The sequence below is a fragment of the Oncorhynchus kisutch genome, linkage group LG1 (genome assembly GCF_002021735.2).
Source record: "Oncorhynchus kisutch isolate 150728-3 linkage group LG1, Okis_V2, whole genome shotgun sequence".
In the NCBI taxonomy this organism is placed as follows: domain Eukaryota; kingdom Metazoa; phylum Chordata; class Actinopteri; order Salmoniformes; family Salmonidae; genus Oncorhynchus; species Oncorhynchus kisutch.
The window spans coordinates 57,838,803-57,982,981 of NC_034174.2; the positions used below are offsets into that span (position 1 = coordinate 57,838,803).

Sequence of the window (144,179 nt, forward strand, 5' to 3'; positions counted from 1 at the left end):
AACCTAGGAAGGAACCTAGAGGAACCAGGCTATGAGGGGTGGCCAGTCCTCTTCTGGCTGTGCCGGGTGGAGATAACAGAATATGGCCAAGATGTTCATAGATGACCAGCAGGGTCAAATAATAATAATCACAGTGGTTGTAGAGGGTGCAACAGGTCAGCACCTCAGGAGTAAATGTCAGTTGGCTTTTCATAGCCGATCATTCAGAGTATCTCTACCGCTCCTGCTGTCTCTAGAGAGTTGAAAACAGTATGGTCTGGGACAGGTAGCACGTCCAGTGAACAGGTGAGAACAGTTGAAACTGGAGCAGCAACACGGCCAGGTGGACTGGGGACAGCAAGGAGTCATCAGGCCAGGCAGTCCTGAGGCATGGTCCTAGGGCTCAGGTCCCCCGAGAGAGAGAATTAGAGAGAGCATACTTAAATTCACACAGGACACCGGATAAGACAGGAGAAATACTCCAGACATAACAGACTGACCCTAGCCCCCCAACACAAACTACTGCAGCATAAATACTGGAGGCTGTGACAGGAGGGGTCGGGAGACACTGAGGCCCCGTCCGACGATAACCCCGGACAGGGCCAAACAGGCAGGATATAACCCTACGATATAACCCTACCTGCCAAAGCACAGCCAAAGCACAGCCCCCACACCACGAGAGGAATATCTTCAACCACCAACTTACCTTCCTGAGACAAGGCCGAGTTTAGCCCACAAAGATCTCCGCAACGGCACAACCCAAGGGGGGAGCGCCAACCCAGACAGGAAGATCATGTCAGTGACTCAACCCACTCAAGTGACTCATCCCCCCTAGGGACAGCATGGAAGAGCACCAGTAAGCCAGTGACTCAGCCCCTGTAATAGGGTTAGAGGCAGAGAATCCCAGTGGAGAGAGAGGAACCAGCCAGGCAGAGACAACAAGGGTGGTTCGAAGCTCCATTGCCTTTCCGTTCACCTTCACACTCCTGGGCCAGACTACACTCAATCATAGATCCTACTGAAGAGATGAGTCTTCAATAAAGACTTAAAAGTTGAGACCGAGTCTGCGTCTCTCACATTGGTAGGCAGACCATTCCATAAAAATGGAGCTCTATAGGAGAAAGTCCTGCCTCCAGCTGTTTGCTTAGAAATTCTAGGGACAGTTAGGAGGCCTGCGTCTTGTGACTGTAGCGTATGTGTAGGTATGTACGGCAGGACCAAATCAGAAGGATAGGTAGGAGCAAGCCCATGTAAAGCTTTGTAGGTTAGCAGTAAAACCTTAATCAGCCTTAGCCTTAACAAGAAGCCAGTGTAGAGAGGCTAATACTGGAGTTTTATGATCACATTTTTTGGGTTGTAGTCAAGATTCTAGCAGTTTATTTAGTGCTTTATCCGGGTAGCTGGAAAGTAGACAATTTCAGTAGTCTAACCTAGAAGTGACAAAAGCATGAATACATTTTTCAGCATTATTTTTGGACAGAAAGTTTCAGATTTTTGCAATGTTACGTAGATGGAAAAAAGCAGTCCTTGAAACAGTCTTGATATGTTTGTCAATAGAGAGATCAGGGTCCCGAGTAATGCTGAGGTCTTTCAGCATTATTTGAGACGACTGTACAACCATCAAGATTAATTGTCAGATTCAACAGAAGATATCATTGTTTCTTGGGACCTAGAACTAGCATCTCTGTTTTGTCCGAGTTTAAAAGTAGCACATTTGCAGCCATCCACTTCCTTATGTTTGAAATACAGGCTGCTGATTGGTTGATATATATATATATATATTTTTTGCATTGAATTATGCGATCACGGAATCCTGGAGGGACTGGTATTGTACATGCTGTATTGTAGATATCTAGTGGTGTAATGATGTACTGTTATCTTTTGTTTTATGGGTAATGTAAGCCTTAATGTGTTTGGACCCCAGAAACAGTGGCAGCAGCTAATGGGGATTTCTAATAAATACAAATACTACTCTGCCCCTCAGCTCTGCCTCCATGGGCGCATAGGCCATGCCAACATTGCTTGGATTGTTTTGCCAGATATTTACTATGAGGGGGAACTGCATAAATTATAACAGCACAAAGTAAATGGACCAAATGTACGTTCAGTTAGAACTTCTGGCTCTGCTCTCGTCTCCCTCCCAATATGTATCTAGTGCCAGACTTGCTTGCTTACTTTCTTGAGATTAGATCTGCTCGATCAGGTACAGATGGTGCTAATTGTAATTAACTTGTAAATAAATAATAAAGGTCATGGGACCTGATAAACAGGACATCTACATCCAACTGTAGTCGAAGGACAGAGGGATACACTAGCTAGAACCTTGTGAATCTGGTAGGAGAGAACCATGACGTTGGCTTATTGTTTCCCCACCATGTTGTAAATTAATCAGCTTCTACTGTAGGTGACAGGGCGACATGTTGTATACTAAAACAAATAATTAGGTACATTTTTGCGTCAAATAATTAGTTGTTGGTCAAATTAACCAGTTATCTACCTTAAGCAGATTGCTTGCTAGTGAGTTCCCATGCCAATTTCAAGTCTTTCTAAACAAATATCTGACTAACTCAAACATGAAATTATTTCAGAATGACTGGCTAGCGCATCATGCTTTTGACATTGTTAGCTAGCTATTCCTAATTAGATAATGTGTTTACTTATCGCATCTGCATGCTTGTTGCATTCTCCCTGGTGCACTCGTTCATACGCGAGCTGGCTGCTCGTTCTACAGAGTATAATCTGTTCAAAGCAGTGGCTGCATGTACAGCAGTGGCCATTCGGTTTTGGCATGCAAAAGTGAAATGGTTGTATTTATAGATACTGGAGGCTGTGACAGGAGGGGTCGGGAGACACTGAGGCCCCGTCCGACGATAACCCCGGACAGGGCCAAACAGGCAGGACAACTCATGTATGAAGAACTTTATGTAGAGCAATTGAGATGGTTTGTGACTAGTTGGACCGCAGAGTGAAGGAAAAGCAGCCAACAAGTCCTTTCAAGACTGTTGGAAAAGCATTCCAGGTGAAGCTGGCTGAGAGAATGCCAGCTGTCAAGGCAACGGGTGGCTACTTTTGAAGGATTTTAGATCTAACACTTTTTTTGGGGGGGTTACTACATGATTCCATATGTGTTATTTCAAAGTTTTAATGTCTTCACTATTATCATACAATGTAGAAAATAGTAAAAATAAAGAAGAACCCTTGAATGAGTAGGTGTCTAAACAGAATGGTATTGTATGGCTGTGTGCTCAGTTTTATATACGATCTCCGTAGACACACTTTGGCAGTGGGAATGGCCTTACTGAAGAGCTGTGACTTTCAACGTGGCACCGTCATAGGTTTCCACCTTTCCAATAAGTCAGTTTGTCACATTTCTGCCCTGCTAGACCTTCCCCAGTCAACTGTAAGTGCTGTTATTGTGAAGTGGAAACGACTAGGAGAAATAACGGCTCAGCCGCGAAGTGGTAGGCCACACAAACTCACAGAACGGGATCGCCGAGTGCCGCCGCGAGAAGCACGTTATAAAGTGCTCAGTTGCAACACTCACTACTGAGTTCCAAACTGCCTGTGGAAGCATCATCAGCACTAACTGTTCTTCAGGAGCTTCATGAAATGGGTTTCCATGGCCAAGCAGCAACACGCTAGCCTAGAATCCCCATTGGCAATGCCAAGTGTCGGCTGGAGTGGTGTAAAGCTCGCCGCCATTGGACTCTGGAGCAGTGGAAACGCATTCTCTGGTGGGATGAATCGCACTTCACCATCTGGCAGTCCAACGGACGACTCTGGGTTTGCCGGATGCCAGGAGATCTCTACCTGCCCAAATGCATGGTGCCAACTAAGTTTTTGTGGAGGAATAATAGTGTGGGGCTGTTTTTCATGTTTGGGTTAAACCCATTCGTTCCAGTGAAGGGGAATCTTAACACTACAACATACAATGACATTCTAGATGATTCTGTACTTGCAACTTTGTGGCAACAGCTTCGGGAATGCCCTTTCCTGTTTCAGCATGACAATTCCCCTGTGCACAAAAGCGAGGTCCGTACAGAAATGGTTTGTTGATATCGGTGTGGAAGAACTTGACTGGCCTGCACAGAACCTATCCTCATCGAACACCTTTGGCATGAATTGGAAAGTAGACTGCGAGCCAGGCCTAATCCCAACATCTATGCCCGACCTCATTGTCCCTAGAATTTCTAAGCAAACTCCTGGAGACAGGGCTTTCCCCTATAGAGCGCCAAGTCTTTACTGAAGACTCATCTCTTCAGTAGGTCCTATGATTGAGTGTAGTCTGGCACGGGTACGAAGGTGAATGGCAAGGCAATGGAGCGATGAACCACCCTTGCTGTCTCTGCCTCTGACCCTATTATGGGGGCTGAGTCACTGGCTTACTAGTGCATGCCGTCCCTAGGAGGGGTGCGTCACGCCGTGCCATGCTTTTCCCCCGCTATATGTAACTTGAGTGGGTTGAGTCACAAACATGATATTCCTGTCTGGTTTTGCACCCCCTCTGGCTCGTGAGGTGGAGGAGATCTTCGTGGGCTGTACTCAGCCTTGTCTCAGGGAAGTAAGTTGGTCTGATATCCCTCTAGTGGTGTGGGGGCTGTGCTGTGGCAAAGTGGGTGTGGTTATATTGCCCCACCGTTCATCAGATGTGCTACCTTGTCCCCAACCTGCTGTTTTCGACCCTCTCCCTCTCTACCGCACCTGCTGTATCGACCTCTGAATGATCGGCTATGAAAAGCCAACTGACATTTACTCCTGAGGTGCTGACCTGCTGCACCCTCTACAACCACTGTGATTATTATTTGACCCTGCTGGACATCTAAGAACATTTGAACGATCTGGCCTTAATAGCCATGTACTCTTATCTCCACCCGGCACAGCCAGAATAGGACTGGCCTCCCCACAGAGCTTGGTCCCTTTCTAGGTCGCTTCCTAGGTTCCTGCCTTTCTAGGGAGTTTTTCCTAGCCACCGTGCTTCTACATCTACATTGCTTGCTTTCAAAATACAGAAATCACCCCTGTATGATGCATCATATCTTGACAATTTGATTGCTGAAAAGCCAAACATTATTTTTGTCAACAATAGACTAATAGTTTTTGGGTGGAGATTTCCTTTAAGGGGGTGGCTCTCCCATAGGCACTAATGCTATAGCAGCTGGTCTGGTCTACTTATTGACTAACATTGAAACAGAAAAATTTGTGAGTGGGATGTCTCGCTTTTTCTTCTATGATCTTAATTCAAGTGTCCATTTTTTTTGTTTGTTGAGATGGTGAGACAACCGTGACGTCTGCGAAATGTCTATGCTTTCGTTGTCAGGATTAGTTTACGCTTCAAGGATATCCATACAGGATGTGCCTTCGACTACCTCCGGAGGTGGTCAGGAAGAGCTAATCAGGAAGAGCTAATCACAATCAGATCACAATGCTTCTTTTGATCCTCCACACCTGCCAATGTGGGCACAACAGAATGTGTACCAGCTCAGGACAACGGATGCATGTTTGAACCAGGTATAAATGGGGCTAGTGATGCCACCTATCAATAACCCCATCTTATAAGCTACCTGGTGCTAACATGCAGCCTCCGGAGGTAGTCGGATACCCGTTTTGTGTCTGGATATCTTACAAGTGTAGACAGATCTGGATGGTCAAACCATTTTAAATCATTATAATGGCCTCTAAAATCATTGACAGGTAGCACCATTGACTTATGGCATTAATATTGTCTTTAAAAAAAATAAAAAATTAACAGATGGCAAATGGCTCATATTGAGCAAATCACGAAACTTACGTGTTAGCGCAAGGTGTAAACGGGGCCAATGATTTTAGAGGGCGGGATCATGATTTAAATGTTTTACTGTCCAGATCGGTCTACGCTTGGAAGATATCCAGACTCAATGCATGCCTGACTACCTCCGAAGGTGGGCAGGATGCGTCTTTTAATCGTCTGAAAATGTGGCCACAATTAGAATGTGGACAAGATCAGGACAAAGGAAGCAAGTTAGCACCAGGCATAGAGGGACTTTTTTAAACTTGGCAATAATGTGTCCCATGATTACATTGTGGTTCCAGCCAGTGACATTGGTCCAGATAGACCAGATAAGACTGTACTAGTCATAATCTAAAACAAATTGTGTCAATGTTGTTCAGTCCAAATAAACTTGTTGATACCAGGTGTAGACACACTGACCGCTATTGGAGTACATGAGGATAATTAGTGATTGGATTTTAAATATTATTTTACCAGGTATGCATGGGATCTGACACTGTAGTGGTCTGACATCAAGCAATTGGGGGAGGGCAGAGCTATTAGAAGACCACATAGCATGAAGACGTGAGATCACTTTGAGCCAACCTAAGGAGTCCCCCACCAAGCCCTCCTTCAGAACAATAGGTACAGTCCCCCGACCAGAGCTTCCCCAGTGTCAGATGGCAGCAGGGGAGTGGATGACCAACTGGTAATGACAGAAGACAATTGCACACCAGAAGTCTTGTTTTCACTTTCTTTTATTGACATGTCTGATTTAATAGAGCATGGTGATATTGTTATTTATTTATTTTTTAAATCTACAGTGGGGCAAAAAAGTATTTAGTCAGGCACCAATTGTGCAAGTTCTCCCACTTAAAAAGATGAGAGGCCTGTAATTTTCATCATAGCTACACTTCAACTATGACAGACAAAATGAAGAAAAAAATCCAGAAAATCACATTGTAGGATTTTTAATGAATTTATTTGCAATAATAAGTATTTGGTCAATACTTTGTTATATACCCTTTGTTGGAAATGACAGAGGTCAAACGTTTTCAAAGTCTTCACAAGGTTTTCACACACTGTTGCTGGTATTTTGGCCCATTCCTCCATGCAGATCTCCTCTAGAGCAGTGATGTTTTGGGGCTGTTGCTGGGCAACACAGACTTTCAACTCCCTCCAAAGATTTTCTATGGGGTTGTGATCTGGAGACTGGCTAGGCCACTCCAGGACCTTGAAATGCTTCTTACGAAGCCACTCCTTCGTTGCCCGGGCGGTGTGTTTGGGATCATTGTCATGCTGAAAGACCCAGCCACGTTTCATCTTCAATGCCCTTGCTGATGGAAGGAGGTTTTCACTCAAAATCTCACGATACATGGCCCCATTCATTCTTTCCTTTACACGGATCAGTCGCCCTGGTCCCTTTGCAGAAAAACAACCCCAAAGCATGATGTTTCCACCCCCATGCTTCACAGTAAGTATGGTGTTCTTTGGATGCAACTCAGCATTCTTTGTCCTCCAAACACGACGAGTTGAGTTTTTACCAAAAAGTTATATTTTGGTTTCATCTGACCATATGACATTCTCCCAATCTTCTGGATCATCCAAATGCTCTCTAGCAAACTTCAGACGGGCCTGGACATGTACTGGCTTAAGCAGGGGGACACGTCTGGCACTGCAGGATTTGAGTCCCTGGCGGCGTAGTGTGTTACTGATGGTAGGCTTTGTTACTTTGGTCCCAGCTCTCTGCAGGTCATTCACTAGGTCCCCCCGTGTGGTTCTGGGATTTTTGCTCACCGTTCTTGTGATCATTTTGACCCCACGGGGTGAGATCTTGCGTGGAGCCCCAGATCGAGGGAGATTATCAGTGGTCTTGTTCCATTTCCTAATAATTGCTCCCACAGTTGATTTCTTCAAACCAAGCTGCTTACCTATTGCAGATTCAGTCTTCCCAGCCTGGTGCAGGTCTACAATTGTGTTTCTGGTGTCCTTTGACAGCTCTTTGGTCTTGGCCATAGTGGAGTTTGGAGTGTGACTGTTTGAGGTTGTGGACAGCTGTCTTTTATACTGATAACAAGTTCAAACAGGTGCCATTAATACAGGTAACGAGTGGAGGACAGAGGAGCCTCTTAAAGAAGAAGTTATAGGTCTGTGAGAGCCAGAAATCTTGCTTGTTTGTAGGTGGCCAAATGCTTATTTTCCACCATAATTTGCAAATAAATTCATAAAAAATCCTACAATGTGATTTTCTGGATTTTTTTTCTCATTTTGTCTGTCATAGTTGAAGTGTACCTATGATGAAAATTACAGGCCTTTCTCATCTTTTTAAGTGGGAGAACTTGCACAATTGGTGGCTGACTAAATACTTTTTTGCCCCACTGTAAATCTGTTAAATTAAAATGAGTTTTTTTTAAATAAAGCTTCAATATCTTTAGACATTAACTAAACCTATTTCATTTAAGCATCCTATTGAAAATGGTAATCGATTTTGTGCAAAAACTAAGCTTTGAGAAAGACAAATACAAAATCTTAAAAAGCTTAGAGCTGTCTGTATATTTACATATATTTACACTACATGACCAAAAGTATGTGGACACCTGCTCATCAAACATCTCATTCCAAAATCATGGGCATTAATATGGAGTTGGTCCCCCTTTTGCTGCTATAACAGCCTCCACTCTTCTGGGAAGGCTTTCCACTAGATGTTGGAACATAGCTGCGGGAACTTGCTTCCATTCAGCTACAAATATTAGTGAGGTTGTGTACTTATGTTGGGATTAGGCCTGGCTCACAGTCAGCGTTCCAATTCATCCCAAAGGTGTTTTATGGGGTTGAGTATAGCCTCTGTGCAGGCCAGTCAAGTTCTTCCACACCGATCTCGACAAACCATTTCTGTATGGAACTCGGTAGTGAGTGTTGCAACTGAGGACAAACTATTTTTACACGCTTCAGCACTCGGCGGCCCCTTTCTGAGCTTGTGTGGCTTCCTATGACGGTGCCACGTTGAAAGTCACTGAGCTCTTCAGTAAGGCCATGCTACCCGCCAGTGTTTGTCTATGGAGATTGCATGGCGGTGTGCTCGATTTGATACCCGTCACCAACGGGTATGGCTGAAATAGCCAAATCCACTAATTTGAAGGGGTGTCCACATACTTGTGTGTATTTGATTGTAAATTACATAAAATTACACCACAAAATATTGCAATTTACCAAGTTGTTTTACCAAATGAATTAAATCGACAAACTAATCAAAGCGTATGTACAGAAAATGTTATAAGAAACACCACCGAATTCATTTTCTCTTAAAGCTGTATCTGATCAAATCTCCCTTGATCAGTAGTATCCAAAGAATTTCAATGTCATAATTTTAAACATCTGGACCTTTTTGATTTAACCTCATTATTATTTTATGAAAAAGAACATTAGAAACAAAAGGCAACAACAGGCAAGTTAAAGGCAACTCACTGTTGTCTAAAGCCACCAGCATATCCTTAACAGAGGCCCACTGAAGAGGACTCGTCGCCCCGCCCCCTAGAATAGTAGAAACCGTTACAATGAATAAGAGAGAAAGAAAAGTGGAAAGGCATGGGGCACCTTAGAATAAAAGTTGTCTTCATGTGTTCAATAAACAATTGAACGTGAAGGTCATTATAATGAATCTCGAGTACCCCTACATCTTCTCAAACACAACCATGCCCGATACATATGTTGTGGTTTATTAGTACTCTTTTGGACATGTCAGATCGGATTTTACGTTTCAGTAAATATATATATATATATATACATTACACAGTTTTGCCTTGACTACTCTGTAATCATTGTGATGAAATCGATGAACAAATTAAATTGACTTTGGAACAATTGCATGTAACCTCCAATATGATATGTCCTTTTTGTAGCGTGAAGCATATGGTGAATGAGATTTATTTAGCTCCCCCTTCCACAATAGGATTTAACAACGTGATAACCATGCAGATTGAAAATGGCTTTGCCTGGAAAATTTTCATCTAATGAACAATGCCTGGCTAATACCCTGTATCTTTCCCATTCATCTGCCATCATCTTTAGCTGAGATGTGAGTTGAGTAATACCAAGAACATGGTCTTATAAGATAAGCATGATTGTACTCCTAGGTTTCCTACTCATATGAACATGTTCCACATACACTGAGTGGTTGTTTTAATGGGTTATTTTGTCAGAATCAGATTTTTCTTAATCTGCATCAAAATAATCAATCGCCAATTGATCCAGTTGCTATCAATTAAGATGTTGGTTTCAGATCCCGCCCATAACACCAGCTAATAAACCTTGTTTTGTTGGATACTTCACTCCATACAATGTTTGCCTATAAAGACATACAGGGCTTAAGTTAGAAGTTATGTTCTGACGGTGAGGGAGAAATTGAATATCGCTATTTCGCTATTCCTTTTGTGGCTCTCTGTAGCCTGAAAATAGATGCAGAAAGCCACTCCAAAAATGTTCCCAAAAGTCTGCCCAATGATTTATCAAGAGATCGTGAAATGGAGTTGTTAAAATATGGGCAAACACACTAAGTCTGCTCTGATTCAGTGCCATGTCTCTGCCACTCGCTAAACTGCTCAAAATGAAAACGACAGAATAAGAAAAGATGAGAGCGAAGAAAATCCATGAACTGAGTGCATTTTCGTAGTGTGAGAAATATTGGAGGAAAATACACCTTTGAAAACAAATTATACAAAAAAACATACAAATGTTAACTCTGATGTTATCCTTGAAAGAATCCTTAGAGGTATATGTTCGTCAACTAAAAAAGCACATCCAATTGAGCGCGCCACTGCAAAGTCTGACAAGGCACAACTTCCAGAAGTACCAGCAGAGGCTATTAAGGCAGATACTGACACGGTCAGACATACACTATTTCAGTAAAGATCTCATGGTGGAGATGATTTTGGAAGACCTAGAGCAGATTAGGGCTGTAGAAATAAAGTAGGGTAGCCTACAGTAAATAACATATTTTCATCTAAACAAAAGTATCTTTGCCTACTGGAGATTTTACGTCCTCCAAAACGGAGCCAAAGACCAGACTGGCAGGGCTGTTGTGCGTCTTACTACATATTGCTCACACGTTCAGTGCGACACAGAACTAGAGAGCTCTTGACTAGAAGCATAAAGGATACAGAGAGGGGGTCAATGGTGGCAGAGCTGAATAGATGGTATAGACCCATTCTCAGAGACCTTGGGGATGTTACACAAAAGCCACATAACGGATGGTTTTGTTCAGCTGATGGTTTTGCTGATGAATGATTGGGTATGGGATATGCTTTGAAATGGATGATGGGAGGAGAGAAAGTGATTTGGCACTTTGTCAACGCAGCCATATCTGCAGTATATAAGCTCTCCCCAACTTAGTTACGAATAAAACCATAGATGTAATTTCTTTGTTAGTAGTACTACATTATGACAAGGAGTGAGCAGTGCTATAGAGGTAACATCAGTGTGCACATCTGAGATTATTTAAAAAAATGTGGATAATGAGTAAATATTTGTAAAAATGTATGCAGTTACTTTCAATGTAATTTCATAGTACATGTTATCAGAATTCTGATAGGGATTCCAGTGGTTGCGAAAACCCATAAGGCAAACATGTAAAAACAAGAGAAAGTCATCTTCCAGAAAACTGTCAGAATTTCAAATTCTCACCATAATAAGTCCACTTCAGATAGCTTTATACGAAACATCAGGCCATTTAACTATTCAACTCCACTTATCAATGTGTAATATCCAAATGTTTACATGGTGTGTGTGTGTGTGTGTGTGAGAGGAACGGGGAGAGAGGGACACAACTGAGAAGAATCTCACAAGAGTTACCATGACGTAGCAACATAAACTAAGAAAAGTACTTCAAAGGCATGATTAAAAAAAAGCATGTCAAATTATTAGGAAAAGAACATAAACAGTTTAAATATACTATTCTTAAGATTGTAACAACACTTTGCCAGTGATTATCACACTATTAAGACCCATTAGAAGTGGAAGTCCCACTCTGCTTGCAGGTAGCCTTGCAGTTAGAGAGGTGAGCCAGCAACAGGAGGGTTGCCATTTGGAATCCAAAATCTGTTGTGAAGTGTGCAGGGAACCGGAGGGTTGCTGGTATCAAATCCGAGATGCCATTGACTTGCGTTATGTCCTTATGCAAGGCACTTAATCTCTCACAACAACCGCTCCCTAGGCCCCCAGTGTGGCAGCCCCACCACACCTCTCCAAAACCTTTGTGTGTCTTTCGGATGGGTTGTGGTAAGTCAAATTCTGGTTGGGCATTGTGTGCAATTGACCAATAAAGTGATCTTAATCTCTTAATAAGATATCTTAATCGTGTAGCCTGTCCAGGTATCCCATTCTACAGCCCATATGCTTTTTGCATTTGCAAATATAAGGAATACTGTATGTTAAAAGGAAAGTCTAGATTTGGTCATTTTGTCATTGTCATACGTTATCAATTACACTGAACAAAAATACAAATGCAACATGTAAAGTGTTGGTCCCTTGTTTCATGAGCTGAAATAAAAGAGCACAGACATTTTCCATACTCACAAATTGCTTATTTCTCTCATTGTGTGCACAAATTAGTTTACATTCATTTTAGTTAGCATTTCTTCTTTGCCAAGATAATCCATCCACCCGACAGGTGTGGCATATCAAGAAGCTGATTAATGCATGATCATTACACAGGTGCACCTTGTGCTGGTGACAAATGGCCACTCTAAAATGCAATTGTCACACAACACAATGCCACATATGGCTCAAGTTTTGAGGGAGTGTACAATTGGCATGCTGACTTCAGGAATATCCACCAGAGCTGTTGAGGGAGAATTTAATGTGCTTTTCTATTATAAGCCTATATAGAAATGTTTCAGAGAATTTGGCAGTATGTCCAACCAGCCTCACAATCGGAGACCACGTGTATGGCGTCGTGTGGGGGCGAGCGGTTCGCTGATATCAATGTTGTGAACAGAATGGTGGGGCTATGGTATTGTGGCAAAGAAGGGGGCCGAGTGATAAATGGCGGATATTTGAGGGTAGAACTAATAAATGGGCTCTGCCCTCTCACTAAGGGGTGGCCAGATGGTGAACCACAAAGCACAAAATGGACGACCGCAGAAGCAAGGGGAAGGCTCGCAAGGTTAGGCCGACCAACATATAAAGGGGTCAAGCCACACCAGGAAGAGGGGAAGAGCAAGGAGCTGTGAACCATTGAAAAGAGAAAGTGATAATATATTGGCTGGATTTACCGTGTATGACCTGGACTTACCTGTTGGTTGTTTGGACCCTGATCTACTGAGAAGCCAATTTGTGTACCGAACCCTGCTATCCTCGATCACGCCTGCGGCCTGGTCGGTCCAGGCCGGAGAGACAAACATTGATTTTGTGTCGGTCTCACGCTTAATTTGTGTACAAACACTCCTAACCTTGAAGAGGATTCACAGTATGGGCAGGCATAAGTTACGGACAACAAACACAGTAAAAAAAAAATCTATGGCAATTTGAACGCACATGACGGGATCCTGAGGCCCATTGTGGTGTCATTCATCCACCGCCATCACCTCATGTTTCAGCATGATAATGCACGGCCCCATGTCGCAAGGATCTGTACACAATTCCTGGAAGCTGAAAATGTCCCAGTTCTTCCATGGCCTGTCAATAACTTTGCACCGCTATTGAAGAGGAGTGGGACAACATTCCACAGGCCACAATCAACAGCCTGATCAACTCTGTGCGAAGGAGACGTGTCGGGATGCTTGAGGCAAATGGTGGTCACACCAGATACTTACTGGTTTTCTGATCCACGTCCCTACCTAGTGTATTCCCAGTCATGTGACATCCATAGATTAGGGCCTAATTTATTTATTTCAATTGACTGATTTCCTTATATGAACTGTAACTCAGTAAAATCTTTGAAATTGTTCCATGTTGCATTCCTTTTTGTTCAGTATAAATGAGACTAGTCACGTCATGTTTCATCATTTTAAATAAGCAAAACCTTTTAACAACAACAAACAATTTGACAGATTGTCAATGCAATGACAAAATGCATCAAGTCTCCTTTCAACCGATTCCTCATATTTGTGATTGCAAAAAATGTATATACATTTACTAGCTCGATAGGATACATACAACCAGAGCGGGATATTCGCTAATGATAATACATCATTTCAACAGCAAATAAAAGTACAAATAAAGCAAATAAAAAAAACTTTAAAAGTCAATAAAAAAATCTAAAGACTACATGTTTGATGTGTGGTACCAAACCCCATTGGGGTCAGAAAATACAGTATCAAGGACTATACAGATCTTAATCTTGGATCTTAATTTGAGCCAGTTTGCTACAGCAGGCTAATAATCTTGCAGCAATGGGAAATGTGAATTATGTGGATTATAATTAAAGGACATTTTTGTAGATGTTTCTGGAAATTACAAACTTTAGAGGCCTTTTTAAAACCTCAAATAAACTAAGTTTGCATTTCCTACTGTACAGGAAAGATTCTCTGGTTTCAGTCCTGGCAACGGCATTGACATTATTATCTGGGTGAGATGAATACATGATAATTTTCTACTGTAGTAAAAGTAGTGAATAGAAATACAGGGAAATGAATGAAAAGTATGAAATAACTTAGCTTTTATCATGGGTCATCTGTGTATTTGTTTTTGTTTTTATCAGGGTAAGAAACAGCTGAACTCAGGAAATCCTGACCTGCCCTACAGAGATAGACAAAGTATGGTAATTACCCCAGTGTACCACCGATCTTTCTTTTAAACATCACTTTCCCATTGAACATCTTTCCTATTGAAAGCGAGGTTAAAAACAAAACTGTAAATTAGATCATGAGGACAGCATTTCAATTAAATGTAGGGTGTTAAAGTGCCCTCCGCAATGATTGGGACAGTGAAGCATTTACATTTTTTGTCTCTATACTCCAAAAGTTTGGATTTGAAATCAAACAATGACTATGAGGTTAAAGTGCAGACTGTCATCTTTAATTTGAGGGCATGAATCGTGAATAAAGCATTAAAGTTACAGATGCACAAATATCATACCCCCCCAAGCCATGCTAACCTCTCACTATTAGAATTACAGGGGGGTTAGCATTTTTTTAGGGAGGGTATGATATTTGTGCGTTGTAACTTTCTAGAAACTTATTCTATTCTTATTTACAATAAAACGGACTCCAAAATGACACAAACAAAAGAAACAGCAAATGCATCCAACAAATGTGTAGAGTCACAAGCTTGATGTAGCCATTGCGTGTAATGAATATGGGACCAAATACTTAACTTTTTACTACTTTAATACACATGAATTTGTCCCAATACTTTTGGTGCCCTAAAATGGGAGGAATACGTACACAAAGTGCTGTAAGTACTTAACCGTTCACCCAATATGATTGAAAACACCCTCAAATTAGTCTGCAGTTTAACCTCAGTCATGGTTTGATTTCAAATCACTGTATATAAAGAGAGAGCGACACAGTTGGAGGAAGAGAGAAAGTGAGAGAAATAAGGAGGAATGAAGAGGGGTATGGAGTGGAATTCAGTCTGCCTCAACAGCAGTTCATTGTGCCTAGTCAATGTTGGTCTGACGTGCTTAGCCTATGGAAACGGCCATAGGTACTCCTCTACACCTTGGGGCATGTAAAAGATAAATAAAACTAAGTATAATTCTAAGAAAGATAACTGTGACCAATGTCTTTAAATGCTAATTCACTCTCCCCTACGCCCCTTGGTCCAGGCAGAGGAGCTGGGGGATGTTGCTATAGCGGCGGTCCTTCAGCAGACATACTTATAGTCTCAGTCCTCTAGCTTAGGTGAGTCCATCGCTAGAGGCAGAGGTCTGGCTATGAAGACATTTATCATTTGCGATGTACAAAGTTTCTCCTCTTGATAACTCCAAGCTCTCGAACTGAAAATATTAAATGATCCACAAAAATCCTTGGTATTCTTTTCTATGGCCTTTCTACTACATTTTTTATTCAAGTTTACATTTTTTCTTTAAATATCTTGTTTGACTTGATAATACTTGAAGTTCATGTACAAGTTGATACTGGACTCAGACAGATTACTGGTACCTGGCTATGTGAGGGTAGGCTCCCCCTCTCTCTCCCCCTGAGAAAAAGTGTATGGGAGTCCCATCGAGGTAAAGTATGTGTGACAACCCCCACTGAAACAGCCAGATAAGAATGGACAACCGATAGACGAGGCGCAAAAGGCAGAGCAATCGGATTTGCTGTGCTCTGTCCTTACCCTCAAAGCCTCCCAGCGTCCTACGAATTGCCTCATGCTAATATTCAACATACTCAATTTTGGCGATGTTCATCTAGAGGTCCTTGACAGTGGATGAAAGGGAGTAACTTAATTTCCCTCCTTCCCTTCTCGCAAAGGGTTTGTGCAAGACAGGCACTGGTCACATGGTGCTCAGAGTTTTTGTAGCCCTCTCAGCGCAGTTTCGTATCGTAAGTGGCGGCGCGCTGCCTAAGCCTGTCATACCCACTCCTGGACAGGATGTTTGTAGTAGGTGGCGTTCTGTTGCACCCCTTTGTTTTTGAACTGGAAGATGGTATAGACCAGGACCAGGATGCACAGGGACAGGATGCAGGGAATCACCACAGCGATGGCGTTGACAGTGCTGTGCACGTCATTGATGGTCACCATGATGTCCACGTCATCGTGGGGAAGCTGCCGGTCTTTGTTCTTCTCCATGTCTGATTGGTGGCAGCCCATCCAGTCATTGACAATAGACTTGGGGTAGCCGGGCTCAACGGTCAGCTTCTGGTTGTCAAACTTCCAGTAGTCCTTCCCTTTGTAGAAATAGGTATAAACTAAAGAGGGGAAAAGAGAGCAAATGTACAAATTCATTTGTATCTAACAGATTGACTTGTATAGTTTGCAAATCTAACACCTCAAACATTCTGCCTGACAACTCATCCTGAATTTAACTCTGCTGCTCGATCACTCACGCCATACATTCTCCACACATTCCATTGTGGAGAAGAAACGCTAGTGGGCGTGGCGTTTGGCCAGGAGCGATGTGGATTGGTAATCAGGCTACTCAAACATTCCCTTGTCCAAATAAACACTGTACCTGATTATCTATTTGTCATATCATAACGGTATGCTATCAAAGCTCTACAACCGAAAATGCAGTCTCCAAACCATAACTCTCTAAATGCCCTGTTTGTTTTGGAGGGGTAGTTCTTTGTACTATGCAATGCCGGGGAGAAAAGGCACACGGATTGAGAATGTGTGGCAATCAGAGGACCACAGAAACCCTGGAGGCTACTGATTGATGAAGTACTCCCCTCTGCTGCCGTCCAAAATAGCACCTCCAGATCCCTTAAGAAAATGGCTGAGCTACAGGCTAGTGGATGGACTAGCCAAATGGACCATGCCACCCCCTCTGATTTCCACCTCTCATGTTCTCAAGTCCTCTGTGGAATGTGTTTCAGGAGGTTGTGACATGACTCGCAAAAAGTGATGATAGTTCCTTCCAGAGGAAGTCTCCCGGGAGGTGCCGAGGCAGTGCAGCGTTTTTTTGCTAGAGCAGCACAAATGAGTGGCCTCTGGCTGGGTTAACCCTCTGACCCTGACACCGCCAATTCCACTACACTCATAGCAAAAACAGTCCTCGGACACAGACGGCCAACAGTTCAGCGACAGCCCTCTGGCCAGAAGGGCCACTTATCTGATGTTGACATGGCTCTCACAGATGGGTTAATATTAGCCAAAAGCATCTCAGAGAACGGTGAGCAATTCTGACTCACACAAGCTGCTGAGACTTCATAAATACACACTAAAAACAAATGGCTCTATAAAGTTCATGCTATGGCATGAAACCATAGGGGAAGCCTTTTTGGTGCTATATGGAGTGTCACGACTCCGACCGAAGGACACTCACCTTCCCGTTCGGGTGGCGCTTGGCGGTCGTCGTCGCCGGCCTACTAGCTGCTACTGATTATTTCCTCCCCCTCCTTATGTGTTGATTGTGTGCACCTGTTTTGTGTTAGGTAGTAGGCTTTATTAGTCAGCCGGCCCGCAGGGTTCCTTGTGCGGGATTAATTATTGTGATCGTCTGTTTGGTGTACTATTGTGCACGTCTATGGGTTTTGTGTTTTCCCATTTTGTGTTTTTTCCCTGGACAGTTTAAGTCCCCCTGTTTTGGGGCATTTGTTTGTTCAGTACGCCCTGTGTGTTTGTCAGGGTTGGCTTATGTTCAGCGTTTTTTCTCAGTGCATTAAAATAGCACTCCCCTGAACTCTCTGCTTCCTGCGCCTGACTCCTCACCCACTACACTCAGACCGTTACATGGAGCCTTTTTTTTAAGAACCATGCTCATAAGGTTCTAAATGAAACATGTATAACCCTTTCATTAACTTCTATAAAGCACCATTAAAAAAAGGTTCTATATAGCACCAAAAAAGGGTTCCGCTATGGTTACAACCCTTTTTGGGGATATATAGAACCCTTTTGATGGTTCCTTTATAAAACCTTTATGGAGAATTGTTCTATAAAGAACCTTTCTCAATCTCAAAGGTTCTTTGTAGAACCAAACATGTTTTTATTTTGGTTTAATTATTAATGAATTATATTGTTAAAATACCATCGCTTTTATTATTGTGTTATTAACAAGTTGAATCAGGTGTGCTAGCTCTGGAATGACTTGGGATTCCCGAGGAGAGAATTGAAAACTACTGAGTCAACAGTTCTCAATTGACACAAGGACATACATGAGTCTTTCACAAGACACTGTCACTGGCCATAGTTATAACATGTATTAGCATAACACAACAGATTAAATAAACTGTAATGACACTCACTCACAGTTGCACAAAAAGAGCTGTGAACAAACCATGCCCCAAAATATTCTAATGAGCTGCCGAACCTACATTTTAATTATCACTAAAAGAGGAAAGATTCCTTTGTTTCAGTAAGGTTCCACAAAGAACCATCACCCTTCCCAAAGAGCCCTTGAGGAACCCTAATGTTTTAGTGTGTACATGATGAACTTCAGCTATTTTCTGCTGTGTTACGAATGTGTTGTCAACACATTTGAAGTTCAATCTCGTATAATATTTACCTCGTGCTTGATGAATATTCTGTATACATATTTAGTAGGCCGACTACATTGGCACTTTACTCCAGAGGTAATCAGGGACCCAGATCTCGATTGTCAAACCATGAAAATCATCATTATTACCAGGCTCTAAAATCATTGACAGGCATCAATAATTGTCTTAAAATAAATGCATTCATATTATTTTGAAAATATACCTGTTAAATAATATGCATAAAGGGAGGCACCAGGATATCTGGTCACCAGGAAAACAATGTGGACAGATATTTTAATACCATGTGGAAACACGGCAAACTTTGATCACAAAACCCACATGTTAGCGCAAGTTGTAAATGGGGCCTTCTGATAAGACTCAAATAAAAGTGCAATGTTGGTATTGTAAGACTTCAGTTATTGTTTCAATGTGCAATTACAGCTTATGTACGTCACTACGATAACAGTCCAAGTGCTTTGTTACTGTATTAGCAATTACAGTACCAAATGTAGTTAATTCATAAAGTAAACAGAAATTCCAATTCCCCAATGAAAATAATTGGAATTTCGAATTACTTCCCAAATTGACGTTATTGAGATGGAATGAACCCAAACCCCTGTCCCTCTGCATGCTTCAAGGCGGTAGCCACATGGTCTGTGGATAATTATACTCACAGCCCTCCCTGCTGACGAAGGCTCCCTGCGGCGCCTCGGGGATGCCCTTCCACACAGTGATGTGTTTGGGGTAGCCCGGGTCGGCCATGCGTTTCTCCTCGTTGTAGCGCCAGTACTGGTCCCCTTTGAAGAAGTAGGTTTTGCCCACGGGCTCCCAGCGCAGTGCTGTGTCAATGCCGTCCTTAGGGAGACAGTTACCCAGCTCCACCAGACTCTGGGGGTACCCGGGCTCAGCAGTCACCTCTTTGAATACCCAGTACTTGTCACCTGTGGGGTAAACAACAACAGGGTCATGTTCATTAGGCACTAAACAGAGGAAAACCGACTGAAACGGGGAGATTATCTCAAACTATTTTCATTTTCCATTGTAAAACTTTTTTTTTTTTTTTTTTACCTTTTACTGAAGTGAGCTAGATCAGGGTCTCAGTGTTTCTTGGTAGTTTTAAACAAATCTACTTTGAAACAAAAGTATACACCTCACACACATGGTTATGGGCTTAAGAATAAGAAGACACCTGTGCCATGTCAGATATAGGGCTCTATTTTCGGCATGGCGAACTGGCATGTTCCAGCCTTAACACCAGGTTTAGCAATTCACCTGTCTAACATCAGCATGCTTGTGCTCAGATGGAAGGGGTGGAAATATTTGAGGCACGTTCTTAATGATCCAAAGTGCTAATTTCAGGCAGCGCTGGTAGGGATATTTAAGACCAACCAAATCTGGTTTTAGCGGTAACGCAGTTGGATATGACATTAGTTGTGACAGTGGAAACGCAGCCAATCCAGCCTTGACACACACTGCCCATATGCGCATGGAACAAGATGTGATTTGGTGCCTGTATACTTCATATTTAGAAGTCAAAACCGTCGATAAAGTGTTCGGCTCGTGAGACAGCTTGGAAATAAATCTTAAATCACTAAAGAATGATTAAAATACCAAGTTTTAGAGGAGCAAAACAGTGAGCTGACGTTACATTATATTAGCTATGCTTTGGATGTGCGTAAAAGCCCCTCCATGATGTAGGCTACATGTGTTCATGCTCATCATGAAACGAGAGATGAGAACCTCAGTCAATACCGATGAACCTCATATTTAGAAGTTATTTGCCTGTTACAATTGTTTGTTTTTCGTTTCATATTTTTGAAACCCAAGCCCACCGTTGGCTACCCTTACCCTAGGCCTTCTATAACAAAGGCTGGTTCAACTCTAATGCATTGTCTTTTTTTATGATGGTGATTTTATGATATCATTACATTTTACATGTACTGCATTTATTGTAGTTGAACAAATTGACAGATTACTTGTTTTTCATTTAATTTTATTCAACCCAAACTAATTCGAATGATTCACTGTCCTGGTTTTATGGTGGGAATGTCCGTGGCACACATGTAATGCAACTTCTGGAGAAGTGTGAATGCAATCTGTAAGAAGTTTTCAATTCGTGCAGTACTAGTCAAAAGTTTGGACAAGTTATTTTGACTATTTTCTACATTGTATAATAATAGTGAGACATCAACACTACGAAATAACACATGTAGTAACAGAAAGGTTGCAAGTTCATATCCCCGAGCTGACAAGGTACAAATCTGTCATTCTGCCCCTGAACAGGAAGTTAACCCACTGTTCCTAAGCTGTCTAAAAATAGAATTCAAGGCACACTTAACCAGCATGGTAACCAGAGCATTCTGCAGCGATACGCCATCCCATATGGTTTGGACTTAATGGGACCATCATTTGTTTTTCAACAGGACAATGACCTGTACCTGACCAAATACCTCCAGGCTGTTTAAGGGCTATTTGACCAAGAAGGAGAGTGATGGAATGCTGCATCAGATGACTTAGCCTCCACAATCACCCGACCTCAACCCAATTGAGATGGTTTGGGATGAGTCGGACCGCAAAGTGAAGGAAAAGCAACCAAAAAGTGCTTAGCATATGTGGGAAGTCCTTCAAGACTACTTTAAAAGCATTCCAGGTGAAGCTGGTTGAGAGAATGCCAAGAGTGTGCAACGCTGTCATCAAGACAAAGGGTGGCTACTTTGAAGAATCTCAAATATAAAATATTTTTTGATTTGTTTAACACTTTTTTGGTTACTATATAATTCTGTATGTGTTATTTCATAGTTTTGATGTTTTCACTATTATTCTACAATGTAGAAAATAGTAAAAATAAAGAAAAACCCTTGAACGAGTAGGTGTGTCCAAACGTTTGACTGGTACTGTATGTAAAACATCAGTATAACGCTGAGTGGACATTCTCCCTTTCTCTTTATATTGGATCTTTGTCCAGCTACTGTGAAACGTTTGGATGTACGTAAATGTCACGCCCTGGCCATCGAGAGGTTTTTATTTATTATATTATCTATTTTGGTTAGGCCAGGGTATGACTAGGGTGGGCATTCTATGTTAATTTTCTAAGTTTTGGATTTCTGTGTTTGGCCGGGTGTGGTTCTGTTGAATTTACTATGGATTTATTATGGATAAATGAATAAACAATATCCCCATTTTAAATAGAATTGTATCTAGGTAAACTTATACTCTGTATGTTTAATAGACAATATGAGTTCATAAGAAGAAATTGTGTGACAAGACAAGGAGTAATAAAATGTTAATGAACACCATTCCAACTGGGCAGGAACAAATAGGTTGTGGACTGTGTAAACACATAAGGTCGTTAGCCTATGGTTGACCCAACTGAAACTTAGCCCTTGGGTTTTTAGATAAGGCAGTGAGTGGGTTTCTGTTCATTAAAACTGTCAGTTCAGTGGTGATCGATCATGTTGAGGGGTCAAAAGTTATCTGGGAGTGTGTTAGTAAGTTAGAATGAACTTTTCACCTTACTTTGTCCCGGTCGAGAGGAGGGGATTCGGTTAAGGCTGTGAAATGACGTCCTGATCTGTATATAAACTCATGCATGTGTTTAAGTGGTAGCGCGCTCCGAGAATAAATTCTATTACCTATTATTTGAAGACTGGTCTGCGTCTATTTTATGCAAACAAGAAATCTTACAAATTCTCATAAAATAGATGAAGGGCTTTCAATTGATGAAAGCACATTGGCATAATTAAATTATACTAACAGGTTCTCAATCAGAGGCAGCTGTCTATCGTTGTCTCTGATTAAGAACCATACTTAGGTAGCCTTTTCCCACCTGTGTGGTGTGGGTAGTTATTTTCTGTTTAGTGTGTTTTGCACCTGACGGAGCTGTTTCGGTTGCTCCTTTTGTTACTTTGTATTTAGCGTTCAGTTCTATTTAATAAAATGAAGAACACGTACCACGCTGCACCTTGGTCCTCACCTTCTTCCACCAATGGCCGTTACAGTAAAACCCTCTGTAGTCTGCATTCTTTTAATATTGCATGCCCACAGGAAGCAATTATGTTTGTCTGTAAGTGTATTTACATATAGCCTGTTTAAAGCAAGTTGTGGTTTAATTTAGTTTAGAATTTGATTAGAATTATTCACTCCTTTTAGGCCTTATCAATAATTAATTTAATCTTGCATATTGACAGTATCAGTGTGAATGCTATGTATATATTCCCACATTTTTATTTTATTTATCCATTATTTTACCAGGTAAGTTGACTGAGAACACGTTCTCATTTGCAGCAACGACCTGGGGAATAGTTACAGGGGAGAGGAGGGGGATGAATGAGCCAATTGAAAACTGGGGATTATTAGGTGACTGTGATGGTTTGAGGGCCAGATGACTTTGCTAACAATAACACTGATCATTGCAAAAAGGGCTATATCACATTTGAATTTAGCCAGGACACCGGGGTTAACACCCCTACTCTTACGACAAGTGCCATGGGATCTTTAATGACCTCAGAGAGTCAGGCCACCCGTTTAACGTCCCATCTGAAAGACGGACCTAACATTGAAACCATGCAATTACTTAGAGCAATTTGGACTGCAAACAGGTTGAGGTTAACATATTTAGCAAAGATGGATCAACATTTTGTTTCTGTAAGTTGTTAAACAAACTATAACGGACTATCATTAGTATTGGAGTTGATTCCAAGGCAATACATAAAACACTGTAAATACACATTTGAAAGCAACCACATATTTAGCCCTGGAGCATGTTCTGATTGGCCAGTGGGGGGCTAAGTCTAGACACACCCACAACTTGTTTATTCATCAAAACCCAGCCCTTTCGCACCAATGCCAGTAACTGTGCTGATAATTGTGGTTGTGAAAATAGCTACAATAGCTCGAACCTATAGCAGATTGACCATTGCTTTAGGTTTGTTAATAGAGTTTAAATGGTTTCTTTGCATCCCAATATTACACTTTATATTCATCCCAGAAGACTGAAATATAATTGTTTGACATAGAAACACAGGATTTTCGGCGTAATTTCTTAAATAATGCTTAGTAATTATGAAATTATGAGGAATAATAACATTCCCATGAGGGCACTAGGTCATTTGACTACAGGAAAGGGCTACATGTTTCCTGTCGCGTGCCCTAATGAACATGACCTAGGTCAAAGTGGTATTGTGAATCCTCAACTATTGAGCATCCGCATGTTCAGGGCTTGGAAATTGAACTACCGTACAAGGACCGTGTTAGAGATTGGGGTTTTATAGTTGGTACTGTGTCTCTAATCCAGGTTTATTCACCTAAAGCGAAAATGACTTTGCTAACAATAACACTGATCATTGCAAAAAGGGCTATATCACATTTGAAAAGGAGAAGGGAGTTAAATACCCTTAAAGAATACAAATTTGCCGTCCGATCTCTCGTAGGCGGCGTCGATACGGGGCGGTAGACCTTTCCAGAACTGCTCAATCTGCATCGGGTAGCCCTCCTGCACCTCGTTGTTCCGCAGTCGCCAGAACCATCGGTCCTAAAGAGAATAAAAAGAGAGGAGAGAGCTCACATCAATCACAGCTCATTATCATTTGGCTCCAGTAAATCTAGGGCACGGCTGAGCAAACTCCCCACTGACTGCTACCCACATGCAAATACCCACACTTTACCCCTCAAACAGCCACAAATGATTCGCATTGCAGGGTAACTACAGTGCTTTCGGAAAGTATTCAGACCCCTTGACTTTTTCTACATTTTGTTACGTTACAGCCTTATTCTAAAATGGATTTTATAAAAATTTAAAAAATCCTCAGCAATCTACACACAATAATACCCCATGGTGACAAAGTGAAACACCTTTTTTTTTTTTTTGTCAAATTTATTTACAGAAATGCCTTATTTGCATAAGTATTTAGACCCTTTGCTATGAGATTCGAAACTGAGGTCAGGTGCATCCTGTTTCCATTGATCCTTCTTGAGATGTTTCTACAACTTGATTGGAGTCCACCTGGGGTAAATTAAATTGATTGGACATGATTTGGAAGGCAGTCACCTGTCTATATAAGGTCCCACAGTTGACAGCAAAAACCAAGCCATGAGGTTGAAGGAATTGTCCGTAGAGCTCCGAGACAGAAGATCCCCCAAGAACATAGCGGCCTCCATCATTCTTAAATGGAAGAAGTTTGGAACCACCAAGACTCTTCCTATGGCAAGACATCAAAATGGTTGTCTAGTAAAGATCAACAACCAATTTGACAGAGTTGAAAATAATAATGGGCAAATTTAAATGTTGCACAACCCAGAGTCTTAGCGACTTACCCAGACAGACTCAGCTGTAATCGCTGCCAAAGTGATTCTGACATGTATTGACTCAGGGGGTTGAATTATTATCTCATCAAGATATATGAGTGTTTTATATATAATATATATTATATATTTAGAAATGTTTAATCCCACTTCGTAACACAACAAAATCAAGAGCTGTGAACTACTTCCTGAAGGCACTGTGTCAATATAGTGAATATAGTTGCTATTTAACGTGTTTCAGCATAGAATATAATCCTTTATATTTGTACATTTTTATTTTGTCAATATACTCTGTCAATATACACTGTGTATACGAAACATTAAGGACACCTGCTCTTTCCATGACATAGACTGACCAGGTGAATCTGGGTGAAAGCTATGCTCCCTTTTTGATGTCACTTTTTAAATCCACATCAATCAGTGTAGATGAAGGGGAGGAAACAGGTTAAAGAAGGATTTTTAAGCCTTGAGACAATTGAGACATGGATTGCGTGTGTGTGCCATTCAGAGGGTGAGTGGGCAAGACAAAAGATTGAAGTGCCTTTGAACGGGGTATGGTAGTAGGTGCCAGACGTAGGGCTACTGCGGTGACCGTATTACCGCCACCCTGGCAGTCATAAGTCATGACCGCAGTAAAATTCTGCGTGACCGTTGAGTCACGGTAATCTCCTTTTATGCACTCTGGACTTGTGTTGTTGGTAGTACCCAACTTGCTAACAACCATCAGGTCCTAATGGCCTGGTACTCAGGGATCTATTGTCCCTCCATCCTGTCCTAATGGTTTGGTACTCAGGGCTCTAATGTCCCTCCATCAGGTCCTAATGGTTTGGTACTCAGGGCTCTATTGTCCCTCCATCAGGTCCTAATGGCCTGGTATTCAAGGGCCTTCCTGGGGTTCTGCAAAATGAAGGCAGTTATACATTTTACAATACATTCATATCAAATTTCACAACATATTAAGTGTGTGCCCTGAAGACTACTACATGGGTATACTAAAAATTACAATGTTCTCACAGAGGGGTCGAATAATAGAACAACCAATACTAGCCATGATAGGGATTTGAATAATAATTTAAAAAAATAGATAAAGCAATAAAATTAAACAATTGTTAAATAAAATACAACTACACTATACCATTCAAGATAGAGACTGTTGTAAAATAATTCTTTACTTTTCCATTTATCGTATTTTATAAATGGATAAGACGGCATTCGAAGAAAGGATAACTAGCAAAATAATACGTCTTCAAATATAACGAATTGGAACACAAAAGTACTCAATCAACATGGTGGAGATAAAAATATAGCAAACAGAAGACAGTATGTAGATGTGTGGATGTATTGTCATGGAAGGTGTGGTGTGTGTTTTGTGTGGCGTTAAGTGAGTGAGAAAGGAAACTGTTGCATATCCCAGAACCAATGTGTATCTGTGAGCAGGGGTTGCGAGAGAGAACTTTACATTTTGTGCAGATGAGGGATATACATTTTTAAATAAATTATACATCCTCATATTTATTGTCCTATCATGATGGAACGGTCCCCAACCTTAAACCCTAGACACCCACCTGAGCGACCAATACACTAGGGTCCATGGGTAGCCTAGTGGTTAGAGCGTTGGACTAGTAACCGAAAGGTTGCAAGTTCAAATGCAAGTTCAAATTTGTTCTTAACTGACTTGCCTAGTAAAATAAAGGTAAAATATTTTATTTTATTTTTTAAAATCTGTTTTATGGGCTTACTGTAATGTGGACAGAGACCTACTAGAGCAGCACAGCCCCCTCAAGATTCTGAGCCTGCCTGGCAGGGTTGGTACTACAAAGCCAGAGCCCCCACAAAAGGGACATTCTCAAAGCTGCTAATGAGAACCTTGATGACCTCGTACCTAGCCGGTGGGGTACCCCCAACCAGGTAGTGGCAGTGCTGGCAACACTGGCTGCAGTAACCCAAAGGGAGGGTGTCACACTCGGCCAACCAGAGGGGACATATTATTGTGACCCTGGTGGCACAAAATAATCTAAGATCTGACTGCTCAGAGATGCTTGGGTAATGGTCACAACAGGGGACCAGTGTTTTTAAAATTAATTTAACCTTTATTTAACCAGGTAGGCAAGTTGAGAACAAGTTCTCATTTACAAATGTAAACTGGCCAAGATAAAGCAAAGCAGTTCAAAACAAACAGACAGTAGATGAATAAGTCTATATACAATGTGAGCAAATAAATGCAAAAAAAAAGGCCATGGTGCAGTAATCTGTGAGCTGCTCTGACCAGCTGGTGCTTAAAGCTAGTGAGGGAGATAACTGTTTCCAGTTTCTGAGATTGTTGTAGTTCGTTCCAGTCATTGGCAGCAGAGAACGGGAAGGAGAGGCGGCCAAAGGAAGAATTGGTTTTGGGGGTGACCAGAGAGATATACCTGCTGGAGCGCGTGCTACAGGTGGGTGCTGCAATGGTGACCAGCGAGCTGAGATAAGGGGGGACTTTACCAGGCAGGGTCTTGTAGATGACCTGGAGCCAGTGGGTTTGGCGACAAGTATGAAGCGAGGGCCATCCCACGAGAGCATACAGGTCGCAGTGGTGGGTAGTATATACAAAACGGATGGCACTGTGATAGACTGCATCCAATTTATTGAGTAGGGTATTGGAAGCTATTTTGTAAATGACATCGCCGAAGTTGAGGATTGGTAGAATGGTCAGTCTTACAAGGGTATGTTTGGCAGCATGAGTGAAGGATGCTTTGTTGCGAAATAGGAAGCCTATTCTAGATTTAACTTTGGATTGGAGATGTTTGATGTGAGTCTAGATGGAGAGTTTACAGTCTAACCAGACACCTAGGTATTTGTAGTTATCCACATATTCTAAGTCATTCTAAGTCATATTCTAAGTCTAATTTGATTAACCAATGTCAAGTCATAGGTGATGGAGATCAGATACACCTCCTTCCCCTGAAACACACACATCGAATCCAGGCTGCATCACATCTGACCGTGATTGAGCATAGGGTGGCGCACAATTGGCCCAGCATCGTCCGGGTTTGGCTGTCATTGCAAATAAGAATTGGTCCTTAACTGACTTGCCTAGTTAAATAAAGGTGAAATAAATACATTTTGCATGCTTTCTCAAAAGGCTGTAACTTTATATGCATTTGTAAATCAAGTCCTTTCTTGAGTTGGCTCTGGGATGTAACAATTGTTTAGTGTGTGTGTGTGTGTGTGTGTGTGTGTGTCTGTTGCTAGGGGGTAAGGATTTTAGGGACAATATAGGATGAATCACAATTGTTTGCAAAAAATAATAATTGCTTGACAAAAATGTAATGCAATGGCAATCCTGGTTATAGGTCACAATCCTTTGCATGAACTGTCAACATTATTATTAATGATGGAAATTTAAGATACACAAGATTTTGGAATATATATATATTTTTTGGGGAGGGGGATATATATATATATCGTATTTACATATATAGTACACTACCAGTACACTACCAATGCAGTTAAAAATGATTTGTTTTTGCCACGTTTATTTTATTACAGACACCTTAATGCATACTTTTAAATGACATTATGTGAGCTAAACATCAAAATGAAAAAATATACACATGTTTGTCCTTGAAACATTTAAATGAAATACTGTGGAATTCTATTAATTTCTATGGATGACTGCTTTTATGAGGAGTGCCAATATGTCCGACTGGTGGATTCAATACATTGGCTAATATTGGCTAATACATGGCATCAGCAATCCAGGGTTTATTTACGCCGTTGGTCTCACCTTGAAGACAAACATCTCGCGTCTGAAGAAGGCCACGGTGTTGAAGTTGCCATCACAGATGTTGGGTTTGCCATTGGGGAAATAGGGCCTGTCACCGGAGGGCGGACGTGGCGGGCGGGACTGACGGTCATGTTTCCTCTCTGAGGTGGGGTGGGTTCGGCGAGCGGGCAAGGTGGGCAGTGGTCGTGTAGGCTCCAGCATGGCTGTAGGGACACCTGCACACAGAGGCACACTCATAAGAACAGGCTTTCAAAAAGCTCTCGTCATTCCTAGATCTCTCTATCCTCTAATTTAATCTAGTTCCTGCTGTAATAACAGTATATTAACACCAATTTGTCCACAATGGTTAACTGCCTGTTCAGGGGCAGAATGATAGATTTGTACCTTGTCAGCTTGGGGACTTGAACTTGCAACCTTTCGGTTACTAGTCCAACTCTCTAACCACTAGGTTACCCTCCTGCCACTATGGATCTGTCTCAGTCTGTTTGTACGTACGTTAGTCACACACAATATTTCATGCCGGCTCTCTTGCCATAGATTACATTGATTGGCACTATAGTAATCAACTGAAAATCCAGACTTTGAAAAAGCATATCTCCTGTCCCGTTTGAGCTTGAATTTTTGTCAGTAATTGGCCAAAGGGGGGAGGGCGCTGCATCATTTGTAGGGGAAGTTTTTAATGTTGCGATGTTTTATGTTTACGTTTATGTTTTATATTTAAGTTGATGTAATTTATACCTAAATAACTTTGTATTCATATTTTTTCATAACCCGGAAGCCAGCCGCACCAATGCGTTGGAGGAAACATCATTCAACTGACGACCGCAGTCAGCCTGCAAGCGCCCGGCCCACCACAAGGAGTCGCTTGAGCGCAATGAGTCAAGTAAAGCCTCCCTGGCCAAACACCCCCCTAAACTGGACGAAGCTGGGCCAACTGTGCGCCGCCCTATGGGACTTCCGATCACGGCCGGTTGTGATACAGCCCTGGATCGAACCCGGGTCTGTAGTGACATCTTTCTAAGCAAACAGCTGGAGGCAGGGCTTTCTCCTATAGAGCTCCATTTTTATGGAACGGTCTGCCTACCCATGTCAGAGACGCAAACTCGGTCTCAACCTTTAAGTCTTTACTGAAGACTCATCTCTTCAGTGGGTCATATGATTGAGTGTAGTCTGGCCCAGGAGTGGGAAGGTGAACGGAAAGGCTCTGGAGAAACGAACCGCCCTTGCTGTCTCTGCCTGGCCGGTTCCCCTCTTTCCACTGGGATTCTCTGCCTCTAACCCTATTACAGGGGCTGAGTCACTGGCTTACTGGGGCCCTCTCATGCCGTCCCTGGAAGGGATGCGTCACCTGAGTGGGTTGATTCACTGATGTGGTCATCCTGTCTGGGTTGGTGCCCCCCCCTTGGGTTGTGCCATGGCGGAGATCTTTGTGGGCTATACTCGGCCCTGTCTCAGGATGGTAAGTTGGTGGTTGAAGATATCCCTCTAGTGGTGTGGGGGCTGTGCTTTGGCAAAGTGGGTGGGGTTGTATCCTTCCTGTTTGGCCCTGTCCGGGGGTGTCCTCGGATGGGTCCACAGTGTCTCCTGACCCCTCCTGTCTCAGCCTCCAGTATTTATGCTGCAGTAGTTTATGTGTCAGGGGGCTGGGGTCAGCTTGTTATATCTGGAGTACTTCTCCTGTCCTATTCGGTGTCCTATGTGAATCTAAGTGTGCGTTCTCTAATTCTCTCCTCTCTCTCGGAGGACCTGAGCCCTAGGACCATGCCCCAGGATTACCTGACATGATGACTCCTTGCTGTCCCCAGTCCACCTGGCCGTGCTGCTGCTCCAGTTTCAACTGTTCTGCCTTCTTATTATTCGAACATGCTGATCATTTATGAACATTTGAACATCTTGGCCATGTTCTGTTTTAATCTCCACCCGGCACAGCCAGAAGAGGACTGGCCACCCCACATATGCTCTCTCTAATTCTCTCTTTTTTTCTCTCTCTCTCGGAGGACCTGAGCCCTAGGACCATGCCCCAGGACTACCTGACATGATGACTCCTTGCTGTCCCCAGTCCATCTGACTGTGCTGCTGCTCCAGTTTCAACTGTTCTGCCTTATTATTATACGACCATGCTGGTCATTTATGAACATTTGAACATCTTGGCCATGTTCTGTTATAATCTCCACCCGGCACAGCCAGAAGAGGACTGGCCACCCCACATAGCCTGGTTCCTCTCTAGGTTTCTTCCTAGGTTTTGGCCTTTCTAGGGAGTTTTTCCTAGCCACCGTGCTTCTACACCTGCATTGCTTGCTGTTTGGGGTTTTAGGCTGGGTTTCTGTACAGCACTTTGAGATATCAGCTGATGTACGAAGGGCTATATAAATACATGTTATTTTATTTTAGCACTGCGATGCAGTAATATTTAATGATGTTTTGCCAGCTAGATTGATCTGTTATAATATCTCATTTTAATTCAGGAAGATGGTCAAGCAAGACTGATAGAGTGAGAGGTGGAAATACATTATACTACAGGTAGGGATGAAGGCAGAGGATGATGATGTAGGCCTAGAGCAAAAAGTTAAAAAAGTTAGCCCAACTAGGTAATCATGAATTATTTGCATTATCTCAATTATCATTCTGTCACTGCGCTGTTATAACCTACAATTGTTATTGTCTTTGAAGACAAAAACAAGACATGTATTTTGGGGAAATGCTCTAAATAGCAAGTTGTTCAGTTGTCTATTTTCATACCAGTAGGCCTACATGAAACCAAAATTATACTTGCCTACTGGGTGAATAAATTAAAATAACAATTAGGCTTACAGCTATCACAACCTATATTTTAATAGCAATGGTCACCTAAAAAGAGGGTTCCCCACCTCCTAATTGCCAATTCCCGCATGGCGCTGGATTTTGTTTTTGGCACGCTACAGATGGCTATATTGAACCGCTAATAAAGGATTGGTAAAGGCCCAGTGCACTACTTTTGTGATTTTTTTTTTCATTTCTTTCCCCCAATCTTTTTAGGTACAGTAAAAGTCAAAAGTTTACATACACTTAGGTTGGAATCATTAAAACTCTGTTTTTCAACCACTCCACAAATGTCTTGTTAACAAACTATAGTTTTGGCAAGTCGGTTAGGACATATACTTTGGCACGACACAAGTCATTTTTCCAACAATTGTTTTTCAGACAGATAATTTCACTTATAATTCACTGTTTCACAATTCCAGTGGGTCAGAAGTTTACATACACTAAGTTGACTGTGCCTTTAAACAGCTTGGAAAATTTCAGAAAATGATGTCATGGCTTTAGAAGCTTCTGATAGGCTAATTTGAGTCAATTTGAGGTGTACCTGTGGATTTATTTCAAGGCCTATCTTCAAACTCAGTGCCTCTTTGCTTGACATCACGAGGAAATCAAAAGAAACCAGCCAAGACCTCAGAAAAATAATTGCAGACCTCCAGTCTGGTTCATCCTTGGGAGCAATTTCCAAACGCCTGAAGGTACCACGTTCATCTGTACAAACAACAATACACCATGGGACCACACAGCCGTTTACCGCTCAGGAAGGAGACACGTTTTGTCTCCTAGAGATGAACGTACTTTGGTGCGAAAAGTGCAAATCAATCCCAGAACAACAGCAAAGGCCCTTGTGACGATGCTGGAGGAAACAGGTACAAAAGTATCTATATCCACAGTAAAACGAGTCCTATATCGAAATAACCTGAAAGGCTGCTCAGCAAGGAAGAAGCCACTGCTCCAAAACCGCCATAAAAAAGCCAGACTACAAGGATTGTACTTTTTGGTGCTTTGCTGCAGGAGGGACTGGTGCACTTCACAAAATAGATGGCATCATGAGGGAAAAAAAATTGGTGGATATATTGAAGTAACATCTCAAGACAACAGTCAGGAAGTTAAAGCTTGGTCGCAAATGGGTCTTCCAAATGGACATTGACACCGAGCATACTTCCAAAGTTGTGGCAAAATGGCTTAAGGACAACAAAGCCATGACAAGGCGTGCCCAGCCCTGACCTCAGTCCCATAAAAAAATTGTGGGCAGAACTGAAAATGCATGTTCGAGCAAGGAGGCCTACAAACCTGACTCCATTTCACCAGCTCTGTCAGGAGGAATGGGCCAAAATTCACCTTATTGTGGGAAGCTTGTAGAAGGCTACCCGACACGTTTGACCCAAGTTAACCAATTTAAAGGCAATGCTACCAAATACTAATTGAGTGTATGTAAACTTCTGACCCACTGGGAATGTGATGAAAGAAATAAAAGCTGAAATAAATCATTCTCTCTCCTATTATTTTGACATTTCACATTCTTAAAATAAAAGTGGTGATTCAGGGAATTTTTACTCTGATTAAATGTCAGGAATTGTGAAACATTTAAACTAATTTGGCTAAGGTGTATGTAAACTTTCGACTTCAACTGTACTGTATATATTTTTTCTATTCATATTTTTCAGGGGGTGCTGCAGCACCCTCAGCACCCCTACTTCCTGCGGCTATGGGCCTGGATAACATAGGTCTTTTCAACAATGTTCCAGTGACTATGGTGGATGAGTAACCAGGCCAGCTCAGTACAGCTCGGCTTAGCTTGGCTAAGTAGTGTAAAAAATATACAAGTGACAAAGTACCGTATATTTTCTGGATACCCTGGAGGTCATCGAGGGGTAGTTTGAAGTTGTGTGTCTCCATGTATTGGTAGAAGGGAGCCATTATGGCACTGGGGTCATTCGAATGCTCCAGTCCCAAGGCGTGCCCAAGCTCATGTACCGCCACCAAGAAAAGGTCATTACCTGGAGAGAAAAAACATTGCATTGGACCATATTGCATTGGACTATTATTCAAAATAATAGTGGTAAATGTATCAGTGAAGGTATCAGTGAAGGGAAAGGGAAAGGAAAGGGGGATGCCTAGTCAGTTGTACAACTGAATGCCTTCAACTGAAATGTGTCTTCCGCATTTAACCCAACCTCTCTGAATCAGTGAAACCATGCTGCAAAAGTTTTACCACGTGAATTAGACTAAATGTGTGTTTTTTTATTTATCTGTGAGAGTCTAAAAAGTGTGTAAGAAAATCCCAGCTTTTTATTTTTTTATTTAACCTTTATTTAACTAGGCAAGTCAGTTTAGAACAAATTCTTATTTTCAATGACAGCCTAGGAACAGTGGGTTAACTGCCTGTTCAGGGGCAGAACGACAGATTTGTACCTTGTCAGCTCGGGTATTCGAACTTGCAACCATTTCGATTACTAGCCCAACTCTCTAACCACTAGGCTACCCTGCCGCCCCTTCACATAGATACCGTGGTAATTTGTTCAATAGACATCTCCCCTTGTAAATAGATCGGAATGATAATTTGAAACACTTAATAATATCTCAACTTCTGAGTGGGTGCTGGAATTAATATTTTTCATCACTGTGATAATTGATTTGACTATTTGAACCTGTTTATTTGACATTATTGCCCTTTATTTCATTGGGCAGTCTCGGTGAGATTGAAATGAAGATGAAAAGGTATTCAACATCTATTGGTTGCACAACGGACATTTGTTTGAAATAAAGGATGCATTGGGTTGTAAGAATAAAATACAGCTTTTTCAAGCAAACGTGCATTGGGCTACCAAGAGTTGCTTTATGTCCTTTCATTTTCAGCTTCATGCACTGGATTCTGTCTGTTGGTAGAATTCCTTAGGGACCTATGCTGTGTCTGCTTTTGCTCTTAATGTTATGTCTCAGTGGGTGTCATCCTTCCATTCCCATGCCTTAATATTTTATGTAGGCCTACTTGTTCATTCAATCATTGGGGGTCAATTTGTACTTCCTATGTATTTTTGCAGCATTGTTTCACTGATACATTTTGGACACTGCTATTTTGTATAATGAGCCTGGAGTATCTCCCTTACTTGTTCATATTGTCAAGTGCTATGTCACTCAGATGGCACACACACACACTTATCAAGAGCTCACTGGTATTCAACTATTGATCATTGATCACTGAATCATTCAGCAATGACCATCAGCCAATGAAAGAGGTTTCTTCATCCTGGTATGCACTATTCTTTGGTAGCTTTTGAGTAGGACAACACTTGTTAACCAACAACCTGAACAAAAATATAAACGCAACATGCAACAATTTCACTGAGTTACAGTTCATATGTGGAAATCGGTCAAGCACATGACTGGGAACACAGATATGCATCTGTTGGTTTACCTTAAAAAAAACGTAGGGGGGGTGAATCAGAAAACCAGTTAGTATCTGTTGTGACCACCATTGGATGTACTGCCAAGTTCTCTAAAACGATGATGGAGGCATCTTATGGTAGAGAAATTGACATTAAATTCTCTGGCAACAGCTCTGGTGGACATTCCTGTAGTCAGCATGCCAATTGCACTCTCTCTCAAAACATGAGACATCTATAGCATTGTGTTGTGTGACAAAACTGTAAATTCTAGAGTGGACTTTAAGTGCCCCCAGCACAAGGTGTACCTGTGTAATCATCATGCTGTTTAATCAGCTTCTTCATATGCCACATCGGTAAGGTGGATGGATAATCTTGCAAAGGAGAAATGCTTACTAACAGGGATGTAAATGAATTTATGCACAACATATGAGAGAAATAAGCTTTTTGAGCGTATGGAAAATTTCTGGGATCTTTTATTTTAGCTCATGAAACACGGGACCAACACTTTACATGTTGCATTTATATTTTTGTTCAGTGTATATAGAATCAGGAGCACTTAGAAAAAAAGTTGCGGTGGCATAAACCAGTATGTAAAACCCATCAACACTACACATGAACAAGCCAAAGTAGTCAGTACTACTTACCATCATGATTAGCGTTGCCTAGTGTCCAGGGCTCGTCCGAATCAAAGTGAGTGTCCCCTCCGATCCCAGGGCCCGGGAAGTAGGCGTGGGCCAGGAATCCCCCCTCTCCGTCAAAGGGAGAGCTATCCCCATGGAATCCAGAGGCGAAAAAGATCATGATGTCGGCCTCCTTCCCCTCGTTCTTGATCTCGGAGTAGGCCACCTCCTGGAAAGTCAGTGGGGTCACCGTCTGCCACACGTCAAAGGCCTGCCGTATGGCTCTCTGCGTGTCTTTCTCCCCCACTTTAGGGGTAAAGTTGTGTATGCTACAGTAAGGAAGAATGGGAAAAGGGGAAGCATGGTAATAAAGGAGTACAGAGGAGTACAGAGTACTGTATGCAGTATGGTATTAAGAAAGAAAGAAATAAGAAAGAAGACTAAGTGCACTCAAAAACATTATGGGTTAAAAACAACTCAAATTGGGTTATTTGGTAAGCCAGCGCTGGATAAAAATTGGACAGAACACTAGCTGGTTTATTTTGACACAGCCAGTTGGGTTGTGTGAATAATCCAACTTGTTGGGTTTACTCAAATGTGGGTTAATTTAACCATCAGTTGGGTTTTTATTCACTTTCATGCTGGATTGACCCAGCAGCTGAGAAGGCAGTAATTGCAGAATGTAGTTAATTCTGCGTTCTGCAGAATTTATTTAATGATACAAATCATTAAAATCCAGACAGAAAATATTTACACAAGAAGCAATCTAATATCACACAGTCAAACTCTCAGTCAGTTAGTAAGTTCACCATTCTGCGATTCTCACTGTTAATAAACATCGCAAGGCGTTTCAACACAACGGCTCTTTATGTCATAATTTGATCTGATCAGTCAATGCCAATTTTTAGGTAGCGTCCCACCTGGCCAACATCCAGTGAAATTGCAGAGCGCCAAATTGAAAATACAGAAATACTCATAATAAACATTCATAAAATACATTGGTTTAAAGATTAACTTCTTGTTAATCCAGCCGCTGTATCAGATTTCAAAAAGGCTTTACGGCGAAAGCATGCCATGCGATTATCTGTGTACAGCGCCCCGCTTACAAAAGCATACAAACATTTTACAACCAAGTAAGGAATTACAAAAGTCAGAAATAGCGATAAAATGTATCACTTACCTTTGATGATCTTCATATGTTTGCAGTCACAAGAGTCCATGTTTCACAATAAATGTTCGATAAAGTCCCTCTTTATGTCCCAAAAACTATGTTTTGTTGACGCGTTTTGTTCAGTAATCCACTGGCTCAAAAGCGGTCACGACATGCAGACGAAAACATCCTAGTAGTACCTGTAAAGTTCGTTGAAACATGTCAAAATAAGTTCATAATTAATCCTCAAGGTTGTCTATTGTCTAAATAATTGATCATATTTCAACCAGACAATAGCGTCTTCAATAGAGAAGAAAAACAACGAGCAAATCAGTCACACGCTCAAAACAGCTCTGGTTCATTTAGAGTCCACTACTATTCTTCCTCGTTTTTCAGAATACAAGCCTGAAAAAATGTCTAAAGACTGTTGACATGTAGTGGAAGCCATAGGAACTGCAATTTGGGTCCTATCCAAATACATACTGTATAGGCATTCAATAGACAAGTACCCATAACAAAAATATCCCACTTCCCGGATGGATTTTCCTCAGGTTTCCGCCTGCCATATCAGTTCTGTTATACTCACAGACATTATTTTAACAGTTTTGGAAACTTTAGAGTATTTTCTACCCAATACTATCATGCATATGCATATCCTAGCTTCTGGGCCTGAGTAACAGGCAGTTTACTTTGGGCACGTTTGTTATCCAAACTTCAAAATACTGCCCCTACCCAAGAGAGGTTTTATAAGGGTGTTTTCTGATTTCGGGCATTTCTTAATATCAAGTTACACATATTGATGTTTTTCAATGTTCGGTGGCCGTTTCTTTCGTGTCGGGGACTAATTGTTTTTATTAAAAAAAATATTTAACCTTTATTTAACTAGACAAGTTAATTAAGAACAAATTCTTATTTTCAATGACAGCCTAGGAACAAGTGGGTTAACTACCTTGTTCAGGGGCAGAACAACAGATGTGTACCTTGTCAGCTCAGGGATTTGAACTTGCAACCTTTTCGGTTACTAGTCCAACGGCAGGTGTCAATGTGTTCGGTGATTTTAAAGTATTGATTGGGGACTTATTTGTGGAGGAATGCAACTGTCTTTCTGGATGATTTGTACTCCCCATGACTGTGTTTTTGTATTTTAATGTGTATTTTATATATATATATATATATATATATATATATATATATATATATATATATATATATATATATATATAGATAGATAGATAGATAGATAGATAGATAGATAGATAGATAGATAGATAGATAGATAGATAGATAGATAGATAGATAGATAGACTTCAATACAAAACCTAGGATGCTCGTAGGCCTCACCCCTTCCATAGACATACATGGTAATTATGACCACTTTCAGAAGACATCCTCCAACTAATCAAAACTTTTGCAGTATGAACTGACATGTTGTCCATCCAAATCATAGAATTAGGATCACAGAATGAAACTACTGAGTTGTATTGGGATTGTGCCACAGAGCATTATGGGGGTTCTATGTGTTGAGAAGCTTGGTGACATTGTTGGACAGAGATTAAGAGCGAAAATAGTTAGTTGAGCATTTGTTTGATATTATTAAATTCAAATGAGTTTTTTTTCGATTTACAGGAGAGGGAAGTATATTATAAATTGTTTTTTTTGGTTTTCGAACTTTATTTTTGTGTTCAGTTAGCGCAATTTATTTAAATTTGCCTTGCTAACTTCAGTAGCTAGCTAGCTACCAGCGCAAGTATGCAGTTCTCTGTCAGAATGGTAGTAGGTGCAACGTTGCCGAAAATTTTCTGGACTTTTTGTTGAAGAACCCCTTTCATTCTCTGGGGTACACGATGCTAATTAACTTCTTGGATATAGGGGGCGCTCTTTTAATTTATGGATTAAAAAACGTGCCCGTTTTAAGCGCAATATTTTGTCACGAAAAGATGCTCGACTATGCATATAATTGGCAGCTTTGGAAAGAAAACACTCTAAGGTTTCCAAAACTGCAAAGATATTATCTGTGAGTGCCACAGAACTCATTCTACAGGCGAAACCAAGATAAAACTTCAACCAGGAAATGGGAAGAATTTTTGAAGCTCTGTTTTCCATTGTCTCCTTATATGGCTGTGAATGCGCCGGGAATGAGCCTGCCCTTCCTATCGTTTCTCCAAGGTGTCTGCAGCATTGTGACGTATTTGTAGGCATATCATTGGAAGATTGGCCATAAGAGACTACATTTACCAGGGGTCCGCCCAGTGTCCTTTGTCAAAATTGGTGCGTAATCTACAACTTTTTCTACGTTTTCTACTTTCTTTTGTTGACAAGAGACTTGTACTTGTTTAAATGTTTAAAAAAAAATATATATATATATATGATTTATATTTATATGATAAAGTGGGTAACGTGAGCATATCTTGTTGGGTTACAGTAATACGCTAGTTACTGAAGAGAGTCATCCAGTGATTGAGAGGAGAGAGGAGGCTTTCAACGAATGATATATCATGAAGAGATATGTGAAAAACACCTTGAGGATTGATTCTAAACAACGTTTACCATGTTTCAGTCGATATTATAGAGTTAATTTGGAAAAAAGTTCTGCGTTTTGAAGACTGAATTTTCATTTTTTTGTTTTAGTAGCCAAATGTGATGCACCAAACGGAGCGATTTCTCCTAAACAAATAATCTTTCAGGAAAAACTGAGCATTTGCTATCTAACTGAGTCTCCTCATTGAAAACATCTGAAGTTCTTCAAAGGTAATGATTTTATTTGAATGATTTTCTGGTTTTTGTGAAAATGTTGCCTGCTAATGCTAACGCTAAATGCTACGCTAGGTGCGCTAGCTGTTACACAAATGCTTGTTTTGCTATGGTTGAGAAGCATATTTTGAAAATCTGAGATGACAGTGTTGTTAACAAAAGGCTAAGCTTGAGAGCTAGCATATTAATTTCATTTCATTTGCGATTTTCATGAATAGTTAACGTTGCGTTATGGTAATGAGCTTGAGGCTGTATTCACGATCCCGGATCCGGGATGGCTCGACGCAAGAAGTTAAGTGAGGGTTGACCTCTGCCTGAGATCAGTTTCATGAAGAAGGATGAAAAGGTGAGGGCGTTCAATACCAATTGGTATCAAAAAGATAGCTGGTTAACAAGGAGCCTTTCATCAAGACGCCTGTATTGCTGGCCTTGCCGGCTTTTTGGAAAGTCTGAGCCTTGAGCGAAAGAGGGGTACAGTGACCTGAAGAACATTGATCGTTCAGCAGGCAGCATATAAATGCCCACATCAGATTCAAAATTCTGGGATAAAGCAACATGATATAACGAGAACGTTAGAAGAAACAGGGATGTTCTCAAGCTGTTTATCAACACCACTGCATTTTTGGGCATGCACAAATTGGCTTTTAGAGGACACGACGAAAGGGAAAGTTCCGCCGAAAAGGGAAAGTACAATGAGTTTGCATAGGTAATTAAAGTAACAATGCTTTACTTTACGAATATATCAAACTTTCAACTGTCTTTTCTGGGATGTCGAAATCTATTCCAAATGATTTGATATCTTCCATTAGATTAAAGAGAGAGCTTGACGCAGCACATTTTCTTTGCGTGAGTTCAAGTAGGCTTTCCACTTTCCTCAGGTATTTATTTAGCAAATATGAAAACACATAATCACTCCGGACAAACACAAGCAAAAAAAATCATGATATACAGTTGAAGTCGGAAGTTTACATACATCTTACCAAATACATTTAAACTCAGTTTTTCACAATTTCTGACATTTAATCCTGGTAAAAATTCCCTGTTTTAGGTCACTTAGGATCCCCACTTTATTTTAAGAATGTGGAATGTCAGAATAATAGTAGAGAGAAGGATTTATTTCAGCTTTTATTTTTTTCATCACATTCCCAGTACGTCAGAAGTTTGCATACACTCAATTAGTATTGGGTAGCATTGCCTTTAAATTGTTTAACTTGGGTCAAACCTTTTGGGTAGCCCTCCACAAGCTTCCCACAATAAGTTGGGTGAATTTTGGCACATTACTCCTGACAGAGCTGGTGAAACTGAATCAGGTGTGTAGGCCTCCTTGCATTTTCAGTTCTGCTCACAAATTCGGATGGAGGTCACAGGGCTTTGTGATGGCCACTCCAATACCTTGACTTTGTTGTCCTTAAAGCATTTTGCCACAACTTTGGAAGTATGCTTGGGGTCATTGTCCATTTGGAAGACCCATTTGCGACCAAGCTTTAACTTCCTGACTGATTTATTGAGACTCCGCTTCAAAATATCCACGTAATTTTCCTTTTTCATGACGCCATCTATTTTGTGAAGTGCACCAGTCCCTCCTGCAGCAAAGGACCCCCACAACATGATGCTGCCACCCCCGTGCGTCACGGTTGGGATGGTGTTCTTCAAATTGCAAGCCTCCCCCTTTTTCCTCTAAACACAACGATGGTCATTATGGCCAAACAGTTCTATTTTTGTTTCATCAGACCAGAGGACATTTCTCCAAAAAGTCTTTGTCCCCATGTGCAGTTGCAAACCGTAGTCTGGCTTTTTTTGTGGCAGATTTGAGGCAGTGGTTTCTTCCTTGCTGAGCAGCCTTTCAAGTATCTTTTTTCAAGATACTTTGTACCTGTTTCCTCCATCATCTTCACAAGGTCCTTTGCTGTTGTTCTGAGATTGATTTGCACTTTTCACACCAAAGTACGTTCATCTCTAGGAGACAGAACGTGTCTCCTTCCTGAGCGGTATGACGGCTGTGTGGTCCCATGATGTTTATACTTGCATACTATTGTTTGTACAGATGAACATGGTACCCTCAGGCGTTTGGAAATTGCTCCCAAGGATGAACCAGACTAGTGGAGGTCTACTGATCTACTGATCTAGGTCTTGGCTGATTTCTTTTGATTTTCCTATGATGTCAAGCAAAGAGGCACTGAGTTTGAAGGTAGGCCTTGAAATACATCCACAGGTACACCTCCAATTGACTCAAATGTTGTCAATTAGCTTATCAGAAGCTTCTAAAGCCATTACATAATTTTCTGGAATTTTCCAAGCTGTTTAAAGGCACAGTGAAATTATCTGTCTGTGAACAATTGTTGGAAAATTTACTTGTGTCATGCACAAAGTAGATGTTCTATCCGACTTGCCAAAACTATAGGTTGTTAAGAAGAAATTGGTGGAGTGTTTGAAAAACAAGTTTTAATGACTCCAACCTAAGTGTATGTAAACTTCTGACTTCAACTGTAAATGTTACAGCAGCCTAGGCTACACCTAAAATCTGACATGCTGTATGGGATGAAAATTAGACAATTTTTCAGTTTGATCAACTTTAGGCTACTAATAAGAGCAGATGCATACAGCCTATGTGCGCTGTACATTTGGTCAGGGTAACTAATTGGTAACGTTATGTATTTATAGTCCATTTGTGTGTCAGGAGAAAATGTGATCAAATTTGGTTTATATTCAACATTGGGCTGGCTAGGCTACCTTTATGTTTTCAATCCAAAATTATTAACATAATAGTGATGACAGATGTGAGTGAATTTCTTATAAGGCCTACAGTTGCATAGAACTGCATGATGCACACCTGCACAAGGCAAGCTCAGCCCTGTGAGTTCTATTGTCTATCAGTTGTTGTCACTGTGTCTGGGTAGAGGAAATCACCTTCCTAATCTAGTCTAAATATAATTAATATGAACAAGTATAAGGTTGCTGCAGTTTGACAGGGTTTTCACCCCTGTCTGCTCACCCACTGGCACATTGAATGTTTCCTCTCCAAGCACTGTGAGTACCCCTATCAATTTTCACTCATGACTCTATGTAGAGTCAATCACATAACAACAGTGCCTCTGAAACTCAGGAGGCTGAAGAAATTCAACTTGGCCCCTAAGACCCTAACAAACTTTTACAGCTGCACCATTGAGAGCATCCTATTGGGCTGTATTTCCACCTGGTATAGCAACTGCACAGCCTGCAACCGCAGGGCTCTCCAGAGGGTGGTGTGATCTGCCCAGCGCATTACCGGGGGCAAACTACCCACCCTCCAGGACACCTAAAGCACTCGATGTCACAGGAAGGCCAAAAAGGTAATCAAGGACATCAACCATCCAAGCCACAGCCTAGATTCTTCAAAGTAGCTACCCTTTGCCTTGATGACAGCTTTGTACACTCTTGGCATTCTCTCAACAAGCTTCACCTGGAATGCTTTTCCAACAGTCTTGAAGGACTTCCCACATATGCTGAGCACTTTTTGGTTGCTTTTCCTTCACTCGTCGGTACAACTCAACCCAAACCATCTCAATTGGTTTGAGGTCGGGTGATTGTGGAGGCCAGGTCATCTGATGCAGCATTCCATCACTCTCCTTCTTGGTCAAATAGCCCTTACACAGCCTGGAGGTATGTTGGGTCATTGTCCTGTTGAAAAACAAATGATAGTATCTCTGCAGAATGCTGTGGTAGCCATGCTGGTTATGTGTGCCTTGAAATCTAAGTAAATCACAGACAGTGTCACCAGCAAAGCACACCTACACCATCACACCTCCTCCTCCATGCTTCATAGTGGGAACCACACATGCAGAGATAATCTGTTCACCTGCTCTGCATCTCACAAAGACACCGTGGTTGGAACCAAAAATCTCACATTTGGACTAATCAGACCAGGACAGATTTCCATCTGTCTAATGGTCATTGCTTGTGTTTTTTGGCCCAAGCAAGTCTCTTCTTATTATTGGTATCCTTTAGGAGTGGTTTCTTGCAGCAATTCGACCATGAAGGCCTGATTCACGCAGTCTCCTCTGAACAGTTGATGACAAGATGTGTCTGTACAGCCCAATTGGTCTGTTACAGCCCAATTACTCTCTAAAGCATTTGGGCTTCAATTTCTGAGGCTGGGTCTTCCTTTCCTGTGGCGGTCCTCATGAGAGCCAGTTTCATCATAGCGATAGATGGTTTTTGCGACTGCAAAAATGCTCAACATGTGTATGAGACCAATAAAATTTGATTTGACCCTGACAGTGATATAGAGATGCTCCAGCATAAAATAATGTGTTTGGGCACATCCACTTCAAGACCTGTTGGTCCAGATCAGGACTCTGCGTCGGCCATAATTCCAGGTAGGCCTTGCCACTTCTTTTGCTTTTTTTCATAGGCCTAGAGATGCTCAAATGTTAGTCTGACTTACAGAAATCAAATTTTGTACATTTTATTTCACCTTAATTTAACCAGATAGGCTAGTTGAGAACAGGTTCTCATTTACAACTGCGACCTGGCCAAGATAAAGCAAAGCAGTTCGACACATACAACAACACAGAGTTACACATGGGAAAAACAAACATACAATCAATAATACAGTAGAAAAGTATATATACAGCCTGTGCAAATGAGGTAGGATAAGGAAGGTAAGGCAATAAATAGGCCATGGTGGCGATGTAATTACCATATAACAATTAAACACTGGAATGGTAGATGTGCAGAAGATGATTGTGCAAGTAAAGATACTGGGGTGCAAAGGAGCAAGATAAATAAATAAATACAGTATGGGGATGAGGTAGTTGGATGGGCTATTTACAGATGGGCTATGTAGAGGTGCAGTGATCTGTGAGCTGCTCTGACAGCTGGTGCTTAAAGCTAGTGAGGGAGATATGTGTCTCCAGCTTCAGTGATTTTTGCAGTTCGTTCCAGTCATTGGCAGCAGAGAACTGGAAGGAAAGGTGGCCAAAGGAGGAATTGGCTTTGGGGGTGACCAGTGAGATATACCTGCTGAAGTGTGTGCTACGGGTGGGTGCTGCTATGGTGACCAGTGAGCTGAGATAAGGCGTTTTTTTTACCTAGCAAAGACTTGTAGATGACCTGGAGCCAGTGGGTTTGGCAACGAGTATGAAGCGAGGGCCAGCCAAGAGTGTACAGGTCGCAGTGGTGGGTAGTATATGGGGCTTTGGTGACAAAATGGATGGCACTGTGATAGACTGCTTTCAATTTGTTGAGTAGAGTGTTGGAGGCTATTTTGTAAATTACATCGCCGAAGTCAAGGATCGGTAGGATATTCAGTTTTACGAGGGTATGATTGGCAGCATGAGTGAAGGATGCTTGGTTATGAAATAGGAAGCCGATTCTAGATTTAATTTTGGATTGGAGATGCTTAATGTGAGTCTGGAAGGAGAGATTCCAGTCTAACCAGACACGTAGGTGTTTGTCAGAACTGTCCAGAGTAGTGATGCTGGACGGGCGGACAGGTGCGGGGAGTAATCGGTTGAAGAGCATACATTTAGTTTTACTTGCATGTAAGAGCAGTTGGAGGCCACGGAAGGAGAGTTGTATGGCATTGAAGCTCGTATGGAGGTTAGTTACCACAGTGTCCAAAGAAGGGCCAGAGGTATACAGAATGGTGTCGTCTGTGTAGAGGTGGATCCAAGAATCACCAGCAGCAAGAGCGACATCATTGATGTATACTGAGAAAAGAGTTGGCCCGAGAATTGAACCCTGTGGCACCCCCATAGAGAGACTGCCAGAGGTCCGGACAACAGGCCCTCCGATTTGACACAATGAACTCTATCAGAGAAGTAGTTGGTGAACCAGGCGAGGCAATCATTTGAGAAACCAAGGCTGTTGAGCCGGGGTAGGGGTAGCCAGGTGGAAAGCATGGCCAGCCGTAGAAAAATGCTTTTAGAAATTCTCAATTATAGTGGATTTTTCGGTGGTGACAGTGTTTCCTATCCTCAGTGCAGTGGGCAGCTGGGAGGAGGTGCTCTTATTCTCTATGGACTTTACGGTGTTCCAGATTTTTTTTTTTGTGCTACAGGCTGCAATTTTCTGCTTGAAAAAGCTAGCCTTACCTTTCCTAACTGCTTGAGTTATTTGTTCCTAACTTCCCTGAAAAGTTGCATATCACGGGGGCTGTTCGATGCTAGTGCAGAACGCCACAGGATGTTTTTGTGCTGGTCAAGGGCAGTCAGGTCTGGAGAGAACCAAGGGCTATATCTGTTCCTGGTTCTACATTTTTTGAATGGGGCATACTTATTTAAGATGGTGGGGAAGGCACTTTAAAAGAATAACCAGGCATTCTCTACTGATGGGATGAGGTCAATATCCTTCCAGGAAACCCGGGCTAGGTCGATTAGAAAGGCCTGCTCGCTAATGTGTTTTAGAGAATGTTTGACAGTTAACAAGAAAAGCATTTTACCGATAGCCTACAACCCATATAGGCCTACACCTAATTTAGGTATAATAGAATAAAATAATCAAAAATGCAACAGAAGAAAATACTATAATTATTGTTTTTTTTTAAATGATCAGCCAAATGTTATTATTATGAGATGATTATTATTATTATCATCATTGTTGGCCAATCACTGCTTTACTATCTATAATTAGCCTATTATTGGCATTAGGCTATTATCGGCTTACAATGGTTGTTGTAGGCCTTTTGTTTCTATTATTAGCAAATTATTCTCATTAGCAGATGTAAAATTATGAAAGACAAGCATGGTAAATTTGAATTCCATAAAGTAAGTGTGGAAAAAGTGAAAAAAGTATTGTTGTCTATCAACAATGACAAACCGGTTCAACATGTCTGGAACACAGCTGGGGCATTGGTAAGGCCAATTGGCATGACCAGATACTCATAGTGACCGCTGGCAGTCTTCCACTCGTCCCCTTCCCGTATTCGCATCGGGTGGTAGGCATTCAGTAGGTCCAACTTGGAGAACACGGTGGCCCCCTGGAGTGGCTCAAAGGCTGAGAAGATGAGTGGTAGTAGGTAGCGGTTCTTCACTGTGATGTCGTTGAAGCCCCGGGAAGTCGATGCAAGGGCACAGGGTTTTGTCCTTCTTCTCCACAAAGTAGAAACCTGCACCAGCATGGTAGGCAGAAGGATGGATGAACCCTCTAGCTAGGGAGTACTCAATGTGGTCTCCAGACCCGACAGAGGGTACAGTCGTCCCCAGGGCGGAGTGGTGCCTGGAAGAATGTCAATCCCTCCGTCATAGGGTTGGCGCAACGGAAGAGAAGTGGCCCAGGCCTTACTGAACACCTCCCGGAGGTCCTGATACTCCGCGGGAATGGCGGAGAGGTCCGGGGCAACTTCCAAGCCCACAGGAAGATGTCCCAGGGCAGGCTGCGCTGACCTCAGACAATGGGCGTGGCAGAACGGGCTCCAGCCCATAATGGCACCAGGAGTCCAGTCTATGATGGGGTTGTGTCGCTGGAGCCAAGAGAATCCCAATACCACGGGAACCTGAGAAGACTTAATTAGCATGAAGTGGATAGCCTTGCTGTGGTTCCCTGACTCTCGTAGGTTGATCGGAGTGGTATTGTGAGTGACCCAGGCTATAGAGCGCATGTCCAGCACTCTAATGTCCATTGGAATGGAGAGGGGCTGAGTGGCGATGCCCAGCTTGGACGCCAAGGTAGCGTCCAAAAAACTTTAAATCGGCTGCAGAGTCGGTGAGTACCCGGAGAGATTTTGACTGGTTCCCCCACAGCAGGATGGCATAGAAAGGGGTGCGAGTAAGGGGAGATGAAAAGTTCTCCATAAGGCCCACCATAGTACTTGTTTTTTTTAATGGGCAGGTAGCTATGAAATGTCCCGTAGCTCCACAATATAGACAGCTCTGGGTGCGGAGTCGGTGTAAGCGCCCAGCCGGAGTCAATCCAGCCCTTCCCAGGTGCCTGGACTCCGAAGGAGGTGAGTCGGCAGCCCTCTGTGATTCCCAAGAGAACTCGGGTGACGTCAGGTTCGCTCGAACATGTAGACTTCGGGGGTCTCTGGGATTCTTCGGAGGCAAGGTGGGAATCGAGAGCGAACGAGGGCAACAGGGCACAGATCCCCTCTACCTCCTATGTTCTCGATGCTGCCCATCGATCCAGAACGCTATGAGGAAGTCAAGGTCAATGTTTAGGTCCTGGGCTGCAAGCTCATCTTTGACCACCTCCGATAATCCGTGAAGGAATATGTCGAACAATGCTCCGGGTTCCAGGCACTCTCAGCCGCCAACGTGCAAAAATCCACTGCATAGTCTGCCACACAACAGGAGTCTTGATGTAGCTGGAGTAGCCTCACTCCCGGACAACAGAGAATCAAACATCTTCCGAACTTCTGCCACAAACTCCTCTAGACGGAGGCAGGTGGCAGACTGTTGCTCCCACACCGCCGTAGCCCAGACGAGTGCCCAACCGGACATCAGCGTTATGATGTACTCTATCCTTGAGCACTGGGTCGAGAAAACCCCGGCAGGTTCCGGAATCTCCAGCGTAGCGTTCCGGAGGAGGTAAGCGGGATTCTCGGGACACTGGGGTAGGGCTGGGAGATTACGGGTGTGACCCGCTTCCAGCAAAGTCTCGAATGCCTGGTCATGGAGTTCTGCCAGGGTATGGAGTTCCTCCATAACACATTGCAGTAACTCCTCGTGTCGTCCAGTGGTGGCTCCTTGAGGGGAGACAGCATTGTGGAGCTGGTCTGAGTCTGCTGGGTCGGTCATGACCAGTTCGTACTATCATGTTTTAGGGAAGACCCAGATGCAGACATTGTCGAAGTAACAAAAGTTTATTCCTAGAAAAGGGGGCAGGCAAAACGACAGGGCAGGGCAGGCAGAGGTCGATAATCCAGTGTGGTGAGGCAAGGTACAGGATGGCAGGCAGGCTCAGGGTCAGGGCAGGCAGAATTGCCAAAACCGGGAAAACTAGAAAACAGGAACTATAGACAAGACAAGAGCAAGGGGGAAAATGCTGGTAGGCTTGAAGAAACAAAACGAAGGAGCAAGGGGAAAAACGCTGTTAGGCTTGACGAACAAAATGAACTGGAAACAGACAAACAGAGAACACAGGTATAAATACACAGGGGATAATGAGGGGAGATGAGAGACACCTGGTGGGGAGTGGAGACAAGTACATAAACTGGTGAAACAGATCAGGGTGTGACAGGGATGCTGAACCACATCAGGGACTGCACCGTGGCTGAGTCACACAGAGTACAGGAGGACAGTTCGTGGGACATGTCTGTTTTGTTTTGTTTTGTTTGTTTTGTTTCGTCAAGCCTTCATTTCGATTTTGTATATCTGTGGTGCACAAGGCACAAAGAGTTTGGCATTATTGGAGAGCTTCTGGTCGGCTGACTATGGCTATGCATTCTTCAAAGGACCATGTCCCGGAATCGATTCAGGGAGATCATGAGATTCCTGCATTTTGACAAGAGAGAAAATCGAGGCAGATGTCTCCAAGAAGACAAATTTGCCCTGGTTTCCGAGGTGTGAGTGAAACTTGTTCAGAACAGCATCACCTGCTACAAGCACGGTACTGACATCACTGTGGATGAGCAACTGTTCCCCACAAAAGCACGCTGTCGCTTTACTCAATAAATGGTGAACAAACCAGAAAAGTTTGGTATAAAATTTTGGCTGGTTGCAGATGTGAAGAGCACGTACATTTTGAACGGCATACCTGAGAAAGCATGAGACGCGGAGACCCGGTCAAAGATGAGGCTGAAGATGGTTGATCCTTACCTGGGGAAGGGAAGAAACATCACTACGGACAACTTCTTCACCTTACTTGACCTCGCCAAAGCACTGCTCTCCAAACAAAAACTGCCCGGTGGGCACAGTAAACAAGGCAAGACAGGAGCTGCCCCCCTCTGCTAAGGAGCAGATGGAGCTGTTCAGCACACAGGTGCTGAAATGTGAGAATGCCACACTCATTTACCAGGGTAAACAATGAAAGAACGTCTGCCTCATCAGCACGATGCACCCAACTGTTGCTAAAAGGAGAAGCATGAGACGGTTGCCCACTACAATGCAATGAAGATATATATTTTTTTCCTGCTGTGTTTACATTGATTCTTTGTATTTACACTGGCACTGTTTTGTGTAGCCTATAGAATTTGCAAGTAAGAATTTGATTGTAGCATATGGTGTACTGTATTGTATTCCAGTGCATACCACTAATAAACTTGTATTTCATTTGAAGGTGAGCGTGGATGTGCTGGACCAAATGGCGTGCAAGTACAGGGTCCAAGGCAGTACTCGAAGATGGCCAGTGGCAGTATCCTACAACATCTCTGACCTGGCTGGCATAAACGGCTGCAGCATCAGGAGGATACGCGGCCAGAGCAGTTCTAAGTGCGCAGGCACCGCAAACAGAACAAAACTTGCACAAAACTTGTGAGTGCGGAAAATGTATACGAATGCGGTGATTACTTGTGTTAACTGTGAGTAGGTTTTAGAGACTAAACAGTATGAGCCAGGGCACAAAGTTTGTCCAATAAATATATATTGTTTTACATTTAACCAAGTTAAATTCTTATTTACAATGACGGCCTAGTAGGGGGCAGTGCCAGAAAGTACTGCCTTGTTCAGGAGCAGAACAACAGATTTTTACCTTGTAAGCTCAGGGATTTGATCCAGCAACGTTTTGGTTACTGGCCCAACACTCTAACCACTAGGCTACTGGCTCAACACTCTAACCACTAGACTACTGGCCCAACACTCTAACCACTAGGCTACTGGCCCAACACTCTAACCACTAGGCTACTGGCTCAACACTCTAACCACTAGGCTACTGGCCCAACACTCTAACCACTAGGCTACTGGCCCAACACTCTAACCACTAGGCTACTGGCCCAACACTCTAACCACTAGGCTACTGGCCCAACTCTCTAACCACTAGGCTACTGGCTCAACACTCTAACCACTAGGCTACTGGCCCAACACTCTGACCACTAGGCTACTGCCTATTAGCCATTCAGTTCAAATGTTTATGAGCCCAACATATGAAAAAATTAAAATAGAAAAGGATGTTAATTTTGTTCTACTGAGTTGTATTGCTATGATTGCTTCATGTATCAGCTAATCTGTAGCATTTTAATGAATTATATTTTTGTCCCTGGTGACGGTCAGATTGACCGCTATGTAAATTATCCATGTATATTACACCTGTTGTTACAAAGACATGAAAACATTTTTTCCATGTTTCATCTTTGTATTTTTAAAGCTTTAAAACAACATATCAAAATAACACACATTTTTTATCAAATTTTGTCGTACAGTCAGAAAATACAGTATTGTCTTATTTGAGTATTTACAGTATATGTGCATCTGGATCAATCAATAGATTGTCTGACTCATTACAATTGACATTTGGTTTCCTAAGGTTTCTTATGACATATTTTAACATTACAAATGCATTAATTAATGAATTGTAAAATGAAGTGCCATGGATAAAATGTATGTAGAATGTACATGTAACAACAAAAGAAAAAGCAGAAAAACAAAGTATAATGTTGTCCTCCGAAAACAAAGAGTAACAACAGTGAAATAACAGTGGAGACGCTGGAAGAATGGCAATGAGCCTGGCCTTCTTACTATCCCTCACTCTGATGCTGGGTGACAGTCCTCAAAGATCAAATCAGATTCACTTGCCCAGACAGACTAAATATAGAGCGCAGCCAGTCAAGAAAACACATTTAAAGGTGCAGTACAAATATCTTTCCCCTCTCTCCTGTTCTACTTCACAAGACAATATTTGTTTATGTCCCTGCCTTGAGGAAGAATTTCAGCAAGTGTTGCCGGATTGCATAAATTGAACTGAAAATATAGCAAAAAAAATGTGTAGGCCGGAATGTTGATATGGAGAAACAACAGAAGATAGATTAATAAATAGATGAGTAGAAATGTACAGTAATGGTGGGTCCGCTAAATGGGATGTCTGGGTGTCTCAGCGGCAGCATCTTCCTTATGGAGCAGATATGTTTAATATTCTTGACAGATTTAATCAGAAACACAGGAGCAGGTCCTGATTAGGATGAAAAATAAGGTAGCGTAGCTTATAAAATATACATGTGTTCCATAAAAAAAACATAAACTTGTCAAGACAGGAGGCCAGCAAACCCAGATCTCAGTCCATCTTGGAGCCCATCACCCAGGGACAACAAATGGATCACGGGCATGAAAGCTACCTTTGGTCCAAAAACTACAATATATATATATATATATATATATATATATATACATACACACACAAAGTATATGGACACCACCTCAAATGAGTGGATTCTGTCACACCCTGATCTGTTTCACCTGTCTTTGTGCTTGTCTCCTCCCCCCTCCAGGGTGTTGCCTATCTTCCCCATTATCCCCAGTGTACTTATACCGGTGTTCTCTGTTTGTCTGTTGCCAGTTTGTTTTGTTTCGTCAAGCCTACCAGCGGTTTCCCCGTGCTCCTGTTTTTCTCTAGTTCCTGTTTTCTAGCTTTCCCGGTTTTGACCATCCTGCCTGCCATGACCCTGACCCTTCCTGCCGTTCTGTACCTTTCGGACTCTGCTCTGGCCTACTGACCTCTGCCTGCCCTTGACCTGTCGTTTGCCTGCCCCCCTGTTTCTGTAATAAACTTTTCTTACTTCGAAACTATCTGCATCTGAGTCTTCTCCTGAGCCTTGATATATTCGGGCATTTTAGCCACACCCGTTGCTGACAAGTGTATTAAATGGAGCATACAGCCATGCAATCTCCATAGACAAACATTGGCAGTACTGGATAGCTCTGTGACTTTCAATGTGGCACCGTCAAGGGATGCCTCATAGGATGTCAGTTTGTCATATTCCTGGCCTGCTAGAGTTTCCTGTAAGTGCCGTTATTGTGAAGTGGAAACATCTAGGAGCTACATCGGATCAGCCGCACTGCCAAGTGGTAGGCCACACAAGCTCACAGAACAGGTGCTGAAGCGCGTGGCGTGTAAAAATTGTCAGTCCTTGGTTGCAACACTCATTAACATCAGCAACATCAGTTGTGCAACAACTCTTAGTTGAGAGCTTCATGAAATGGGTTTCCATGGCTGAGCAGCCGCACACAAGCCTAAGGTCACGATGCGCAATGACAAGCATCGGCTGGAGTGGTGTAAAGCTTGCCGCCATTGGACTCTGGAGCAGCAGGAAAGCGTTCTCTGGAGTGATGAATCACGCTTCAACATCTGGAAGTCCGACGGATGAATCTGGGTTTGGCGGATGCCAGGAGAATGCTACCTGCCCCAATGCATCGTGTCAAGTGTAAAGTTTGGTGGAGGAGGAATAATGGTCTGTGGCTGTTTTTCATGATTCGGGCTATTCCCCTTAGTTCTAGTCAATGGAAATCTTAACGCTATAGCATACAATGACATTCTGCACTTCCAACTTTATGGCAACAGTTTGGGCAAGGTCTGTTCCTGCTTCAGCATGACAATGCCCCTATGCACAAAGCGAGGTCTATAAAACAATGGTTTGCTGAGATCGGTGTGGAACAACTTGACTGGCCTGCAGAGAGCCCTGACCTTTCCCCCATTGAATACCTTTGGGATGAATTGGAATGCCGACTGCGAGCCAGGCCTAATCGACCAACATCAGTCACCGACCTCACTAATGCTCTTGTGGCTGAATGGAAGCAAGTCCCCACAACAATGTTCCAATATCTAGTGTAAAGCATTCCCAGAAGAGTGGAGGCTGTTATAGCAGCAAATGGTGCACCAACATTAATGCCCATGATTTTGGAATGAGATGTTCAACGAGTGTCCACATACTTTTGGTCATTTAGTGTATGTTGACTATGAGGTGACAATGATGTAGGCTTTGTGTAACTGTTAGCAGTCATGTTAGTATATATATATACTGAACAGAAATACAAACGCAACATGAAAAGTGTTGGTTCCATGTTTCATGAGCTGAAATTAAAGATCCCCGAAATGTTCCGTATGGACAAAAAGCATATTTCTCTAAAATGTTGTGCACAAATTTCTTTACATCCCTGTTAGTGAGCATTTCTCCTTTATCAAGATAATCCATCCACCTGACAGGTGTGGCATATCAAGAAGCTGAATAAATAGCATTTTCATTACACAGGTGCATCTTGTGCTGGGGACAATAAAAGCCCACTCTGAAATGTTCAGTTTTGTCACACAACAAAATGCAACAGATGTCTCAAGTTTTGAAGGAGCGTTGAAATTGTTGCTTGTTGCATTTATATTTTCGTTCACTATAACAGAACCCCCCCCCCCCCCCCATAAAAATAATTCCATATTAGTAGCACATTGTTGAGGTCAGAACTGCAATTTACAGATACTCTCCTTAAAGTAATACTGTGTGTGTTTGGTAGGTTTTTATCTATGAATACCTCCACGGAAACACAGCTGTTCTTAGAGTGAATCACCTCTCAGGGGGAGTTAAACCCTTCATTTGATTTGTCAAGAAAACAACAGAGCAGCACAGACAAAAGAAGAACCATGGGAAAGGTTTGAACACGATCCACCCAAGCCTTTTCAAAGCCATACACACTGAAATGTCCCAAAGCAAAGAGAGAAAAATGAACTGTACCTGTAAGAGATCTTTCTGTCTCTCCATTTCTGTCCCGTCAGGGCGTAGCGTTTATTCCGCCTCCGCCGGCTGATGTGGGGGTGGTCAGGAACGCCACATCGAGGTTTCCTCATCCACCTTTAGAGAATGGGACACAACCCCAAATTACATAATTACACACCTAAAGTATAACGTGCCTTCGGAAAGTATTTTCCACATTTTGTTAAGTTACAGCCTTATTCTAAATTGATTAAATATTTGTTTTCCCTCATAAACCTACACACAATACCCCATAATGACAAAACAAAAACAGGTTTTTAAAAATGTTGGCAAATGTATTACATAAAAAAAAACAGAAATACCTTATTTACATAAGTATTCAGACCCTTTTCTATCAGACTCGAAATTGAGCTCCGGTGAATCCTATTTCCATTGATGCTCCTTGAAATGTTTCAGCAACTTGATTGGAGTACAGCTGTGGTAAATTCAATTGATTGGACATGATTTGGAAAAGCACACACCTGTCTATATAAGGTCCCCCAAGAACACAATGGCCTCCATCATTCTTAAATGGAAGAAGTTTGGAACCACCAAGACTCTTCCTAGAGCTGGCCGCCAGGCCAAACTGAGCAATCAGGGGAGAAGGGCCTTGGTCAGGGAGGTCACCAAGAACCAGATGGTCACTCTGACAGAGCTCTAGGTGCCTCTGTGGAGATGGGAGAACCTTCCAGAAGGACAACCATCTCTGCAGCACTCCACCCATCAGGCCTTTATGATAGAGTAGCCAGACAGAAGCCACTCCTCAGTAAAAGGCTCATGACAGCCTGCTTTGAAATTGCCAAAAGGCACCCAAAGGACTCTCAGACCATGAGAAACAAGATTCTCTGGTCTGATGAAAACAAGATTGAACTCTTTGTCCTAAATGCCAAGCATCACATCTGGAGGAAATCTGGCACCATCCCTATGGTGAAGCGTGGTGGTGGATGCATCATGCTGTGGGGATGTTTTTCAGCGGCAGGGACTGGTAGATTAGTCAGGATCGAGGCAACAATGAACAGTGCAAAGTACAGAGAGTTCCTTGATGAAATCCTGCTCTCAGGACCTTCATCTTCCAACAGGACAACAACCCTAAGCACACAGCCAAGACAACGCAGGAGTGGATTTGGGATTAGTCTCTGAATGTTGTTGAGTGGCTGAGTAAAGGGTCTGAATACTCTTGTAAATGTGATATTTAAGTTCTTTATTTTTAATACATTCGCCAAAATTTAACAACCAGTTTTTGCTTTGTCATTATGAGGTATTGTGTGTAGATTAATGAGGAAAAATACAATTGAATCCATTTTAGAATAAGGATGTAATGTAACAAAATAACCTTTTATTTAAATGTATTGATCCAACCGTGAAACTGATTTATCACCATGGTCCTGTACTGAATAGGTCCAAAATACAGACAGCATGGCAAGTCAGTAAGTATTTCAAAAAGTGTAGTAGGACAATGCATAATAGTCAAATCAAACAAAACGTCTCGTTTGTATAGGAGGATCTGATTTTTATGTAAATTACCCCTTTAAAGCTAATGAGAAAGTGACCACGACACTCACTCTATGGTGGTCTGATCCAGGATTCCAGTTACTGGGATGCCATAGAATCGCTGCATGGCAGCGACTGCCGATTGCATGGCTTTCTCTGACCGCAGGTCCGACGTCCGGATGTCGTGGGGGAGCAGGTAGCCATAGTTCTTCAGCCATGTCTGTGGAGGAGAAAGAACACGAGAGACAGGTGACTGCGTAACCTTCCACAAAATCACTGCACTTAAACTGACAGCCCTCTCGGGTCTCCCTCTTTAATCTCTTTGACGGCGGTTGGGGAGAGCAGATGCAGAAGCAGGGTCCCCTTTAACTGCGTGCCACAGTATAAAAGGCCCTTTAAAAGGCCCTCCTCAATTGAGCTCATTTTGGTCATGACTATTTTAACAGAGGGCGGTTTCACAGGCTGTCTGTGCTTTCTGTAGGGGATCCAGCACCAATAATAACACTACAAGGTAGCTGATATATAGAAGTTAACACAAGGGAGTCAAGCCTTAGAGGCTTAACATTAACTAGGCTTAGTTTCCCTATGATTTGTAATGCATTTGTTTTGTACACTGAATTTGGTTTGTTATCCAATTGTTTTGTTTTCATCCAGCTCCATTCATTTAAATGGGGTCCCCTTTTGACCTTTGCACCCCTGACAGCGATCAATCGTTGGTAAATATTCGGTCAAGTGAGAAGAAAGGTGCTGGGTGTCTAGATTTTGAGGGTGTTTTTCTTTTTTAAAGACATTTTATTAGTGATTTATACACAATCATATCTGTTTACTGAAAATTATAAAACTGAAGGTATGGTCTGGTAACACACAAGATCAATTATATCATCAACAATGAAAAACCTTAATAGGATTTCATTTGAATTGGTATGTATTGCACTGAGGAACAAAACCTTGCTTTCATCTTGGGTCTCATTTAGCCAGTCCAGAGCAAATGTACTACAACCTCCCTCTGATAATGGAGTCTCGAAGCCTCCGAATACTCTGTGTGTAAGTGTGTGCGTGTGTTTGTGTGTGTGCGTGCTGCGTGCGTGCCTGTGTATATGTGCATGTAGAACACTTTCAACTGAAGCTCAGGGGAAATGACTCAAATTAAATAATTCACCAGTACCATTATACAACAATTACTACAGCATCATTAAAGCTCAACACACAATGTCAGTAGCATGAAGCCACCACAAACCAAGACAATGGGTTCCTTATCCCCCATACCAGGAAAAACAGACAGTAAGTCATTTGGACAGGCTTCAGTGTGCTTATTGTTTCCACAGCAAAAATAAAAATAGCCGCATGCTTCACTCGCTTAACAATTTTAAAATGTTGGCTGAATATGAGCAGGTAGTAAGACAGGCCACTTCATACTGTACTTCTGCAATATCGTGTGAAAAATAGAGGAAAATATGGGATAGTAGGTGTAGTAGCGGATTAATGAATAACATTGAATATTTGCTCAAGAGGGATGTCATTTTATTTGTATTGAAAATGAAACAATAACTCAAGAAACAGCCACTGATTGTCACGTTCTGACCTTTATTTCCTTTGTTTTGTATTTAGTTAGTATGGTCAGGGCGTGAGTTGGGTGGGCAGTCTATGTTTGTTTTTCTATGTTTTGGGGTATTTCTATGTTTCGGCCTAGTATGGTTCTCAATCAGAGGCAGGTGTCATTAGTTGTCTCTGATTGAGAATCATACTTAGGTAGCCTGGGTGTCACTGTGTGTTTGTGGGTGATTCTTCCGGTCTCTGTGTTTGCACCAGATAGGACTGTTTTGAGTTTTCTTGTTTTTGTTAGTTTGTTTGTTCATGTGAAGGGATTTATTAAAACATGAATCAAAACAATCACGCCTCTCGTTCAGATGAAGAAATCCATGACACTGATGTGATCAAATTATAGGCCATGAACTAGGTATTTAACTCCCTCACAATCCTTATCCAGGGTTGCTACACCACCACCTTAGGACATTTCCTGCTCCCCAAAGTCAACAGCTAGGCTACTTCCCCAGGAACACTATGGCCCTGTTTGAAATGCATCCTTCCTTCCTCCCTCCCTTTCAGTGATAATAGATCTGAATTGGTTGGATTGGTGAAAGAAATAGGTTGGTAACCACTGATCTGTGATTATCTCAAGGAAATAATTGTGCATTTCTGAGGTATTGGAAAAGGGCCAGTAACAACACAAAGAAGGTAAAGACGATTCTCTCCAACACGGTGGTCGTTTTTGGGCTGTCTGGTCCCTGACCCAGTGGAAAAGGCTGTGACTCTTTGCTGTCCTCTTGTTTAATTTCATTCATATCAGATCCTCTCCCCTCCACATTTCTACTCAGCTTCATTCAGACTACAAAAAAAGACCAATAATTTCAGGTCCAGTATCATCGTTGGGCCGTCGGGTGTGAAAAATTCGTCAGACTGCTGGCATTACACATCTGGCTAAAAGACTACTGTAGCTCTGCTGGAGTCACTTTTATAGATAACTTTGACAACTTCTGGAAACAGAAGATACTCTACAGGAATGACGGAGTCCATCCAAATCATCTTGGCTCCTGGACTCATTTCAAGGCTGCGTTGAAACAATGACTGGTAAATGATCCAAGTTCATCTCAGTTAATCCCTACCATTGTGACAATGAGTCGTCATAATGCTGCATCAAATGTACATGATGTTAGGGGCATAGGCAAACACAATGTAAGTATTTAATTTATGTACCCCTAATTGCACCGAATACATCTGTTTATCCTACAGCTATTGTAAGCAGTAATCATGAACCTATAAACCAGAGTTACACTGTCAGCACTGAGGCGGTGTACAATAGTAGGAAGACCACTTTGTGCAACTCACCCTGCACTATCAATAACATGAGTAAGTCTACGTCTAATTAGCGTCACAATATAATAGCCATATTTAGGAAAACCACATTTCCAAAGGCTGGGCCTAATATAGTGCATAAGAGGTCATACAAAAAGCTTTGTAGTGATTCATATGATGATGATGTAAAGAATATTTGCTGGTCTGTGGTGTGTAATGAGGAGCAACCAGACGCTGCACTTGACGCATTTATGAAACTACTTATTCCAGTTACTAATAAGCACGCACCCATTAAGAGAATGACTGTAAAAACTGTTACATCCCCTTGGATTGATGAGGAATTGAAAAATTGTATGATTGAGAGGGATGAGGCAAAGGTATGGCAAATAAGTCTGGCAGCCCAACTGATTGCCAAACGTACTGCAAATTAAGAAATCATGTGACTAAACTAAAGAAAAATAAACTACACTATGAAACAAAGATAAATTATATAAATGATCGTAAAAAGCTTTGGGACACCTTAAATGAAATTTGTGGAAAAAAGCCAACTTGCTTTAAAAAAGCCAGCTCCTTTATTTATTGAATCAAATGGCTCATTCATCACAAAGCCCATTGATATTGCAAACTACTTTAATTATTGTTTCATTGGGAAGATAAGCAAACCTAGGGATGACATGCCAGCAACAAACGCTGACACTACCATCTAAGTATATCAGACCAATTTATGAAAGACAATAATTGTACTTTTGAATTCCATAAAGTCAGTGTGGAAGAGGTTAAACAATTATTGTTGTCTATCAACAATGACAAGCCACCAGTGTCTGACAATCTAGATGGAAAATTACTGAGGATAATAGCAAACGATATTGACACTCCTATTTGTCACCTCCTCAATTTAAGCCTACAAGAGAGCGTGGGCCCTCAGGCCTGGAGGGAAACTAAAGTCATTCCACTTCCCAAGAATAGTAAAGCCCCCTTTACTGGCTCAAATCGCCAACCAATCAGCCTGTTACCAACCCTAAGTAAACTTCTTGAAAAAAATTGACCAGAGACAATGCTATTTTACAGTAAATAAATTGACAACAGAATTTCAGCATGCTTCTAGGGAAGGACATTCAACAAGCATGGCACTTACACAAATTACTGATGATTGGCTGATAAAATGATTGTGGGGGCTGTCTTGTTAGACTTCAGTGTTGCTTTTGATATTATCGATCATAGTCTGCTGTTGGAAAAACATATGTGTTATGGCTTTACACCCCCTGCTATAATGTGGATAAAGAGTTACTTGTCTAACAGAACACAGCCTATCAAATATAATCCAGTTAGAATCAGGAATTCTCCAGGATAGCTGTTTAGGCCCCTTGCTCTTTTGCATTTTTTACTAGTGACATGCCACTGACTTTGAGTAATGCCAGAGTTTCTATGTATGCGGATGACTCAACACTATACACTTCAGCTACTACAGCAACTGAAATGATTGCAACACTCAACGAAGAGCTGCAGTTAGTTTCAGAGTGGGTGGCAAGGAGTAAGTTAGCCCTAAATATCTCTAAAACTGGAACAAAACACTCACTAAACCCTAAACCTCAACTAAATCTTGTAATAAATAATCTGGAAATTGAGCAAATTGAGATGACTAAACTGCTTGGAGTAACACTAGATTGTAAACTGTCATGGTCAAAACACATTGATACAGTAGTAGCTAAGATGGGGAGAAGTCTGTCTATAATAAAGTGATGCTCTGCCTTCTTAACAACACTATCAACAAGGCAGGACTTAAAGGCCCTAGTTTTGTCGCACCTTGACTTACTGTTCAGTCGTGAGGTCAGGTGCCACAAAAAAGGACTTAGGAAAATTGCAATTGGCTCAGAACAGCTGGTCCTTGGATAGAAGAGCTAATATTAATAATATGCATGTCAATCTCTCCTGGCTGAAAGTAGAGGAGATATTGAATTCTTGACATGTTGAATGCACAGAGCTGTCTGTCTAAACTACTGGCACACAGCACAGACACAGCACAGACACCCATGCATACCCCACAAGACATGCCACAAGAAGTCTCTTCACATTCCCCAAGTCCAGAACAGACTATATGGGCACACAGTAGTAAGAGCCATGACTACATGGAACTCTATTCCACATCAAGAAATTGATGCAAGCAGTAAAATTAGATTGACAAAAACAGATTAAAAAACACCTTATGGAACAGCGGGGACTGTGAAGCAACACAAACATTGGCACAGACACATGCATACACACACACAGACACACACACATACAATAACATATTTACTATACATACACATGGATTTAGTACTGTAGATATGTGGTAGTGGTGGAGTAGTGGCCTGAGGGCACACAGTGTGTTGTGAAATCTGTGAATGTATTGTAATGTTTTAAAATGGTACCACCTTAATTTTGCTGGACCCCAGGAAGAGTAGCTGCTGCTTTGGCAGGAACTAATGGGGATCCAAAATAAATACAAAATACCGGGGTCACCAAAATAACAGTTCGACAGCATTTTTTTTATAAAGACACATTTTCTCCTCTACAACACTCCTGACTGCATGTGCTGCGATATAAATAGAATGAATAGAATAGGTGTCCCCATTCATGTCAATGATGGCATAATAGGTGGACTGGTGGCCAGTGCAAGGAGCAAAGCAGGAAGTGAAAGAAGGAAGTGTACCCACCAATATGTGCTGTGATTTGTTGATTCAACTCAACTGACATTTCAAAAAATACATTCCGTTGCATGATCCACACCAGTTAACATCATTCGAATTAACATTCTACATTACTATGGAAATTATTGCATCACAATACCAGGCAGCCTTTGCAAGTGTTTAAACAGTCAGCTGATTCTGGCCATCCTTTATGGTTAGCTCTAGTCGGGCAGTTTAGTCTCCCATTCAGAGGACCCTTACTTTGTTAGTGTCTTATTGATCAAAGTCACACCAAATACTTATCATCACATCTCGTTCAGCCTATCAGCAGCCTTAATTCCCGGGACTTCAGTTTCAGTTGGTCTATGACCCCAGCACGCTGTGTGGTCAGAAACGTGCTTTCCCCATCCTGATGAGCACTTCCACAGTTTTTCCCTCCTGCTGAACTTTTCCTCCTGTGGACTAAATCCCTGTATGTCTGATGTTTAATTAACCATAGTTAATGTCAGTTCTCAATGGACATGATTCTCGGTTATCTGAACCATGAGTGGTCAGATGTGTGTGTGATGTGTGAATGTGGACATCTTCTTCCATTAAGACTCCCCCGAACCTGGACACCCGCTTCATCCTAGTTCTGACTGGACATTCTGTAGTGGTTACTACCAGCCTTAAGCCAGCACCTAAGATTTCTTATTACATTCATGGTCCTTCGATTCTCTACAACCCTACCCCTATTTTACAGCAAGTGTCCCCATGAGTTCACCTGTCAAATTGCCAGGGTTAGAGGTTCCAAGCCTGTGCTATTCATTCTGTTTGTTATATGCATGTGTGCTGTTGCTGCAGGGAGGGGCGGTGCAACGAAGGCAACCGTCAGCAAGAAGAAACAAAGTTTCATCACATTAAAAGTCAATGTTACTGCGGAAATGGACTCAACCGCATGAATGCCCGGCCGTCCCGTCTTCAGTCAGCTGTTTGCCCCCCCCCCCCAAATAAAATAAAATACAAACGCAACATGGAAAGTGTTGGTCCCACGTTTCATGAGATGAAATAAAAGTTCCCGAAATGTTCCATATGCACAAAAAAGCTTATTTCTCTAAAATGTTGTGCACAAATTAGTTTCCAACCCTGTTAGTGAGCATTTCTCCTCCTCCAATTAAAGGCCACTCTAAACTGTGCAGTTCTGTCACACAACGCAATGCCACAGATGCCTCAAGTTGAGGGAGCATGCAAATTGGCATGCTGACTACAGGGATGTCCACCAGAGCTGTTGCCAGAGAATTTAATGTTAATTTCTCTACCATCAGCAGCATTCAATGTCATTTTAGGGAATTTGGTAGTACGTCCAACCGGCCTCACAACAGCAGACCACGTTTAACCACACCACCCCAGGACCTCAACATCTGACTTCTTCAACTGCAGGATTGTCAGTGACAAGCCAACTGGACAGCTAATGAAACTGTTGGTTTGCACAACCGAAGATTTTCTGCAGAAACTGTCAGAAACCGTCTCAGGGAAGCTCATCTGTGTGCTTGTCATCCTCAGCAGGGTCTTGACCTGACTGCAGTTCGGCATCGTGGCTGACTTCAGTGGGCAAATGTTCACCTTCGATAGCCACTGGCACGCTGGAGACGTGTGCTCTTTACAGATGAATCCCGTTTATACCGGTACAGGGCAGATGGCGAGCGGTTTGCTGGTGTCAACGTTGTTAACTTCTTATGGCTGCAGGGGCAGTATTGAGTAGCTTGGATGAAAAGGTGCCCAGAGTAAACGGCCAGCTCCTCAGTCTCAGTTGCTTATATATCCATATTATTATTATTAGTATTGGATAGAAAACACTCTAAAGTTTCCAAAACTGTCAAAATATTGTCTATGAGTACCAGAACTGATATTGCAGGCAAAACCCTGAGGAAAATCAAACTAGGAAGTGGCTTCTATTTTGAAAACTCCATGTTCCATAAGCCTGCCTTTGCTCCATTTCAAGGGATATCAACCAGATTCCTTTTCCTATCGCATCCTCAAGGTGTCAACAGTCTTCAGACATAGTTTCAGGCTTTTATTTTAGAAAAATGAACCAGAAAGATAACATCGCGTCAGGTGTTCGCATGAGATTTGTTCACGCAACAGAGTTTGGGCAGCCATTGCCTTTCCCTCTCCTACAGTTGGGGTTGATATATTATCGATTATATATTTTAAAAACAACCTGAGGATTGATTATAAAAAAAAACGTTTTACATGTTTCTGTGGACATTACGGACACTATTTGGAATTTGTCTGTTGTCGTGACCGCTCTTTCCTGTGGATTTCTGAACATAACGCGCCAAACAAACTGAGGTATTTTGGATATAAAAATAATCTTTATGGAACAAAAGGAACATTTGTGTAACTGGGAGTCTCGTGAGTGAAAACATCCGAAGATCAAAGGTAAACGATTAATTTGATTGCTTTTCTGATTTTCGTGACCAAGCTACTTGATGCTAAGTGTACATAATGTTTTGTCAAGCGATCGATAAACCTACACGAACGCTTGGATTGCTTTCACTGTAAAGCATATTTTCGAAATCTGACATGACAGGTGGATTAACAAAAGGCTAACCTGTGTTTTCCTATATTGCACTTGTGATTTCATGAATATAAATATTTTTTGAAATATTGTTTGTATGCAATTCAGCGGTTGTTGATGACAATTATACCGTTAACGGGATTGCAGCAAGTTAACAGAGTACCCCATGTGCCCCATAATCCCGGTGAGGTTATGGTATGGGCAGGCAGGCATAAACTACGAACACAATTGCATTTATCAATGACGAGATCCTGAGGCCCATTGTCGTGCAATTCATCAACCTCCATCACCTCATGTTTCAGCATGATAATGCACAGCCCCATGTCTCAAAGATCTGTACAACATTCCTGGAAGCTGAAAATGGCCCAGTTCTTCCATGGCCTGCATACTCACCATATATGTCACTGATTGAGCATGTTTGGATGCTCTGGATCAATGTGAGATCCCGCTAATATCCAGCAACAACCCACATTACACACACCTGGCAACCATCATTACGCACACTCAATCACATTTATTTATAAAGTCCTTTTTACATCAACCGATGTCACAAAGTGCTATACATAAACCCAGCCTAAAACCCCAAACAGCAAGCAATGCAGATGTAGAAGCACAGTGGCTAGGAAAAACTCCCTAGAAAGGCAGACACCCAGGAAGAAACCTAGAGAGGAACCAGGCTCTGAGGGGTGGCCAGTCCTCTTCTGGCTGTGCCGGGTTGAGATTAGTACATAGCCAAGATGTTCAAATGTTCATAGATGACCAGCAGGGTCAAATAATAATAATCACAGTGGTTGTAGAGGAAGCAACAGGTCAGCACCTCAAGAGTAAATGTCAGTTGGCTTTTCATAGCCAATCATTCAGAGTTAGAGACCGCAGGTGCGGTAGAGAGAGAAAGTCGAACACAGCAGGTCCGGGACAAGGTAGCACGTCCGGTGAACAGGTCAGGGTTCCATAGCTGCAGGCAGAACAGTTGAAACTGGAGCAGCAGCACGACCAGGTGGACTGGGGACAGCAAGGAATCATCAGGCCAGGTAGTCCTGAGGCATGGTCCTAGGGCTCAGGTCCTCCGAGAGAAGAGAGAAAAGGGAGAAAAAGAGAAAGAGAGAGTTAGAGGGAGCATTCTTAAATTCACACAGGACACCAGATAAGACCGGAGAAATACTCCAGATATAACAGACTGACCCTAGCTCCCCGACACATATACTGGAGGCTAAGACAGGAGGGGTCGGGAGACACTATGGCCCCGTCCGACGATACCACCGGACAGGGTCAACCAAGCAGGATATAACCCCACCCACTTTGCCAAAGTACAGCCCCCACACTACTAGAAACATGTCAAACGATGTTTATATTCAATCTTCAGGTTGTTTTTAGCCTAAATGATCAATAATATATCAACCGGACAATAACGTATAGCGTCGTCAATATAAAAGGTAAACAAGAAAGGCACTCTCTCTGGTCGTGCTCATGAAACAGCTCTGACACGTCAGACTCACGTCCACTCATTCAGACTGCTCTTACTCCTTCATTTTTCAGAATACAAGCCTGAAACAATTTCTAAAGACTGTTGACATCTAGTGGAAGGCATATGAACTGCAATTTGAGTCCTAAGTCAATGGATACTGTTATGGTATTGAATAGAAAAACTACAACAAAAAAACCAACTTCCTGAATGGATTTTTTTCAGGTTTTCGCCTGCCAAATCAGTTCTGTTATACTCACAGACATTATTTTAACAGTTTTGGAAACTCTGGAGTGTTTTCTATCCAAATCTACTAATATGCATATCCTATCTTCTGGGCCCGAGTAGAAGGCAGTTTAATTTGGGCATGCTTTTCACCCAAAATTCCAAATGCTGCCCCCTACCCTACAGAAGTGAATGTTTCTTATTATTGAAAGCATTCTGTCGGGCTATATCAACGCCTGGTACGGCAACTGCACTGCCCGCAACCGCAAGGCTCTCCAGAGGGTGGTGTGGTCAGCCCAGCACATCACCGGGGGCAAACTACCCGCCCTCCAGGACACCTAGAGCACCCGATGTCACAGGAAGGCCAAAAAGATCAAGGACATCAACCACCCGATCCACTGCCTGTTCACCCCGCTATCATCCAGAATGCGAGGTCAGTACAGGTGCATAAAAGCTGGGACCGAGAGACTGAAAAACAGCTTCTATCTCAAGGCCATTACACTGTTAAACAGCCATCACTAGCACATTTAAGGCTGCTGCATAGAGGCATAGACTAGAAATCACTGGCCACTTTAAGGAATGGAACACTAGTCACTTTAATAATGGTTACATATCTGGCATTGCTCATCTCATATGTATATACTTTTTTTATACCATTCTATTGTTATCTTATTACAATCTATATTGTCCATTCTGCTATGACACCGCTCGTCCATATATGTTACGAATCCCTTTTGGCCCGACAGTCTAGGGGGGGGATGGTAATGAGACCCGTAACATAACTCATGCAAATTATAATTGTGACAAAGTAAAAGTGTGAACGAAATAACCAGGACAACTGAAATCTACCGTCAAACTCAAAGTTTATTTATAAACACACGGTAATGGGGGGAGCAGGAAAAGGGGCTGAGCTGGACCCAAGGAAAGAAACAATAAATATACAAAAACACCCCTAAGCTAGACTAGCCTACTTTAACAACAGCTAACTAACTAACCAAAAATACAGTGGGTGGTCCGCCCAGTTCTAACTAGTGTATTTAACAAAGTTCACCTACGGGTAGTGTATGCCCATGGGCGACTTGTCTTGGTTTCCCCTTTTTCCCACCAGCAACAAACAAACACCATAACCAAAACAATACTCACAGGTGATGAAAGTGCTATGAGGTGCTCAAACAAAAGAGAGGTTTAAGACAAAGAGAGCGTGAAACACAGAGATCTACATACATGGCATTTACAGAGAGATTGAGCTAGCTCTAGAGCAAACAAATGATGGGGTTTTTAAACCATGGGGAAGGAACTGTGATAGGGTAGGAAATAGGAGGAGGTGTCTTCTGATTGATGATTGATTGTTGACTGATTGGGGAGTGATGATTTTCACCTGTGAGGGGAGAAGGAGAGAAAAGAAACACACACACAGGATACACACACACAGGATAACTGTATCCGTAACAATATACATATAGTCTCAATTCATTCCTACATAGATTTATGTGTATTGGGTATATGTTGTGTAATTTGTTAGATATTACTGCACTGACGGAGATAGAAGCTACACCCGCAATAACATCTGCTAATCACGGGTATGTGACCAATAACATTTGATTTGATCACACACACACACACACACACACACACACACACACACACACACACACACACACACACACACACACACACACACACACACACACACACACACACACACACACACACACACACACACAGCTTGTGTGGGGGAGGGAGCCTGAAAACGGCATGAGCAGCAGAGCAGTGATGAGGGATGGAAAACGAGAGCAAACCATCCAAGAGGGAGCGGGAGAGCAAGAGTGAGAGAGAGATGAGATGAGAGGGAAGGAGAGTGAAGATGATGGGGGAGGGGAGTGCAGTCTGCCTGAGCTGAAGGAGAAAAATCACATGGTACAGCAAACAAAGGAAGCCAGCTACAGTTAAGGGGCGAGACCAATGCTCAACAGCAGCAACAATAACAACATCACTAACTCATCATTAGTGGGTGGAAGGTTAGAAGAGATGAGAAATAGGTACGACTCTCACTCACAATTAAAGGCTGATACATTATCCAAACCTGACCTGACCGTATGAAGTGATGAAAGTAACTTCAACTGTTCTTCATTATCATTATATCATAGATAAAATAATAATAATAATAATCGAAAAAAATAGTATTAACAGTAGTATGAAGCCCATGTGGTGCTGTGGAGGTTCAATTTGGGATTATGAAATTAGGTAACACTTTATATTAAGTTGCCCTTATTATTATGGAACTAACACAGTAATAACTGTGTTAACAACATAATAGTTACATAAGTTTTACTATGCCATTTACATGGTAATAGGGTTGTTGCGGAATCGGGTATTACACAATTGGAACAAGAAATGTGTAATTACACATTCACTTGCTGAAGTTGATTGTACAGTAACTACCAGGGCCATGCACAGACCTTTCAGGTTTTTCAGAAAACCAGTCAGTATCTGGTGTGACCACCACAAGTCGATCCAGAGCATCCCAAACATGCTCAATGGGTGACCATTTTCACCTTCCAGGAATTTTGTACAATCCTTGCGACATGTTGCCGTGCATTATCATGCTAAAAATGAGGTGATGGCAGCAGATTAATGACACGACAATTGTGTTCATTGTCCGTAGCTTATGCCTGCCCATACCATAACCCCACTGCCACCATGGGGCACTCTGTTCACAACATTGACATCAGCAAACCGTTCGCCCACACAACGCCAATCCACGCTGTCTGCCATCTGCCCATCTGTACAGTTGAAAACGGGATTCATCTGTGAAGAGCACATTTCTCCAGCGTGCCTGTGCCATCGAAGTTGAGCATTTGCACACTGAAGTCAGTTACAACGCCGAACTCCAGTCAGGTCAAGACACTGGTGAGGACAAGGAGCACGCACATGAGCTTCCCTGAGACGGTTTTTGGCAGTTTTTGCAGAAATTCTTTGGTTGTGCAAACTCACAGTTTCATCAGCTGTCTGGGTGGCTGGTCTCAGACAATCTCGCAGGTGAAGAAGCTGGATATGGAGGTCCTGGGCTGGCGTGGTTACACGGTCTGCGGTTGCGAGGCCCGGTTGGACCAGTGATGGTCGGTGACGTTTAAGATGAGGAAGGACATTTTTTTTGTTATGAGCATGGCCTTATTTCTGTTACAGCATATTGGATGACTGTCATTCATTTTCCATTCCCCCAGCTCACTGTAACATCGATAGGTTTAGGCTACTACATGATACTCAAATATCTATCATGAGGTTGCTACAATCTAGCTTATGAATGAAAGTTCACATGCACAGGATGAGAGGAACATTTTGAGTAATCAAGGTGACAGATTCAATATCGCTTTGCACAGTCTTGCCTGAATCTAGATGATCTAGGGTGTAATTATTAGTCCAACAGTTGCAAACGAGAGTTTCTATTGGACAAATTCAGGTATGTTTATCCCTGTTTCGTTCTGTTTGCTTCCGTTTAAGTAACGCTTTCAACAGAATCTGCGAAATGAATATACTCCTGATCACACGCAAACACAGTTCACTTTCTACATCGTAACCATATTAGATAAATTCATACTTAGTCAACATATCTACTAGAACTAGCACATTAGTAAACCTGCAGTTGGCCCAGGTGGCAATAAATTAATAAAACCAAAAGCTTAGCTTGACTTAGAAGAGTTCCAGTGTTGGATAGCCATAGCCATCTAGCTAACATAGCATCCCTCTCTGTTTAAGTAGGCTAAACTAGCTAGCTGCATTCGCTAGCTAAGTAAAAGGGGAAAAATACAATGAAATATATATATTTTCTCACTTTCTCTCTCTCTCCCTTCCTCCTCTGAGGAGCCCCTACTGGGTTGGATGTACTGCCAAATTTTCTAAAACGACATTGTAGAGAAATTAACATTAAATTCTCTAGCAAAAGCTCTGGCGGACATTCTTGCAGTCAAATCAAAATCAAATCAAATTATATTTGTCACATACAGATGGGTTACCAGATGTTAATGCGAGTGTAGTGAAATGCTTGTGCTTCTAGTTCCGACAATGCAGTAATAACCAACGAGTAATCTAACCTAACAATTTCACAACAACTACCTTATACACACAAGTGTAAAGGAATGAAGAATATGTACATGTACATGAGTGATGGTACAGAACGGCATAGGCAAGATGCAGTAGATGGTATCGAGTACAGTATATACATATGAGATGAGTAATGTAGGGTATGTAAACATATAAAAGTGGCATTGTTTAAAGTGGCTGTATTACATCAAGATGGCAAGATGCAGTAGATGGTATAGTGTACAGTATATACATATGAGATGAGTAATGTAGGGTATGTAAACATTATATGAAGTGGCATTGTTTAAAGTGGCTAGTGATACATTTTTTAAATCAATTTTATACACTATTAAAGTGGCTGGAGTTGAGTCGGTATGTTGGCAGCAGCCACTCAATGTTAGTGGTGGCTGTTTAACAGTCTGATGGCCTTGAGATGGAAGCTGTTTTTCAGTCTATCGGTCCCTGGTTTGATACACCTGTACTGACTTGCCTTCTGGATGATAGTGGGGTGAACAGGCAGTGGATCGGGTGGTTGATGTCCTTGATGATCTTTATGGCCTTCCTGTGACATATCCCAGTCCATGTGGTCGAAGCAATCTTGAAGCGTGGAATCAGATTGGTCGGACCAGCGTTGAACAGACCTGTTTTAGTCTCTGTCTATAGGCTGGGAGCAACCAAATGGAGTCGTGGTCAGCGGAAGTTAGAATAACAATGATCCAGGGTTTTACCAGCCCTGGTTGCACAATCAATATGCTGATAGAATTTAGGGAGTCTTGTTTTCAGATTAGCCTTGTTAAAATACCCAGCTACAATGAATGCAGCCTCAGGATATGTGGTTTCCAGTTTACATAGTCAAATTAAGTTTGTTCAGGGCCATCGATGTGTCTGCTTGGGGGGGAATATAAACGACTGTGATTATAATCGAAGAGAATTCTCATGGTAGATAATGCGGTCGACATTTGTTTGTAAGGAATTCTAAGTCAGGTGAACAGAAGGACTTGTATATTGTTGTTATGATCACACTGTCACGCCTTGGTCTTAGTATTTTGTGTTTTCTTTAATTATTTGTTCAGGCCAGGGTGTGACATGGGTTTATTGTGTTGTCGTATTGGGGTTTTTGTAGGCATTGGGATTGTGGCTGATTAGAGGTGTGTCTAGCATAGGCTTGGCTGCCTGAGGCGGTTCTCAATCCGAGTCAGGTGATTCTCGTTGTCTCTGATTGGGAACCATATTTAGGTAGCCTGGGTTTCACTGTGTGTTTGTGGGTGATTGTTCCTGTCTCTGTGTAGTTTCACCAGATAGGCTGTATAGGTTTTCACGTTCCGTTTGTTGTTTTGTATTGATCGTGTTTTATTCTTCATTAAACATGTATCGAATTAAAAAAAAAAAAAAAAATAGGCTGTAATAGGTTTTCGTGTTCCGTTTGTTGTTTTGTTTATATATATAGTTATTTCATGTATCGCTATTCTTCATTAAAAGACATGAGTAACCACCACGCTGCATTTCGGTCCGACTCTCCTTCAAACAGACGAACGCCGTTACACACACCACGTCTCGTTAATCATAAGGCATACCCCCCCCCCCCCCCCCCCCCCCCCATCCTTCTTCTTACCAGAAAGATGCTTGTTTCTGTCAGCGCGATGTGTGAATAAACCAGCTGGCTTTACCAACTCCGATAGCGTGTCTCGAGTGAGCCATGTTTCCGTGAAGCAAAGAACGTTATACAGAACGTTTCCTATGTCTCTCTGGAATGCTACCCTTGCTCGGATTTCATTTACCTTGTTGTCAGGGGACTGGACATTGGCGAGTAGTATGCTCAGGAGCAGTGAGCGATGTGCCCATCTCTAGAGCCTGGAGAGCCTGACCAGAAGATCGTCTGGTTGGCCGACAGGGATCCGATCCATTGTCCTGGGTGGTGGGCAAAACATGGGATCCGCTTCGGGAAAGTTGTATTCCTGGTCGTAATTATGGTGAGTTGACGTTGCTCTTATATCCAATAGCTACTGTATGTATAAAACCTAAGATTACCTGGGGTACCAATGTAAGATATACTGCATAGTTTCCTAGGAACACGAAGCGAGGCGGCCATCTCTATCAGTGCCAGAAGTAGTGCAGCATGCCAATTGAACACTCCCTCAACTTGGGACATCTGTGGCATTTTTTTGTGTGACAAAACTGCACATTTTAGATTGGCCGTTTATTGTCCCCAGCACAAGGTGCACCTGTGTAATGATCTTGCGGTTACAAGACTCCCTGTTACGATGTGCCCTGAGAGTCGGGACCATGTTCAGGGAGTGAGTGTTTTAATAAATAAACGTAACATAATACAAAACAAGAGAACACAATCAGACATGACACAGAAACAGAAACAATGACACCTGGGGAAGGAACCAAAGGGGGTGACATATATAGGGAAGGTGATCAGGGAAGTGATAGAGTCCAGGTGAGCGTAATGATGGTGACATGTGTGTGTCATAACGAGCAGCCTGGTGACCTAGAAGGCCGGATAGGGAGCACCCGTGACAATCAGCTTCTTGATATTCCACATCTGTCAGGTGGATGGATTATCTTGGCAGAGGAGAAATGCTCACTAACAGGGATGTAAACAAATGTGTGCACAAAATTGGAGAGAAATAAGCTTTTTGTGCATATGGAACATTTGAGATCTTTTATTTCAGCTTATAAAACATGGGACCAACACTTTACATGTTGCGTTTATATGTTTTTTCAGTGTACATATTGCAGCTTTAAAATGCCTCCTAAAGACATGATTGTTATTGGGAAAAGAAGGTAGGCTATCAACTCATCAGTTAGCTAGCTCAATTTTTTTATGATTGTGACTAATCTTAATATAGCCTAATATTCATAATCCTCTAACTCATGATATATTAGCTAGAGTCTATACCTCTGTTCAGTGCTTAATTTGTAAATCAGGTGGCGCCGGAACAAAAAGTGAGTGCGATAGGGTGAGTGCGATAGACCTGGGGAGCTCTGAGGTAACGGAACACGTGAAGAAAAAAATCCACCTTTATTAAAAAATATTACATGCAAATCATCGCATTTGCTTAGTTGTCACGATTTCTACCGAAGGTGGCTCCTCTCTCCCTGTTCGTGCGGTGCTCGACGTTGGGCGTCGCCGGTCTACTAGCCATTACCGATCCCTTTTTCCTTTTCTGTTTTTGTCTTTGGTTCTTTTTCACACCTGGTTTCATTTGCATTAATTTCTGTGTTTAATTGTAACCTGCTGCCTGCCTAAGTTTGTGCGGGATTAGTCTTTTATTGTGATTTGATGTGATCGGTTGGATTTACAGAAGTTGCACACAAGGGGAATTTGTTTTGTAGCCTAGGTTCTTGTAAAAATGTAGCCTTTTATACTGTAAACATATTTCATACAATTCTATGCCATTTTACCTTGAATAGAGACTTTGGCTGTATCATTTTAATACTGCACAAATTATCAAAATGACAGGCTGATTGACAAACTGAGATCAATAAAAACAACCTTGTCTTGAATCCATCAATAGCCTAGGCCTAGGTGTGTGGAAACACACATGGTTCAAAATGAGGAGGAAATTATAGTCCTTAAAAAAACTTTCCAGAATAAAAATCCTATCTCTCTTGTTTTACTTTATAAAACAACGTTCGCTCAATAGACCTATTTGGAAGTTCAATATTCTGAAAGACCGGTTTTGTCTTCATGCTATTCAGTGACAGATTTACCTTGTGTTCCCGACTGTAGTCTATGCCTTGTTATTGGGCTACACACAATCCACAGCTAAGCTATTTAAAAAAAGAAGCTATTGATCCTCTGTGGCTAAATTATAGGCCAACTCATGGTGTAGTAGGCTATTCTAAATTATTACATTTCTTTCTGAACAGACAGCAGTAACTCAATAACTTTGGTACATTTATTTCAATGTATCAGGGGAACTCTAGCACCTTCCTGCGGCTATGATTATACAAGGAAATAAAGGAAGTGCTGCTGCATGCAGAGAAACACTATTTTCATGCAGAGAAACACTCTTTTCATGCCACTTCTTAACAGCTACGACCAGAAGTGACTTTTTGTATCAGGTTAGGAGAACTTATGCAGGAGTTTAGGAGAATGAACGTAGCAGGTTAGGATAATTAGGTTAAGGTTGGGAAAGAGTTAGCGAAAATGCACTCCTAACCTGCTACAAAAATCACTTCTGGTAGTAGCTGTATCGAAGTGGCACGAAAAGAGTTTGCAGGTAGGCTATCAGCCAACCAGACCGGAAATGAATGATGATGAAAATCAAGTGTTATCAAATGTAATCAAATGGTATGCTGCTGTGGCAGTACTGTTGAAATTTAAACTAGGTAACTTGGTACACACACTCGACCGGTGACTGCAGGTGTTAGGGCACAGGTAGACCCCTATTTGTGCACATGCCTGGTAACTACTGATGTTATTACACATTATCTTGTTCCACTATGTAACTAATGTTTTGTAATTACACACTTTAACTACCGGTCATTTTCAATTTGTTTATTTCTGTGTTTGGACCTTGTTCTTACATGTAATGTAAGAACAATGTAGTTACATTGGATATACTTGTATTTATCATGCACCTACCCAGGAGCAAGCAACTTAATGTAAAGTAAAACCCAGTATGGTATAACCTTTACAATTACTATTTAGTTACAATGTAACAACCTTTGCAGACAATAGGCTAAACAGGAGAAATTAGGAGACATGAGAACGTTAGGTATAACCCTTTTAGTTACAGTGTACTTACAATGTAACAATCTTTAACAACCAACTCTGTAATTACAGGACTCTTGTACTTACTCAGGAGCAAGCAATTTAATTTAAAGTGACATTTTGATTACTTTGTAGTTACAATGTAACAACCATTGCAGACAATAGGCTAACCAGGTGAAATAAGGAGACAGGAGACATGTTTTCAGTTTGAACTTTCTTTAATAGATTTGACAGACTCATATTCAAACCATTCAAATTAAATTTCCCATATCAGACTTATTTTAGTTAAACGTACTAAACAGGATGGTGGTGAAGCTAGCTAGCGTATTTCCATCACTCACTAATGTAAGCTAGCTAAGAGCTGGCCCAATGTAGGATGTCCAATGAAAAAACACATATTTTGACCAATGGGTAGAAATTGTGTAGAAAAAAAAATGGTCCAAATCTCATGTCTCTATCTTAATCCGTTCAAGAGATGTTGGAGTTTTTACCCTTGTAGGATGGTCAAAATTAAGACGACTAAATCAATGGAGGCCAGAGAGAAAAATCTGAAAATAGCATCGCATCAGCTAGGCTGGATGCTGTGCAAGAATTAAAGATACCTGACAGACTTATGATTGAACTCGTCATTTTTCTTCTCAAATCCGGTGGATATAACACAATAATAGAGGTAGTATAGATATCGATTTTGAGATATTAATGCGAAGTTCCTGTTCTTCGACGACTTTAACAAACACGAGTGTATCTCTGTGAAATGTCAATGGAGCGTACGTCAGCCTTCTATTGTCAAAGCCTTTTACATTTAATTCAGCTTGGGTCATGCTAATTTTGCTATTTGCGACCCGCGGAAACAACTTGGAAGACGATGACCACAAAATCGTAAACCCTCAAGTTTAGGTGAGAAAGCTGCAGAGCTCTGTCAACAGAGCTCAGTCCTTATTGTATTAGGTATCAGTGTCACGACTTCCGTCAGAGTTGGTCCCTCTCCTTGTTCGGGCGGTGTTCGGCGGTTGACGTCACCGACCTTCTAGCCATCCCTGATCCATTTTCCATTGATTTTGTCTTGTCTTCCATCACACCTGGTTTCAATCCCATCAATTACATGTTGTGTATTTAACCCTCTGTTTCCCCTCATGTCCTTGTCGGTGATTGTTTGTTGTATGTATTGGTGCAAGTTATGTTCTGGTGTGCGACGGGTTTTGCACCCTCTTTTATTTTGTATATTTTGGTTTTCTGAGTTTTTGTATATTCATTAAACTGCTCCATTTATACCAAGTTCACTCTCCTGCGCCTGACTTCCCTGCCACCAGCACCAGCTGATTGACCCCACCATTACAATTAGGTTACGAAATCAGACTTCTTGCTTATCATGTTAATGATATGTTAGAGAAAGACCCCACTGATTGATTCAGAACATAAAGAATCATATTTGTCTTGGTAAAGTGTATTTTATAACATAAGGAAGTGAAATTGCATCACCAAAGCACGTTTTCTTCCACTCTGGGCAGAGTGGGTGGACACCCTATACCCCTCAAACTCAAATCTGGACGTTGAAGCCAGTTCCACTGCTTTATATCATTATTCCCCTCTCATCAGGCACTGATTTTAGATCTGGGACACCAGGTGGGTGTAATTAATTATCAGGTAAAACAGAAAACCAGCAGGCTCCGGACCTCGTATGGGTAGGAGTTGAATACCCCTGCCCTATACCATGTCAACATGTTTTCCAACATTACAAAATCATCAGAAAACTTGTGAAACATTTAGTTAACAATACTATTTCACTATTTTGATATTTACATTGTACTTTTGCACATTACAAACCTTAATAATAGTGATGGGGAAACTAATCTTCCTGAGGTTTTGTCTGCAGAGTGTAAGAGATTAGTGTGACAACTCTTCCTGTTGAACTCTCATTTATAAAAATCATTAAAAAAACACAAAGCATTTAGTTTGCTTTTATGTATTCCATTTAGTGATTGAAATTGTACGTTTGCACATTCAAAAGAAAAATATATAAAATTAGAAGCCAGAAGAACGCTGGGCTGTCACCAGGAGGTGACAAATGTATGTATTTGTGTAAAAAATAGGGACCACAATGGAAATAAGTCCCTAACTTTACTGTGCAATCTGTCTCTTTTTAAAATCTTGATGTATATGTATTTTTTTTAAAACTTACAAATAAAATAAATCAATAATTTCAAACTGTGCAGCTGCCAATTGATGAATGGAAAGAGAGCGCTGTTACAAAACACCAAAACTTTGAATGACATTCAGAGAGTGTCAAGCCAAGCCTTCAATAAGCCTAAAAGGTAGGGAGGATGTATTTATTGTTTGTCGAGATTCATATAGTCTAATTATTGTGGTGTTGAAAACGCAAACCATAATATTGAGGTGCCTGAAGTCGGTATGCTTTGTTTATTGGTTCTGTGCATTGGCACAAATCTGTTGGTGGAAAATTCATTGCACATATTTTATATCATTATAAATATGGCATTGAAATGTTGAAAATCTGATTTCCCCCTTGCTGATCATTGTCTGTAGCCGGCTCTTATCTTAGTGTAATGAAACAGGCAGAACCGTCTGGCCCGTAGCCCTGAGTGGCATCGACTGTGCCACAAAAGCATGTTGAAGTGGCAAAGTGGATATCCACATTTATAAACACAGGGTCAGCTACAGTTATTCTAATTTGTGGTCATAAACATTATTTTCAGTTAATTCTATTAGGGGGAGGGTGTTCAATTTATTTTACAGTACAAGGTGAGGGTCATGTGAAAATATTTGAAACGTTGGGGAGGGAGGCGCAATTTTTTTAAGACACCTTGAGTTGAACTGGCTCTTCCCCCTCAGTAACATTTGCTCTGTCCCTTCAAGGTTTGTTATGTGCAAAAGTGCAATGTAAGGCTCATAAATAGTGAAATAATATTGTTAACTAAATGCTTTATGATGATTTTGTTTATTAACATGGAAAACATGTTGACATTTGGCTAACAATGGCTAGCTAGCCATCTAGCTAGCTAGCTACATTTTGTGAATGATGGGGTTTTTACTAACACAATGGTGTTTTTACTAACTAAAATAGTTATTACTTTGAGTCTGAAATGGGGGATTGAATTTGAATATTTCAAATATGAATCATTGCCAAATCCGTGAAAGAAAGTCAAACTGAACATTTTTCTCCTGTCGTTATTTATCCTGATTAGCCTAGTGTCTGCAAATATTTGTACATTGTAACTACAAAGTAATTAATTAAAATGTCACTTCATTTTGCAATATGTTGCCTGCTCCTGGGTAAGGACATTTTAAATACATGTATATCCCGTGTAACAACATTGTAATTACTGAGTTGGTTGTTAAAGATTATTACATTGTAATTACAATGTAACTAAAAGGGTTATACCTAATGTGCTCTCCTGTCTCCAAATTTCTCCTGCTTAGCCTATTCTCTGCAGAGATTGTTACACTGTAACTAAATAGTAATTATAAAGATTATACCCTACTGGGCTTCACTTTACAGGAGGGTAGGTGCATGATAATTATATCGTATATCGTATTTAACTACATTGTTCTTACATTAAACTTGATTCGGTATAGCCTTTCATCCAGGTCATAACATAGAAACAAACTAATTAAAAATGAACTGTAGTTAATGACAGGATGGGCCTTGTTACAATTGTTGTTACCAGATCCTAGCCTATTTATCAACCCTGGTATTACATTTGGATTTGATGGTAGTGGCACCATGTCCAACTCTAACTCTAACCATGTGGTTCGAGTTATTAACATGGTAATTCACAGGTGACTTCCAAACATATTTTTATAAAAAATGTGTTACATAGTGGAACAAGAGAATGTGCTATAACATCAGTAGTTACACATGTGGAATAAACTTCAGCAAGTGAATGTGTAATTACACATTCCTTGTTCCAATTGTGTAATAACTGATTCCGCAACAAACCTATTACCATAGTAAAACCTATGAAACTACTATGTTATTACCACTGAATGTAGCGATTGATTATGATGTTCATGATAGAGTAGCATTTGGGCTAGTTGTAAAATCTTGTATTTGTTGGCAAGATCAGTGGCATTTTTTTAATTGCCTTTTGGCACATAAACTATGGGAGATTGATTAACAGAAATGGTTGAGGTGGTATCTTGATTCCAATAAACTGTGAAACTGGGTTGTAGATGACAGCAATACGTGGTACTGAGCTAGCTGAGTGAATTTGACATCTTGAAACAACCTTCTTTATACTATTTGGGGAGGAACATTCTCCAAAGATTTGCCATCTTTCCAAAACTGGCAGCAGCCTATGGTTTGTGCACATGCAAAGGATTTGATCAAAGTGTAACACAAAGCATACAAACATGGCCCTCTAAAAAACAGAGGTAGAGACTACTTTAAAGACAAAGACTAGTAACATACTGCAGTTTTAGACTGTATTAATATAGGGGGGAAACTGTATCTAGCTAAAATGTATTTTAAAGTATTCAGCTCTTGAGATTTCCAGTTTGGTTGGTGGGCACATCATCCTCAAATAGACAGCGGGAAATTAACATCTTACAGTTACTGTACTGTGGCTATATAGGCCAAGTGTTTAAATATTACACAACTCATTGCCGTATCACTGGATTCCCAACAACCCAGTTCAGTCTAATCTTACCAAACTACCATGCAACCCTTGCTATATCATAACCTAACTGGCTGATTTCCAAACTGCCTGACATGCATTCAAGAAGTCAACGTATTAGATCCAATCCAGAGCAGCTACCAAGCTACAGTACCACATCATTCTACTGACCAGAAAGTGTTAAAATGATATTGCAAGCACAAAAGCTTCTGTCATCATCAGTGGATATTACATCACATGACTGAAATGATTGAGTCACGCGCTATGCCCTTAATGCAGGTTACATAACTCCCAGGTCGACTTTATTCTTGTCTTTTATTCGATGTGTGCACTCAGGGCATCAGTGACATTCACTGATCAATTACTGCAAGTACAGTACCAGGGAGAACCAAAATATCTGCATGACTGGAGCTGTACAAGATTGCGTGAATTCAGTGTGAATGTGAGTGATGTGAATTTAGCTTGCTGAACTTAGTAACCATCCAAGTCCTATCCTTTCCCTCGGTTGTTTTGTCTCCCTCTTGATTTGGTCAGGTGGCAGGTTTCAAGTTAATGTCAGTATAAGCCCCCTCTGAATCTTGACAGTGTCAAGTCATCTCCCATCAAACAGCCAATGCCAATTTATAACTAAGCAAACACTGGCCAATCAATTATCCTTACTTGGAACGAGATGGCGGTGTCATCTAGGCATACAGCTGAACAAATAGGCTTATTGTTAGCAGTACAGTATCCTCAAAGATAAACACTGAACTATATAAATATGATTAAGAATACATGCATACTCTGAGCATACAATATAAATAATGGTGTGTGTGTGTGTGTGTGTGTGTGTGGGGGGGGGGGGGGGTGTCAGAGAGCGAGAGGAAGCATACTAGAGAGTCCAATGTAGGCTATCACTGGTGATTGACAACATATCTCTAAATTGTTTATTTGCGATCATAATTACGTATAGTCTGGCCGATGGTCATGAATTCTATAATCAATCGGGACATTTCTATAGCCTTCGAAGGGAGCCTAATGAGAGGGCTTAATGTTGGTTTTAAAAGGGTCCTGCATGTTTATCAGTCTGCTAAATTCACTAGGCTATAACAGCCGCGTTATCTAGCCTGGTAGCCAGATGTGCTTCTGCTTTAGTCAACTCCTTTATTGTTGTCATGCCTAACAAAGGAAAAACAGAATTAACCACCAGGCTAAAGTTCAGCCATGACACTCAGGTACGCACGTGATGTCACAGGAAAGGATCGGGTGAGGATTATGCTAAATTATGGACTCTGACTATAGAAATGAAAAATAATGTCAGTGAGGATGAATAAAATTTATTTAAAGGCAGCAGGACTGACATAAATAATCAAAAGTCCATCTGTTCAGTTACTCTTTGTTTTTTTTTACATTTGTTGTACTCATCATACTGTCCACACTCACCAGCCATGCTTTGTCAAACACCTATAAAGAACTATCTTTGTGTGTACGTATCATCCTGAAATTGTTACATTACAAGCAATTGGAAAGGCTTTCACTGCAAACAGCTTATTCAAAACACAGCACAAACTCATATACAACTCTATATGCCACCAGTGCCCTCTCTACTCCCTGCTATTGCAATAAATTATGGAGGAAGCTATATTTGGAATCATGTAACAGTTCTGGATTCTTTGTTCTGTCCAAATGAAAACAAAGCGCAAGTTTTTTTTCTGTGTGGAAAGACCTATTTTATTTGCATATTGTTGATATGCTGTTATTGACAAAATACCTTATGATAACAGTGTTTTAGATAACTGGGAACCCTATGAAAAGTCTAATGTTTTTGTAGCTTGTGCTTCAACTCATTGTGCATATCATATATGAATGTTGACTGTTGTGTTTAGCATTGACCCACGTAACCTTAATTTTAATACTAGTCATGTTTAAATCAGCTCCAAATATGGGATACCATATGTTTGCTAGGTGACATTAAATTAAACAGTGATACCGAATTGGAATTTGCTACATGTGCTGTGGTGCAATGATTCTCCTCTCCAATGCAAGCAAAACATACAATCAGTCTCTTTGTATGTCATTTGTCATTGCAACCCATATACTAGGCTACCACTAGTGGATGAATGCGACTAGAAAGGTTAACCAATTCTCATTGCGAAATTAAACTTAATGATCGTGAAGGCAGCTGTGTTCATAAACAATCAATTCGACGGACAACAGCGTTCAATGTTTTCTCCAACATGCATTCAAGTGAATATGTGTAGAGGAGTTGAATATGTAGATTTAGGTCAATCTATAGATGTTTTGAGATGAGGTGATACATAGGCTAATGCCACTAAAATCTCAATAAATAAAATGGTAGAGCTGCCTGACATCTTGTTTATGTGGTTTATTTATTTGGATAATTTAATTGTTATAGAACTGTTAACAGTTCGGATAAGCTATTCATAAACGATACACAGAAAAACATTCAAACGCACGATTTTATTTTATTTCCACCTGCGCTATAAAGAAGAGCAATACAGTGCTGTGCGATTTTTTTCCCAGTCCGTTTCGGTAAGGATGCTGTATAGAATAAATCAATTGTACCCTGTTCGTGCATCTGACCTACCTCAACGATGAACGTCTTCTCTTCACCACAGACCGAGACAACCCAGAATAAAATATGAAAGTAGCAGGTTTTCCAGCAAAAACCAGGGAGCCCCGCTTTCCTCCTCTTCACTCCAAGCCCCGCCATGACTGTCCCCAAATTTCCCCCTCAGTCCGCGTTTGAGTTCCAGTTTTATGTCCTCTGTCCGTGCTTTATTCATAGGAAGAATGATTACCTAAATTTCTCTGGTTGAATTTCAACGCATACCAACCGCTATACTCGGGATCTCATTGCGCAGACTCTGTTCTTAAAGCGTCACACAAAACGGAAGGGTTTTAATGCCTGCACTCCAATGCTTAAACTGTAAACCGGGAGGTGCCAGAACAAAAAGAGAGCGCGAGAGGGGGGTGACCTGGGGGACTCTGAGGTACCGAAACGGATAAAAATAAATAAAAAATAAAGCAGTGCATGCATATCATCGCATTTGTTTGGTGGCATAGAGCATTGGAGTAGAGGTGCTTCCAGAAGTTGCACAAATGGGAGAAAAAAAATTGTACTTGGGTCCAGGAAGAATCTGGCCTTTTTATAAACCCATTTCAAACAATTCTACATTTTATAACTGGAGACTTTAGCAGAATATTTTTTTAAACCGCACAAATGATTGAAATGACAGTCTACATTGACACTGACAAACTGAGAATCCGAGATCAATAAAAACGATCTCGTCTTGAATCCAACAATAGCCTAGGCTTACGTGTGTGGAGACACATATTGTACAGTGTGAGGAGGAAATTATAGTCCTAGAAAAGATTTCCACTTTCTCTGACTCACCCATTGCAGCAGGAAGCAGGGGTGCTACAGCACCCCCCCCCCCCCCCCGAAATTAAAAAAAGGATCTTAAGCCAATAATTGTTTCCCAAAAGTAGTAGTACATTGTACACGCAATACTTCCATTCATATAATTATATCGCTTTGTGCAGGATGTTAATATGTATGGTGTTGAGTCTCTGCCACTTTGTACCTGCAGTAATCACGTCTGCATCCAGCTCTGACAGCAGGTCCTCGGCATGAATATTCTTGCGGCCCTGATGCAGTATCTTCTCAGTGAAAACTATTTTCGGTCAGCTTTGTTGAACATTCAAAGTTGAGTGAATCAAAATTTGGAGCAATCTGGAGAACAGGTAGACACAAACAAATCTATTCATTTATTTATCATTTCAATTAGAAGGGTACATTGAAAGGTAACACGTTCAATGGCAAAATCTAAGCTGTAATGCATATAATTTTGCACATCCATGAAACTGGCACAAGAATAATGAAATCACTCATTGAATTCTGCCTACTGACAAGTATGAGTATCACTGTTCGAGCACACTAAAATTCAAATTCTCTTTAATGCTTTAATTCAATGAGGACAATATAGAATTAGGTGTCATTTCTGAATTGACTGGAACTGAAACGGAACTGACCCAAACCCTGATGAGTATACTTTAAATCATGTATGGAATTAATTTGATTTTAACCCTGTTGCTGAGGTGCTTAGTATGACCCACCATGCCTGGAGTATCCGGCAACTGTGATTGAGATCTCCTCCATGGTCTTGGACCCGTTTTCATGTATCCACGTTGCCCTCTGGATGGCTGTCTCCTTTAGGGGACAAATCTGACTCTCTTTATGGCAAAAAGTACACTATATATGAAAAAGTATGTGGACACCCCTTCAAATGAGTTGTCGGCTATTTCATCTACACCCACTGCTAAAAGGTGTACAAAGTTGATCACACAGCCATGCAATCTCCATAAACAAACATTGGCAGCAGAATTGCCTCACTGAAGAGCTCAGTGACTTTCAAAGTGGCACTGTCATAGGATGCCACCTTTCCAACAAGTCAGTTTGTCAAATTTATGCCCTGATAGAGCTGCCTCAGTCAAATGTAAGTGCTGTTATTGTGAAGTGTAAACGTCTAGGCTCAACAATGGCTCAGCCGCAAAGTGGTAGGCCACACAAGCTCAGAGAAATGGACGAGTGCTGAAGCCTATAGCGCGTAAACATTGCTTGTCCTCGGTTGCAACACTCACTACCGAGTTCCAAACTGCCTGTGGAAGTAAAGTCAGCAAAATAGCTGTTTTTCATGGTTCAGCCTCGGCCTTTAGTTCCAGTGAAGGGAAATCTTAATGCTACATCATTCAATGACATTCTAGACAATTCTGTGATTCCAACTTTGTGGGAAGCCCCTTACCTGTTTCCTGTGCACAAAGCAAGATCCATACAGAATGGTTTGTTGAGATCGGTGTGGAAGAACTTCACTGGCTTGCACAGAGCCCTGACCTCAACCCCACTGAACACCTTTGTGATGAATTGGAACGTCGACTGCAAGCCAGGCCTAATCGCCAAATGTCAGTGCCCGACCTCACTAATGCTCTTGAGGCTGAATGGAAGCAACGTGAAAGTGACCGACACCAGTCAAATGTCAAACTTAGCTAGCTTTCTACAGGCACTGACATAGCTACCTAACGATGTTAACGTTAGCTAAACAGACGTCGACAAAAACTTTACATTTAGCTAGCTATATTCCGTGACACATGTAAAACATCAATGTTAACAGTAAGCTCCAATAAGAAGGCGAGGCTAACATTATCTAGCTAACATAGCTAGCTACCACAACAGAAGAAAATAGTTTGTTCGCTATCACTCGAGCTAACGTTAGCAGGCAAGATGTTGATTTGAGGTAGCTAGCTGACTTAGATAGCTAGTTAACGTTAGCTATATAACTGAAAAAAAGAAATTGCCAGATAAATGTATTTGTGATAGGACATAACCTGAATTACATAACATGTATAATTAGTAACATTTGTTACTTAAGTTTTGCAGTCAGACAAAACACGTTTTCCAAAATGTCTGTTGAAATGGGAGTTTTGTTAACTTGTGTAACACAGCATTTGGTGGACTTTACTTCAAGCGCTGGTGGCGGGAGAATTAACTACGTTCTCTCCGGTCCTCACTAGTTACCACAGCCACAGTCACAAACCTCGCCTATTTCTACAATTATTTTCTTAAAATGTGATTTAAAAATGAACCGTTGCCTTAACCTCTTGAAGCTAGGGGGCAGAATTGTCACTTTTGGATAAAAAGCGTGCCCAATTTCAACTTCCTGCTATACATGCCAAGAATATAAGATATGCATATTATTAATATATTTGGATGAAGTTTCAAAAACGGTTTGAATCATGTCTGTGAGTATAACAGAACTTATGTAGCAGGCAACACCCCGAGGACTAACTGTTCAATTTGGTTGAGGTTATTCCTTTGTGCAATGAAGAAGTAGGCCAACTCTGGAACTGGGGACACTTTTGTGAGTTGCGCAACCTGTATTGAATACAGATTGCCCTGTCAAAAATTTGATAGGTATTTTTAAATGTTAATAATCTAACGTTGTATTACAAAAGTAGTTTGAAATATTTTGGCAAAGTTTATAGGCAACTTTTGCGTTTTTGTAAGCTGTTTTTTTTCTGGATCAAACACGCTTTATAAATGGACATTTTGGATATACAGTGGGGCAAAAAAAGTATTTAGTCAGCCACCAATTGTACAAGTTCTCCCACTTAAAAATATGAGAGAGGCCTGTAATTTTCAGAGCTGTCGAAGGACACCAGAAACAAAATTGTAGACCTGCACCAGGCTGGGAAGACTGAATCTGCAATAGGTAAGCAGCTTGGTTTGAAGAAATCAACTGTGGGAGCAATTATTAGGAAATGGAAGACATACAAGACCACTGATAATCTCCCTCGATCTGGGGCTCCACGCAAGATCTCACCCCGTGGGGTCAAAATGATCACAAGAACGGTGAGCAAAAATCCCAGAACCACACGGGGGGACCTAGTGAATGACCTGCAGAGAGCGGGGACCAAAGTAACAAAGCCTACCATCAGTAACACACTACGCCGCCAGGGACTTAAATCCTGCAGTGCCAGACGTGTCCCCCTGCTTAAACCAGTACATGTCCAGGCCCGTCTGAAGTTTGCTAGAGAGCATTTGGATGATCCAGAAGAAGATTGGGAGAATGTCATATGGTCAGATGAAACCAAAATAGAACTTTTTGGTAAAAACTCAACTCGTCGTGTTTGGAGGACAAAGAATGCTGAGTTGCATCCAAAGAACACCATACCTACTGTGAAGCATGGGGGTGGAAACCTCATGCTTTGGGGCTGTTTTTCTGCAAAGGGACCAGGACCACTGATCCGTGTAAAGAAAAGAATGAATGGGGCCATGTATCGTGAGATTTTGAGCGAAAACCTCCTTCCATCAGCAAGGGCATTGAAGATGAAATGTGGCTGGGTCTTTCAGCATGACAATGATCCCAAACACACCGCCCGAGCAACGAAGGAGTGGCTTCGTAAGAAGCATTTCAAGGTCCTGGAATGGCCTAGCCAGTCTCCAGATCTCAACCCCATAGAAAATCTTTGGAGGGAGTTGAAAGTCCGTGTTGCCCAGTAACAGCCCCAAAACCTCACTGCTCTAGAGGAGATCTGCATGGAGGAATGGGCCAAAATACCAGCAACAGTGTGTTAAAACCTTGTGAAGACTTACAGAAAACGTTTGACCTCTGTCATTGCCAACAAAGGGTATATAACAACAAGTATTGAGAAACTTTTGTTATTGACCAAATACTTATTTTCCACCATAATTTGCAAATAAATTCATAAAAAAATCCTACAATGTTATTTTCTGGATTTTCTTTTTCTCATTTAGTTGAAGTGTACCTATGATGAAAATTACAGGCCTCATCTTTTTAAGTGGGTGAACTTGCACAATTGGTGGCTGACTAAATACTTTTTTGCCCCACTGTATGTGCCTGAATGAACCAAGATATTTATTGCAACACAGGGAGAGAGGAGTGCAGGCCAGACTAAGCTCGGGTGGGTTGTAGGAAACCAGATGAGCTGAGGTTGGAGTGAGCTGGGTAGAAACAGGGTGAAAAAAGTTGATAGAAAAAAGTTGAGCGAGGGAAAAATCCAAGACGTCGGTAAATGTGTTAAATGCAGAGTTTTGCTTAAACGGTTATTAAAAGCAAAAACGAAAGGTTTGGTAGGTAGCTAAATCACAACAAACAGCACAGCAGCACGACAATGCGGAAGTGTGACATTTTCCCACATGAGATAAGGAGGAACATTGGCCAATGCTCCTCCTTGAGTTGACTTAAATCGTCATATAAATCTATGGCAAGTCTTAAATGCCTGCCTAGCAACGGTCAACAACCATCTTGACAGTGCTTGAAGAATGTAAATAATAATAATGTACAAATATAGTACAGTCCAGGTGTGCAAAGCTCTTAGACTTACCCAGAAAGACTCACAGCTGTAATCACTGCCAAAGGTGATTCTAACTCGGGGTTGAATACTTATCTAATCAAGATATATTAGTGTGTTATTTTTCATATTTGTTTTTACAAATGATAGAATTTTCTCTGACTTTGACAGTACAGAGTTTTGTTTAGATCGTTGACAAAAAATTACAATTAAATCCATTTTAAACTCACTTTATAACACAACAAAATGTGGATAAAGTCAAGGAGTGTATGCTAGATCCGAAAATGTGGTCGGAGGCTTCATATGGAGGGTGTGACACAATTGCAGAGCCTCCGGATGCATGCATCACCGTATCTAAAATTGTGTAACAATGAAGAGGGTTCTGCATTGACATGATTAGTTGACAGTAGGTGGGGGCGACACATCCTGTATAAACACAAATTCACTTCCTTAACTGTCATGCCCTGACCTTAGAGATCCTTATTATTCTCTATGTTTGGTTAGGTCAGGGTGTGACTCGGGTGGGAAAATCTATGCTTTCTATTTCTTTGTTTTGTGGTTCCCAATCAGAGGCAGTTATCTATCGTTGACTCTGATTGGGGATCATATATAAGTTGTCATTTTCCTCTTGGTTTTTGTGAGATCTTGTTTTCTGTATAGTTTATTTTGCCTTACAGAACTGTGCGCGTTCTTTTTTGTCGTTGTTATTTTGCTTTTGGTGTCATCAATAAAAAGAACGATGTACGCCTACCACGCTGCACCTTGGTCCGGTCATTCCACAAACGAGTGCCGTAACAACAACTTCCTTCACAATAGCTCTCTTCTGAAAAACGTAAGAAGTATGATAGCCCTGAAGTCTGCAGAAGCTTCATCGTAGTACGGCCACTTCAGACGTCAGATTTACCATGCAGAGCCTTTTAAGGCATTGATGTGGTAAAAGCAATGTCATAAAAAGGCAAAAAACATTAAAGGAGAAAATACACTTACAATGGTTCTCATTATTATTATTATTATTATTATTATTATTATTACCCATATCAGCCCATTAAAACACGTAGCTGGAGTAGAGAGGATTTAGAGCATGTGGCTTTGCAAGACGCAAGTGTTTCATCTCCTCACTGGGATGATTTTAACAGTGCGACACCACACAGGCCTCATGCCGCTCAGCTAGGTGCGTACCAGAAATTATTTTATAAAAACACAAAAATAATGAAAAGAGCACACAGGGCCATAGCACTTTAGGAGCACACAGACACCAAAAATATATTCAACTGGCTCGGCTCGCTATTACAGCACCACCAATTTCCATTTAGGTGGATAAAATTCCTATTGAGACGGGTGGCTGGAAACAATCGTCCAAAGTCTGCCAAAAGTCTGCCGAAAGCTCCAGCACTGTTGGTAAAGTTAAAATCAGGAGATACTGTATTTGTTTGAGCTCCTCTGGAAAAATCTGTTAGAGTCTAGACTTGTGTAGTGTGGCATTGTCCTTGACTCCCCTGTGAAAAGGAAGAATATGAGCACCATGATCATGGTGAAGTAGAGGATGGTAGTGGCAGACGGCCACGCTGATGATCTGCAGCTTGGAGAAGATGTAGTGCACTTCGTAGACAAACAGGTAGACTACCATGAAGAGACTGTTCAGGAAGGAGTACCAACAACAGTGAGTCCTATACAAAACACAACACACTTTTTAGGTTCGGCGCAATACAATTTTTGGACACTGCGGTGAGATCTAGGTGCTTGGATCGATGAGCAGAGATAAATTGAGTGATATTAGAATGAAACATTTGAATAATTTAGAACGTTTTCATAAAACTAAAATAGATGTAGTGTTGACATGAAGACTTTACACAAAATCCATTAAAGATATTACACATTGCTTACATACAAAGAGAAAGATCACAGTATGCCATTATTGTGATAACCAGATCCATGTACTGTATGTATGGCTTCCTCCACTTCTGCACACAAGTGGAAGTAGCACAGCAGGATGGTGGCCTTGGAGGTGATGAGGAAAATGATGAATACCAGGAACAGATACTCAACAATCAATCAAATTCAGTCTCCTTGCTTAGAGGCTGAGTTGATCTTGGTTCAAAGAAAGTATTAGTTAGATTGCAAATGTTACTTACACATAGATGGATGAAGATGCCCCAATGATGATGCCGGGCACTGGCTTGGTGAAGAAGGAACGTTCATGGATCTGCCGAGTGATCTTGTTGGTTCGCACTAGCTGCTCAATTGCCTGGAGCACAGAGAGTAGCATAGAAACTTATCAAGACATTGTTAGACCCTTGTTAGTGTGTAAATTGTTATGCCAGTGTGAGAGAGCAAACACACCATTGGGTGCACACTGCCGGCCCTAGAGTACACCTAGAACACCAGGTGTCACCGGAAGGCAAAGTAGATCATCAGGGTCTCCAACCACCCAAGCCATGCCCTGTTCTCCCCACTTCAAACACTCAGACGCGGGCAGTACAGGAGCATCATGGCAAAAACTGAAAGACTTGCCAAAAGTTTCTACCCTCAGACATAGACCAGCTGAAAAGCCATCCCCTTTACCCTGCCCAAAAAGCTTTCTTCTTTTTATTTCACTCAATAGTCATGCTGCTGCTCCCCCTATGGTCAAACCACCATAACCCCTCCGCAATCTGTACTCTGCCTCTACCCCAATGGACATTTATTTATTAATCACTGCCACAGTTGTTATTATGTACACAGTGCATTCTGAAAGTATTCAGACCCCTTGACCTTTCCACATTTTGTTACGTTACAGCCTTATTTACCCACAATACCCCATAATGCCAAAGCAAACCTATTAAACATAAAAATGGTATTCAGACCCTTAACTCAGTACTTTGTTGAAGCATCTTTGGTAGCGATTACAGCCTCGAGTCTTGGGTAGGACGGTACAAGTTTGGCACACCTGTATTTGGGGAGTTTCTCCTATTCTTCTTTACAGATTCTCTCAAGTTCCGTCAGGTTGGATGGGGAGTCACTGCACAGCTATTTTCAGGTCTCTCCAAGAGATGTCCGATCAGGTTCAAGACGGGCTCTGGCTGGGCCACTCAAAGACATTCAGAGACTTGTCCCGAAGCCACTCCTACGTTGTCTTGGCTGTGTGCTTAGGGTCGTTGTCCTGTTGGAAGGTGAACCTTCTCCCCAGTCTGAGGTCCTGAGCGCTCTGAAGCAGGTTTTCATAAAGGAACTCTCTGTACTTTGCTCCGTTCATCTTTGCTTCGATCCTGACTAGTCTCCCAGACCCTGCCGCTGAAAAACATCTCCATGGCATGATGGTGCCACCCCCATGCCTCACCGTAGGGATGGTGCCAGGTTTCCTCCAGACGTGACGCTTGGCATTCAGGCCAAAGAGTTCAATCTTGATTTCATCAGACAAGAACATCTTGTTTCTTATGGTCCGAGAGTCCTTTAGGTGGCTTTTGGCAAACTCCAAGCAGGCTGTCATGTGCCTTTTACTGAGGACTGGCTTCCATCTGGCCACTCTACCATAAAGGCCTGATTTGGTGGAGTGCTGCAGAGATGGTTGTCCTTCTGGATGATTCTCCCATCTCCACAGAGGAACTCTGGAGCTCTGTCATAGTGATTATCGGGTTCTTGACAAAGGCCCCGGTTGCTCAGTTTGGCCGGGTGGCCAGCTCTAGGAAGAGTTTTGGTGGTTCCAAACTTCTCCCATTTAAGAGTGATGGAGGCCACTGTGTTCTTGGGGACCTTCAATGCGGCAGAATGTTTTTGCCACCCTTCCCTAGATCTGTGCCTGGACACAATCCCGGCTCACCGGCTTGGTTTTTGCTCTGACATCCACTGTCAACTGTGGGACTTTACATAGACAGGTGTGTGTGCCTTTCCAAATAATGTCCAATCAATTGAATTTACCCCAGGTGGACTCCAATCAAGTTGTAGAAACATCTCACGGATGGAAACAGGATGCACCTGAGCTCAATTTTGAGTCTCATAGCAAGGTCTGAATACAGGATTTAGTTTTTTTTATTTGCACATTTGCTAAAATCTCTAAACCTGTTTTTCGCTTTGTCATTTTGGGGTATTATGTGTAGATTTATGAGGAATTAAAGTATTTAATCCATTTTAGAACAAGGCTGTAATGTAACAATGTGGAATAAGTAAAGGGGTCTGAATTAATTCTATTCTATTATTAGTATAGTGCTATTTCTATTGTTTTTCATTACAATTTTTATTATTTTATTTAACTTAGTCCTGCATGTTGTAGCTCGAAGCCAGATGTTCATTGTACCCTGCAATCATACCTGCAACCCTGTGCATTTGACTATTAAACACTCTGAATCTCTAAAAAAGAGCAGAATCAACAACCTCTGCATAATCATAACAGTTGCTTTGTGATAAGGTGTTAAACTTCAAAGTTAGCCATTGTTACGTAAATAACAGCTGAAAAGTACCAGTGGCCTGGCTTTGGCCCCAAGTGAATGCAGGTCTGAGACGGGGGTTTGGGAGATACTGTGGCCCTGTCCAATGTCACTCCTGGACAGGGACAGACAGGAAGGAGATTACCCAACCACTCTGAGGCAGTGGGTGTGTGGCTAGTGAGACAGAGGTGTGCTTACAGATCTGAAAGATAGGCACAGCATTATTTGAATCAGAAGTCAGTTCACTTGATAATTCAGCGGAATTCAGTATTCTTCATACTAATGATTTGTACAACTTGAGACAGATCGTAATACAGTACAAATAAATCAAAACATAATTGGTAATGTAACACATGTGCATGTGGTGGTTTCAAATAATTAATGTTACTACAGATAGCTAGCTCTACCCATGTGTCTATCTGATATTATAGCAAGCTAGTTGATGTTGTTCTAGCTAGCTCACCCAAGGCAGGCTTTTCCTCCTCACTGGTCTGCAGATACATGACAACATGATCATGATATTGTGGCTGAAACATTTAACAGACACGAGAACAGCAACAACTAGCTAGCTATATCAGTTAGACATTTACAGGAAAAGCAGTTCATATAGTAAGCCAATGAAATAAATATAATGACATTGGTTCGACATTGACATCAAGCTAGCTAATCAAGCTAGCTATCACCTTTTATCGCTGTAGCAGTTAGCTCTCATCTCGTCTGGGCACTGCATCAACCAGACGAAGCAACTGCACATCTAATCTTCCTCCCCATCCCCTTAAGTAATAATGCCCTCGAAGCTGGTGTTTGGAGGATATATACAGTGGGGCAAAAAAGTATTTAGTCAGCCACCAAGTGTGCAAGTTCTCCCACTTAAAAAGATGAGAGGCCTGTAATTTTCATCATAGGTACACTTCAACTATGACAGACAAAATGAGAAGAAAAAAATCCAGAAAATCACATTGTAGGATTTTTAATTAATTAATTTGCTAATTAAGTTGGAAAATAAGTATTTGGTCAATAACAAAAGTTTCTCAATACTTTGTTATATACCCTTTGTTGGCAATGACAGAGGTCAAACGTTTTCTGTAAGTCTTCAAGGTATGGTGTTCTTTGGATGCAACTCAGCATTCTTTGTCCTCCAAACACGACGAGTTGAGTTTTTACCAAAAAGTTATATTTTGGTTTCATCTGACCATATGACATTCTCCCAATCTTCTTCTGGATCATCCAAATGCTCTCTAGCAAACATGTACTGGCTTAAGCAGGGGGACATGTCTGGCACTGCAGGATTTGAGTCCCGGGTGGCGTAGTGTGTTACTGATGGTAGGCTTTGTTACTTTGGTCCCAGCTCTCTGCAGGTCATTCACTAGGTCCCCCCGTGTGGTTCTGGGATTTTTGCTCACCGTTCTTGTGATCATTTTGACCCCACGGGGTGAGATCTTGCGTGGAGCCCCAGATCGAGGGAGATTATCAGTGGTCTTGTATGTCTTCCATTTCCTAATAATTGCTCCCACAGTTGATTTCTTCAAACCAAGCTGCTTACCTATTGCAGATTCAGTCTTCCCAGCCTGGTGCAGGTCTAGAATTTTGTTTCTGGTGTTCTTTGACAGCTCTTTGGTCTTGGCCATAGTGGAGTTTGGAGTGTGACTGTTTGAGGTTGTGGACAGCTGTCTTTTATACTGATAACAAGTTCAAACAGGTGCCATTAATACAGGTAATGAGTGGAGGACAGAGGAGCCTCTTAAAGAAGAAGTTACAGGTCTGTGAGAGCCAGAAATCTTGCTTGTTTGTAGGTGACCAAATACTTATTTTCCATCATAATTTGCAAATAAATTCATTAAAAATCCTACAATGTGATTTTCTGGATTGTTTTCCCTCATTTTGTCTGTCATAGTTGAAATGTACCTATAATGAAAATTACAGGCCTCATCTTTTTAAGTGGGAGAACTTGCACAATTGGTGGCTGACTAAATGCTTTTTTGCCCCACTGTGTATATATACTGTATTCTAGCCAAGGCTCATCCTATATAACTTCTGCTGTACACATCTTTTCTATTCATATACTGTCAATAATGTCTATACCCACCATCCAACAGTATACTGTACATACACTGACTATATAAAACACTAGGACACCTTCCCTAATTGAGTTGCACCCTCCTTTGCCCTCAGAACAGTCTCAATTGATTTTACAGGGTGTAGAAAGTATTCCACAGATATTCTGGCCCATGTTGACTCCAATGCTTCCCACACTTTGCTGGATGTCCTTTGGGTGGTGGACCATTCTTGATACAGTACACAATGGAAACTGTGGAGTGTGAAAACCCCAGCAGTGTTGCGTTGACACTCCTGGCACCTACTACTATACCCCGTTCAAAAGGCACTTAAATATTTTGTCTTGCCCATTCACCCTCTGAATGGCACATATACACAATCCATGTCTCAATTGTCTCAAGGGTTAAAAATCCTTCTTTAACCTTACTCCTACCCTTCACCTGAACTGATTGAAGTGGATTGAACAGGTGACGTCAATAAGGTATCATAGCTGGTCAGTCTATGTCTTGGAAAGAGCAGGTGTTGATAGTTTTGTACACTCAGTGTATATATTTATATTCCGGACTCTGACATTGCTCGTTCTGATATTTCTTAATTATTTTAGTTTTCTGTTTTGGATTTGTGTGTAATGTTTTTGTATTGTTAGGTATTACTGCACTTTTGGAGCTAAAAACTTTAAGCATTTTGCTGCACCTGCGATAACATCTGTAAAATATGTTTAAGCAACCAATAACATTTGATTTGACCTCAACTTTTTTCCGTCTGATCACTTAAAATTCACAATCAATTATACACAGCAGGGATAACCTTGCTGAGTTTGAGTGGGCATAATATATTCTCAGAACTACAAACTCTGACTTTACTAAATCGGTCATATGGAAAACATAATAATAAATGGTCTCCATGTTCTTCTTGCCAGCCTTATTTATTAAGGTATACATAAATATCTCACCAAGACTAATATGCCCCCACCCATTATTCTAGTAAAAAAATAATTGGAAGTTGGAGCACTGCCTTGCTGTTGAGTGTGTTTGGTGTTACTTTGGTGTTGATCTACCCAGAGAAATCTGACACCTTTGGAACCTTCTCAGGTTTTGGAACCTCTCAGGTATTATGAAGAGCATGTGACCCGATTTGAGCTAGTCCAAGCAAACACTCAGCTAAAATGATATAAGTGAAGGATGCCCACATAACAAGGCCTTCCAACAAGATAATCTGTATTCAGAGGACACTTAAGAATGCCATTGCCCCACTTGTTGACCAAGCTACAGTTGAAGTCGCAAGTTTACATACACTTAGGATGGAGTCATTAAAACTTGTTTTTCAACCACTCCACAAATGTATTGTTAACAAACTACAGTTTTGGCAAGTCGGTTAGGACATCTACTTTGTGCAAGACACAAGTATCTTCCAACAACTGTTTATAATTCACTGTATCACAATTCGAGTGGGTCAGAAGACTACATACACTAAGTTGACAATGCCTTTAAACAGCTTGGAAAATTCCAGAATATTATGTCATGGCTTTAGAAGCTTCTGATAGGCTAATTGACATCATTTGAGTCAATTGGAGGTGTACCTGTGGATGTATTTCAAGGCCTACCTTCATACTCAGTGCCTCTTTGCTTGACATCATGGGAAAATCAAAAGAAGTCAGCCAAGACCTTAGATTTTAAAAAATGTAGACCTCCACAAGTCTGGTTCAACGCCTGAAGGTACCACGTTCATCTGTACAAACAATAGTACATAAGTATAAACAGCATGGAACCACGCAGCCGTCATACAGCTCAGGATGGAGACGCGTTCTGTCTCCTAGAGATGAACGTACTTTGGTGCAAAAAGTGCAAATCAATCCCAGAACAACAGCAAAGGACCTTGTGAAGAGGCTGGAGGAAACGGGTACAAAAGTATCTATATCCACAGTAAAACGAGTTCTATATCGACATAACCTGAAAGGCTGCTGAGCAAGGAAGAAGCCACTGCTCCAAAACCGCCATAAAAAGCCAGAATACGGTTTGTACATGGGGACAAAGATCGTACTTTTTGGAGAAATGTCCTCTGGTCTGATGAAACAAAAATAAAACTATTTGCCCATAATGACCATCGTTATGATTGGAGGAAAAAGGGGGAGGCTTGCAAGCCGAAGAAATCATCCCAATCGTGAAGCACGGGTGTGGCAGCATCATGTTGTGGGGGTGCTTTGCTGCAGGAGGGACTGGTGCACTTCACAAAATAGATGGCATCATGAGGTTGGAAAATTATGTGGATATATTGAAGCAACATCTCAAGACATCAGAAGTTAAAGCTTGGTCGCAAATGGGTCTTCCAAATGGACAATGACCCCAAGCATACTTCCAAAGTTGTGTCAAAATGGCTTAAGGACAACAAAGTCAAGGTATTGGAGTGGCCATCACAAAGCCTTGACCTCAATCCTATAGAGAATTTATGTGCAGAACTGAAAAAGCGTGTGCGAGCAAGGAGGCCTTACAAACCTGACTCAGTTACACCAGCTCTGTCAGGAAGAATGGGCCAAAATTCACCCAACTTATTGTGGGAAGCTTGTGGAAGGCTACCCGAAACGTTTGACCCAAGTTAAACAATTTTAAAGGCAATGCTACCAAATACTAATTTAGTGTACGGAAACTTCTGACCCACGGAGAATGTGATGGAAGACATATAAAAGCTGAAATAATCACTACACTATTATTCTGACGTGACAAATTCATGTGACAAATTCTGACATGTGACACCACTGACAAGTGGTGATCCTAACTGACCTAAGACAGGACATTTTTACTAAGATTAAATGTCAGGAATTGTGAAACTGAGTTTAAATGCATTTGGCTAAATTGTATGCAAACCTCCGACTTCAACAGTATTTATATTGTATTTATTTTTTTAATCCCAGGCTCCCGTCCCCACAGGAGGCCTTTTGCCATTTGGTAGGAAGTCATTGTAAATAAGAATTTGTTCTTAACTGACTTGCCTAGTTAAATTAAGGTTAAATCAAATAAAAAATATTATCCAGATACTGACTGTTAGTTGATTCAGCTGCGGGATCGGGGCACCACCAGTATAGACCTTGCTCAGGAATGGCAACAGGCAGGTGTGAGTGCATCTGCACGCACAGTGAGGCGAAGACTTTTGGAGGATGGCCTGGTGTCAAGAAGGGCAGCAAAGAAGCCACTTCTCTCCAGGAAAAACATCAGAGACAGACTGATATTCTGCAAAAGTTACAGGGATCGGACTGCTGAGGACTGGGGTAAAGTCATTTTCTCTGAATCCCCTTTCTGATTGTTTGGGGCAGCCGGAAAAAAGCTTGTCCGGAGAAGACAAGGTGAGCGCTACCATCAGTCCTGTGTCATGGCATTAGTAAAGTATCCTGAGACCATTCATGTGTGAGGTTGCTTCTCAGCTAAGGGAGTGGGCTCACTCACAATTTTGCCGAAGAACACAGCCATGAATAAAGAATGGTACCAACACATCCTCCAGAGAGAAACTTCTCCCAACCATCCAGGAACAGTTTGGTGACAAACAATGCCTTTTCCAGCATGATGGAGCACCTTGCCATAAGGCAAAAGTGATCACTAAGTGGCTCGGAGAACAAAACATTGATATTTTGGGTCCATGGCCAGGAAACTCCCCAGACCTTAATTATGCAAGAATGGGCAGTCAGGATGTGGTCCAGAAGTTAATTGACGCATGCCAGGGCAGATTGCAGAGGTCTTGAAAAAGAAGGGTCAACACTGCAAATATTGACTCTTTGCAGCAACTTCATGTAATTGTCAATAAAAGCCTTTGACACCTATGACATGCTTGTAATTATACCTCAGTATTCCATAGTAACATCTGACAAAAATATCTAAACGTCACGTTCGTTATACGAATCGAACCAAGGCGCAGCGTGGTATGCGTACTTTCTTTTATTTAACTGAATGAACACTGAGGCAGCAAACAAAATAACAAAATGTGAAGCTATACAAACGAGTGCTGACAGGCAACTACACATAGGCAAGATCCCACAACAGAAAGTGGGAAACAGGGCTGCCTAAATATGATCCCCGAATGAAGAGACAACAATCAACAGCTGTCTCTGATTGGGAACCATATCAGGCCAACATAGAAATACAAAACCCCTAGACCTACAACAACCCGAGACATACAAAACCCTAGACATACAACACTAGAGTACCCACCCTAGTCACACTTTGACCTAACCAACATATATAGAAAACAGAGCTATCTAAAAGGTCAGGGCGTGACAGTACCCCCCCCCCCCCCTCCCAAGGTGCGGACTCCCGGCCGTAAACCTGAACCTATAGGTTGGGCATCTACCCTTGGTGGCGGCTCCGGTTCTGGACGCAGCCCCCTCCTTATGCCGATCCCTCTGCTTTTGTGGAACCGGACCGTGGATCATCGCCGGAGGCGCCGGACTGCAGATCGTCGCCGGAGACCCCGGACTGTGGACCGTCGGTGGAGGTTCCGGACTGTGGACCGTCGGTGGAGGTTCCGGACTGTGGACCGTCGGTGGAGGTTCCGGACTGTGGACCGTCGGTGGAGGTTCCGGACTGTGGACCGTCGGTGGAGGTTCCGGACTGTGGACCGTCGGTGGAGGTTCCGGACTGTGGACCGTCGGTGGAGGTTCCGGACTGTGGACCGTCGGTGGAGGTTCCGGACTGTGGACCGTCGGTGGAGGTTCCGGACTGTGGACCGTCGGTGGAGGTTCCGGACTGTGGACCGTCGGTGGAGGTTCCGGACTGTGGACCGTCGGTGGAGGTTCCGGACTGTGGACCGTCGGTGGAGGTTCCGGACTGTGGACCGTCGGTGGAGGTTCCGGACTGTGGACCGTCGGTGGAGGTTCCGGACTGTGGACCGTCGGTGGAGGTTCCGGACTGTGGACATACAAAACCCTAGACATACAAAACCCTAGACATACAAAACCCTAGACATACAAAACCCTAGACATACAAAACCCTAGACATACAAAACCCTAGACATACAAAACCCTAGACATACAAAACCCTAGACATACAAAACCCTAGACATACAACACTAGTCACACCCTGACCTAACCAACATATATAGAAAACAGAGATATCTAAGGTCAGGGCGTGACACTAAAGACACTGAAGCAGCAAACTATTTGTGTCATTCTCAAAACTTTTGGCCATGACTGTAGACCGTAACACCGTCTCCGTTGGCATTTCTGTCTTTTCGGTAGATGCTATAACCATGTATTGCTAACACTGTATCAAAGGTATTATCTAAGTGAGTTTCAGAGATAGTCAGAATATGAATGTCATCTGTTACAAGCAAGTTATTGACTTCATGGACCTTGTTTATTAGGCTACATATGTTAATATAGGCTATTTTGTAGCACTTTTCTGGGTTGCTTGATTGTTTTTAATCCTTTACTGGGAAGCTTATGAGGTAGACTTACTCATGTTATTTACATTTTACATATGTTGTTGGGAGTGAAGAGAGAAAGAGGGTGTGTGTGTGTGTAGATCAAGTGTGAGAGTCCCTGATTGGCTATCCTGCCTATAGTACAGTGTGTTCAGACACAGAGGAATATAGGTAGATAACAAGGCGTAGCAGGGTGGTAGGGATGGGAATCTCAGAGCCCAGCATCGTTGTAGGTGGAGCTGGGGACCTTTAGGATGCTCTGTGCATTCTCCTCCAGGAGGGGACGCCACTTTACCTCCCCCGTCAGTAACAGGTCCTCCCCGTCCAGAGTATCGATGAACTGCATCTGTGTGGAACAAGCAGACGCATAAAGAAAGTACCATTAAGACTGGTTCAAGGACATCTATTACAGAGGAAGCAAACTGCAAATATTTTTCTTATGTGAAGGGGCATACTCAGTCAGTTGTACAACTGAATGCCTTCAACTGAAATGTGTCTTCCACATTCAACCCAACCCCTCTGAATCAGAGGTGCGGGGGGCTGCCATAATCAACATGCAAGTCTTCAGCACCTGGGGAACAGTGTGTTAACGGCCTTGCTCAGGGTCAGAACAACATATTTTTACCTTGTCAGCTCGGGGAATCGATCCAGCAACCTTTAGGTTACTGGCCCAATGCTCGGACCACTAGGCTACCACTATGTACTGAATAGTCAATGATAAGTAGAACATTGACAAAAGCAACCTACTAAACGCGGTATTTTGTGTTGTTCAAAAGCTGTTCAAAAGCCCAACAAGAGCTCTATTCCAGAGTTAGCCACCAGAGGGCAGTTATTATAGCTTACACTGGGGACAGTGCAGTGATCATGGTCACGCTACAGTTTGGGAGGCTGCATAGAGATGGATTTATTTCTTAGTATGGCAAGGCGTGTACACCTCGACCCGGTGTCTTAATTAAACCAGTGGCCTGAGCTCATGGAAGGAGCATGATGAAAGTAATTAGTGTGAGTAATAATGGCGTGACGGTGCCAGAGCAGCGCGTGACCACTGTACGTGACTTCATCGCAGGGGCTTGCAATTTCCTCTCCTGTAGTGTGTCATCAGGCACGGCCAGGTTTTATGTGCTGCACCTGTGATGAAACAGTTCTGGCCCCCTTGACCCCCGCCTTCTTCCAAGAGCTCGACTATGCTCTTGCAATCCCTGCGAGCTCAGAAACAGTATCCCGTTTGTTTGTTTTTCTCTTGAAAAGTCCCCCCTTGTCTCATAAATTCTTGGCGATGCTTGTAATGTGCGCTTGCAGCTGGCTGGAACCTGTGGCAGGGCCATGTCTCAGCGTGCAGTGATGGAGGACACCTTTAATGGAAGCAGGCAGGAGAGTGGGACAGGCCTTGGACTACATACACACCAGTAACACACAACAAAGCCATAGCCACTTTCATTTGTTTTTGTACTAACGTCACAGTTCCACTGTTGCAGCACTGGCTTGGGTCGAAAACGGTAAAACACTTGATTGAGTTTGACAGTAAATCCGCCACCTTTAACTTCTTGTGGGCAGTAGCGTCCCACCTGGCCAACATCCGGTGAAATTGCAGAGTGCGAAATTCAAACTACAGAATTATAAATGTTTAACTTTAATTTAAAAAAAAGTGTAATACATCAAAATAAAGCTTAACTTCTTGTTAATCCAGCCACTGTGTCAGATTTCGAAAAGGATTTATGGCTAAAGCAAACCATGTGATTATCTGAGGACAGTGCCCCGCATACAAACACATGAAAAACATATTTCAACCAGGCAGGTGCGACACAAAAGGCAGAAATAGCGATATAAAAAATGCTGTATCTTTGATCTTCTGTTGGCACTCCAAAAGGTGGTTTTGTCCAAATGGTCCTTTTGTTCGATAATGGGTTTCTTTATATCCATAACTCAGTTTAGCTGGCGCTCTTCAGTCAATAATCCACCCAGTTTCACTCCATGAAAATGCATACAAAATGAATCCCAAAATGTACTAAAACTTTTCCAAACAAGTCAAACAACGTTTTTAATCAAACCTTAGGTACCCTAATACGTAAATAAACGATACAATTTAAGACAGAGAATCGTTATTGTCTTTACCGGAGAAAAATACCAAAGAACGCGTTCTCTTCCACGCACTTGGAAACACTACAGGCAAAATGGGAGCCACCTAGAAAAACTACAATTTCTGGGTCATTTTTCCAAAAATCAGCCTTAACTCTTTCTAAAGACTGTTGACATCTAGTGGAAGCCCTAGGAACTGCAATCTGGATTTCACCTTATAATAAAAGTGACAGCCATTGAAAACAGCGGAAGGCTGAAATGTTCTATTTTTGGGATGGTTTATCCTCAGGGTTTCGCCTGCCATATCTAACCAAATCTACCAATTATATGCATATCCTAGCTTCTGGGCCTGATTAACAGGCAGTTTACTTTGGGCAGGCTTTTAATCCGGATGTGAAAATACTTTTGGGCTGCTGACATTAACATAATTTGGTTCAAAGCTTGCGTTACACCGCTCAGCTATTCTGGTTCTAAAAATCTTAAGTGTGTAACTAAAAGAACTAGGTGCTCGAGGGTCGAATTTGAAGAAAATTGTTCACAACAAAAATGACCCTGGACTGACCTGTTTGAGAGGACACCTCAGAGCAGCTTTGCACTCCTTTATTTTGTATTTATTTTATTGAACCTTTTATTTCACTAGGCACATCCTCAGGGATCCACAGTCAATCCATGTATATTAACTATTCCAGAACTACTCCTTTAAAAGTTGCGTCATACTGCGGCACACCTTGCTGGCTGCTGTAGCATTCTGTGGCACGTTATTGATTTGTCAGCCATTTTTTTCTGTTAATGCAGTGCTAGTTTTGAGAAGCGTTTGATAGTCTTCCATATTGCCTCTAGTTAATATACGGGCAAGTTTGATGTATAACTACTAACGCTACAGTTGAAGTCGGAAGTTTATATACACTTAGGTTGGAGTCATTAACTCGTTTTTCAACCACCCCACACATTTCTTGTTAACAAACTATAGTTTTGGCAAGTCGGTTAGGACATCTGTGTGCATGACACAAGTAAGTTTTCCAACAATTGTTTACATAAAGATTATTTCACTTATAATTCACTATCACAATTCCAGTGGGTCAGAAGATACACTAAGTTGACTGGGCCTTTAAACCGCTTGGAAAATTCCAGAAATTATGTCATAGCTGTAGAAGCTTCTGATAGACTAAATTACATAATTTGAATCAATTGGAGGTATACCTGTGGATGTATTTCAAGGCCTACCTTCAAACTCGGTGCGTCTTCGCTTGACTTCATGGGAAAATCAAAAGAAATCAGCCAAGTACCAAATTCATCTGTACAAACAATAGTACATAAGTATAAACAGCATGGAACCACGCAGCCGTCATACCGCACGTTCATCCTAGAGATGAACGTACTTTGGTGCTAAAAGTACAAATCAGTCCCAGAACAACAGCAAAGGACCTTGTGAAGATGCTGGAGGAAACGGGTACAAACGTATCTATATCCACAGTAAAACGAGTCCTATATCGACAAAAGGCCGCTCAGCAAGGAAAAAGACACTGCTCCAAAATCGCCATAAAAAAGCCAGACTACGGTTTGCAACTGCACATGGGGACAAAGATCGTACTTTTTGGAGAAATGTCCTCTGGTCTGATGAAACAAAAATATAACTGTTTGGCCATAATGACCATCGTTATGTTTGGAGGAAAAAGGGGGAGGCTTGCAAGCCGAAGAACACCATCCCAACCGTGAAGCATGGGAGTGGCAGCATCATGTTGTGGGGGTGTAAGCATCATGTTGTGGGGGTGCTTTGCTGCAGGAGGGACTTGTGCACTTCACAAAATATATTGAAGCAACATCTCAAGACATCAGTCAGGAAGTTAAAGCTTGGTCGCAAATGGGTCAAATGGACAATGACACCAAGCATACTTCCAAAGTTGTGGAAAAATGGCTTAAGGACAACAAGTTAAATAATTTAAATGCAATGCTACCAAATACTAATTAGAGTGTAAACTAAACCTCTGACCCACTGGGAATGTGATGAAAGAAATAAAAGCTGAAATAAATAAATCTACTATTATTCTGACATTTCACATTCTTAAAATTAAGTGGTGATCCTAACTGATCTAAGACAGAGATTTTTTACAAGGATTAAATGTCAGGAATTGTGAAACTGAATTTAAATCCATTTGGCTAAGATGCATGTAAACTTCCGACTTAACTGTAGTTAGCTAGCTAACATACTGCTCTAATGATATGCTATGTGGTTCGTAAGGACAGCATAGCTAACAAATTGTCAGCCAACATAACATGTAAGGTAACTTATTTGAAAAGTCATTACTTTATTACATTGGTTGTGAGTTTTTTTTCACACCTAGCTCGGCTATTAGACTATTCTTTAGTAAAGGTTGAATAGTCTATTGTTCAGCTATTAGCCCCTCGTTCCTCGCCCTCTTCCACGCCATCATTCTGCGCCTGAGTTGCTCGCTAGTGGGCGTGCTGGCAGGGTTATGGCAGCACCTTCGGTTGTGCGTCAAGAATTATGCATACAGTATCAAGTTTGTATGAAGGTGTGGTTATTCACAGGCAAATTGTTATATGCTATGGAGGTACATTTGTGTCTTTTCATAGAGAGCAAAACTTTATTTTCAATCAAAAATAATTGTTCTGAAAGCAAATGTTTTCAGACACAAAGGAAGGCATAGCGGACACCTACGAAGAAGAACTATGTGATGATGGCATCTCAGGTAAGCAGCACTGGGCATTCTTCCATCCAACTTTTACATAATTCAACTTTTTCACTTGAATTAATTGAACTTTCTTTCATGGCAACTCATAAGCAGGCCATGTGCTATTTGTTTCAAAGTCGATACAGTATATAATCATATTTCATGACCGTATAACGGTCACCTTTTGTTCTACAAGCTTCAAGTATGTGTCTGTTTTTCAGCATAAACTACTCTGTAGCAACATAATGTGGACACCAGGTGAGACCACACACACAATAAGTCGCTCTCCTTCACTTCATCCCTCTCCCTCTTCTCCCTAAATCCTCTAGGTTATATCAGCTGTGTTGGTGAACCTCTCCCGCATCTGAACTGGCTGACAGAGGGCACAGCGTGGTGAGAGGTCACTTGGTTGGATCAACAGGAAGTATTATCAGGGAGGTGACCAAGAACCCAATGGTCACTCTGACAGAACTCACAGAGTTCCTCTGTGGAGAAGGGAGGACCTTCCAGAAGGACAACCATCTCTGCAGCACTCCACAAATCAGGTCTTTATGGTTGAGTGGCCAGATGGAAGCCACTCCTCAGTAAAAAGGCACATGACAGCCCACTTGGAGTTTGCCAAAAGGCACCTAAACACTCTCAGACCATGAGAAAAAGGATTATCTGGTCTGATGAAACAAACTCTTTGGCCTGAATGCCAAGCGTCACATCTGGAAGAAACCTGGTACCATCCCTACGGTGAAGCATGGTGGTGGCAGCATCATGCTGTTGGGATGTTTTTCAGAGGCAAGGACTGGGAGACTAGTCAGGATTGATGCAAGGATGAACAGAGCAAAGTACAGAGATCCTTGATGACAACCTGCTCCAGAGCGCTCAGGAACTCCGACTAGGGCGAAGGTTCACCTTCCAATAGGACAACGACCCTAAGTGGCCCAGCGATCCTGGAGTCTGGACTTCAACCTGATCGAACATCTCCCGAGAGACCTGAAAATAGCTGTGCAGCAACACCCCCCAGAGCAACTTACAATTAGTGCATTTATCTTAAAAAGGTCCCGAACAGTAATTCTGATTCCCATGTAAAATAGCCTTTTGAGTGACTAAAATGTCACAAACAAATGCCATAATATTTTGGGGGGATAGAAATGCATTGTTGTGGCTGGTTTAGTGTGAGGAAAGGTCGTACTCTACGGATGTTGTAGAACGTGAATCTGCAGGAGCTGCTTGATGTTTGCAGAGAACGACAGGGTGTTGTCCAGGGTCACGCCAAGGTGTTTTGCACTCTGGTAGGGTGACACCATTAAGTAGTCAACCATGATGGAGAGGTATTGGAGACCTTCCCCGGGAGGAAGAGCAGCTCCGTTTTGTCGAGGTGAAGCTGGTGGGGCGACTTCCAAACTGAGATGTTGCCACCTGGGTGTCAGAAACGGTATGCATAAACCTTTTCTTTAACCAATTCTGATGGTTGTTAAATGTGGATTTGACAATATTACCGTTATATCTACACACACGTCAACAACTCTAAATCACTTTGTCAGCACAGTAGGCATGAAGTCACTTGCCGATAATGTTGCATACAACGTTTAAAAGATCTATCATTATAATCGAAACTCATAGATGCCTTAAATTGCCCAACTTATAGGCATGTCCAATATAGGCATCTTGTTTAACAACGTGATGTTGCACTCCAAAGGGATAACTTGAATTAACCTCTTTGGGCTAGGGGGAAGTATTTTGACTGAATGAAAAGCGTGCCCAAAGTAAACTGCCTGTTACTCAGGCCCAGAAGCTAGGATATGCATATAATTGGTAGATTTGGATAGAAAACACTAAAGTTTCTAAAACTGTTCAAATAATGTCTGAGTATAACAGAACTGATATATGGCAGGCGAAAACCCAAGGACAAACCATCCATTAAAAAAGATATTCATCCCACCATTGATTCCAATGGCTGTCATTTTTAATTTGAAAGGAAAGCCTCCCAGATTGCAGTTCCTAGGGCTGCCGTTTTTGGAAAAATGAGCTAGAATTTGTAGTTTTTCTAAGTGGCTCCCATTTTGGCTGTAGTGTTTGTTATGTACTGGCGAATGTGCGTACTTTGTTGTTTATCTCCGGTAATGACAATTCTCAGTCTTAATTTTTTATAGTTTATTTACGTATTAGGGTACCTGAGGTTTGATTATTAACATTGTTTGACTTGTTTGGAGAAGTTTATTGGTAATGTTTTGGATTCATTTTGTATGCATTTTGAAGGAGGGAAACCGGTGGATTATTGAATGAAGCGCGCCAGATAAACTGAGTTTTGGGGGATATAAAGAAGGACTTTATTGAACAAAACGACCATTTGTGATATAGCTGGGACCTTTTGGAGTGCCAACAGAAGAAGATCTTCAAAAGTAAATTATTTATTTTATCGCTATTTCTAACTTTCTGCATCTGCCTGGTTGGAAAATGTTTTCAATGCTTTTGTGTGCTTGGCGCTGTCCTCAGATAATCGCTTGGTGTGCTTTCACCGTAAAGCACTTTTGAAATCTGACACAGCGGCTCGATTAACAAGAAGTTAAGCTTTTAACTAATGTATGACACTTGTATTTTCATGAACATTAAATATGACTTTCTGTCATTTGAATTTTGCGCTCTGCAATTTCACCGGAAGTTGTCGACGCTAGCGTCCCACTGATCCGCAATAAGTTTTTAACATGATGTAGGTAACTAAATAATTTAATGAAAAACTTGATTATTTATTTTCCTCGTAGTTATAAGTATTTAGGCATATCATGTGAAACAGGCCTCATCACTGTCAAAAGCACAAGAGCTAGCGTTGCATGGATTGATCATATAGAAATATCAAAACATTATTTTAATAACCACTGCATTTTTATATTATGAAGTCACCTGCTGGTTACTCTTAGCTGGTTAGGACAGCTCATGGGGTCTACTAAATATCTGTCGACTAGGTGGGACTAAATAACTAGAGGACTCATACTGCATAGTTTTCATTTTTACCCAGAAGAGGAGAAAAATGTCTATTCTCAGCACTTATAACCAATTTCCTACTCAGACACTTACTGGATACGGGCCCTAGTCTTGGAGAATTTTTTTGGAAATGATCTTTTTTTTATTCAAAATCAGTTTAAAGGCTTCCACCCATGTCTGTGTTGGCTATCAGCATGGCATGAGGTCATGCACCTGTGCATAATTGGGGACCTGCGCATAATCACCCACATCTGGCAGTGTTTTTCTACAACCGTTTTGGCTGCAGAAGCCCCTTCAAGCAAGATATTTAATATGCTTCACTAATCACCCCAGAGAGCGCAGGGGAAGGCCCTGCCGGTGCCCTTTCGCTTGAAATGAGTGTCATATCTCACTTTGTTATTGCTCAGATATAAACACCCCAACTCCAGCCTCCCAAAGACAAGGCCTACCTGAAACTAGCTTTGCTGTGCTATACGTATGGTGCTTCACATATGGAGGAGAGCCTGGCTAGCGTTTTTCCTTTGTTTTAGTAACATTAGATCTGAAACAACTGCATGGATTTGGGGGCTCTAGCAGTGAGAGGCTGTAATATACCATAGAGTGGATGATTACAAACATTTGCAGTAGGCTCATCCCTAAGTCTGAATCCAAAAGAAAAAGAAGCTCTGCTTCTACAAAACAGCCTGTGTGTGTCAGCCTTGCACTAGTGTGTAGCTCCATTCTACAGGTAAAGAACAGAATATGCATTGGCAAAAACCATTGGCTCAGTGCCATGTTCCCCACAGTGTTAACAAGGGGTCCCTTCATTCTAGGAACCCTCTCCTCTGGAGTTATATAGGCTTGCCCCGGTGGTGCCCTCAGGACGGTTGGGTGGAAGACCAGGAAAATGAGGCCAGATTGGAGCCAGGGCTCAGGAGTGGTTAAGCTCTGGGAGAAGTCAAAGGACTGAGCTTCCAGCGAGGGCCCAGCTCCTGCAGTCATCATCAATCTTTACCGCTTGAGTTCTCATTCCCCCACCGGCGTCGAGAATGAGGTCACGCGTTTACATCCTCCACGGAAAACAGGTTTTAACCAGGCCTGTTTGGGTGACAAAAGCATGGAGCACGGAGATCTTTGACTTAAGGTGTTCCTGGCGTGGTATGGAACTTCCATGTACAATAGTGTAGGCCTATACACAGGTCGCACAGAGCTGCTTCATGTTTCAGGATGGAGCTTATAAAAGGAGAGGTGTTACCCAGTGCTTAATTTGAGCCGGATCCTGCCGGAACTCTCCATTTTGTTCTGTTTCGTTCCAGAACCTATTTGGCCAGGTCTGGAATCTCGTGGCATGTAAAAACTAATTTCCACTTTTTGCAAATTAAACATTCTAATAAAACGATCAAAGTTCATTCGATAATTATAATTGTGGCCTATTTGTTAATTCCGCTGTCCCTCCAAAAAAACTTTATGTGAAAAAGCAGATACATTTTTGGCGTCATAACCTGTTATACGTGGCCATGTGAGAAGCACACCTGTATCTCACAGAACTAGAATGATATGTGTATATATGTATATATATATGACTTTATATGGCCTCTCACCCTCTCTCTGCTCTGATATAAATGAGCCAGCAACTCTCATCTCTCCAGCATTGCACTTTACCATTGATTTACTTATAGAATCATAGCCACTTGAAGGGTTCTGGAGGAGGAGTTGCAGCACCCCTGATAAATGTAAATATATTTGCCAAAGTTATAGAATAACTGCTCTCTGTTCAGGACAGAAATGAAATAATTCAGAATAGCCTACAACATCATGAGAAGGCCTATTATTTAGCCACATAGGTGAAGTGAAATAGCTTCTTTAGAACAATAGCCAAGCTGTCAATGGTGTGTAGCCCAACAACAAGGCATAGCCTATAGTCTGGAATGCATGGCAAATCTGTCAGTGAACAGCATGCAGACAAAAGTTTTTTCACAATATTTAAAATACAATCGTGGGAAAACCCTGCTGAAAAGATAATACTAATCTGTCTACCTTAGGATCCAAAATATTTGATAAACTTCCAAATAATGTTTTACAAAGTAAAACAAGAGAAGGGTCCGCTTTTGGCACAACCGCATTGGCCATCACTGGTGAGAGAAATGCACATCATTGGCCATCACCGGCGAGTGAAATGCACATCATTGGCCATCATCGGCGAATGAAATGCACATCATTGGCCATCACCGGCGAGTGAAATGCACATCACTGTGTGAGTCAGTGAAATTGGAAAGCATTTTTAGGACAATGATTTCCACTTCATATTGTAGCCTACAATGAGTCTCCACACACCGAGACAATTGATGGATTCAAGACAAGGTTGTTTTTATTGAGCTCAGATTCTCAGTTTGTCAGTGTTAAAGCAGCCTGTCATTTCGATCATTTGAGCAGTAATTAAAAACAATTCTGCCAAAGTCTCCAGTCATGTGTATGTAGAATTTATAAAAAGCCCCCCCAAAAACTGAACCCTAGGCTACAAAAAAATATCCCCATGTGTGTAACTTCTGTAAATGCCTCTACTATTCTGCTCTATGCAAATGCGATGATATGCATGCAATGCTTCCAGGGTAGGCAATTTTGGGGATTCACCATGTTTCATCAAAATGTACAGCTGTGTGTCGTCCACATAGCAATGAAAGTTGACATTGTGTTTCCGAATGGCATCACCAAGAGGTAGAATATATAGTGAAAACAATAGTGGTGCTAAAATGGAACCTTGAGGAATGCCGAAAAATACAATTGCTTTGTCAGAGGACAAACCATCCAGAGACAAACTGACATATTTCCGACAGAGAAGATATAAACCAAGCAAGAATCTGTCCCTGTAGACCAATTAGGGTTTCTAATCTCTTCATAAGAATGCAGCGATCGATAGTGTCAAAAGCAGCACTAAGGTCTAGGAGCACGAGGACAGATGCAGAGCCTTGGCCTGACGCCATTAAAAGGTCATTTACCACCTTCACAAATGCAGTCTCAGCGCTATGATGGGGACTAATAGCCTACTAAAGTTTCAGCCTCCTGGCAGAGGCAACCAGGATTTTGGCTAAAATGGCATGGTACTGGGTAAAGTTCATGATGCTGTTGACCATCTCAATCGCCGGACTTGAAACCCATTCAAACCACAGGTTTTCAATGGAAGAGGGCAGTCCATAACCCCAGACAAAGGATATCAAGAATCTGGAAGAATTATGTATGGAGGAATGGTCGAAGATCCCTCCCAATGTTTTCTCAAACAACAACAAAAAATGATGTTCCAATGCCGTTATCCTCGCAAGGTGAGGTATTGAAAACAGGGGTGTCAACAATTTTGACCACTACCTTTTTGAGAAAAATAAGTACTACCAACTAGCTGTTATTGGCAGAGAAGTTTGGAACACTTTGTTATGTCTAACTAATTTACCGCCTTATGGAAATAACCATGGGATGGTTTTTCAATACCGTCAAAACTATTTCTTTGAAGTTTAAAAAATATATACATATTTGTAGCTACTCTAAGTAAATACCTGCAGTCAACTGCAGTTAGGACATAAAGCATTCATTTCACTAGTCACAATATTTTACATTATGAAGCTTAACGTAGTTCCCCAGAACAGTTGAGCCAGTCACGTTTGTTTGTAAATAGCACAATGGGAGAAAGCGGTCCAGCTGTGTATTGACAGGTGTTGCGTTTTATACCGAAAGTCAGTGTTTTTCTTCAATAGAGTGATCAGGGGAGTGCAACTAGTTTTATTCACAGAAAATACATTAATGCAACACATTCAGCGGAGAAAAGCTTCATTTTCATCAGATTGACAACAGAAGTGCAACGCTATTTGGCTGGTAGCCACACAAGTAAATGAGCTTACAATGAAAAAGCAAGGTATTTTATGCAAAAACTATGCATGGCCAGCATATTTCTATAGTAACCTTTTCTAATGTTTTGCTTAAAGTTAATTTAGCATTTTACCTGCGTGAAAAACAAATAATTCTGCGTTAATGCAGAAGTTTAACTTGCTAGTTTTCTAAGTAAGTGGCTGAATTAATAAGGGGCATCATATAGTGTTAGCTTTCTGCCGTGTTTGAGAAATCTGTCCAAGCTGCCACTGCTATCTTGATTTGCTTGCGTTTTTTTCTTTCCAAATGGTGATATGTACAGCCTTATTTTAAAATGGATTAAATATATTTTTTAAATCCTCATCAATCTACACACAATACCCCATAAGGACAAAGTGAAAACAGGCTTTATGATTTTTTTGCAAATGTGCTAAAAATAAAAAAACATACCATATTTACATAAGTATTCAAAACCCTTTGCTACGAGACTCGAAATTGAGCTCAGGTGAATCCTGGTTCCATTGATCATCCTTGAGATGTTTCTACAACTTGGAGTCCACCAGTGGTAAATTAAATTGATTGGACATGATTTGGAAAAGGCACACGTGTCTATATTAGGTCCCACAGCTGACAGAGCAAAAACCAGGCCATGAGGTCGAAGGAATTGTCCATAGAGCTCCGAGACAGGATTGTGTCCAGGCACAGATCTGGGGAAGGGAACCAAAAAATGTATGCAGCATTGAAGGTCCCCAAGAACACAGTGGCCTCCATCACTCTTAAAGGGAAGAAGTTAAGAACCATCAAGACTCTTCCTAGAGCTGGCCGTCCGGCCAAACTGAGCAAAAGGGGGAGGAGGGCCTTGGTCAGGGAGGTGACCAAGAACCCAATGGTTGCTCTAGAGTTCCTCTGTGGAGATGGTAGAATGTTCCAGAAGAACAACCATCTCTGCAGCACTCCACCAATCAGGCTTTTATGGTAGAATGGCCAGACGGAAGCCACATGACAGCCCGCTTGGTGTTTGCCAAAAGGCACCTAAAGGACTCTCAGACCACAAGAAACAAGATTCTCTGGTCCGATTAAACCAAGATTGAACTTTTTGGCCTGAATGATGAAAACCTGCTCCAGAACGCTCAGGCCCTCAGACTGGGGTGAAGGTTCACCTTCCAACAGGACAACAACCCTAAGCTCACAGCCATGATAACGCAGGAGTGGCTTCGGGACAAGTCTCTGAATGTCCTTGAGTGGCCCAGCCAGCACCTGGACTTGAACCCAATCGAACATCTCTTGGAAAGACCTGAAAATATCTGTTCAGCCAACCTGATAGAGCTTCAGAGGATCAGCAGAGAAGAATGGGAAAAACTCCCCAAATACAGGTGTGCCAAGCTTGTAGCGTCATACCCAATAAGACTCGAGGCTGTAATCACTGCCAAAGATGATTCAAAAAAGTACTGAGTAAAGTGTCTGAATGTGATATTTCAAAAAATGTCTAAAAACCTGTTTTTGCTTTGTGATTATGGGTTATTGTGTGTAGATTGATGAGGGAAAAAATCTAAGGTAACAAAATGTCGAACAAGTCAAGGGGTCTGAATACTTTCCGAATGTACTGTGTGTACAAAATTATGGGGACAGCACTTCAAATTAGTGGATTTGGCCATTTCAGCCACACCCGTTGCTGACTGGTGTATAAAATCAAAAACACAGCCATGCAATCTCTATAGACAAATATTGTCTGTAGAATGGCCTTATTGAAGAGCTCAGTGACTTCCAAAGTGGCACTGTCATAAAATGCTACCTTTCCAACAAGTCAGTTTGTCAAATTTCTGCTCTGCTAGAGCTGCTCCGAATAACTGTAACTGCTGTTATTGTGAAGATGAAACATCTAGGAGCAACAACGGCTCAGTTGTGAAGTGGTAGGCCACACAAGCTCACAGAACGGGACAGCCAAGTGCTGAAGGGCGTAAAAAGAGCCCGTCCTTGTGACTTCCAACGTGGCACCGTCAGTACCTCTGGAAGCAACGTCAGCACAATAACTGTTTGTCGGGAGCTTCATGAAATGGGTTTCCATGGCCGAGCAGCCGCACGCACACAAGCCTAAGATCACCGTGCGCAATGCCAAGCGTTGGCTGGAGTGGTGTAAAGCTCACCTCCATTGGAATCTGGAGCAGTTAATGTGTTCTCTGGAGTGATAAAACTCGCTTATCTGGCAGTCCAACGGACAAATCTGGGTTTGGCGGATGCCAGGAAAATGCTACCTGCCCCAATGCACAGTGCCAACTGTAAAGTTTGGTGGAGAAGGAATAATGGTCTCTGGCTTAAGCCAACAGTGTTTACCGCTCCTGGGACTTCAATGATTACACATTTTAACAATGCAATAGACTAGAAGCATGATTTAAGTAGGCTGATATTATTAGATATTAAATATATTATATTTAATTCATATATGCAGAAAAAAACCTATGCATATCTAACTCCATCTGCATTAATCTGAGGACACAGGATAGTGTTTCAATGAGATACTTAATTTCAACCAGTGGAGAATCTGAAACTCTTTATTGAAAGAAGTTCATTATCCAGGTGTTATAAATACATAATACATGCATTATAATTATGATAATTGTAATATTATAAATACAAGTTCAATCTGTACTTCAATGCACATATGGTGTGCATTATAAAACGAGGAAGAAAGACGGTGGGGAGAGAGGTGTAGAAGACAGAAAGGGAAAGAGATAAGAACAAAGGCAGACAGCCTATGATTAATGAATTTACAGTGCTACCCTAATATTCTCTCAGTTCATCACAATATACATTATACATATACAAGTGTCTCTAGCCAGCCTTGGGCCCCCAGTTGGCCCAAAGGTCATCTTAAGAGCGGGTGAGGTGGCGATGACGGGACTGGCTTCCTCTCTCACATCAAAACATACCTGCAGACGAGAGGCAGATAGAGAGAGAGCATGATTATGCCTTGTTTTTTTGGTCAGTCATCATAATCATCAGGAGGTGAAATGCAAAGCTGACCTTGGATCATTAGCTCTGGGACTACAACATCTCTCTGTATTTCAATGTAAAGCATCGCTTTAATAATACTTCCTGTTGATCCAACCAAGTGACCTCTCACCTATGATCACGCTGTGCCATCTGTGTCAGCCAGTTCAGATGCGGGAGAGGTTCACCAACACAGCTGATATAACCTAGAGGATTTAGGGAGAAGGGGGAGAGGGATGGAGTGAAGGAGAGACCGTTATTGGAGAAAATAAGGTAGTTAAAGAGACCGTGTTCAACAGGAATCTGTGTGTGTGTAGTCTCACCTGGTGTCCACACTACGTGGCTACAGAGTACTTTATGCTGAAAAACAGGCACATGAGGACAAACAATAGAAAATGTCATTAGACTTTTACATTACCAGATCATTGTGAATTACTAAAGTATAATATTCCTTATAACAAATCATGATAACATTGGATAGATACATGACTAGCATGTGACAATAGCAGGATCATATCAAGGATAGCATCACAAATGAATACATTAATACCACTTGAAGCTTGATAATGACTTGATCACTTGATTCAGCTGTGTAGTGCTAAGGCAAAAACGTGCACCCCTAACGGGTGGAGGACAGAGGAGCCTCTTAATAACCTCTCTGGGATCGTTCGGGATATGAGCGTCCCACCTCGCCAACAGACAGTGAAATTGCAGGGCACCAAATTCAAACAAATCTCATAATTAAAATTCCTCAAACATACAAGTTTTATACACCATTTTAAAGAAACTTCTTGTTAATCCAGCCACAGTGTCCGATTTCAAAAAGGCTTTACGGCGAAAGCACACCATGCGATTATGTTGGGTCAGCGCCTAGCAAGCAAGCCTGAAACAACTTCTAAAGACTGACATCTACTGGAAGCCTTGGGAAGTGCCATCTGACCCCATAGACACATGATATTGGATAGGCAATCACTTAACCTACAAACCTCAGATTTCCCACTTCCTGGTTGGATTTTTCTCAGGTTTTTGCCTGCCAAATGAGTTCTGTTATACTCACAGATATTATTTTAACATTTTAATTATTTTAACTTCTGGGAGTGTTTTCTATCCAAATCTACCAATTATATGCATATCCTAGCTTCTGGGCCTGAGTAACATGCAATTTACTCTGGGCACGCTTTTCATCCAAACTTCCCATTGTGCCCCCTATCCCAATCCGGAAACTATCATTTCGAAAACAAAACGTTTATTCTTTCAGTGAAATACGTAACCGTTCCGTATTTTATAGAACCGGTGGCAACCCCAAGTCTAAATATTGCTGTTACATTGCACAACCTTCAATGTTATGTGATAATTATATAGAATTCTGGCAAATTAGTTTGCTACGAGCCAGGTGGCCCAAACTGTTGCATATACCCTGACTCTGCGTGCAATGAATGCCAGAGAAGGGACGCAATTTTATTGAAGTCTGATCTTTGACTAGGCCATTCAAAGACATTTCAATGTTTCCCCTTAAACCACTCGAGTGTTGCTTCAGCAGTATGCTTAGGGTTGTTGTCCTGCTGAATGTCAACCTCAGTCCCAGTCTCAAATCTCTTAAGACTGACACATGTTTCCCTCAAGGGGTGCTTTGGTGGTGGTAAAGTGGGAGATTTGTACAAGGTGAAAGGGATCTTGAAAAAGGATGGCCATCACTCCATTTTGCAACACCATGCCATAGCCTGTGGATAGTGCTTAATTGGAGCTAATTTCCTCCAACAACAGGACAATGACCCAAAGCACAGCTCCAAACTATACAATAACTATTTAGGGAAGAAGCAGTCAGCTGGTATTCTGTCTATAATGGAGTGGCCAGCACAGTCACCGGATCTCAACCCTATTGAGCTGTTGTGGGAGCAGCTTGACCGTATGGTATGTAAGAGGGGCCCATCAAGCCAATCCAACTTGTGAGAGGTGCTTAAGGAAGCATGGGGTGAGATCTCTTCAGATTATCTCAACAAATTGATAACTAGAATGCCAAAGGTCTGCATGGCTGTAATTGCTGCAAATGGAGGATTCTTTGACGAAAAAAGTTAAGGACGCAATTATAATTTAAAATCATTATTTATAACCTTGTCAATGTCTTAACTATATTTCCTATTCATTTTGCAACTCATTACATGTATGCTTTCATGGAAAACAACAAGACATTTCTGAGTGACCGCAAAAAATTCAACCGGTAGTGTACATCGATATTAAATCACTGAAGCTACGCGGAACATATCCCAGTCAAAAACCATCTTGAAGCGTGGATTCTGATTGGTCAGACCAGTGTTGAAAGCACGGGTACTTCCTGTTTGAGTTTCTGCCTATAGGAAGGGAGGATCAAAATGGAGTCGTGGTCAGATTTGGCAAAAGGAGGGCAGGGGAGGGCCTTGTATGCATCCCTGAAGTTAGAATAACAATGGTCAAGTGTTTTTCCAGCACGAGGACTACAGTCAATTTGCTAATAGAATTTAGTTCGCTTTTTCCTCAAATTTGCTTTAAAGTCCACAGCTGCAGTAAATGCAGCCTCAGGATGCATGGTTTCCCAGTTTGCATAATGAGCCTGAACTTAAGATGTTGCATAAAGCTTAAAGAAGTTACAGGTATGTGAGAACCAGAAATCTTGCTTGTTTGTAGGTGACCAAATACTTATTTTCCACCATAATTTGCAAATAAATTCATAAAAAATCCTCCAATGTGATTTTCTAGATTTTTTTTCTCATTTTGTCTGTCATAGTTGAAGTGTACCTATGATGAAAATTACAGGCCTCATCTTTTTAAGTGGGAAAACTTGCACAATTGGTGGCTGACTAAATACATACATACTTTTTTGCCCCACTGTATGTATGTATGCATGTACATACATTTTACACCTTTATTTAACTAGGCAAGTCAGTTAAGAACAAATTCTTATTTACAATGAGGGCCTACCCCGGCAAAACCCGGACAACGCCGGGCCAATTGTGCGCCGCCCTATGGGACTCACAAGCACGGCCGGATGTGATACAGCCTCCCAATCAGGCTTCCATGGTCGAATTTCTTCAAAGAAACCACTACCAAAGGACACCAAGAAGAAGAAGAGTTGCTCATTTCTTGACCCAAGCAATGGACATTAGACCAGTGGAAATCTGTCCTTTGGTCTGATGAGTGCAAACTGGAGATTTTTGGTTCCAACCGCTGTGTCTTTGTGAGCCGCAGAGTAGGTGAATGGATGACCTCCGCATGTGTAGTTCCCACTGTAAAGCATGGAGGTGATGGTGCTTTGCTGGTGACACTCATGATTTATTTAGAATTCAAGGCATACTTAACCAGCATGGCCTCCACAGCATTCTGCAACGATACGCCATCCCATCTGGTTTGGGCTATCATTTGCTTTTCAAGAGGATAATGACCCAACACACCTCCAGGCTGTGTAAGGGCTATTTGACCAAGGAGAGTGATGCATCAGATGACCTGGCCTACACAATCACCCAACCTCAACCCAAATGAGATGGTTTGGGATGAGTTGGACCACTGGATGAAGGATAAGCAGCCAACAAATGCTCAGCAGCCAACTCCTTCAAGACTATTGGAAAAGCATTCCAGGTGAAGCTGGTTGAGAGAATGCCAAGTGTGCAAAGCAGTCAAAGCAAAGGGTGGCTACTTTGAAGCATCTCAAATACAAAATATATTTGTTTAAAACTTTAGTTACTACACGATTCCATATGTTTTGTTTTTTTGCTTGAATCTTTGGGGGCCAATTAAAATTCACACGCCAGTTGGGGAACGCCGTTCTACATTTTCACTTACAATTTCTTGGATCCAAATAATCTAAACCAGTGTGAGTAGGAATCTGCATTCGTGTGCTTCCCCCCCAACATGACACCATTTTCATGCAATGTTTAGCTTCCTGAATGTTTAGCTTTGATTGAGTCCAGGCCTGGAGCTTATGTCATCCCCTGCTTCCCAATGTCAACAGAATTAGTGGCAGGAAAGTGGCTTTGACAGGAAGTCAGAGGAGTGGTGGGCATGTTTGATGAAGAGGGCCATGGCAGCGCAATTCATCACCCAACTCTGATGAGCTCATGCATACCTTTCTTTCCCTGTTCTGGATCAAATACCAAGGCATGTGGTAACTAAAGCCATGAGGCTATATAAATTCAGAATTGTATCTCCACACTGTTTAAATAAATCATTTGACATCACCTCCTTCCTATAAGCTAAATTTAGACTGGTATACAAGATCACTGTATCAATGTATCCTGTCTCAGCCTCCAGTATTTATGCTGCAGTAGTTTGTGTCAGGGGGCTAGGGTCAGTTTGTTATATCTGGAGTACTTCTCCTGTCCTATTCGGTGTCCTATGTGAATCTAAGTGTGCATTCTCTAATTCTCTCCTTCTCTCTCTCGGAGGACCTGAGCCCTAGGACCATGCCCCAGGATTACCTGACATGATGACTCCTTGCTGTCCCCAGTCCATCTGACTGTGCTGCTGCTCCAGTTTCAACTGTTCTGCCTTCTTATTATTCGAACATGCTGATCATTTATGAACATTTGAACATCTTGGCCATGTTCTGTTTAATCTCCACCCGGCACCGCCAGAAGAGGACTGGCCACCCCACATAGCCTGGTTCCTCTCTAGGTTTCTTCCTAGGTTTTGGCCTTTCTAGGGAGTTTTTCCTAGCCACCGTGCTTCTACACCTGCATTGCTTGCTGTTTGGGGTTTTAGGCTGGGTTTCTGTACAGCACTTTGAGATATCAGCTGATGTACGAAGGGCTATATAAATGCATTTGATTTGATCACTGTCCATATCGTTTGAGTTATCCCCACATATTTATGAACTGCTGAGCATGATGTCCTTTGTGGTAAGCTATCCAAGTGAGCAGACACCTAAGTTAATTGATTCATGAATTGCACTTCATACCCGCTCCCATACCCTATAATTCTGTATTTCTTTGTGACTAACATGTACACAGGTAGACCAGAAAAGCCACATCCCTGATTGGCAGATGAGTAGCAACCCTGATTAGATGTACCTGCTGCTCATCGGTTATTCCCTACAAAATGCTGTTTTGAATTAAAATAAACATGTACCTACACACTGAAAAAGGCTGTAAAGCCCCGATGCAGTGAAAATATTAAGAAAAATCAATTAAGAAGCAGCCTAATTGGCCTGTAAAGTGTCACACAAATTTTTCAGTGTGCCAATGAAAGAGTCCCTTTAGGAATATTTGGGCAGTGGTGTTGAAGCGAAGTGGCTCTGGGAGTTTCGGTCGTGTTTAGAAAATATAAAATGTGCTGCATGACAACATTAGTCCTTAGCAGCCCTTCCCTCCATCCATGGGACTGGTAAGGTCCACATTAACATTGTTCTCAATGCTATGGAAATGTACTGGAAGACTAGCACAACAACTCAGGCATAGATTACTAGCCTGTCGATTACTTATTACATCAATTGCTTACAGAGCAATGTTTAACAAACACCTGTCTATTGTATGGATTGGCACCTGGCTGGAATATAGCCTACCTCTCTCTGGTGATGAACTCATTAGAAGGAATGAAAGTATGTGAACCCTTTTTCGAACCAGCAACAACGCCAATTAGCGCGCGCTAACTAGCTAGCCATTTCACTTCGGTTAGACGGGCCTCATTCTGCATAAATTGGTCATCAAATTCGATCTGATCTTCATCTAAGTCACAACAATAGACCAACAGTGTGCTTAAACTACTAACACAGAAATTGTATTATTTTTTTGTCTATTGATTGAATACATAATTTAAACATTCAGTTTAGTTTGGAAAAGTATGTGAACCCCTAGGCTAATGACATCCCCAAAAGCTAATTGGGAATCAGGAATCAGCTAACCTGGAGTCCAGTCAATGAGACAAGATTGGAGATGTTGGTTAGAGCTGCCTTGCTCTATTAATTTATTTTTTTAAGTACAAAATTTCAGTTTGCTATTCACAAGAAGCATTGCCTGATGAACCATCCCTCGAACAAAAGAGATCTCAGAAGACCTAAGATGATCACTCCAAGTTCACTTGACGTCTGTTGACGTCATTTCCGGTCACAACTTGCAGACTTGTTTTTGAGTTGCTGTGCGTTGCTGTGCGTTTTGTTGCCAACCTATTTTGCTACCTGACAACTTCACGGTTTTTACTTTTTAATTACCGTTTATATTTTAGTTTTTTCCCTCAACTTTTTCACTCCGGACGCCTTATCTGGACACGATTAGTCAGGACCTCCAACAGCCGAAGCTAAGTAGTAACATTAACATGATGCCTTCTAATTGCAGTCGCTGTACTCGCCTTACGGCGAGGATAGCTGTGCTGCAAGCCCAGCTTCAGACGCAATCGTTAGGCAAGGGTAATTTCAGTGTAAGAAAGGATGAAACAGCGTCTGTGCCACCAGTAAGTACAGATAGTAGTATAAATCCCCTGGCACAGTCCCCGCAGCCGGACAACTTTCTCACGGTTTCTCACAGCATTTCTCAAGGAAATGCTGTAGGAACGCTCAACCGGTGTCGCTCATTCAGCCGACAGAAACTTTCAACCGGTTTTCCCCATTAAGCAGCGAGTCGGAGTCAGAGGCCGAGTCTTCTCTGGTCTCTACTCCTCTCGTTACGGGGTCTGAGACGCCGAAGATTCCCACCATTAGCTCTGACAAATTGAAAACTCTAGTCATTGGCGACTCCATTACCCGCAGTATTAGACTTAAAACGAATCATCCAGCGATCATACACTGTTTACCGGGGGGCAGGGCTACCGACGTTAAGGCTAATCTGAAGATGGTGCTGGCTAAAGCTAAAACTGGCGAGTGTAGAGAGTATAGAGATATTGTTATCCACGTCGGCACCAACGATGTTAGGATGAAACAGTCAGATCACCAAGCGCAACATAGCTTCTGCGTGTAAATCAGCTAGAAAGATGTGTTGGCATCGAGTAATTGTCTCTGGCCCCCTCCCAGTTAGGGGGAATGATGAGCTCTACAGCAGAGTCTCACAACTCAATCGCTGGTTGAAAACTGTTTTCTGCCCCTCCCAAAAGATAGAATTTGTAGATAATTGGCCCTCTTTCTGGGACTCACCCACAAACAGGACCAAGCCTGACCTGCTGAGAAGTGACGGACTCCATCCTAGCTGGAGGGGTGCTCTCATCTTATCCACCAACATAGACAGGGCTCTATAACTCCTCTAGCTCCACAATGAAATAGGGTGCAGGCCAGGCAGCAGGCTGTTAGCCAGCCTGCCAGCATAGCGGAGTCTGCCACTAGCACAGTCAGTGTAGTCAGCTCAGCTACCACCATTGAGACAGTGTCTGTGCCTCGACCTGGGTTGGGCAAAACTAAACATGGCGGTGTTCGCCTTAGCAATCTCACTAGGATAAAGACCACCTCCATTCCTGTCAGTATTGAAAGAGAGATGATACCTCACATCTCAAAATAGGGCTACTTAATGTTAGATCCCTTACTTCAAAGGCAATTATAGTCAATGAACTAATCACGGATCATAATCTTGATGTGATTGGCATGACTGAAACATGGCTTAAGCCTGATGAATTTACTGTGTTAAATGAGGCCTCACCTCCTGGCTACACTAGTGACCATATCCCCCGTGCATCCCGCAAAGGAGGAGGTGTTGCTAACATTTACGATAGCAAATTTCCATTTACAAAAAAAAAAAGACGTTTTCGTCTTTTGAGCTTCTAGTCATGAAATCTATGCAGCCTACTCAATCACTTTTTTTAGCTACTGTTTACAGGCCTCCTGGGCCATATACAGCGTTCCTCACTGAGTTCCCTGAATTCCTATCGGACCTTGTAGTCATAGCAGATAATATTCTAATCTTTGGTGACTTTAATATTCACATGGAAAAGTCCACAGACCCACTCCAAAAGGCTTTCGGAGCCATCATCGACTCAGTGGGTTTTGTCCAACATGTCTCTGGACCCACTCACTGTCACAGTCATACATACGCTGGACCTAGTTTTGTCCCATTGAATAAATGTTGTGGATCTTAATGTTTTTCCTCATAATCCTGGACTATCGGACCACCATTTTATTACGTTTGCAATTGCAACAAATAATCTGCTCAGACCCCAACCAAGGAACATCAAAAGTCGTGCTATAAATTCAGACTACACAAAGACTCCTTGATGTCCTTCCAGATTCCCTCTGTCTACCCAAGGACGCCAGAGGACAAAAATCAGTTAACCACCTAACTGAGCAACTCAATTTAACTTTGCGCAATACCCTAGATGCAGTTGCACCCCTAAAAACTAAAAACATTTCTCATAAGAAACTAGCTCCCTGGTACACAGAAAATACCCGAGCTCTGAAGCAAGCTTCCAGAAAATTGGAACAAATGGCGCCACACCAAACTGGAAGTCTTCCGACTAGCTTGGAAAGACAGTACCGTGCAGTACCGAAGAGCCCTTACTGCTGCTCGATCATCCTATTTTTCTAACTTAATTGAGGAAAATAAGAACAATCCGAAATTCCTTTTTGATACTGTCGCAAAGCTAACTAAAAATCTGCATTCCCCAAGAGAGGATGACTTTCACTTTAGCAGTGATAAATTCATGAACTTCTTTGAGGAAAAGATTATGATTATTAGAAAGCAAATTACGGACTCCTCTTTAAATCTGCGTATTCCTTCAAAGCTCAGTTGTCCTGAGTCTGCACAACTCTCCCAGGACCTAGGATCAAGAGAGACGCTCAAGTGTTTTAGTAATATATCTCTTGACACAATGATGAAAATAATCATGGCCTCTAAACCTTCAAGCTGCATACTGGACCCTATTCCAACTAAACTACTGAAAGAGCTGCTTCCTGTGCTTGTCCCTCCTATGTTGAACATAACAAACGGCTCTCTATCATAGCACTGAGACAGCACTTGTGAAGGTGGTAAATGACATTTTAATGGCATCGGACCGAGGCTCTGCATCTGTCCTCGTGCTCCTAGACCTTAGTGCTGCTTTTGATACCATCGATCACCACATTCTTTTGGAGAGATTGGAAACCCAAATTGGTCTACACGAGTTCTGGCCTGGTTTAGATCTTATCTGTCGGAAAGATATCAGTTTGTCTCTGTAAATGGTTTGTCCTCTGACAAGTCAACTGTAAATTTCGGTGTTCCTCAAGGTTCCGTTTTAGGACCACTATTGTTTTCACTATATATTTTACCTCTTGGGGATGTTATTCGAAAACATGTTAACTTTCACTGCTATGCGGATGACACACAGCTGTACATTTCAATGAAACATGGTGAAGCCCCAAAATTGCCCTTGCTAGAAGCATGTGTTTCAGACATAAGGAAGTGGATGGCTGCAAACTTTCTGCTTTTAAACTCGGACAAAACAGAGATGCTTGTTCTAGGTCCCAAGAAACAAAGAGATCTTCTGTTGAATCTGACAATTAATCTTAATGCTTGTACAGTCGTCTCAAATAAAACTGAAGGACCTCGGCGTTACTCTGGACCCTGATCTCTCTTTTGAAGAATATATCAAGACCATTTCAAGGACAGCTTTTTTTCCATCTACGTAACATTGCAAAAATCAAACTTTCTGTCCAAAAATGACGCAGAAAAATTTATCCATGCTTTTGTCACTTCTAGGTTAGACTACTGCAATGCTCTACTTTCCATGTTCAATTTGGTTTAAATAATGCAAAAACACTAAATAAACTTCAGTTGGTGCTAAATACGGCTGCTAGAATCCTGACTAGAACCAAAAAAATTGATCATATTACTCCAGTGCTAGCCTCTCTACACTGGCTTCCTGTCAAAGCATTGAAAAAAAGCATTACATGGGCTTGCTCCTACCTATCTCTCTGATTTGGTCCTGCCGTACATACCTACACGTACGCTACGGTCACAAGACGCAGGCCTCCTAATTGTCCCTAGAATTTCTAAGCAAACAGCTGGAGGCAGGGCTTTCTCCTATAGAGCTCAATTTTTATGGAACGGTCTGACAACCCATGTCAGAGACGCAAACTCTGTCTCAACTTTTAAGTCTTTACTGAAGACTCATCTCTTCAGTGGGTCATATGATTGAGTGTAGTCTGGCCCAGGAGTGGGAAGGTGAACGGAAAGGCTCTGGAGCAACGAACCGCCCTTGCTGTCTCTGCCTGGCCAGTTCCCCTCTTTCCACTGGGATTCTCTGCCTCTAACCCTATTACAGGGGATGAGTCACTGGCTTACTGGGGCTCTCTCATGCTGTCCCTGGAAGGGGTGCGTCACCTGAGTGTGTTGATTCACTGATGTGGTCATCCTGTCTGGGTTGGCGCCCCTCCTTGGGTTGTGCGGAGATCTTTGTGGGCTATACTCGGCCCTGTCTCAGGATGGTAAGTTGGTGGTTGAAGATATCCCTCTAGTGGTGTGGGGGCTGTGCTTTGGCAAAGTGGGTGGGGTTATATCCTTCCTGTTTGGCCCTGTCCGGGGGTGTCCTCGGATGGGTCCACAGTGTCTCCTGACCCCTCCCGTCTCAGCCTCCAGTATTTATGCTGCAGTAGATAATGTGTCGGGGGGCTAGGGTCAGTTTGTTATATCTGGAGTACTTCTCCTGTCCTATTCGGTGTCCTGTGTGAGTGTGCGTTCTCTAATTCTCTCCTCTCTTTCTTTCTCTCTCTCGGAGGACCTGAGCCCTAGGACCATGCCCCAGGATTACCTGACATGATGACTCCTTGCTGTCCCCAGTCCACCTGGCCGTGCTGCTGCTCCAGTTTCAACTGTTCTGCCTTCTTATTATTGGACCATGCTGGTCATTTATGAACATTTGAACATCTTGGCCATGTTCTGTTATAATCTCCACCCGGCACAGCCAGAAGAGGACTGGCCACCCCACATAGCCTGGTTCCTCTCTAGGTTTCTTCCTAGGTTTTGGCCTTTCTAGGGAGTTTTTCCTAGCCACCGTGCTTCTACACCTGCATTGCTTGCTGTCTGGGGTTTTAGGCTTGGTTTCTGTACAGCACTTTGAGATATCAGCTGATGTACGAAGGGCTATATAAATACATTTGATTTGATGAAGAATTGCTGACTTGCATAAAGCGGGAAAGGGTTGCAAAAGTATCTCTAAAAGCCTTGATGTTCATCCATCCACAACAAGACAAATTGTCTATAAATGGAGAAAGTTCAGAACTGTTGCTATTTTCCCTAGGAGTGGCCATCCTGCAAAGATGACTGCAAGAGCACAGTACAGAATGCACAATGAGGTTATGAAGAATCCTAGAGTGTCAGCTAAATACTTACAGAAATCTCTGGAATACGCTAACATTTGTTGATGACTCTACGATACGTAAAACACTAAACAAGAATGGTGTTCATTGGAGGACACTAGAGGTCGACCGATTATGATTTATCAACGCCGATACCGATTAATCGGCCGAGCTTTATTTATTTGTAATAATGACAACTACAACAATACTGAATGAACACTTATTTTAACTTAATATAATACATCAATAAAATCAATTTAGCCTCAAGTAAATAATGAAACATGTTCAATTTGGTTTAAATAATGCAAAAACAAAGTGTTGGAGAAGAAAGTAAAAGTGCAATATGTGCTATGTAAGAAAGCTAACGTTTCAGTTCCTTGCTCAGAACATGAGAACATATGAAAGCTGGTGGTTCCTTTTAACATGAGTCTTCAATATTTCCAGGTAAGAAGTTTTAGGTTGTAGTTATTATAGGACTATTTCCCTCTATACCATTTGTATTTCATTAACCTTTGACTAATGGATGTTCTTATAGGCACTTTAGTATTGCCAGTGTAACAGTATAGCTTCCGTCCCTCTCCTCGCTCCTCCCTGGGCTCGAACCAGCAACAACGACAATTGGCGTGCGCTAACTAGCTAGCCATTTCACTTCGGTTAGACGGGCCTCATCTCGGGAGTTGATAGGCTTGAAGTCATAAACAGCGCAACGATGCTTGACGCACAACGAAGAGCTGCTGGCAAAACGCACAAAAGTGCTGTTTGAACTAATGTTTATGCGCCTGCTTCTGTCTACCACTGCTCAGTCAGATACTTGTATGCTCAGTCAGATTATATGCAACGCAGGACACGCTAGATAATATCATCAACAATGTGTAGTTAACTAGTGATTATGATTGATTGTTTTTTATAAGATAAGTTTAATGCTAGCTAGCAACTTACCTTGGCTTACTGCATTCGCGTAACAGGCAGTCTCCTTGTGGAGTGCAACGAGAGAGAGGCAGGTCGTTATTGCATTGGACTAGTTTACTAAGTTTGCAAGATTGAATCCCCCGAGCTGACAAGGTGAAAATCGTTCTGCCCCTGAACAAGGCAGTTAACCCACCGTTCCTAGGCCGCCATTGAAAATAAGAATGTGTTCTTAACTGACTCGCCTAGTTAAATAAAAGGTATAAAAAATAAATAATAAAAATAGGCAAATCGGCACCCAAAAATACAGATTTCCGATTGTTATGAAAACTTGAAAATCGGCCCTAATTAATCGGCCATTCCGATTAATGGGTCGACCTCTACCCATAATGTCAAAGTGGAATTATGTTTTCATACAGTTTTCCAAATGAATGAAAAGCTGAAATGTCTCGAGTCAATAAGTATTCAACCCCCTTGGCATAACGCCAAGCCTAAATATTTTTACGAGAAAAAATGTGCTTAGCATGTCAAACTCTACTGAGTCCATGCAAATTAATATATTTTTTAATTATAACTACCTAATTTCTCTACCTCGCACCTACAGTGGTTCTTCCTTTAATAAAAGTTGCGAGTTTATGCCACGACCGTTTGTGGTAGATGGTGGCATTCTGTCATTGCACCACACCATCACAAAGGGGAGTTCGAACGCTGATCTATCGGTGCTCTAAACTGTGGCAATTAATGGAGGCATTTTCAGTCAGAGTCTCCTCTGGCACTACAGTCCTGCATTAGGCAACAACAAAAACTGTCAGTGGTCCTGGAGTTAAGAGAGAACTTGGGTAAATACACAATGGGGGAATTTCACTTGACATGTGGACTGACAATGTTCCAAAAAATAGGCACGGTCGGCTTTTGGTTTCTCTCCCTCTAAAAACAGAAATAAATCATTCTAAATAACAAACTGGCTTTATTTACAAATTAGTAAGAATGTCTCACCCCAACAAAACAAACATTTATTGAGTAAATGAATGTCTTCTGAGAGCAACCATATGAAGATCAAAAGGTAAGTGTTTAATTTCATCTCTATTTCTGACTTGTGTAACTCTTCTACTTGGCTGGTTACTGTTTGTAATAATTTGTCTGCTGGGCGATGTTCTCAAATAATCATTTGTTTATTTCAACTATCAGCACCATCTGCGCCATCAATATCACTGAATGACAGAATGGGGGCTGGTCTTGATAAACAATCAGAATTTTATTTGGAAATGTTAGGATCATTATACTCTTCACTCGCAGTCCCTTAGTAGCCTAGGTCTACTCTCAACCGGTCCACACAAGTTTCTTCAACTGTCTTCTGACTGTGATTAGAGCCATGTTGATTGCCATTGCCAATCGCTCATCATTTTCAACAATCAGTGAGTCCATCTTACAGAGTCTAAAACCAGATTGCCACCCCCCCCCCAAAAAAAATGAATCAACTCCTACAAATATATTATTATTAACCCTACATTAAAATTGTAATGCAGATGTTTATTTCGTTATCCATAACAATTTACTATGGGAATAAACATCACTAAATGACATGTGGTCAACTATTTCAGTACCGTTTCGCACTGCTCTGGGACAAGCATGGGTACTGGTATTGATAAATCAATGTGATTTTTATTTTCACTGAATCTCTGTTTGGGTATTGACCTATAATTATTTGTGGAAATGTTAGGGTTACTTTGTTCTTAGTACAGTAACCTAATGCCAGACCGGTCCTGTTATACAGAGCCATATTTTCCTTGCAGAAAACGGATTTGTTTTTTGGAATAGAAACACCATAATATTAATCAAATTAATTAAGCTACATTTCTTAATTTTATTGCTGCAGGGGCAGTATTGAGTAGCTTTGGTGCCCATTGTAAATGGCTAGCTCCTCAGTCTCAGTTGATAATATATGCATATTATTATTAGCATTGGATAGAAAACACTCTAAAGTTTCCAAAACGGTCAAAATATTGTCTGTGAGTAAAACAAAACTGATATTGCAGGCGAAACCCTGTGGAAAATCAAATCAGGAATTGGCTTCTATTTTGAGCCAGAACGATAACCTCGCAAGTGGTCACATGAGTTTTGCTCGCGCAACAGAGTTTGGATAGGTATTGCTTTTCCCTCTCCTACTGTGAAAGACATTTGCGGTTGATATATTATCGATTATATATTTTAAAACAACCTGAGGATTGATTATAAAAAACATTTGACATGTTTTCTGTGGACATTATGGAATCTATTTGTAATTTGTCTGCGTTGTCGTGACCACTCTTTCCTGTGGATTTCTGAACATAACGCAACAAACAAACTTTTGGATCTAAAAAATAATCTTCATGGAACAAAAGGAACATTTGTCGTGTAACTGGGAGTCTCGTGAGTGAAAACATCCTTAAGGTAAATGATTAATTTGATTGCTTTTCTGATTTGTGACCGAGCTACCTGATGCTAAGTGTATTTAATGTTTTATCGTGCGATCGATAAACTTACAAACGCTTGGATTGCTTTCGCTGTAAAGCATAATTTCAAAATCTGACACGACAGGTGGATTAACAAAAGGCTATATTTCCTATATTGCACTTGTGATTTCATGAATATAAATATTTATAGTAATATAATTATAATTATTGTATGTAGCGCTATGCTATTCAGCGGTTGTTGATGACACTTATCGGGATTGCAGCCATAACAAATTAAACTCAGTCCCATATACTATGTTCTAACAAAAAAAAGTTAAATTCTCTAGTACAGCCAATATTTAAAAAGTCAAATGCTTCTCAAAGGTGGTCAAACTAGCACTAACGTTAATGGCAACCATGGCTGACATTTAATAAATAACAGGTCATAGAATTCTGCAGCAGCCTGCAAGGTGTGCTGCAGTACGACAACTTTTAAAGGAAGAACCACTGTGCATTTATCTGTCGAGCAGTGAATTTCAAACACATATTCAACCACAATGACCAGGGAGGTTTTCCAATACCTTGCAAAGAAGATTTATTAGTGGATTTAAAAAAAATGAATTTTTAAAAAGCAGACATTGAATATCCCTTTGAGCATTGTGAAGTTTTTAATTAGATTTGAGATGGTGTATCAATACACCCAGTCACTACAGTTGAAGGAGAGAAAGGAAACCGCTCAGGGATTTCACCATGAAGCCAATGGTGACTTTAAAACAGTTAGAGTTTAATGGCTGTGATGGGAGAAAACAACTGATGATGGAAGAACATTGTAGTTACTCCACAATACTAACCTAATTAACAGAGTGAATAGAAGGAAGCTCATACAGAATCAAATATTTTAAAACATGCATCCTGTTTGCAACAAGGCACAAAAGAACGTGGCAAAGCAATAACTTTTTGTTCTGAATACAAAGTGTTATGTTTGGGGCACATCCAATAAAACAAATTACTGAGTACCACTCCATATTTTTCAACATAGTTGTGGCTGCATTATGTTATGGGTATGCTTGTAATCAATAAGGACTGGGGAGTTTTTCAGGATCAAAAAAATAAACTGAATGGAGCTCAGCACAGGCCAAATCCTATAGGAAAACCTGGTTCAGTCTGCTTTCTACCAGACACTGGAAGATGAATTCACCTATCAGCAGGACAATAACCTAAAACACAAGGCCAAATATACACTGGAGTTGTTTACCATGATGACATTGAAAGTTCCTGAGTGGCCGAGTAACTGTTTTGACTTAAATCTACTTGTAAATCTAACAATTATCAACAACCAATTTGACAGAGCTTAAATAATAATTTTTAAAAAGTGGTTACACAAACATGTTTTCACTTATGGGGTATTGTGTTCAATTCTCGGGCCGACTCTTTTCTCTGTGTATATCAATGATGTTGCTCTTGCTGCGGGCGATTCCCTGATCCACCTCTACGTAGACGACACCATTCTATATACTTTCGGCCCGTCTTTGGACACTGTGCTATCTAACCTCCAAACAAGCTTCAATGCCATTCAACACTCCTTCCGTGGCCTCCAACTGCTCTTAAACGCTAGTAAAACCAAATTCATGCTTTTCAACCGGTCACTGCCTGCACCCGCATGCCCGACTAGCATCACCACCCTGGATGGTTCCGACCTAAAATATGTGGACGTCTATAAGTACCTAGGTGTCTGGCTAGACTGCAAACTCTCCTTCCAGACTCATATCAAACATCTCCAATCGAAAATCAAATCAAGAGTCGTCTTTCTATTCCGCAACAAAGCCTCCTTCACTCACGCCGCCAAGCTTACCCTAGTAAAACTGACTATCCTACCGATCCTCGACTTCGGCGATGTCATCTACAAAATGGCTTCCAACACTCTACTCAGCAAACTGGATGCAGTCTATCACAGTGCCATCCGTTTTGTCACTAAAGCACCTTATACCACCCACCACTGCGACTTGTATGCTCTAGTCGGCTGGCCCTCGCTACATATTCGTCGCTAGACCCACTGGCTCCAGGTCATCTACAAGTCCATGCTAGGTAAAGCTCCGCCTTATCTCAGCTCACTGGTCACGATGGCAACACCCATCCGTAGCACGCGCTCCAGCAGGTGTATCTCACTGATCATCCCTAAAGCCAACACCTCATTTGGCCGCCTTTCGTTCCAGTACTCTGCTGCCTGTGACTGGAACGAATTGCAAAAATCGCTGAAGTTGGAGACTTCACCAACTTCAAACATCAGCTATCTGAGCAGCTAACCGATCGCTGCAGCTGTACATAGTCTATTGGTAAATAGCCCACCCTTTTTCACCTATCTCATCCCCATACTGTTTTTATTTATTTACTTTTCTGCTCTTTTGCACACCAATATCTCTACCTGTACATGACCATCTGATCATTCATCACTCCAGTGTTAATCTGCAAAATTGTAATTATTTGCCTACCTCATGCCTTTTGCACACATTGTATATAGACTCCCCCTTTGTTTTCTACTGTGTTATTGACTTGTTAATTGTTTACTCCATGTGTAACTCTTTGTTGTCTGCTCACACTGCTATGCTTTATCTTGGCCAGGTCGCAGTTGCAAATGAGAACTTGTTCTCAACTAGCCTACCTGGTTAAATAAAGGTGAAATTAAAAATTAAAAAATAAAAGTGTGTAAATGGGTGAGATTTTTTTAAATATTGAATCCATTTTGAATTCAGGCCGTAACACAAAATGTGGAATAAGTCAACATGTATAAATACTTAAGAGTTACCAGTTTTCTGAACGCGGTATAAATTAGTGAGTCTGGTCTTGTTTAAATTCACCTGGGTTGGAATCAATGTTAGCTGATAAAGCCTAATGTTAGATCATGTTTTTCTTATGTTTTTGGAACACTCAATAGAGTAAGGCAATTATATATTCTTACTGTCCAATCAAAGTGCGTGTGACTTGCTCGCTAGAGTTGTTTAATTTGGCTACCAATAAATGTTGCGACTTCACATTAAGCTAAAGCCATTAGCTAGCTAATGTTAAGCTACACTAGTTAGCTAACATTAGTCTTCAATTACCTTTCCAAGGGTGGCTCTTGATGCTGACACATTTATACTGTTCCTTACGATGGACTGCAATGGTCGCCGATACATCACTCCTCCAAAAGTTACAATATTTAAGTATTCCAACTAAGACGCAGGAATCAGTGTTTTTCAATTCAATCTTCACGTTTTGTAACCCTAATACGGACCCTACTCCTCCCACAAGTAAAGTTAATGATAAAGGAATCTGTCCTACCACGAATGCTGCCCGGTCTGAAACAGTGTAACGTTACGTACATACATTCTGCCTGATGATAAAAAACACATAAGAAGAACCACATTTTAGATAGTCAACGGGATTACATTGTTTGCCTATTTATATGGGGGACCAAACCTGCCATAAATTACAATTAAAGTAAATTATAAATAAATAAATCATCACTTTATCTTCTTCTTTGATGGGGTTTAACGGCGGTTGGCATCCAATGTTAATGATGCACTACCGCCACCAGCTGGATGGGGAATTGAATAAGAAACTAAAAAAAACATTTTGGGAAAGGGGAGAAATGACATCATTACAAAAGACTAAATTAAAAATGTCAACAAAAAAAAAACATTCCACTTCTTCAATCACAGTCCACTCCAAAAGACATCCCTACACAGGCACCTGTAATGGCGGAACATTCACAGGCAGGATTTTTTGCACGGCTTCGGCTGTGAAATCACAGCCAAAAAAACGTTCAGCTGCATTCACAATGATTCAAATTATCTTGCACTTCTTCTCTGCTTGTGTTGTACAGTTTATGACCAGCAATAAATAGTCCACCTTTTCACCATGTAGCATTTCACTATCCCTCAGTTCTTCCCCACCACACTTTCCTTCCAATCTTCTCACCGCCTCCAGATAGGATACATGTTGGACACTCCTTACCCTTGCGGCCTCATACTCCTTCACTCTAACAGGGCACTCCAGGAATTCAGGCGCATGTTCACCTCCACAGTTGTAGCATTTCACTTAATCTGACCAAATCTTTTAAATGTATGACACTGAGGGGCTTGTGTACAAAGCTCTTACAGAGTATCTCATGAATCCTAACTTTGTATGAGAAAGGAAAGACTCTTCATCAAAGAACAGTAGGTAGCATGGATGAAGTGAATTTCTTTTCTCCATCCACCATACAGGTCAGTCAAAGTGCACCAACCTCTTAATCAATGTCTTCAGTTATATCCTCTTCCTTTATATCTTGCGCCACCCCATAAATAACCCCCTTGATAGGAGCCCTGATATGCAAATCCATACAGGAAACATTCCACTCCGATATCTTTTTGAGTCTTTACACGTTTCTTCTGCTCCACAGACACACAAAAAAAAAAAATATATATTGTGACTCAGTCTCCACACTTTCCTCCAACACATTCTAGATTTTTCTCGAGACGTTAAATGGATTTCCCAAGTAGAATGTGTTCCAAACCCTCTCTGACAAAAAAACGAGTCTAGTGGATTCCTATTTTCCACCACAGTTTACTTATCGTTTCCCTTTTTCTTCACCAATGTAACCCCCACCCATTCTCACTTTATGCACTATTAGCTTCACCCAACTCACTAGCGGTTTCAAACAAAACCTCAGTTTCTGCCATCTTCTCCCCCTCTCTTCTTTCTAGGTCAACACTCAACACATCATTAAATAAATGAGCAAGGAAATACAAAAATACAGAATAACATTTAATTTTCTCTACATATGTATTTCATTATTTATCTATGTATTATCTAATTATTCATATTTTAATTCATGTATATATATATGTATATATATATATTTATTTCTGTATTTCTTCCTCCAATACGATAATGGGGGGTGTAAATCAACAGGTGGTATGTCTGTGTGTTGTATCAAACACACCATTGGTTGATCAGTGTCACGATGCATTGCTGGACTGCTTTGGCACCACTTATGTGAAGTCAGCCAATGGTATAATTTGCAGTTTGCCTTCAAAATAAGTGTGCATTGAAACTGAGGCAAACACATACAAATAGTGGAATCATGCCATATTTGGACTAGTTGATGCTTAACAAGTATAAAATGTTTAATTCATCAAAAGACAATAATTTGTTAGACTTTTTTTATCAGTTGAAATCACACTGTGGGTGTATTAGACTTCAGAATTGGGGCATGTACTATCGATTTTCGGTCCATGAAATGTTCACAACTGTGAAGAGTTTACGCAAATATTTGTCACGTCGTGTATGTAGGTGGCAGGGAAGTCAAGCGCAGGAGAATTAAACTTGGTATAATTGGAGTATTTTAATAACTTAAACTCCAAAACCAAAGTCCATAATAAAATAAATGTGGGTACAAGAACCCGTCTCACACCAATCCATAAAACATGAACAGAACAATAAATAATCTCTGACAAGGAAACGGGGAAGGGGAAACAAAATGTTAAATACACAACACTGAAATGAATGTGATTGGAACCAGGTGTGTTAGAAGACCAGACAAAACCAATGGAAAATGAAACATAGATCAATGATGGCTAGAAGACCGGTGACGTCGACCGCTGTGCACCACCCGAACAAGGAGAGGCATCGACTTCGGCAGAAGTCATGACAATATTAGCATTGTAGCTCTTATTGCAGAACCTTAACTGTGGGTCCATGAAATCCGATCAGTCCAGAACAAAACTGTGAAGAGTTTACACAAAATATTAGCTCTTATTGCAGTACTTTGACACAACTGTGAAATGAGCCTCATTAGCTCACCATTCAACCTACTGTCTATTGAACATTCATAATTGCAATGTACAGCCTTACCTATGGATTTTGGGTCCATGAAATGAGGTATCAGACTACTCAGTGACACCCACATAACAAAACTGTGAAGGGTTTATAAATAGATACATACCTATTCCGAATATGGCATGATTCCACTATTTGTATCCATTTCAATGCTGGACTTTTACATTTAAGGCGAACTGCAAATTCCACTATTGTGGCTAATCTTTATTGTGGCGAGCTTCACATAGGTGGCTCTGGAATCATTTTACGGTTAGATGAAAGGTCAATATGTGTGTGTGTGCAGAGTAGAGGCATAGGGGTGGTGCTTTGGGAAAGCTAACTGGAAGATGTTCAAGTACCTGTGTGAGCGAGCAGGACAGAAGTTATCAAGGGAGGGGGTCTGTGGACGAGTGCGCTGAGGCAGTAATGTCTGTAATTACATCAGATGCAGATGTGACTGTTCCAGTGGGTATGGGGGAGGATGATGGCAGGCGGTGCTGTGGTGGACAGATGAGTGCTCAAAAGTGGTGTGGGAAAGGGATATAGCACTGCGGGTACTTAAGAATGGCTTGACAGAAAGGAATCTCATGAAGTATCAAAGGAAGAGAGCGAGAAGAACGATTAAGACAGCGAAAAGGGAGGCATGGCAGGTATTTTGCTCCACTACTGGTAGAGGGACCAAAATTGGTGTGTTTTGGAAAATGATAGGGAAGTGTAAAACTGCTGGAATACTAGTGTTGGTAGAAGGAAACGTCACAGCTGTATCACGTAAAGAAAAGGCAAATATCTTAGGTGGTGTGTTTGCAGCAGTTCATTGATGTGAGCATCTGTGTGGTGAGAGTAAGAGGAGACATAGGGAAAAGTAAAAGGAGCATGGAGACTGTGGTCCCAGCTCTCTTCAGGTCATTGACCAGGTCCTGCCGTGTAGTTCTTGGCTGATCCCTCACCTTCCTCACGATCATTGATGCCCCACGAGGTGAGATCGTGCATGGAGCCCCAGACCGAGGATGATTGACAGTCATCTTGAACTTCTTCCATTTTCTAATAATTGCGCCAACAGTTGTTGCCTTCTCACCAAGCTGCTTGCCTATTGTCCTGTAGCCCATCCCAGCCTTGTGCAGGTCTACAATGTTATCCCTGATGTCCTTACACAGCTCCCTGGTCTTGGCCATTGTGGAGAGGTTGGAGTCTGTTTGATTGAATGTGTGGACAGGTGTCTTTTATACAGGTATGAGTGGAGAACAGGAGGGATTCTTAAAGAAAAACTAACAGGTCTGTGAGAGCCGGAATTCTTACTGGTTGGTAGTTGATCAAATACTTATGTCATGCAATAAAATGTAAATTAATTACTTAAAAATCATACAATGTGATTTTCTGGATTTTTGTTTTAGATTCCGTCTCTCACAGTTGAAGTGTACCTATGATAAAAATGACAGACCTCTACATGCTTTGTAAGTAGGAAAACCTGCAAAATCGGCAGTGTATCAAATACTTGTTGTCCCCACTGTAGGTAGGGTGTCTGAGTTGAAGTAGTTAGGTATGTGGTTTGATGAGAGGCTTACGTGGAATAGATATGTTCAGTATAACGAAATTGAGTGTAGGAAGGTTCTGAACCTCATGAGGACAGTAGCAGGATATGATGGGCGGTCGAATAGAGAAACACTGTTGTATATGTACCAGGCATTGATCAGGTCATCTTTTGATTATGGGTGTTTTCTACTGAACATGGATCGGCAGCCAAAACAATACTTCAGCACCTGGATAGGATACAGTCAAGGGCCCTGAGATTGTGTGCGGATGGCTTCAGGACGACACTATCCACCTGAGGCATTGCAGGTGGATAGTGGGAGACTGCCACTGAGGATAAGGTGGGACAAACTTGCCTTACTGGGCGAGGTTGAAATTGTGTTCAGAAGGACATCCTACGGTCATGGCAACTTGGTAATGCTGGGAGCGAGAAGTGGGTAAGCAGAGGACGTACGGGTGGACAATCGGTCAGAAGGTGGTAGAATATGGACTGGGGAGAAAGAGATAGGGCCGGGGAAATTGGGGAAAGTTCCTCTATGGTTGTTTCCGAAATCAAGTGTAGATGTAGACATGATTGAGGGCAGAAAAGAATGGGGTAAGGACTTGAGAAAGTGTGTGGTGAGATATATAGATTATCTTTTTATTTGTTTTTAAGGATATATACAGATGGTTCAAAGGATGCAGTCAGTGATATGGTAGGGTGGGGGCAAGGGTGTATATCCCATATTTCAATGTAAGAGTATGTAAGCGGTTAACTGATTGTGTCGGTGTATGTGGCCGAGTTGATGGCCATGATTATAGGTTTGAGATGGGTGGAGGAGTTGAAACCACTCAGAGTGGTGATTTGCTCTGATTCGGCTTCAGTGTTGAGTAGTGTGAAGACGGGCTGGTCAGATAGGGGAGACTTATTTGTGGAGATGATGGTGCTGTTAATGGGAGTGGAGAGGATGGGATTGGTGGTAAGCTTTTGCTGGGTTCCCGCCCATGTGGGTCTGGAGGGTAAATGAGAAGGCCGATGTCGTGGCTAAAAGTGCTGTGAGGAGAGATTGGAGATCATGTCCCACTGGGCAGCTGGGATGTCAAGTCCTTGATCTGGGCAAAAGGGCTCGATCTTTGGTAAAGGGAGTTGGGATGCTTTTAGTAAGGGGAGGTGGGGAGTATGGGATGTAGGACAGGAAATTGTGTGGACTCCTTCTTGCCTACACCCGTCTCTTGGTCTTTTCTAGGTTAAAAATGATGGCTGCCTTATTTCAAAAGCAACCCACCCCTAACACAGCCACTTGGTGCAGGCAGACAGTCAATGGGTGGCTTCCAAAACTGTTTTTACCTCAAGCAAGGACAATGTTCCATTTGTTATTTTTGTGTGTTTTTATGGTGTGCGTGCGGCACAGCAGCATATAACAGATTTTTATCACCAATTTCCACCCCAAAGGTGACATATCATATTGATACATAGCTATATGCGCTACACATTATTGTTTAGGGGATGCTAATGTGAAACATGGCCTTTAAACTTTGAACATGTTAGATACCACCAACATACTGAATGCAGCCCAGACAAATGCAATCGAGCATCGCGCCGTGGCATTGATCAATCAATGGTGTTTAGATACCACCGACATATGCTTTCTTGACACCCCCTCATTATGATATTGGAGGAAGAAATACATAAATAAATACATGAAGAAAGAATTTAAATTAATAAAAGAAAAGAAAGTGGGATTCATTATTAAAATAATGATTTATATATTTGTGTGCATTCATTCACCAATTTCTTTATTTACTTGTGCTTTTATTTATTTATCTAATTATATGTCCATTTCTTTATTCATGTATTTATCTATTTATATGTGCATTTATTTATTTATTACTTTAAGTTCTTGTTGTGATGTGTGTTTTGTCCTATATTAATATATATTTCCTGCAGGAGGCCTTTTTCCTTTTGGTAGGCCGTCATGTAAATAAGAATTTGTTCTTAACTGACTTGCTTAGTTAAATAAATAAATAAAAATCTAATTATAGCCGGTCTGGTCCTACATATATTAATGCTTTTTGTATTGGAATAACTGCTGCTATTTTCCTCTTTGTGCAAGGATGGAAGAATTGTGTTGCCACAGTAGTTTCTCAACGTTTACACATTACTTTTACGCATTACTTCAACACTGATGTTTGTGTTCATTAATGCAAATAACTAATGCATCTATTCATATGAGATTATAAGGATGACAGAACTACATGAGTTTTGTATTTAGAATTTTGTGGTCACACATTGAGATTCGTGGTTGCAAGTACATTTCGCAAATGTGTAATTTATTTTCACAAGCTTGTATCATGTGTGAAAGATTTAACAATGGTCGCAAACGTATGCTTGCAAGTCTTATTGAATGTATTCAAATGTCAAGTTACAATTTGTTTTTTGATTGATTACAAATCCATTTACGAGTATGAATAATCTGCAGTGAATCAAAAAATACACTTGCAGATTTTGAATCTGTGCATTCTCTGAGTTCTGTCATTGTCACTTTACCCCAAAATTCGTAAGCTCCTGACCATTCAGTTCCCTCTGCCAAAACCATGGCCGCCTCACCATTGGCTGGATTGTTCCATCAATCAATTCTCAGGAAGTAGTTACCCACACAAGCAAGAGAAGATGAGGTAAATAAAATCAAAACGATCTACTTGAAGGTAATTGTCTCTTTTATCTGTGTACATCGATTTTTTTTTTGTGTGAAAATGCATGACAGTAGTTTGCTTATCATGTGAAATACAGGTACCCACATTCTTGAGTAAAAGTAAAGATACCTTAATAGAAAATGACTCAAGTAAAACTGAAAGTCACCCAGTAAAATACTAATGTTACTTGAGTAAAAGTCAAAAGGTATTTAGTTTTAAATATACTTAACTATCAAAAGTACATGTAATTGCTAGAATATTACTTAAGTATCAAAAGTAAAAGCACAAATAATTTCAATTTCCTTATATTAAGCAAACCAGATGGCACAATTATTTTATTATTTTTTTATATTTTTTTTACAGATAGCCAGTGTGCCAACACTCAGACATCATTTATAGATGAAGCATTTGTGTTTAGTGAGTCCACCAGATCAGAGGCAGTAGGGATAATCAGGGATGTTCTCTTGATAAGTGTGTGACTTTGACCATTTTCCTGTCCTGCTAAGCATTCAAAATGTAACAAGTAGTTTTGGGTGTAAGGGAAAAATGTATGGAGTAAAAAGTACATTATTTTATTTTGGAATGTAGTGACATAAAAGTAAAAGTAGAAAAACATATAAATAGTAAAGTACAGATCCCCCTAAAAACTACTTAAGTAGTACTTTAAAGTATTTTTTATTTAAGTACTTTACACCACTGGTGAAATATAATGGTACATTTCAGATTAACTCCAGACCAGCCACTATTGCATCAGCTATCTGTCCTCTGATATTCATCCTAGCTTTACTATGAGCTGTCTAGCTTTATCAGGCAGTAGTTATGGGAAACCAAGGCTTTCTGAAGGCTTTGGAGCTTCCACCAAATTGTGCCAAAAACAGTTAATTACTCGGAGCTTCGTTAGTGACATCTGTTGGTCAGCAATAAAAACTCAGTGGTGCAGCTATAGCCTATAGTCTGTTTTAATACCAGGTTTGCATCTTACTTCATGCTTCCCTTTTTTGCCTTTAAGTTGACTATTTTTCTAAAAAAGACTATGGCATTTAAGGATGCTTAATAAGACAAGCTTATACTATACTAAATAAAAACGAATTATTTGAACAACAGTGCAGAAAGTATGGTTTAACATTTAAACAATTCTCAATATTGTGCCTTTCAACAGGATTTGACCTCACACCCTCAAGTCCCTGATTGTTCTATAGTTCCCTACTCTACCTAATAAGCTATCAGGTAGTGAAACTACAGTATATGTTCAAAGTCCTAACTATATTTGTAAGTATGGTGTACAATAGAAGTTGGTGTTTGAAAGCAGCTTGAAATCAAAGAAAACACCGGAACCACGGCAAATCTGTAGGATCCAATGATGTATAAAAACCCTGGAAGACTGACGGGGCACTGCATTGACGCCCCCTCGCAGCTATCTTGGTTCTCCTCCTCAATTGTAAAAAAAGATTTTGGAAGCTGTAGAAATGCATTTATTAATGTCTACATTTGTATTTATTTTTTACCCCTTTATCTCCCAAATTGGTAGTTACAGTCTTGTTCCATCGCTGCAACTCCCGTACAGACTCGGGAGAGGCAAAGGTCTAGAGCCATGCGTCCTTCAAAACACGTCCCTGCCAAGCAGCACTGTTTCTTGACACACTGCTCGCTTAACCCGGAAGCCAGCCACACCAATGTGTCGGAGGAAACACCATACAGCTCGGTACCGGTACCCCCACTATACAGCCTCGTTATAGTTATGTAATTTTCTTGTGTTACTTTTAAAAATATATATATTTTTACTTTAGTTTATTGAGTAAATATTTTCTTAACTATATTTCTTGAACTGCATTGTTGGTTAAGGACCTGTAAGTAAGAATTTTACGGTAATACCTGTTGTATTCGGTGCATGTGACAAATAAAATTTGATTTGATTGACAGCTGGTGACCGAAGTCTGTGTCCATGCGCCCGGCCCGCCACAATGACTTGCTAGAGCGCGATTGGACAACGACATCCTGGCCGGCCAAACCCTCCCCTAACCAGGACAACGCTGGGCCAATTGCGCGCCGCCTCATGGGTCTCTCGGTCATAGCCGGCTGCAACACAGCCTGGGGTCAAACCAGGTTCTGTAGTGATGCCTCTAGCACTGCGATGCAGTGCCTTAGACCGCAGCACCACTTTTTGGAGGTGTCTACATTTGTTTTTGACACATTTATTATATTACAGATACCTTTGCATACTTTTAAATTATATTACAGTGGTTTGTCCTTTAAAAGTTGCAGTGTACTGCAGCACAGCTTGCATGGTGCCGCAGAACTGTATGGCACGTTATTTAATTGTCAGCCACTGCTCCCATTAATGCAAGTTAGTACTAGTTTGACCACCAGAGGGCATCTTTGAGAAGCATTTGATAGCCTTCAATAGTTGCTGAACTAGAGAATTTAAAACCTTTTTTTGTAAGAACAAAGTATATGGGACTATATTGCTTAATTAATTTGATTAATATTATAGTGTTTCTATTCCAAGAAAAATGGAAAAACCCCTTCCGTTAGGATGGAACAGAAAATATGGCGCTGTATAATGTGATGGTCGGGAGTCTACAGTACTGGGCTATTTAGCTAAAGAATAGCTAGCAAACTACATTTGCTAGCTATATTTTAAAGACTTATTACAGAATTTTGTACACTTGTCAGACAACTTCATTCCGCTGCATGTTTATTGATTCATTGGTGACTGAAAAAGTTGGCAAAGAAAATGCTCCTCACGATTTCACTGCAAATAGACTACTAGGCCGTATTGGTTGTGTATAATTCGGCTGATGTGCACATTTACATGAGTGTTTAATTAGCTTAGTTAGCAAGTTACTTTCATATGGAGAGGGAGTACGATCACTAGAAAGCAACATTCTGCCAGACCACCACAGGTAGTACCAATTCCTCCCGATTCGGCCTATACCTGGTGCAAACTCGGGACCTCTGCCTTGCTAGCACACGTGTCCACCCTCCTGTAGTGTCTTAACAGTCGGCGCCACAAGGAAATCTAGCTATTCGCTGGTGCAAATGGGGACACTTCAGGCTGTGGAGTACATTTCACACATCCCCATGTGCTACATTCACCCCTCAAACTTACTCAGACTTAGCAAACTTAGCAATTTAACATGTACTGTACGTAACCATTCAAAAAGTACTAACTTATATTAACTTGTCCCTGGCTACGTTTAGACAGCTGACTTTTTGTTGTTTCGGCTCTGTACTCCAGCACGTTTGATTTGTAATGAAACAGTGACTATGAGGTTAAAGTGCCGACTGACAGCTTTAATTTCAAAGTATTTTCATCCATATCGGTTTGGTCATCCAAGTATTTGGTCCCATATTCACAGCACGCAATGACTACATCAAGCTTGTGTGTCACACCCTGATCTGTTTCTCCTGTCTTGTGCTTGTCTCCACCCCCCACAAGGTGTCTCCCCTTTCCCCCCATTATCCCCTGTGTACTTATACCTGCGTTTTCTGTTGGTCTGTTGCCAGTTTGTCGTGTCAAGTCTTACAAGCGTGTTTTCCCGTTTTCCAGTTTCTCTAGTTTCTGTTTTCTAGTCCTCCCAGTTCTGACCATTCTGCCTGCCCTGACCCTGAGCCTGACCCTGCCTGCCAATCTGTCCCTGATTGATGCTGCCTTGGATTACTGACCTCGGCCTGCCCTTGACCTGCCGTTTGCCTGCCCCCTGTTTTGCAATAAAGATCTGAGATTCGATCTGTCTGCCTCCTGTGTCTGCATCTGGGTCTTATCCTGACTCGTGTAAATCTGACTCCAAATTTGTTGAATGCATTTTCTGTTTGTTTTGGTTTTTGTTTCAGATCAGTTTGTGCCCAATAGAAATTAATGGTAAATAATGTATTGTGTCATTTGAGTCACTTTTATTGTAAATAAGAATACAATATGTTTCTAAACACTTCTACCTTCATGTGAATGGTACCATGATTACAGATAATCCTGAAATAATAATCATTATTTACGATTCAGAAACAGTTCAACTGATATGGATAAAGACCCTCACATTTAAAATGACAATCTACACTTTAACCATATAGTCATTGTATCATTTCAAATCCAAAGTGGAGTACAGAACCAAATCAAACTGCATAATCATCATAAGAAAACATTCAAGTTCATTGTATTATATCCTTGAAATATGCATGACACTAACACAGTTGAAAGATATGGTAACACTTTACTGACACCCAATGTCATAACACTGTATGTCATAACAGCTGACATTAACTTGTCATAATCTGTCATCTGGTCATAATACTGCAATGACCATATATTTACACCTGTTCTGATGTACTGTATATTGTGTTATTTTATGGCTGGTCATGACACCTACATAAGAGTGTCAAAACCCACATTTATTCCACCCAAAAATGATGTGCCGAGAAGTTTCCTTTCGCTTGACAATTTGTTTCTTAAATCCTTTGTTGTTGTTGTAATGAATTCTTTACAGTCATAATTTTTCATCATATTTTAAATAACGTGTAGAAAGTACGCTTTATGACACTGTCATGAAGAATTATGACCATCCTGTGTCACTTTACTTGGACAATGAAAATACACTTTATGAAACTGCCAAGAAGCATTATGACCATCATAATCATTTAAGCCAGAAAGGCCTATCACATACATCAGTCAAAAAGAGGGTGTCTTGTCCTGCTCCTGAAACCTGCTCCTGCATTCATCCCAGTCATCAGCAACATATCTTTGGGGTAGGTGGACTTCTGACATCAACATATGTGTAATTATAATTATAATTGAATATGGTCAATTTAAAATATATATACAGTACATGTCAAATGTTTGGACACACCTACTCATTCAAGGTTTATTTTTTATTTTTTACTCTTTACTACATTGTAGAAAATAGTGAAGACATTGACACTATGAAATAACACATATGGAATCATGTAGTAAACAAGAAAGTGTTAAACAAATCAAAATATATTTTAGATTTTAGATTCTTCAATTATTCTTTGCCTTGATGACAGCTTTTTACACTCTTGGTATTCTATTGACTATTGGCTAACGTCGATTCCGAAGCAAACACCAATTATCCCGGAGCTAGCCAGCTGAAGAGTTCCATCAGCCACTCCTGGGCTACAATCACCTATCGGGACCCGTTTTACTGCCGATGCGGAGCCCGAGGGAGTTATTCAACTGGCCCCTCCATCGCGACGTAACCTGAACGCCCATCTGCCGCCCGCTTATCGTTATCTGTCTTGAGCATATCAGCTGCTATCTGAACAGATCTATCGAACAATCTTCTTGGGCCACTCTAACTATAACTATTTTGACAATTGGATTGGTCCCCTCTACCACACGGAACCCCACTGATCTACCGATGGAAACGCACGAGGTGGCTAAAAACAAACCTCCATCTTCTGCTAGAATGCTACCCATGGCTCGGCTAGCTGTCTGAATCGACGTGACCCCAACCAACCTCACTACTCACTGGACCCTTATGATCACTCGACTAAGCATGCCTCTCCTTAATGTCAATATGCCTTGTCCATTGCTGTTCTGGTTAGTGTTTATTGCCTTATTTCACTGTAGAGCGTCTAGCTCTGCTCATTATACCTTATACCCTTCAGTTCCACCACCCACATATGCGATGACATCATGTAACGTCGGGTGAGTGATGAGTGAGGACTCAAATGCAGAGAGAGAAGTGGACGGAAAAAGCTTTAATGTCCTTCAAAAATGTAACAGGTCCAAAACATGGGTGAATGCCCTAAACCACTGGCGCTAAACAAACCCAAAACCTAGTTACAAACACTGGACAGCGAAAACCCAAAACAAACCCGATACATCAGCAAACGTAACAAACCAACAATCCCGCACAAACACTAGCGGGCAAAACAAACTAAATAACACCCATCTCAAAACCCCAACGAGGAACAGGTGAAAACAATTAGACAAAAACAAACGAAAAGGAAAAAGGGATCGGTTGCAGCTAATAGACCGGCGACGACGACCGCGGAGCGCCACCCGAGCAGGAAGGGGACCCACCTTCAGGTGGTATTCGTGACACATCACCTGTTTTCAATTATGTTTCTAGAGACAATATCTCTTTCATCATCACTCAATGCCTAGGTTTACCTCCACTGTATTCACATCCTACCATACCTTTGTCTGTACACTATACCTTGAATCTATTTTATCACCCCCAGAAACCTGCTCCTTTTACTCTCTGTTCCGGACATCCTAGACATCCAATTCTCATAGCTTTTCGCCGTACCCTTATCCTACTCCTCCTCTGTTCCTCTGGCGATGTAGAGGTGAATCCAGGCCCTGCAGTGCTTAGCTCCACTCCTATTCCCCAGGTGCTCTCATTTGTTGACTTCTGTAACCGTAAAAGCCTTGGTTTCATGCATGTTAACATTAGAAGCCTCCTCCCTAAGTT

General features: G+C 41.5%; 1 protein-coding gene and 1 long non-coding RNA gene across 3 annotated transcripts; both read right to left on the reverse strand.

Annotated features, from left to right (window-relative positions):
* Positions 1 to 13,712: 13,712 nt before the first annotated feature.
* mmp24 (matrix metallopeptidase 24) lies at positions 13,713 to 81,727 on the reverse strand. 2 transcript variants are annotated; one of them, XM_031827785.1, is made up of 9 exons: positions 81,445 to 81,727; positions 55,720 to 55,868; positions 54,140 to 54,256; positions 35,697 to 36,001; positions 33,502 to 33,663; positions 28,868 to 29,070; positions 24,193 to 24,331; positions 19,476 to 19,742; positions 13,713 to 16,575 (listed from the first exon to the last, which is right to left on the reverse strand). In XM_031827785.1, exons 1-9 carry the CDS (start codon positions 81,568 to 81,570, stop codon positions 16,238 to 16,240), a joined length of 1,806 nt encoding a protein of 601 aa, XP_031683645.1. In that variant the 5' UTR covers positions 81,571 to 81,727; the 3' UTR covers positions 13,713 to 16,237. The 2 variants fall into 2 exon arrangements, with proteins under 2 accessions (XP_031683645.1, XP_020338304.1); XM_020482715.2 differs by having other exon boundaries at positions 28,868 to 29,082; positions 81,445 to 81,726.
* Positions 81,728 to 112,701: 30,974 nt separating this feature from the next.
* LOC116374479 (uncharacterized) lies at positions 112,702 to 131,027 on the reverse strand. Its single transcript, XR_004210442.1, has 4 exons — positions 130,806 to 131,027; positions 113,478 to 113,514; positions 113,288 to 113,360; positions 112,702 to 113,093 (listed from the first exon to the last, which is right to left on the reverse strand). It is a non-coding gene; the product is annotated as an uncharacterized LOC116374479 (long non-coding RNA).
* Between the last annotated feature and the right edge of the window lie 13,152 nt (positions 131,028 to 144,179).

Bases quoted from the DNA above. Each gene is read 5' to 3' on its own strand.
- mmp24 (XM_020482715.2), bottom strand. From the start codon at position 81,570: ATGGCGGGGCTTGGAGTGAAGAGGAGGAAAGCGGGGCTCCCTGGTTTT. The intron at 33,664-35,696 runs GTAAGTAGTACT...TTTTCTCTCCAG, and splicing joins AGGCAACGCTAATCATGATG to GTAATGACCTTTTCTTGGTG. The intron at 19,743-24,192 runs GTATTTAACTCC...TTTACCCCACAG, and splicing joins CAAATTTGTATTCTTTAAGG to GTGACAAGTACTGGGTATTC.